The sequence below is a fragment of the Protopterus annectens genome, chromosome 2.part2, assembly GCF_019279795.1.
Source record: "Protopterus annectens isolate FY-2018-M chromosome 2.part2, PAN1.0, whole genome shotgun sequence".
Taxonomy (NCBI): domain Eukaryota; kingdom Metazoa; phylum Chordata; order Ceratodontiformes; family Protopteridae; genus Protopterus; species Protopterus annectens.
Window position 1 is genome coordinate 1,156,029,912 of NC_056730.1, and position 144,179 is coordinate 1,156,174,090.

Consider the following 144,179-nt stretch of genomic DNA (forward strand, 5'->3'; position numbering starts at 1 on the left):
AAAACATAAGTGGTAAGAAATATAAGGATAATGCTGACCAATGCCAGATGTGTAAACTGCAATATGCATGCACCTGAGGCACTTCCCAGTATGGAGAACATCGATGTCTGTGCAGTGACAGAAGCCTGCTGCAAGCCTACTGATAGCACACCAGCACTACCAGGTTATACTACATATCATGCGTTATGGCCCCAACACCTGGACCAAAACATCAAAGGAGGGGGAGTATCCATATGCAGCACAGACACCGATACGGCCAGGTAACTGACAATGCACGAAGCAGCGGAGACCACCCATGTGCACCTAAGTGTAGTCAAAACTGCTGTACAGTCTGTAGCATGCGACAGACCACACTCTCACACACAGGAACCCCACCCAGACATCCTGAAGACACTGGACAATATGAATGTCCCACCAAATACCAGAAAAGGTACTCACAAATTACCACATAGGTGGTAAACCATTATGTATGCAAGGAGTAATCAGGGACCTAGGGACACAAGTCGACAGTAACCTGTCATGTGACACTCACAATGCCAATGTGGCTAGGAAGACTGTCTATATTGGACACCGTATCATGAAAGGATTCACATCTACATCAACAGAGGTCACTGTGCCCCTGTACTGCTTCCTTATCAGACCCATAATCTAGTACAATGACTCATATGGGATGTACCATACCTGACACCTGCAGCGGTTAGGAAGACCTCAAAGGTACCCCACCAAGAGGATAAAGGGCGTCAAATATATGTCATATGCTGCCTGGCTGTAGACACCCCAGCTGAATGCAGTCACAGACTGCCTACACAGAGGCATTGTATGTCTGTTGTACAAAGCCATGTCCAACACAGGAGTAATGGACATGCTCCACCACAGGAAATCAAAGCCATTGGAGCTATGAGAGTGACAGATGTCAGCCTCGACACATAATGAAATAGGATGTGCTGGAGGGACAGATACATAACCCAGAGGCTTCCCACACCCAGAAACAGGATCCCAATCCATGTTAGTCAGAGCCCCTCACTGACACCCCTCAACAGGAATATTGCCAAGTAGATGGATGATCGTACATGTACACTGGGGGTCTTCACTGTGTCACGTCCAGACAGAGGCACAGTAAAGAAAATCATACATGGCCATAATAGTCACATAGCAAGGGGTGGCAAAAGACACACACGCTCTGGCTAGGCTTACCAATGCCCTAGGGTGGATAGCCTAGTATGAACCTATGAACCTTTGAAGATACAAATTGTACAGGACAGTAAGTATAATCACAAGGCTTACTTAAGCGATGGTAGGAACCATGTTGGGAATTCACAGATATGCTCTGAATCACACAGATATTACAAACAACATACCAAACACACACACATATTGCCAACATACAACCTGACAGGTTCAGTGCAATCCCCCCCCCACCCCGAATGCAAAATAGCTATCCCAGCAGACTGCTGGTCCCCTGACATTGCAGATGCTGAGGTAAGAGCCATCATTTACAAAGCAAAACACACAGCAGCAAAGGTATGTGATGGTGTCCTGGGCTGAGGCCAACATGGACTCCAAGAATAATGGAATGCCAAATCACACTACTGCCCAATGTCAGCCTTACCACAGGATATGTACCCAAAGAGCAGTGTACAACAGTGGTCCTTCACAACAAAGGTGTTGCCTGAATGGATACTGCAAACTACCACCCCAGGATCCTGACAAGCTTGGTCTGCACAGCTATGGAAAGGATCAGTATGTACCGCAGACATAAAGCTATCGTGGACCTACTGACACCGGACCCTACCTACTGTGGCTGTCGTAACTGCAGATCCTGCCCCTAAACATGTTTGACCCATTTGAAACAGTCATTAAGGTCATTGATAAGGGCAATGTGGTCCACACAGTGTAGCTGGACTACGCATATGCTTCCAGACAATACCCTATGAGTTCAGTATGGATATGTTCACCAGCTTAAATATAAACCCCTATGTCAGTAGAAGGATTGCAAACCAGACCAAGGACAGAACTGACATGGTCAGACATGCTGCATCCATGTCAGGCTACAAAGCAGATATGAGTGGCATCCCACAAGGCTTGGTCCTGGGACCTCCCCCGTTCCATATATATGTCCCATAGGTACAAGCCAACATGGAAGGACTGTGACTGAACATGTATGCAGAGGAGTACAAACTGCCCACCATATCCGACCCCCAGCTGACACAAGCAACCCACAAAAGGGCCACATAGAAACAGACAACTGGAGCCATAGCCATGTCAGCAAGCTAATTGCAGAACTGTGTATAGACAACCACCATGGATATACAGTAAGTGCCCACCAATTACCACACAGGTGTTAACCCATTACGTACCTAACATGTAATGAGAGACCTGGGGACACAAGGTGATAGATATCCTGCATTGGACAAACATGTGGCTGTAGTGTTCGCAGAAACATACCATATGCCCACCCAATCATGAAGGTTGTCGGATGTAGATAAGGGGAGGTCATTGTGGCTCTGCAGCCATCCTTCATCAGCATTACAATTGACTACAATAGCCCCTGTGGGATATACCTCAGCAGACACCTCCATCAACTGTAAAGCCCACAACAGTACCCCACCAGGAGTAGCAAAGAGCATGAACAGATGCCATGTGTTGCCTGAGTAAACAAACTGCAGCTCCACACACTGCCATACTGCCCACCCAGAGGCAAGCTGTGCCTGATGTATAAAGCCATGTCCAAGCTGGAATCAATGAACATGCTGCACCTTGTACAATCTGAATGGCAGTGAGCTATGCACATGAGAGACCTGAACCCCAGCACTGACATACATAGGACAAGCTGTACAGAATGATCCATAACACAGAAGCCACCCCTACTCTTGAGTAAACTCCCAGTACAGGTTAGCCAGAGAGTCACCTATCGACACCCCTTAAGAGGAATCCTGATGAGTGGATGGGAGATGGTAGGTTAACCCTGGGTATCACTATTATGTCAGAGGTAGATGGAGGCACAGTATACTAACCATGACATATGTCATGGCAAACTCCAGTTTCAATGTGTGTCGAAGGACAAACACACTCTGTGACTAGCATCAGAAATGGCCTAGGGAACATCGCTAGTGTTTGCCAATGTCCACCTATGTTGTGGAATACACTACCAATGTTGGACAAGACTGGTGTAGGTAGTCCATATCTGAACATAATGCAACATGATCATATGTGCACAACTGGCTCCTACACAGTCTGTTGTGCTCACTATGAAGATGTCAAGCAGTGATAGGACTAAAGCCCAGGATACTGTCCACCACAGTGAATGTACTCAACCAGTACACTATACGGTACTACAGTGTTAGGTCATTACGAAAGGACGTTGACAACTGTATGCAAAGTATCCCATGCAATCCCTGCAGGCACAGTATAATCCCTGTTGTGGCAGACATGAAGCAGTTGGCCAGTTAGTACACAACATGACACCCAACACACAACCATAAATGTGAGATATTGTTGAAGTTCACACACACCCAAATATGTGGTGGACTTCAGAGTTCAACATATGGAAAGCTCACACTGGGCATGCTCACACACTTTGATAAATGAGGCATATGTCAGACAACATGCCATGGAAAGGCTGAACTGGGCCTGCTCACACACTTAGGCCATATCTCCATTTAGCAGTTGGCCACACATATCTGGTATTTGTACGTGTCATTCCAGGAACCAACCACAACACAGCAATCTGCCAGTGCACACAGTAAATGACTACAGAGACATAAGTGATATAGTGGATCGCCCTCATATTCAAACATCTCCCACATATACACAAGTTGTTCATAGGAACAGGGTATGTTATGACAATAAAGACCTGTAAACAGTCTAACAGCACAACAAATATTGTGCATCTGACAATTGAACATATGGGTGTAGAGGTCAATACTAGGCTTGTTGCCCCAGGGAATGACAGCTTAGCCAGAGTGTGCTTGGCATCTGCATCCCCAGTACAGTAGGCTACTCTTCCACTGTAAAGTAGGTCATATAAGGCAACGTGTGAGGCTAGTGAGCCATGCCTCTGTCAAGCAGGGGCACAGTGGAGATCCCAGGGTTTGAATGTGCTAAGCCACATCTATGTTGTTGGTGTGTGCTAGAAAAGGGTTGCTGAGGACCTCTAACAGTAAGTGGGCATCAATAACAGACTGAGGGGAGCCCTATCTGCATTGTCTGGACAATTCCACTGTCAACACTGTGTTGTGATGATTATGTGGGAATGAAGTGTCGTGCCGGTACTGTTCACAGATGTCCTCCCTCTGTGGGCTACAGCTCTGCAATGTATTAGCTCACTCTGTCTGTTGGATGGCTCATATATGGCTGGTGTACACCTGGCAGGTGTCTTGTTGTGGAGCAGTCATGGGTATATGTGGGATAGCATGATCAATGCAAACCTTACACATGCTCATAGAATGCAATTGTCAAGGATTATGCAGAATGGCCAGTATAGCCCCCAGCATGGGTCCTTTGAAGTCGTCCACCCCAGTCTTCACAAGTGTAGAGTCTGCTTGTGCTAAATGCAGTTTGTTTGCAGTGACAACCTTGCCTGGGGGTGGGGATGGGATATGGATGTCCAGGGAAAGGTGGGTATGGTCAGATATCAACAATGGTGGTCTACCTCTGGTGTGGGACAGTGAGTACCCATGTTGCAGATGGACAGGTGCAATATGTATTCCCCCATGTGGCTGTGGTGAGTGGTTCTGCCACAGCACATGGACCCACAAATTGTAGTGGCTGTAGGGTAAAGTGGTAGAGGCCTGAGTAGTTCCCACACACAATATGCCTGTACCTGATGTTAACAACTGGAATGGTGTATGTGAACACCTGCATATCCCGGCACTGTTCCCAGGGAAGCAAAGTGTGTGTCCTGGATGTGGGAGTGGTGTTCTGGACTGGCAGTGTTGTATGTTACAGGTCCTGTGGTCATGAAGCATGGTATAGAACATAACCTGCCAGTGCGATGTGCATATCTGACCCTGACGTAGGTGGCTGCAAATGCATATATATGCCATCCCCCACCTGACAGGTAGTACTAGATGTACATACCTCTGTAGAAATAAAGATGTCAGCACCCTATAAATACTGCAGGTGCAGGACAGATGCCCAGTAATTTGGTTAGTGTGCTCTGCTAATGCATCTCCCTCAAGTGTCATAATATAGTTAGGTAGGAGTTTGAACCATGCAAATGCTCAGTGTGTGTGTGTGTGTGTGTGTGTGTGTGTGTGTGTGTGTGTGTGTGTGTGTGTGTGTGTGTGTGTGTGCGGGGTTGATGTGTGTGCAAGTCTGTGTGAGGGAAGTGTCCATTTTGGCAACTGTGAAAATACTCTACAGGATGCACATTCCCCTATCTAAGCACTGATGATGTCAGCACCCTATAAGTATAGCAGGAGAAGAGAACCCTCCCAGTAATGCAAATAGCGTGCTTTGCTAATGCGTCTGTCATGAGTGTCATAACATAGTTAGGTAGGGGTTTGAATCCTGCAACTGCCCAGTGTGTGTGGAGGGGGGTTAGTCTGTGTGCAAGTCTGTGTGAGGTAGATGTCCCTTTTGGCAACTGTGAAAGCACTCTACAGGATGCACATTCCCCTATCTAAGCATGGATGATGTCAGCACCCTATAAGTACAGCAGGAGAAGAAAAAACACCCAGTAATTCAAATAGTGCACTCTGCTAATGCATCTCTCTCAAGTGTCATAACATATTTAGGTAGGAGTTTGAAACCTGCAAATTGCAAGTGTGTGTGTTTGGATGTGGGGAATTTGTGTGTGTGCAATTCTGTATGAAAGACATGTGCTTTTTTGCAATCAGGAGATCACACTACATGATGCACATTACCCTTTCCATACACTGATGATGTCAGCACCCTATACATACAGCTGGAAAAGGGACACCTCCCAGTAATCCGAATAGCGCACTCTGCTAATGCGTCTCTCTCAAGTGTCATAACATAGTTAGGTAGGAGTTTGAAACCTGCAAGTTTGGGTGTGGGTAGTTTGTGTGTGTGCAATTCTGTATGAAAAACATGTGCTTTTTGGCAATCAGGAGATCACACTACATGATGCACATTACCCTTTCCAAACACTGATGATATCAGCACCCTATAAGTACAGCCAGAGAAGAGGAACCTCCTAGTAATCCGAATAGTGCGCTTCGCTAATGCGTCTCTCTCATGTGTCGTGACATAGTTAGATAGGGGTATGAATCCTGCAAGTGTGTGTGTGTGTGTGTGTGTGTGTGGGGGGGATAGTAGGGTGTGTGTATTGCAAGTGTGAGAGAACACATCCTTTTGGCAAATACTAAAATACACCAGATGCTGCACATTCCCCCAGTAAACACAGGGGATGTCACCACACTATCAGTACAGCCAAACAGGGCTACTTGGCCAGTAATGCCAATAGTGCGCTCTGCTACTGGGTCTATTACCATTGTCAGACCACAGATAGGTATGTTTTGGAAACCCACAACTGCCACGTGTGGTTGTGTCACACAATATGTCCTTGTGTGGGTCTTTGTGCATAACAATGCATGCCATTGCCTAAACCAGCAATGGCAATGCACACATAATGTATGTGTGTGACACATACACATAAATACCTGTGACCTGCCGTAGTTACCATGCCTGACACATGCCTCGAGTGGATAAATGGTATTTGCAATGCATAGCAATATGACTGTGCCTTACTGTGCAGGGGCCGCACGTGGTATATGTCTATACAGTGTGGGTTGTATATGGTATAATACCTACAGCAGGGGATACACATCTGGTCTGGCCCATATAGTCTACATGTAGTTGATGAACAGGTGCTGCATGTTCCCACCTGTTGTGGGAGTGGTAACATGTTATTCCACTGCAATTCAGTGACCACATGCTGGGAACCTTTCAGCTAGTGTGTTGTAGCTACAGTAATGCTCACGCACAATGTTTGGCTGGATGCAGTCCAGCCATGTAAAGACATTTCTTGTGACTGTCATATTGCCAGTGTTGTTATGGAGGACAGGTGGGTTTCATGTGTATAGGAGGGTTGTGTGTGCCAGGCTATGAACCAGAAGGCAGTCTAACACACTGTTAGCTGCTCATGAATAGGCCCTGATGCTTTGTGCTGTGCCAACAACCTGGAGGTGTGTGTATCTGTGGTGCCTTGGGATACCACCCCCCCTGTCCATGTGTGTTACATGTGTAGGGGATGACAGGAATGGTATGAGGTATAACCTGGCAGTGATGGGTTGCACCTGTGAGCCGTGAATCAGGACTCTGGTACTGCACAGACATTGCAGTTCACCGTGCTGAGGACAGTGTCCAGTGCATGCATCTTGCGATGTACACTGCTGGTGTTGTGTGGCATCACTGTTAGTGTCCTATCCTGTGTGATACCCATGGAGGAGGCTATGTAATTTGTGTCCTGCAGCAAAAGGCACTATGTGTGCATCAAGGGGCTACACCAGTATACAATGGCCCATGGGTGTCACGTGCAAGCTGCCCCTCACAAATCATTGTGGCTTCCCTAGCATGTAAGCACAAGTTGACAGCCAGTGGATACCCTATGAATAACATTGGAGATTGAGCAGAATGTAGGCATAGAACACCCTTCCTACATATAGTGGTAGCATACCTGATGAGGTTATGATGGCAACCAAGATCAGGCTCATACTGGCCCGTGCCACATGCTGAGAGATCCCTTCTATGTTCCCTATCATGTAGTTCAGGGAGGTATGTCTCAGGTCATCCATAGTGGCATGGTCAATGGCTGAGTCATATGTGTCCATGCCTCTAACTGACCTGTATGCATGTGTTTTGTGGTGGACCATAGTGCCCCACAGGCATATCACTGTGACCTTCACCATGTACAGCCTGTTGAGCAGGACCCCACTGCAGCGGCCAAGAGAGGTACCTGACACATCTGTAGCAGGTGTGTTGTGTAGCCCTACAGGTTGTGAGTGTGTGGCACACGGGATGTGTGTGCCATGTGTGGTATGTGCTCTGTTCCGATGTAATGTATGCCTGCGTGCCAGCTGCAGAGGTGTGTGATGCTCAGGCAGGATGCTATTCTGAGTCTCCAAGTATGCCCCAGTGTGTTCAGATTGCTGTCAGTGTGGGTCTATGTCAGACTGGTATTGTAGTCACTGTAGTATGTCATGCCACCTGACAGGGTATGGCAGTACTGGGTTCAGAGTGCTCAGTCCCCAGATTGGCTATGTGGTGGCATCCCACACAAGTGTTGTACATTCCTGGCTAGGGGTGAGGGTTGACTGCATACATGTGACAGCTGTGACATTGCCACATGACTCACATAAACCACAACTGGACCATAGAGGTGATTCACAGGTTACCTTTGCACATGCTACCATAGTAGTGTGATTGCCATGGTGATTACCAACACATAGGGCCAATGGGGAACAACACACTGAAGGTGTGTATGTGTGGGTGTACTGCTACTGATTTCATAGCACTGGCATATATGACTGCACATGTGGGTAAATGCCAGGTAAGTCATGTGCAATGTGTCACAGGCAATGTACATGCGAACAGGACAGACAGTGACGTTCTGTCATGTGTAAACTTGACATATGTATAGTACGCTATGCAGATGTCACTAGGAGTCCACAGAAGCGCTGTAACTCTGCATTGCAGGTGGAAGCAGTGTTCCAGGGAACCCCAAGCAAGCATGCATACAAACAAAGCTATAGTAAGCAGGGCTGGAAGTAGTCCATTGCACAACAAAGAAGGGGTAACACTAACAGTAGGTAACAGTGCAAATATGTAGGCACTATCAACATGTACCCAGGAATGCACAGCTCAGATGTCCATGGTAGAACTGATATTATGTCATAGTTAATTGTGATTTGGATTACATTGGTACTGCACACATATTAACATGCGCAAACATCCATATTGCATAGTCATTGTGGGCAACTTGCCACCATTACTGGACATGTCCATCATTGCGTATCACTACTTGCATTAGCTTCCCCCTGTGCTACCCATGTATGTGGCTATCTGTTGACATCCTTACCATCGGTATGCAATAATGTGCAGCTGTTACACTATGGTACTTACTATGGGTGTAGATAACAATTCAGGACAGTCATACGGTTACTGCATCAGGCATGCTGGGATATACACACAGTCATATCAGCACACTGTACTGTTACCAACATGATACTACTAATACACTTCTATGCAGTCACCCTGTGCATCAGCAATGTGTTTACCTGTTCCTGCACTGATGTTGGAGATTGCAGGAGGTGGCACAGTTTCATCATATGCACAGGGAGTGAATTAGGTATGCCTGAGTCTGCCACTGATACCACCAATTGACATGTGTGTGTATGTGTGTTGGTAAGGGACAGCAGTACAGGGTGGGGCACTGTTGGTGCAGTGTGTGCATGTATGTGGTAGCCCTAGGTGTTAACATTTCGCATGTGTGTATGCACGCACACAGTTCCACCTCATGGCTGCCATATACAGGAGTTTGTGGACAACCACAGACTGCACCTGGCAGGTCATACAGATCAGTGTCTGTGGGCATGGACATGGTACCTGTGCCTGGCAGGGGTGCTACGGACCGTATCCGGTACTAAGCCAGACTGGGTACTGTCATCAGAAGTGGGAGTGTGTTGACTGGACACAGGTCCCTGTTGGGACTGTCCAGAGCCATGTGCACGTGGCCTCCTGATGCATTCCGATGAAAGCACAGACCCAGCATTGCTGGGGCTGCTGCTAGCACTATGGGGGCGTCCGTGGGCCTGTTGTCATCCGCGCCAACTGCCAGCTGGTGCTGTTGCTGGCATACGGCCAAGTCGACGCCACAACCACCCACCATTGCCCTGGCTCATGGACATGTGGTTGTGGAACTGCTGTAATATGTCCCCACAACATCTGTCTATGACATTGGTGAAATTACGGATAGCATCAGCGATGTCACGCATACTGTCAGTCATGGCTGTGTGACATGCTCTCAGCTCCCTCAGACCCTGTCTGGTGTACCTTTCCATACGCGACTGTGCCTGCATGACAACCTGAAACATAGCTGAGGTTGACAGACCTCTTTGGGCACGTCTGCCAGAGGCAGTACGCCCATAGATGCTCCCAAGAGAACCCATGGGCAACTGTCTGTCGCCATTTCCTGCGGACCACCTGCCCTGTGTGGGTGTAAAGCATGCGCCACCACCACATTACCCTGGTCAATGCCCACTGTATCCTGTCCATCACCTAGGGACAATGGTGACATAGGATGTACTGGCTGGATGACTGTGCGCAATGATGGGGTTGACAGCAGTGTACTGTCAATTGACTGACCAATGATGGACCCTGACACACCTTCCTGTGCCATTACACAGATATCATCATTATCAGTACCTGTGGCACCAGATTCAGGTTCCCTGCTGCAGGACACCAGAGCAGCACCAGAACCTGTGGGAGGAAGACAGGAAACACAGTTTACAATGTCTACGCAATGTTACCAGTGATGGACTTATGCACACATGCACACATGGACACATGCACACATGCACACATGCACACATGGACACAGGCACACATGCACACATGCACACGTGGACACAGGCACACATGCACACGTGGACACAGGCACACATGCACACATGGACACATGCACACATGGACACATGCACACGTGGACACGTGGACACATGCACGCATTGACACAGGCACACATGTACATGTGGACACAGGCACACATGCACACATGCACACATGCACACATGCACACATGCACACGTGGACACAGGCACACATGCACACAGACACACATGCACACATGCACACGTGGTCACATACACACATGCACACCCCACAGTATACACACAGAGCACTACTGAGTTACACTAGTATTACTAGCACTATCAGGACTATTATAGGTATTGTTAAAACACACTCACCAGCATGGATGGGCTGCCTTGCAGTAACACCGGAGGGGCCTGCAGAAATGAGGAGATTAATGTCAGTGGGCACAACTGTGCCATTGATACTGCATATGATACAGTGCAGTAGTACACCAGTTGCCTTTCACATGTCAGCTGCTGATATTGGCAATATCACATCTGCACAATTACATACTATGTTGACAGCTACATACCACGGACACACCTTACACATGCATAAACTAACAGTGTACAGAACAGTCAAGTGTACATATGGCATATTACATGCATGCTCCATGTCGTGCTGCTGTGTGGATCCAGCCTCCATCATGATGCAGGTGTATTACTGTTGATGTTCCGGGGCTGGAGCCACAACACTTAGGAGTATCCCCTCCAGTCTGGTGAGGGGGGATGTGTGGCCACCCCACCTCTTGTGGGAACCTGTTGCCTGTGGATATCTGACGCACGCTGATGGACATTTTTGATTAAATCACTGCAGTGATGTTGTACCTGCTCATATGTCTTATTATGCGTGTCAATGTCATTTACCCTATGGACAAGGTCTTGCCACAGTGCAGCCCTCTCCTGCTGATTCTGGCTGGTGCGGGAAAACAGTATGTCATAATCCCGCACCAAGCTCTGGTGTATCTCCTCATCTTCTGCTGCAGAGTAGGCAGGATTACGCTGATGCGCCATGTCCCTGGAAGAGAACACAAACAGGATATTAGCAGACTATGTCAGCAATATATGGCACACATACTATACATGATACTCAACTGCAGTGATATACTACTACTCCCATATGTAGCATGTGTGTGTCTCTTCGTGGATACACAAGTACATGGCCAGATATCAGTGCTCAGCCAACACCTGTGCAACAATACCTGCCACATTCCATACAACATAGTAGCATGCCCCATCGGTCAGCAGACTGCGATGGATCCAATGCACAACCTCACTCTGGGTGTTCATACCAAGGTACTGTATGTGGAACTCCATCCACTAGTGTGATCTGGACACAAGTTACTCGGCCTGGATATACATATCCCACCACCACTACCACCAGCACAGTAGACTACTTTGATATGTATGTGATTAGACAGTTATTCACTTGTTAGGACTGAGATGGTATCCATGTAGCCCATTGGGCCAGTGGAAGCCACAACCCTCACTGCTGACCCCATTGCGAATGCTTCCCACGGACATCCCAAAGAATGCATGGAACATGCACACACATTTCTAACCCAGACCCTATGCACAAAGGTTAGGCATCCTGTCCAGTGGACCCCAGCCAAAGGCAGATTGTATAATGATAGAAGGAGGCTACTGCAGGACAGAGCAGATTCACATTAAGGGAAGGCATCTGTGGTCAGCACTGGTAATAACCTACAGTCTCTCATAACAACATCCATGGATTACTCTGGGAGGGAAATGGCCATGAACACTATAGATAACCACAAGGCCTTCTTCAGTTATGTTACACATATGGACCAAACGCCTCAGATATGCTCTGAGTTACTACACACCTACTTAACATTCACCGAACACACAGATATTGGCAACATTCTTGCAGACAGGTTCAGTGCACGTATCCCCCCTCCTTCTTCCCGACACTTAGAAATACTTATCACAGCTGAATGTAACCTCCCTATCATCTCACATGTCCAGGTGAGGGCCGCCCTCAGCAAAGCAGAACACACAGCATCAATGTGACCTGATGGTATCCCTGGATGTGTGCTACGTGAACTCCAAGAGGACATACAACCGCATATAAGACTGATATTTAACCTTTGCCGTACTATGGGATATGTACCTGAACCCTGGCATACAGCAACAGTGGTCCCACTCCACTAAGGAGGCACCTCTACTGACCCTGGGAACTACCGCACCATAAGCTTAACCAGCCTGGTCTGCAAAGCTATGGAATGATTCAGTATGGGATGCATATACAGCGATATTGGGTACCTGAAGACACTTGTTCTCGGCCAGTTTGCCTTTGTTATGGGCTGATCCTGCCTTTTGAACCTGGTTGACCTTTCAAAACAGTCACTACAGCCATTGATGAGGGCAATGCAATCCATACAGCCTACCTGGACTTGCCTAAGGCCTTCAACACAGTACTCCACTCAGGCATCATAGACAAGCTCATTAGCTTACATGTTACTACATATGTCACATGATGGGTTGCACACTGATTGACATACAGAATCCATAATATCGATATTGTAGGAGCCATGTCAGACTCAATGCCAGTCACATGTGGTATCCCACAGGCCTCCGTCCTAGTACCCCTCTTGTTTGGCATTTATTTCTCAGATGTAAAAGCAAACATGTGCGGGTTTTGGATGACAAAGTTCCCAGATGACTGCTAACTAAGCGCCATAGTCGTTACACCAACTGACACACACATCCTACAGACAGGCCTCACTGCAATGGAAAACTGGTGCCAGGATCATGGCCTAACACTGAATGACATGTAATGTATAGTCATCCCCTTTGGGTGGAACTACGTGCACACAACATATCACATGGACATACCTATAGATACAGACCTATGACACATATGGAGGGTTCACAGTATGCAGACTATTAACTTGTTACTTTACATTACCTGTGTTTGTCACAGCTGGTTGCATTACCGCTACTACAGCTTCCTGCTGCTGCTGGCACAGCTTGGTACTGTCAATGCTGACAGCTTCAACTTAGTTTGTGTACCGTGTGTTGTTGTTTGTGTTCTTATTTTTTTTTTCTTTCTCTCTCTCTCTCTCTCTCTCTGTCTCTCTCTCTCTCTCTCTCTCTCTCTCTCTCTGTCTGCCCCAGACAGTGCAATGAATGTATTGCATGTGTGGAGTGTGAGTACAGGATGCTTTTGTAGATATCTGCATAAGTCCATGTGATGGCCTCTGCACCAATTGTAAGCCAGCATTTGCTAATTGCATGCAGCCAGTTGTGTACTGATTGCAGTTCTCACTGTGATTTCAGGACAGTGCTATAAAAGGGTATGTGAGATAGGCATTGCCCTTTCAGATTGTAAGGGCGGGGACCATGCTGGTATGCTGTGGACACTGTTCTGTGAGTGTAAAGGTTAGTATCTCTCTCATGATTCAGGCTGTGTTGTAGATTCACATTTCTCCATTCCTCTCTCCTGTTTCCTGTAGTAAGTGTGTATGCACACTGACACCTACAGCTATATATATATATATATATATATATATATATATATATATATATATATATATGTAAATATACATACATTTATATATGTACATTAACTGACATTATTACCTACTAGCTACCAACTAGCATGGCTGTTTCTGTTCACACACTACTAATATGGAATTCCACTAGTTTTGACAGTAAGTATAAATGACATGCTTTGTGTAGTACACATCCTATATTCCCTTTACATTCATTCCCACTATTTGATATATTTATTTTAGCACAATGTTCTTGTATAACAGTCATGGCTTAGTGGTAGGTCATGCAGACTACTGTTTCCAAGGTCCTGGGTTCGGGACTGACAGTGGGATTTTATTTTGCTTTTGAACTGACTACAGAACCTGTCAATCAGAGTGACTAAGGCACTTTTAAGCAGTTGTAACCGGGTTAGCGCTGGTTTGCGTGGAGCTCCCGCATGCGCACTGGTGTTCAGCTCCATGCACACCCGCTTACAACTGCTTAACAGTGCTTACTCTGGTGCACACTTGCGTTATTTTCTTTGAAAGAAATGAAAATGGGGAGAAAGGAAAGTGGTGAAAAAGGTGTCACAAAGAGGGTAAGACAGTAGGGAAACAAACTTGGGTTTTGCAGGAAGGATGTAGGTAAGGCCCATAGCTGCCCATTTCTTCATCAGCAACAGCTGTGCATATGTATGCAATTTGGTGTGACATTTGAAACTTTCCACCCCTGAGAGAGGTGTCAGGACAACAATAATACTTGTTGTACAGCCAATTGTAATTGATAGTTTCCATGTCCAGCAGACATGTGTGCGGAATAGGAAGCTATGTATGGGGCGTAAATTTTTTGTGGGTACAGAATGCCCTTTTTTTTTTTTTTTTTTCAGGTGAGAGTGGTATGTCAGGTGAAGGAAGTCGGTATAGCTGGGGAGGTAGGTTGGGTAGGTCAACAGACAAGACAAACAAGACGCATACAGGGGCGGTGTATGACACGTGTGGGGGGGTTACACAATTGACGGGCACGGATGTTTGGATATTCAGAGCCCATGAGCCCACAGATGGCAACAGTGGAACTGATATCCCCACCCATGGGCAGTTGCCACTGTTTCTTCACTGCCCAGGACGGGCTGTGCTGGGGGCTGTGTAGGCCAGGCAACAGGCATGCCCGTAAGTTGTGCCACCTGTGCCTCAAGCTGGTGTAGGGGCCCAAGAACAGAGTCCCGGATCTCCCTACGCACCACAGTCCGGACGCTACGGAGGGTGAGTGGTGGTTCTCTTCCAGCCACACTTGCAGAGGGGGGAATGGGCCCCATCCCCTGCAGCGCTTCCACCCACAGGTGGCACAGGGCCAACAGAGGAGGGTCCAGACTGGGCACTAGTGCCAGGTGCACTCACCAGCTGAGGTGGGAGAGGTGGGTCTGCTGGAACCCACCTTCCCTGTCGTCCTATGTTTTGTATTATGTCATGACTGTTTGGGTTAGTAACATACAATACCATTTGCAATTAGTTGTAACAGCATGCATTAGTATTCCCATTAACCAAACACCCAGATATTCACACCATTGAACAGCGAGCATAACACATGCATAATTTGAACAGCAATACACAGTCCAACAACATGCAGGGTTGATTGATGGCAACAGGCCATCAGGTTTGGATGTATGAACAGGGCACATGCATCAACATACATGCAAATATTTATGACCCAACAGGACAAATGTCCAGGGGTGTTAATTGTGATTGCACATACCAATTTCACATGGAATGGATTATATGTGGTTATAGGGTGGGGTGAAGAAAATAATATTAACACCTTCGAATTCCAATACGTATGCTGTACATTTCTAATAGCTGCAGCTATATACACACTACTGTTCTAACTACAGTTTCCTATATGATAACTACTTCAATTTAGTGATAGGACTGTTACTGATACATCAATATACATTTTATTGTGCTTCATACACGTTCATATCTGGCTTTGTTCAGCTACATCATCCTGCTACATTTGCTATATATAGCTATAGACAACTGTGGATGTTTGGTATTTCAGACAATCATACTATCTGCATATTGCAGACTGGGAGCAACATATCCAGATTTTGGGATACACATTCCAGCTGCAGCAACACTTTGAACACATTTCGCAGTTTGGTTCTACTTGTCACATTCATTTCATTCTGTACTGACTGCAGTATACTTTATTCAGGGGTTATTACTACTTTATTGGTGGATTCATAACTCTTTCTCACACTCTCTCACTTGTTTTCATTTTACTATTCAGGATGGTACTTACTTCTAGGCTTTATTGACATGTTTTACCTGTAGTTATTACAATCCTTTCCAGCAGTCTCACTTCTGTCATGTTTCAGTATTTCAACAGGGATATATTTCACACAAGTAATTTGCTCATCTTCTGCAGCTGTACTTTTCAGCCTGCTGCAGGTTGTGTACTATTATATTACAGGTGGGGCATCTTTATTTCAGACTTTATTTCAGACATTTTCATTTTTCTGTTTGGATTACAGACTGCAACACACTTTTGTAATCAAGCAATACTTGCAAACACTCTTACACTGTTACTTGCACATTTTATTACTTAGTGACTACACTGCACTCTTTTGCTAACTGTCATACTTTTATATTTCTTTACAGTTACTGGGAGTGGATTACTGACCTGCCTGGTGGCGCAACCGCACCAGCCTATCACCATAGGCTCTGCGGTTTGCAGAACGGACACCTGCAGCTGTAATATAAATGAAGTAATATTGGAATACACATCTCCATAATATCAGCTAGTTTAATTTCTTACATACATAATTACATGTAACTTACTCAGTAGTGGGGCATTGGGCATTTGCCGCGCCTCCTGGATCCAAAGGTTCAATTCGTCCTGCTTACGTCTCTTCAGGTCCGCATGGTGGTGACAGACCTGCTCACCAGTCCTAGGAATCCCTGTGGCACTGGTGAGATCATGAGCCAACCGGTCCCACGTCTCAGCCCTATATGCTCCCCACAGGACCTGGCCCTGCATGAGTTGGGCCTCATGATTGTGGACTAGGAGTCAGACCATGTATCTGGACTCAATGCCCCACCTTTGTGCTCGAAAGCAACTACCCTCACCTACTTCTGACATTCTGGCTGCAAGTTAGTTCTACAATTGTTTATGCTGTGTATTCCCGCTTATGGGGCTTATATATGCCGTTTTTCCTGCACTTATCTGTGATTGGCCATTTTGGAATTATATCAACTTCACAAAACCTGCTTTGTCATGCTCCACTTTGTATTCATTCCTATATATTTGCTATTACTGCATTTCTAGGTACAGCTGTCATGGCTTAGTGGTTCAATACCTTGACTATGGTGCATGGTATCCTGGGTTCAAACCTGGCCACTGCTTTTTATATTTTATGACTGTCTAGACAGGCTAGGGGGTGTGTCTGTGTAAAGGCAGTTTTGATACAGCTTGCTCAACGTTGCCCGTCGGTCAGCTTGTTGGCACTGTGCGCAGCTCCGTGCAAATGGGGTACACTGGTTTACGCTTCATTTGCCTGTTAGCACGCATATTACGCTCAGCTCAGCTAGGGTCACACAGTTTCAGCATGTTAAACCACTGTTCACCTATGGGCACTCATTTTACACCTGTTAAACCACTGCTCACCTACAGGCAGATGCACTCATCTTGTTAAACTGTAGCTCAGCTATAGGCACATCTGGCATTTTTTATTGTTTTGTTATCTCACATTTCTTCAAAATAAATGGACTATTTCATTACATTTTACATAAAATATAATTTTTTATGTGTACATATTTGTCAGGGACTTGTTCCGTGCTTATTTTACTAAAAATAAAAATTGATGTTGTGGGGGTTAGAACCATGACTGCCTGCTCTTCAGCCGACGTCTCTACTGCTACGCTATTGCTTCTTGGCTTACTTTGCATATTTAGTTCTTATATGCTTTTCTACTGACTGCTAACTGTGGCTAAGCTACGGGCACGCCCGCGCAAATGAGCGCACTCACGGGCAAACATCTTTACGATTTAAAAAATATATATAACATGTTCATTTATATATTTTATGTTCATAGTCTGTGGGGGTATGTGTTGTGCTGTGTTTATTCAAATTTCCATGGCCTCTGTCGTGGGTGTTTACTTTGGGCACTTTTACTCTTCTGGGGGTGTGTCCGCTTGCAGGGCTCGGCCTACGGACACGCCCTCTACTGTCTTCCACGGACCGTGTTAGCCTTAGGTGTGATTCAGCATGCCTTCATGCATATGCATGACATGCTTATGTCACACCATTTAACTGCAGCCTCCATGTAAGTCTTGTATCTCTTAAACAGAGGCTTTGTGAATCCTGCCCATTATGTGGCTTACAGTTATGTGTTACATGGCAATCGATGTGAAGAAAAATGGTCAGTAAAGGTAACTTACAGTAGACTGCTATTATTGTCATGTATATATAAATTGGCCTATGTCACAAATGATGATTCACTGAGGGAGTTTCAAGAAACATACTTACACAGATTCATGGAATACTAAATTAACTACAATAACAGGTGGAATGATTGACTAATCATTAGGAGAAAATAATATTTACATAACTTTCAGTGGTGGCAATTCCATTGCCAATGTGCACTCTAGAGGATCGGTGAGGTGTTTGTCTGCATTGCTTCCACATAAAATGAAGCTAAGGTCTCTTCAGAATTCTGTGACTGCTGTAGAAATCTGGAGGAGTGCTTAGCTACCAGCTCGCTTGTCTGTGGCGGTGCATAGGGAGCAATTGTGGCCTGTATGTTTCTTGGATCATCATATGCAAGTGTGGCTCATCCTTGCAGTCTACTTGTGTCTGTCAATCTGCGGTGCAGAATCAGTTTTTTCAGTGTTACTGTATCTGTACTCCACTGTTTTACGTACGACTGTCCAACACTCACTTTTCTTGTTATACTTTCTTCGATACCCGCAATGACAAGCATACTGGTGTTAAGATACCAAGACATTGAAATAACACCATTTCTCAGGTTAATGACTTGCATAGCACATATTCTCGTACAATTGAGGAATGCATCACCCACGTGACTAACACTAGTATTATACACAGAATGTCAGTTTTTCAGTCAGAGCAGCTGAAAACTGAGCTCTTGCCTACTGATGTCCAGACACCAAACTGTAATATGTTGTAACTTCTGCAAACAGATGCATATAGTGTAGCAAATTTTTAACAAAAGCATTGCTATGACTGTGGTTGACAAATATGGATTGTTGTCTGTTCTTACACAATTCATCTGTGCTTGTTACGCTGGTAGGGAGATGAAGGTGCTTGTTGTGGTCTATGGCAGCTAAAAAGTTATGAGCATGATAAGCTGGAAATGTATAGGCCTGTCGTTTAGATGCATACTTTAGTATGAGTTGGTGGAACTGTTCCAAATCTGCAGTTATTCTACACAAAGGAAAAGAACATGTAAGAAGTCATAGTATTAATGTTAACATGCACGTTAATGTGTAATAGTTTCCATGCCTAAACACAATGGCTACTTGTAGCTCAAGTAATGCTTTATTTTTGCGACAAATTTGGGGTCCAGAATAATGTCCCTTAACTTTTCATGTGCGGGGCTTTCAGGCTCCAACCATGGAGCTGTACAGTCTGGCCCCAGAGAGTCATGCTCACAGTGGACCATAGGTTCATCGTCATTTGTTCCTGTATCCCACTCATGTCGATTTACAACATGATATAACACACCACTGTACCTGTGGTTACAACAGAAAGAATAAACTGTGGCAGTTGCTCAAAAATAGAGAAAGTATTTCATGTACTAATTAACTAGATGCATTTCCAAACCATGAATTGTTCCATATCATGAAAGTGCTGACAGGAAAACCAAAAGTGATTGACTATTTGCTTGGTCCACTGGCACAGAATTCTGCAGGCACACTGTTGACCCTCCTGTTGGTTGATAAAATAAAATAAAAAAGTATATTCAATCTCTACTAAACCTTGTCGTGATAAAAAACATGCAGAAGCAAGATGCAAATTATGATGTTATATCCATTAGCAGGTTTTTTATGCAATCTATACGTTCCCAAACATGTGGATACAAGGAAAGGTTTAGGTACTTAAACTTACAGTTTAAGTAGATTTGGTTAAGTACTGATCTACATGCTCACAAAGGTAAGGCATTTGCTTGAAACCGTACTATAGGAAGTCATCTTTCCTGGCATCCACCCACCAATAAAAAAACTAGATATCTAGCTTGGAGTCATATGATAAGACAATTTTCTATGCACAGACAAGTATTCGTAGCAATTAGCTGGACTTGTCATCATTATGCACTCCTTTGTGAGAAACGAACATCGGTGTTTAATGTGCGTATAGAAATATTGGAACTAAAACTGTTTTAGAACAACTAAACCTGTAAACATCAGCAGTCGGTAAGTAAATTTACCTTGTTAATTCTTTTACACAGATTTTTCGCTCCACGCCACATATCAAAGGAGTGCCGGATTGATGAATAGCTGGTCCCTGTGAAGAAAGAACACGTAGTGAACATTGTGTTGTCACAATGAATGTACATATTGAGAATCATACAGACAGAAGTGTCAGACAGAAGTCTTACTCATCAATTTGGCAATCTGTGGATGTGCATCGGTGACCACCTCATCTATGTTCACATGGTGTTCACGAAGAATGTGCATGCACCTTTCAAAGGCTATTTTCTCCATTTTTGGAGGACTAAAGCTAGTCTCTTTTTTGTCTACCACGTGCACTAGCAAGATCTCTTTGGTGTTCTCATCCATGCATGTATATGTGCAGTACTGCGCACAGTGACCTGGACTATCCATACGTCCATCACCTAGCAACATTCAAAGAAGTTTTTATTAGTCTGGAATGAAAACAGGTATGACAAATACATTGCACATACATAAGAAAAATGAAAGCTGTACTCACCCAAAATTGTCACATTCATTTGTTCATGAGCCGACAACATCTGTTCAACCATGTCATTCCAGTAGTCATGTACAACTGGGACTACATACCTTTGTTGTAAACAGTAATAAGTGGTTTCATGGAGCAAGGGCAAATCAAAACACTTTGCCAGCTGTGCATGCAATCTTGCCATAATTGTTTCCTGTCAGGAAGATTGCCGCTACTAACATAAGGTCCCCTACATTAAGACCCTGCCACACTGTTGGCTGACTTGACCGCTGATAAGCTAGATGATCATTGCAGCACACCTTAAAGATAAGACATTGTGGTAAGTTACTTAAAATGTCAACTACTACACCAGAACATGTCAGATATGGTAGCCTTGTGATACCAACCCAAGATAGCATGATACCTGATCCTTTCATCTTGTATGATGCTGAGACACTTTCTCAACATACAGCACAGCAGTGTATTGTGCACTTGTCTGCAAACTCAAGGAGATTTTTCTTATACACCAGAAGCACCATTTCCTTTGAAAGTGATGTTGCACTATATTCATAATCAGAAGTCAATGGTGATGCAATAGCTGACCCTTGTCCTTTCATAGGCTCTGGTGCTGTGTTGTGCATGACAGATTCCATATCACTTTCCCGATCTTGTAAATTGCCTTCAGGATCCCAGCAGTTACTTAATCAGCTGGTTGCAAGTGATGACAGAGGACATTGTGGAACAACATCATAAGAGAAAGGGAGAGAAAAAGTGACAGACAATTAGGTGGATGTAAAGTGAGACTGATGCATCCATGAATGAGCTGCCATGAGTAGATCTAATACCTTTGAAGAGAATCATCAACTGTCAATAAATCCGCACTTGTCGTGTATACCTCTTGGTGAGTAGTTCATCGATGAATTAGGAAATCCAGTGTGCTGCATGCAGAAGAAAAGAAGTATATTCAGTACCGTATTGCATAGTTACTAATGAGATGATGCCATTAGCAACGGTAATGCAATTGACTAACCTTGTTGATGTTGTCGCTGAGAGTGCCAGTGGTGTGGTGGAATGGAGCTCATACCCGTCTGGATTTAGCACTTCACTGCTACATACAATGTCTTCCAGTGGAACTACATCTGAGATGTTGTCATCCTCACATTCTATCCTGTGCCTGGAAAATGAAATGAAGATAAGCAGCAAGGCATTCCCTAAGCTGACCTGACACTGTGTCATGTACACATAGAAGATTGGCCAAGCTAGCACAGTAGTGGACATGTGAGGAGTGGTCATGTATGTTTACCTGCTGCTGTCATCAAATATACTTGGAGCTGTCAATGTACTAGAGGTATTTGTTTTGGTTGAGATTGGTGTTGACTGAAGGGCTGGCAATGATGACTGCACTGTATCCTTGGATGACTGGTAACAGTGATCATCATACCTGCAGTCATGTTAGTTAATGCTGCATTATAGAGTTGACTGAATGCACTTATATCACTTTGATAGTCTTTATTCCATGCAAGCATAAATCAGTCAAAGCATGCTCTATCATGGCCTACTTTGTACCGTCTTCGAGTTTCTGACAACACTATGTGCTACATATGTGGCACATCGGCAGACATAATCCGTTTTTTTCATCAAGACAATATTTTGTGACAACTGTATTTAAGATGTTGTAGTGTGCACATAGTTTAGTCCTCTGCAGATGTAAGTACTTGGCTGATAGTGTCCAGTACCAACAAGTGCACTTGGGGCCAGCAAAGTCAATTTGACTATACTCTACTTTTTTTTTTCATTTGAGTTGCAAATGGCAACATCTGATCTGCAGTACTGGCAAGTGTGCAGCACTGTACTAGCAGATGGCACAGGCACATGAATATCCATTCACATCAAACTGTCTGATCCTGGTGAAATTCGCATGATCAAGCGCATAACTGCAATCATTGACAACATGTGTCATAATAAACAGTGAATGAACTCGTAAAATGGAGTATTCATGGTCCATCATAACAAATGTGGATATTTTCTTACATTGCAGTACTTGCATGTACTTTCTGAAATTGTCTTTAATATGGCTTAAAAAAAACATATCATCAGTAGTCAACATATTTTCCTGCAGATAAGAAACAAATCAGAATGTCAATAATAAGGCCATTTATTTAATATGAGTCTGAGTATGGCCTGCTTAGTAACAAGTTATAGGGCCACATTCTATAAGTTGGCTTCATACCTACATCTCCAGACACAAGCAAACACCAATACCTAGAAAGCTAAACAGGTCAATATGTCATGTGTGATAAGCAAGATGCCGATAATGAATCAGTCAAGCAACCTTACATGTCAAGCAGGAACTGAGCCACTTCCTCGTGTGATTTTACTTGAAGATGTTGCTGCAGAGCCAGCCATCGATCGAATGCATGCCCAATGGCAAATGGTTTGTCCACGCTTAGCATCCAGGGCTTTCTTCAAGTGTTTCTGAGCAGTGTTACTGACTTGCATTTCCCATTTGTCTTGATGCTGTTGGTCCACATGGTTGATCCAATGTACCTAGCACTTTTGAGAACTGCAGAGGAAGCAACATTATGTGTAAATGTTAATCTATCTCACTAACCTGAACACTATACATTAGGTTCATAGGTTTATAGGTAGATACTAGGCTATCTGCCCTAGGGCATTTATAAGCCTAGCCATAGTGTATTTGGCTTTCACCTCCCTATTAGATTAGCCTACTGTGCATCTGTATAGTAGGTCACAGAATGTAGCCCTTTAAGATTAGTTTACTGTGCCTCTGTCAAGCAGGGACACAGAAGAGACCCCAGGGGTGAATTTGCGATTTCCCATCCACGCGTCCAGATTTCGCTTGAAGAGGATCAGCGAGGGACTTTGTCTAACATGAATTGGGATTCTATTCCAGAGTGAGGGGAGCCTCTGGGAAATGAATCTGTCCCTCCAGCATGTCCTATTTATTTTTGTGCTGAGGTTTAATTCCCTGGAGCGTGTAGCTCTAAGGGATTTGGATTTTTTGAGGTGGAGCATGTCCATTAATTCTGGGTTAGACATGGCTTTGCACGTCAGGCATTACAAAGTTCTTCACATGGACAGCAGTTTCTCATTTGCATTATGATATCAGGCATACAAAGTAGCATTGTTGTGGACTCTGTTGTCACAAAGACACTCCTAGTAGAGATGTGATCAGACACACTGATTAGACAGTTTTCTAATGGTGATAATGCTTCAATGGTTAACATGCAAGACCTGACTAACATCAAATGACCTTGCTGCTTAGCAGTGTCACATATTGTATGACAGCTGTGGAAAGGACATAATGGAAAATGAACTTTTCACATTAATTGAAACACTTACATGTACTGCAGGGTAACTCACTCAAAAGACCTTAAGTTGGCATGCGACTATAATAAAAATTGCTTGAGGACTGACTTGTCTCCCCGCGGTGACTATACCTTTGGAACAGACTGCCAATTCATAGGTTGGTATTAGGCTATTCGCTCTAGGGCCTATACAAGCCTAGCCATAACAATTCCCTGGCTATTACTTCCCTGGTCCCCTGTCTAACAAGGTGATTGACATGATCCCTGGAGTGAATTTCCTATCTCCCATCCAATCATCAAGGTTCTTTTTGAAGAGGACCATAGAGGCGCTCAGCTTGACATGTATAGGCAGTCTATTCCAGAGTATGGGGAGTCTCTGGGTCAGGAATCTCTCTCTCCAGCATGTTTTGTTCATTGTGATGACCAGGTTTAGATCCCTGGAGTGTGTGGCTCTGAGGGATTGTGATTTCTTTAAGTGTAGCACATCCAACAGCTCGGGGTTGACATGGCCTTGTATGTTAAGCAGAGAACGCTTCTGAGTAGACGATATGCGACAAGAGTATAGTGTAGTTTTTTTAGATGGTCAGCATAGGGCATCTGCTTTAGGCTTGTGATTCTTTTAGTGAGGTATTTCTGTGGCCTTTACAGTTGTTGCAGATGTCTTTTTGAGGTACATACCAAATGGGGCGTTGTACTGTATAATGGGTCTAATGAGGGATGAGTACAGTGGGACAATGACCTCCTTTTTTCTGGATGAAAAGCCCTTAATGATGAGGTGTGCCACATATGATTTCATGACTGCTGTGGCAATGTGGTTATCGAAGGTGAGGCTAATGTCCAGTTGTGTCCCTAGATCCCTTATATCACTTCCTGTGTTTAGTGTACTGCCACTTATGTGGTAATTCATGGGTACATGGTTTTTCCCAAAGGGGATAACTATACATTTCTTGGCATTGAGCTTGAGCCCATGGCTCTGGCACCAGGCATCTGTTTCTGTAAGGCCCTTTTGTAGAATATCAACATAATTTGGGGATTCAATAATGGCTCCCAGTTTGCAGTCATCTGCGAACTTTGTTAGCCAGAGTCCCTTAGTGCTAGCCTATGCTTCAGAGAAGTAGATGCTAAACAAGAATGGTCCCAGGACTGGACCCTGAGCTACTCCACTCGTCAATTGTCTGGAGCTGGATTTTGAGTCTGCTACTTTTACAGCATGGGTTCTGTCAGTAACCCAGTTGGCAACCCATCGAGTGATGTAGGAATTAATGCCCAGCTTAGTAAGTTTATCTATGATTTCAGAGTGGGGGATGGTGTTGGAAGGCCTTGGCGAGGTCCAGATAGGCTGTATGGACTGCCCTGCCCTCATCCGCGGCTCTGGATACTGATTCAAAGAAGTCAATCAGGTTGAGGAGACGGAATCAGCCCTTTACAAAACCAAACTGGGTGGGGTACAGCGCTTGAAGGTTGACAGTCTCAAACAGACTATCTTTTTAACACTCTGGAAAAGGAATACGGACGGTTTGATGGATGATTGAAAATTTTCCAAGGAGTTCCACTAGGTTCCATTTATGACAAGGGCAATAGATGCTGATTATGGAAGTAAGGGTACAAACTTGGCTTGTAAGGGCCCTACTTCCATGAATGAAGTGAGTTAAAATGATCCTATGATCCTATACACCTATTATTTCACCTTTCATATGAGAGTCTTTTCTGTAGATATTCTGTCTAGCTTTGTGCCAGTTAATCTGAGTATGTCAGGTTAGTCTAATTATCTTGCCCAGTTTATTGCAAAGTACATTAATTTGATATAGTCACATCTACCAGAAGTGATGTCTGTAGAATGTATGGCTCGTGAAAACTTTGTATATTGCTGATTATTTTTATAAACTACAAGCTGCATCGTATACACTGCTTACACAGTACATTGTATATAAATTATGTGTAATACATCAAACAAAAACCAAAGAAACCAAGAAAAAGCTCTGAACCAATAAATACCAAAATCCCAAAGCTGAGGAGAAAAGCGAACCAGTCCAACAGTAACTCACTGATAGTTTTATTCAAAATGAAAAGACGAAAAACATGTGAAATCAAGCGCTTTCGCCTGGATAAATACCAGGCTTTTTCAAGATGAACTTGCACTTAAAAAATCACAGATTTATATACTGCAAGTAGTAAAATCACATGATCAAATGTGTTGACAGCTTAATTGGTAGGCAAATAAATTGTTAAACCAATGCAAGCAGAACAACTGAACCATGCTTATGAGTGAATTGTAAGCAATGTCATAATAAAAACACTTCTATAAAGCAACAATTAAGAAGGGCTAAATTATAAATTATAAAACTACAGTTTTTATGGCTGAGTCTATTTTACACAACAGATAGTTTTATATATTTATCAACCAATAAATTTTACTACTTTTTGCAGGCATTTTTTGCACAAAGTGTACTGAATACACACATTGTGGTTTTATAGGTTCTATTTATTCACTTATTCATTCTAACAAAAGATTTTTAGGATTGATTGATGATGTATTCATGTTTTTTAATGTTTTTTAATGTTTTGTTGCTTTATAGAAGTGTTTTTATTATGACATTGCTTACAATTCACTCATAAGCATGGTTCAGTTGTTCTGCTTGCATTGGTTTAACAGTTTATTTGCCTACCAATTAAGCTGTCAACACATTTGATCATGTGATTTTACTACTTGCAGTATATAAATCTGTGATTTTTTAAGTGCAAGTTCATCTTGAAAAAGCCTGGTATTTATCCAGGCGAAAGCGCTTGATTTCATATGTTTTTCGTCTTTTCATTTTGAATAAAACTATCAGTGAGTTACTGTTGGACTGGTTCGCTTTTCTCCTCAGCTTTGGGATTTTGGTATTTATGTGTAATACATGTTTTGGACTATATGCTACTGGTTAATGTGTTTGTAAATGAACTAATTAATGTATAGTATCTAGACTCATTCTAAGGGAAACTAGTATTTCTCAGTCTGGAATCACATGACTGACAGACCGACGCTGTGACACAGAATGTCTTCATGGTAAGACAAGATATTTCAGCTGCTGGTAAGAACACTGACACCACCATACTTCCTTTTTTAGTATGTGTTCCAAAGACAAATTTGGCAGTGTAAAAACAACATGTAAAAAGTAGCTTAAGGTTATGCTGCTAAACGCTAGGAGTATGAACCAGGAAAGTGCACTCACTGGAAGAAGGCCTCAGCTTGGAAGACTTAGATATTTGTTCAGTCATGGGGTATGCACACCAGCCATAAATGGATACACCTCTGTCCACACTTTCAGACAAGAACTTGCAAGGGCAACAATTAAGGTAGGGGGTGTATCATTATTACTTAAGGGCAAATATGCCACCTAATTGGCCAATCAATGTGATTGCCATGGAGAAACTTCAGGTGCAAGTCACCATTTGTAGAACACCTATTCAAGTCATTGCCAGCTGCAAAATACCCTCCATGAATGGGAAGACACACTCTGCCTCTTTAGGTCTACTTTATCAGGATACATCCAAACAACCTTGTTTTGGTGGACTTTAAGTACTCATCCATGGACTGTGTAAATTAAATGTGGTCTAACTCACTGTTCCAAAGGTTACTGCAATTCTTTGAGTACAGTTGGTTGAAAGACCTTAACCTGGTGTGTGAAAGTAAATTAACCTGTGGGAAAGATGACTGATTTCTGTACCACAGATTACCAGTCCTTTTGGAATTGACTTGCATTTACTGCCAATCAAAGCATCTTACTGGACCACTTCCAATGCAATCTTGTTAACATGCATGGGTAATCAGTTCACCTGGTGTTGTTCCACCTGTGTCTCTGTTTGACAAGGGCAATTGGTGCTGAACTATGAAATAAAGGTAGAGCTAGGATAGGCTTGATTGGGGCCTTGGGTCAATAGGCTATTAATTTGTTATGCTCCTATGATCATATAAGTTGAGAGATATGTCCATAATTAAAAACATAAGTATCTATACAAACATATGCTGATAATGCATGAAAATTTGACAGACAGACAGATGCCACACATGCACACACTGATGCATACGCACACACAGAGACACTGACACATGTGCACACACAGAGACACTAATGCACACGCAAACACAGAGACAATGACGCACGCACAAAGCCAGAAGTAAGGGTGTTTTCCAGAATGGGTGACAACCAGCTATTACTACACAAAAACATTATCAGTACAACAGACACACACACACACACACACACACACACACACACACACACACACACACACACACACACACACACACACACACACACACAATGTTGGGTGAGTGCAGAAAAAGTGAAGGTGTGCAAGCATTGCTGTTACAACAATAGTGTTGATGTAACAAGTCTCACATCTGCAACAGAAAGAAAACAGAGATGAAATAACAGGTTTTAGGATTTCCATGAATGGCGTGATGTCTAGTCCAAAACAGAGATATCTGTCATTATTTTCTGACTACAGTATGTGTAATTTGCCTTGAGTTGTCAGAAAGCCACAACTTGGTGAACAATGGATATAAATAAATGGGGCAAAATACTGGTATGTTTGCAATTAAATGTACAGTCGACTAATATGACACACACGGACACACCTGGACAAAGCCAAAAATAAGTGTTGGGGCAAAGGTGCATAAACAGTGAAAAAATAGAAAATAATATTTTTAGAAAATACCACATTGATGGAAATAAAGTTATAACGTGTAAGAGTTGTTAGAAGGGCCGCAATTCTGAAACGAAACTTGAACACTTGTGGAATATCAAGGTTAAGTATTAGCACGAATTGTCTGAAGAGTCACAAGTGTAAAACAAAAATCTCTGTCATTAATTTGTGACCTCAGTCTTTATGAAGTGCCATCAGGAAAGCAGAATGTATGAGGAATGAAGCAGAAAATAACAAGCAAAAATCGCAACATGTATGAAGTATCCATGATTGGTCAGAAAACCACAATTTACGACAAACGTAAGAAAAGAGACAACTGTGGACATTCTGTGATAAAATGTTGAGATGACAGGTATCACACATGCAAAAACATACACATCAGCAGCCTCACCACCATATACAGCACAAATAGGTAGGTTAAACTGTTAAGAAAAAGTCTGATGTGTTGACCATTTCTTTGTATGAAAGGTTAGACATTCATGCCATATGAAACATTTTGAATCTAAACACAAAAAGGGCAAAAACCTTAGTGTAAATAATGTAGTTGTATTTGAGATCAGTGGAAATATTTTCCAGTATTTTTTTCCCACTTGTAACTCCCCAAACAGAACAAAAAAGGAGCATCATACTAAGAACAGTGACTTAGTGATCTCCACTGCCAGCTATGGATCCCTAGATAAAGAAAGGTTGTGTGTAATGTGAGATAAAGTTAGTCAAGCAAAAGCTGCTATGGTTGCACAGTGACACACCCCAACATGCCCGGGGACTACAACCTTACTTGGGTACCTCTTATAACAGGAAAGGGGGGCAAAGAAGCAAAACATTTGGAGAGTTGTTACAGTTCAAAGGATCATAGGAGGTAACTAGGCTAGTGGTTGTGGGGCCCTTACAAGTCTAGCCAAGAGTTTATCACCAGAAAATAAACCACATTCAGCACCTGTAGTCCCTGTGAATCAGGGTCACAGGTGGAACCTCTGAGATGAATTTGTGGTTGTTCATCTACTCATCAAGGTTGCACTTGAACAGGGTCATCAACGTACTTTAGTGGATGTGTATGGGGAGTCTATTCCAGAGACAGGGCAGCCTCAGGGAGACAAACCTGTCTCCTCAGCACATTTTGTTAATGTCACATATTATATTCAAGTATTTTGATTGGGTACTATGCGAGAAGTTAGACTTATGGATATAGAGCACGATCTGAGACTGCTTGTAGGCAAGACACAGGTCACCTCTGATCAATCTGTATGATACAGAGTAGAGTATTAGTGATTTGAGCCTGTGCACATAGGACAGGTTTGGAAGGCCATGGAGTATCATTGCAAGGTATTTTTGTGGCTTTTGCAGCTGGTGCATAGGTTCATAGGTAGGTACTAGGCTATCGGCCCAAGGGCCTATGTAAGCCTAGCCAACAAGGCTCCCTGGCTTACACCACCCCAGAAAGTTATTTTCCTGTGTCACAGTCAAGCAGAGACACAGAAGTGATCCCTGGGGTGTATTTCCTATTTCCCATCCACTCATCAACATTTTTCTTGAAGAGTGCTAATGAAGAACTTTGCTTGACATAGATAGGTAGCCTGTTCCAGAGTACGGGAAGTCTCTGGGATAGGAATCTATCCCTCCAGCATGCTCTGTTTATTGTGGTGACAAGGTTTAGGTCCCTAGAGCATGTAGCTCGGAGGGATTAGGATTTCTTTAGGTGTAGCATGTCCAACAGCTCTGGGTTTGACATAGCTTTATATGTTAGGCAGAGATCACCTCGGAGTAGATGATATGCTACGGAGTAAAGCTGCAGTTTTTTGAGGCGGTCAGTGTAGGGCATTTGTTTGAGTCCAGTAATCCTCTTTGTGAGGTACTTCTGTGGCCTTTCCAGCTGCTGCAGATGTCTTGAGAGGTACATTCCAAAGGGGGCGTTGTACTCTATAATGGGTCTAATGAGTGTCGAGTAGAGGGGAACGATGACCTCTTTTTTCCTGGATGAGAACCCTTTTATGCTGAGGTGTGCCACATAGAAGGACTTCCTGATTACTGTGGCGATGTGACTATCAAAGGAGAGACTACTGTCCACCTGGGTCCCAAGGTCTCTTATCACACATTCAGTGTTAAGTAGATTGCTGCCTATGTGGTAGTTCATGGGTACAGAGTTTTTACCAAAGGGGATGACACTGCACTTTTTGGCATTGAGCTTGAGGCCATGGCTCTGACACCAGGCATCTGTCTCAGAGAGGCCCTTCTGTAGGATGTCCACATCATTTTGGGACTTGACTACAGCTCCTAGTTTGTAGTCATCTGCGAACTTCGTTAGCCAGAGGCCTTCTGTGTTAGCCTGTACTTCAGAGAAGTAGATACCAAACAGGAGTGGTCCCAAGACCGAACCCTGTGGTACTCCACTTGTCACTGGTTTGAGGTCAGATTTGGAGTCTGCAACTTTTACAGTGTGGGTTCTGTCAGTGAGCCAGTTGGCAACCCATCTTGTAACATGGGGATTTATGCCTAGTTTATTGAGTTTAGCTATAATTCCAGAATGGGGGATGGTGTTGAAAGCCTTGGCGAGGTCAAGATAGGCTGTGTGAACCACCTTACCCTCATGTACGGCTTTGGTGACTGCCTCAAAGAAGTCAATCAGGTTCAGGAGGCATGTTCTGCCTTTCACAAACCCGAATTGGGTGGGATCCAGAGTTTGGAGGTTACCAATGTCTTTGTTTATGAGTTCCATGATGATACGTTCCATGGCCTTGGAGACCAGGCTCGTCAGGCTAATAAGTCTATAGTTCCTGGAATCAGTGGTGGCTCCCCCTTTGTGGAGTGTGATAACTGTTGCTGTGCACCATTCAGTGGACACAAAGCCTGATGTGAGACTATTATTGAACATGGTGCTTAAGTGGGGAGCCAGTTCATTCTGAAGTTCATGTAAAACGCAGCCTGGGATGTTGTCCGGTCCCATGGATGCTGTGTTTTTGGCTTTAGACAGTGCAGCTTTCACCTGCGTAGTTGTCATTACAGGGACTCTGCATTCTTCCTGTATAGATATGGTCCCTTTATGGGGTGAGGGGGGTAAAGTTAGCACCAAACCTATCTGCCAGGATGTTGGCAATATCAATTGGTTTTGTAATTTTCGTGCCTTTGTGCTGTAACTCAGAGCAGATCTGGGTGTTTCCATTGAGATTCTTGACATAGCTATAGAATGTTTTGTGGTTGTCCTTGGAATTAGTGGCAATTTTATTTTCGTAGCTAGCTTTGGAGGATCTTATAAGGGATCTCAGCTGACCAGGGAGCTCCTCCACTCATAGGAATTTACTCTCTTTTGCAACAGTTTCTTCCTTCTGTTGTACGGTTTGTTTATGGCAGGGGACCATCAGATTGGCTTCCTATTTTTGGAGGATAGCATCTTGGTTCTGTTTGGGATAGCACGATATATGCACTCATGTAAGTGCTTATAGAGTGCATTTGTGTAGGATTCAGCAGTTGTAACTGTATTGTCCATCTGCTTGGGTGTCATGAAGTTCACTACTTCTGTCTTAAGAAGCATGAAGCTGGCTTTGGACAAATTTTTTACTGTGGTTTCCTTAATGGGGGGGGGGGGTGGGATGTGGATATCAAGGGTGATTAGCTTATGGTCGGATCGGACCAACGAGTAGTTGACTTCAGGTCTGGAACACCGGTCACTCATGTTGGTAATGACTAGGTCTAGGATATTGTTGCCCCTGGTGGGGATGTGGATAAGTTGATCTAGGGCATTGAAGTTTATGAATTCCAGAAAGCGTTGCACTAAGGAGCTGGTACATGAGTAGTTTTCCCAGTTAATGGTGGGGTCGTTGAAGTCGCCCATTATTAGGGTGTTTGGTTGAACCCTAATATTTTCCAGTACATCAAGAAAAGAGGAGTGGGAATCCTGGGCCATGGTGGGGGATCTGTAGCAAGCTACAATTTGGATTGCAGTTTTTCCAAGAGTTAGTTGCACTTGGATAACTTCAGATGCATTATGCTGAGCAACTAGCCTGGAGGTGTGGATATCCTTAATGAATATGGACACACCCCCACCTTTGGTGTTTCGGTCCAGGTTACATGGCCGAAAAGTGTGGTATGAGTTATAGCCTGGTAGTGCAGGGTTGCTCTCTGGAGTCTTGAACCAGGTCTCAGTCACTGCACAGATATTGATGTTCTCCAGTTTAAGGAGTGCCTCTAGTGAGTGTATTTTGAAATTTAGACTTCTAGCATTGAGTAGCATTACCCTCAGTTTTTGCTTGCCTGTTCCTGTTATGGTGGTGAATTTGTTACTTGAACCCTGCCTAAAAAAGGCACTATAGGGGCAGCAAGAGCCTTAGCCAGTATCCAGAATCCCAGGGGTGACAGGTGCAGGCCATCTGTGGCAAAGCATCGTGGTCTGTCGACCATGTCATCCCAAGCAGACAGATACTGGATCCCCTTAGAATGATACCAGAAGCTTAGCCAATTGTTGAAGTCAATAATTTTGTCCTTGTATTATGGTATAATTCTGGGCAATGGCAGAATGCTACTCAGGGCTAGGGTCATACCTGCCTGGGCTACAAGATCGGAGAGCTCTTTCATGTCTCTTTTTATATAGTCCAGGGGGGTACGTCTCAAGTCCATACCTCTCAACCTGGAAACATCAAAAATCTGGACAAGGCCTATGAAAAATAGGTACAAATCTGTATGCTGATTAACATCTAATTTGCATACATAATTATGTAACCACACCCACTCCAATGGGAATTGTGGGATACCACCTTTCAAACGCAAACTGAAGAACAAACAACCAAAATATGGCACTAAAGTCCCCCTACAGCCATTCCAAATCCAATATCCCATTACTTTGCTATTTCGCCCCATTTACCATAAACACTAATGTGTGCATACTGCTTTACTTCTACAATGATTATTTGGATTTTATTTTTACATTTTTACATTTTACAGCACAATAATGCACAAACACTAAGACATCTGGTAAACAAAGCAATACTGTCTCACCTAGACATGGCATTAAAACTTCTCTGCCCTTGAAACTCACATTCATTGAAACAGCATTGAAACCCACAACACACCACATCGAAAGAAAATGCATCTGGCCAGTGGTGGATAAAGATTACCTTTGGACTGCTTTCAAATCGTTGGCCCCTTGCACACAAAACAAGAAACGTACATGTGTTGTTTTCTTGGCGACACCTTCCTGACTTTATTAAATTAGATTCCTTGTATAATACAACACACTTGTTAGACAGAGCATATTTTAAATTTGTTTGAACATTTTTCCAATAGGCTGTACTTAGGCAATAAAACAAAATGCATGAACCAATAATGACAAAACTACATAACCCAATTCAAAACATTTCCATCATAAAGTCTACTTCCACATCCACACTATAAATAGAATGACAGTAGTGTAAGCCATAAGCATCTTGCACAGCTTCTCACACTCCATTTTCAATTTCATTTTTTTTGAGGGGGGGCAAAAGTTCAAAAACCAGGGAGGGACACATTTTTGAACATTGCTTGTATAATTTTGTTAAGTTGATAGAATAAAATGTGTTATCACCATGCATTTCTCTGGCAAGTTTTGAACCCACGACCATATACACTACAGTCAGAGCAACATACCACTATGCGTAATTCAGCTTCCTGAAAAAACATTTAGTGAATTCATTTTTTTCACTTCTCATCATAGCTCTCAACCTCCTTTGATTTCACTGCACCTACCCATAAACCTCTACTCTTACAGTTCTTTGCCACATCTCCTGTTTTTCTTCAACCATCATCATCCTTTGTTTTTCTCTGCTTCTCTTACAATATTCTTTTTCTATTTCTTTGCAAAAAGCAACTACATGTCTATTATACTAGCCCTTGATAATGTTCCTCTGTTTGTCAGATGGCAATGTACTGTACATCCTTCTGCTATTATCCCAATCCTCACACAGTCTTAATTATTTTAGAGTTTCTTATATGGCCAGCAAGAAACACAAATCCACATTAGTGACTCGCTCCTCATTGTAATACCCTCTGATATTCAGCAAATACAGTTTTCTTAGCACCTCCATTTGGGACTAAGTTACTGCATAGTATTCTCGAAACGGAGACTCTCTCAGCTGCACATAAATGCTTAAGAAATCCCAAAAGGCCCACAAAGATAAAGGCCATGATTAAATCTGAAAGGATATGAGAAGAAGGAAACAGGATGATTATCAGATTATTCATTGAGCACAAATTCAAACTGGCTTCTCCGAACTTCGCTCTGTCATAGGAAAGAAATTCCTGCCAAGTGGTTTGACTAAAATAAAGTGAAAAATAACTCATAGTAATTTAAACTTGGAAGAAAAGGTTAAGGATGGCACGGGATAAGTAACAATTTTGCTGCACTCTGCGCTGTAGTGTACATTATCTTTTCAAAGGTTGTGGTTTACACTTACTTCTTAAAACAACTGGTGAAGTGTTTAATGATTTTAGCCATGCTGTATGAAGTAGAACTCCAAGAACATGACTTTTTATGGGGGCAGAACTTAAGAAGCACTTGCAATAATTACCTAAGCGTGTCCCACCCCTTGGTGTTACTTCCCTCTTTAACGCAGTCGTCAGCTTTGATTGAACCCCAGATGCTCTGTGTACCTGGAGCTTCCTCTGCACTAGTAGTATCACACAGCAGCCACTTTTTCTGTGTCTGGGCGGCTGTGGAGGCAGATCGCTTGCGCTTTCAAAATTTTGAATGAATGACTTTTATGTTTTGTTGGACGTACTTTGATAGCACTTATTTTTCAGTAAGTAACTATATTCAGAACAAGCCTCCATCAGCAGATCTGTGCTGATAAGTCTATGCTCCAGGAACTTTAAACTGTTACAGGAAGGCTTTTCTATGTACATAACATAAGGAGGGAAGACAGTCACACACACACACACACACACACACACACACACACACACACACACACTTACCTCCCTCCAAATAGACGTTGAGCCGTGAGCGAGATCAGATCTTCTAAATAAAACCACACTAACTCCTTTCCGGCAGCAAGCTTCTTCTCTTGTAAGAAATCCACCACAGTAACTCCTTTCCGGGCCGGCATTGGCGATTCCTCATTGCAAAAAGCATCCAACACACTAACTCCTTTCTGGCAGTGCAGCGAGATTCTTTACTTCAGTTCTAGAGAGAAAACAGATACACCACACTACTCGAGTCGCAACAAGAAATCCAGCACACTACACATTACTCCTTTCCAGCTCTGGTGATTCCCGCTTGCAAAAGCATTTGAACCAGAGCCGGAAAAATGTGCTACGTATGTGTGGGGAGCATTCTGACAGGCTGGTGGTGTCGACGTCATCGCGCACGTGATGACGTCGCACATGTAGCACGAAAGTTACAAAAAAATAAAACTAAAAGTGCAAATAAATCGGAAATGAAGGGGTGCCACTCGGGAATCTTGGCACCCCATTATTTGGACCCCACAACTCGGTAAAAACCGAGGAATTTGGGACAGTTGGGAGGTCTGCTCAAGTCATTCACACCAATATGGACAATGACAGAGTCATATTTGTACTTTTTGTAGAGTGACCTGAGTGCGTGGGTTATGTGGCGGATTCTGGCACCCAACAGGCAGCTGACAGTAACCTTCTCCTTGTTTAGCCTGGTGAGTGGGACATCAATGTGCCTGACTATAGAGTCACCTATGACTAGTGCGTTGGGTATGTTGTTTTGCCTTATTGGCTATGTTTGAGTGGCACACTGAGTCTGTAGGCTATGTGTCATTTGGGTTGTGCTGGGGTATGGAGGTCGCTTGTGTTTCTGCTTTGGATGTCTCTGTTGCTTAGGCAGATTATTATTGAGAGCCTCCGTGAATGTTCTTGAGTTACTATGTGTGGATTTTGGTGGTGTAGACGTAGTGAGACTATTTGAGTGTGGTGTGGTGCAAATGTTTACCTTCTTCTCATGACTATCAGGTTCAGTCTTGGTTGGAGAGAGCTTTACCTCCAGTTTGGCTAGATAAGTGCATCTCTCACAGGTAGTAGTGTTGGGTGGTTGGAGGAGAGGGTTGTCTAACATCAAGCAGCATTTTACCTTCTCCAAGGATGGTGCCACAATATGAGGAAAAGATGAGTGACTTTAATAACTGGCTTACTTTCTGTTGTCATTCTAAGGGGATGCAATATTTGTCAGCATGGAAGAAAATAGTTAACAGACCATGCTGCTTTGCCAGGGTTGGTCTGCATCTCTCTTTTCTAGGCTTTCAAATATTAGTAAAAAATGGTCTTCCCAGCATAGTGCTTTTTTTAAGTAATGCCAAAGTGTGTGTGTGTGTGCGTGTGCGTGTGTGTGTGTGTGTGTGTGTGTGTGTGTGTGTGTGTGTGTGTGTGTGTGTGTGTGTGTGTGTGTGTGTACATACATATAAGATATGGTAGGACTGAAAACATACCTATGAAATTTGACTGGCATTGATTGAAGGGTGAGCATTTAATACAGCACATGTTGATTTACAATGTGGATTCATTTAAGAACCTGGATATTATGGGTTGATCCAGCTTTGAAGATTTTTTTAAACATATCAGCAAATTGGTTAATGATCAATTTTTAAAACTATGGGCTGTAAAATAGGATTAATGAAGTCTAGGAAATCAGAAATAATGAAATGATGGATTATAAATTATACTATACCCAAATTAGAGTCTGAGATCTTATCATAAAATTAACATGAGTACACTGTAAAGAGCACGGCAAAAATATAGCAAGGGCATTCATGGATGTGAAAGTTTAATTCATTACAAACAATTGAAATATCTAAACTTTTCACTGTATCTCATATTGATATTTAAGTGGACACCTTAAGTAGAGTGTAATCACAGACGACTACCTCTAGGAATGTTTGGCGTTATCAATGAGTAGTAGAGATCTTTAGACAATCTGTCTAGGAAAATGATACAGGAATGAGAGATACATTAATTTGTTCTCTGTGACACCAGCTGACATGGAATACAAGTTCTAATTATATTAAAGCAATTACTACTGCTGAATTTTTTAAGAAAATCTTCACTTATATTGAAATGACTGTTCTGGTACATGTATAAGCTAGAAGGGCAGTACTGACCATTATTAAAACATTTTACTTTTTGTACATATTTGTAAAATGTGTAAATGTAAATTAGACGTGTACTCAAGTAGCTATATTACACATAAACTGATGCATCCTTGTTTATTTATTTAGTTTTAGGTGCAGTGGTATTCTTAAACTAACAAGTGTATATTGAGGAAGTCGTGCATTGCTGAGATTGTGCAGCAAACTGTCTGTTTGCAACAAAGTATCACATTTGTTCTCAGTTGCAGTTTACATTGTTTCACTGTACAACTGTTAACATTATATCAAAAAGAGCTATATATGCCTAGTTATATCATTAGTTGTGAAATATGCAAATAAATAAAACCCTGATATCCTAAGATAACTGTTTGCTTGTTAATTTATTTTTTTTAAATAAATGACATCACAGTTTCACATGGAATGTGTCTGTCTGTTTGCTTTTTTATGTATGCATGTATGTATGTATGTATGTATCATGTATGTATGTATGTATGTGGGAATACACTGGCTAATTCTACTTAAAAAAGAAAATATCTGCCTAGTCAAAATGAATATACTGCAAAAAAAAATTCCTTTCTTGTGAATTTGTGGCATTTCAGTTACAAATGAAGCCATACCTGTCAAACTGTAAATATGGAGAGGGAAGTCTTGAAAGAAACATGTAATTGTCTGAAGTAGTTCCCTAAGTCCAAGATAAAAGAACAGTAACTTTAGTCTAAAGTGTTAATAAGAACAATAAGGTATAAGCAGAAGACAGAATTCATATGGCTCTGAGATGATCTGGTATTCCCCAGCAAATATCCTTTACCATTTTTTTTCCAGCTATGACTAAGAACAGGCTGGTCCTTACAGTCTTCTCCACATCTAAAAAACATTGCATCAGTGAGACCTAATAATATCCATGGATGCATTTTTAAACTTCTCCAAGTTTTTTGGGTTTCTACTAATTTGACAGGAATGGACCCCATTCGCAAGTCAAAGTATGTAAGTTTAATGAAATTAGTATTGTTTCAGTCACTGATGTTAGTCAGAAGTGCCCTTCTCAGCACCCGCAATGTGCCCAGCAATGACTCCTCCTGCAATTCATGTGGAGTTACATGTATCGATAACATATCTAAGCACGGCTGTAAATTCGTTTTATAAGATCTGTTGCTTCTATTACTACTGGAACTGTCTGGGTGTCCTTCTTCCACATTGCCCTTGTTTCTGCCTGAAAATCCTGGTATTTTTCATCACTATGTGTAGCAATTTCAATGATCAATGCTACTTTGGTTTTCTTTTCATGGACTACTATATTTGGTTTTCTCGTATCTGTTTTTTGAGCTATTGGTGATGGGTGATCCCATGTGATATAAACTTAATAATTTTCTATGATTCTTTGTGGGTCATGTTTCCAATGGTTTTCAGCCACTTCAGTACCCTAATGTTTGCACACTCCTCAATGCAACAGTCGTGCCACATTATTATGCTTTACAGTATACAGTCCTTATGCCATTAGTATTACTGCCAGCTACAAGATGTGCAACTGTTTTCAATTTTGTTTTACAAAACCTACATTTCTCCATGTTCAGTGGACTTTGCAAACCATCGTGTAGGTGGTCCACTATCTTAGGCCACCGATATTAACCTTTTATCTTTTGGTTTAAATTCACCATTCCTGCGTTTGATCCTGATGAACATGAGGTTGTTCCAAGAGTGTCTGATACTTGCAACTATATTTATACATTTTCCACATTTCTAATTTTCTCATCTGATTCTTCACCTTAAATTCTTTATTTTTGGCACATTCAGTTGCTGCATGATTTTTATCTACTTCTGGTTTGATTTCTATTCTCACTTGATGCCAAACTGCTTCTGCTAAACTAAGCATAGAAGTTATCTTAATTTATTCTCCTCATTTTCAAAACTTTCACTACATTTGGGTCTTTTGAGATCAGCAGATATGTATGCAGTCCCACGATTGCAGATCTATACATGTAATCAATTTCAAGGAGGCCCATACCTCCTTCAGAAAAGAGGAAAATATAATGTTGGTATGCATTGATTTTTATAAATAATTTGATGAGCATGAAGCATCCTTCTTGTTTTCCTGCCTAATCCATCCAACACCTTTTGGGGCCAGTCAGTCACTTCAAAACTGTAAGTTAAGACTGGAAGAGCAAATTGGTTTATAGGTGGAACTTTGCTCCTAGCTGTCAATGCTGTTTTCAGGATTAATTTAAGTCTTCTAAAACATTCCTTACTGAGTTTTATTTGTATTTGTTCATGTTTTATGTTAATCCTTCATCAATTCCAAAATATTTATACACTTGCTCTTCCTCAAGTTCTTTTATATCACATTCTTTTCCCAAAATGATGTTTTATTGGTGCTGCAGATTTCCTGCTTTAAAGTTTGCTTTTGCACATTTATCAAGACCAAAGGCCATTCTTAGACCATCTGAAAAAGTTTTGACTACTTGCAGTTGCGCTTTCCGTTCCTCATCTGATGAACTATAAAGTTTTAAATCATCCACAAAAAGAAGATGAGAAGTCTTTACACTTTGTTCTTTCTGGGATCCAAATTATAGCCATGACCTAATCTGTTAAGCAGACAGCTTAATGGGTTAAGGGCAAGGCAAAAGAGCAGTGGGGACAGAGTCTCACCCTATAATATTCCCCTTGGAATTTTATGCCTGGAATAATAGAATCATGGAAAGTTACTAGGCTATTGGCCTTGAGGCCTTTACAAGCCTAGCCAGTAATTTACCCTATGTTCTAACCAGTCAGCACCCTATGCCACTGTCCAGCAGGGACACAGGTGGAATCCCATGGGTATTTTTTTGTTTCCCGTCCAGTTATCCAGGTTGCACTTAAAAGACTTAATGAGGTACTCTATTTTACTTTGAGGAGCAGTCTATTCCACAAAAGGGGCAGTCTCTGGGACACAAATCTGGCCCGCCAACAAGTTCTATTGATGTCACAGACCAGGTTGAGGTTGCATGTGTGGGCTACTCGATTGGAGCTTGAGTTGTGGATATGCAGCAGTCCTATTAGGGCAGGGTCTGAGATTGCTTTGTATGCCAGACAGAGGTCACCTCTGAAGAGTCTGTAGGAGAGTGAGTAGAGGGACAGGGCTTTTAGCCTGTGTGTGTAGAGTAGATGTCTGAGGCCCTGGATTCTCCGGGTGAGGAACCTCTGTGGTCTCTCCAGCTGCTGCATGTGTTTTGTGAGGTAAGGGGCACTGTACTCAATAATGGGTCTTATAAGGGAAGAATACAGCGTTGTTATGACCACCTTGTCCCTGGGTGAGATACCATTACTAATAAGGTGGGCCATGTAGAAAGCTTTCTGTACAACAAAGCCAATATGGTGGGCAAAAGACAGTTTGCTATCAACCTGAGTGCCCAAGTCCCTCACAACTGATTGCGTGCTTAGGACCTTATTATCAGTGTGAAAATTTGAGGGGACATCACTCTTCCCCAAAATGGATGATGCATTTTTTGGATTTCAGTTTTAGGCCATGTTTCTGGCACCAGTCATATGTTTGGGTGGGACCCTCTTGGAGGATGTCCACATCAGTAGGAGAATTGATGACAGCACCCAGCTTGCAGTCATCTGCACACTTTGTCAGCCATAGCCAACTAGATTTGGGCCTGCACCTCTGAGAAGTGTATCTGAAACAGCAGAGGCCCAAAGACTGATGCCTGGGCTACACCACTTGTTATGGGTTTACTACTTGAGGTGGCTTCCCTATTTTGACCAAACTGGAGTTAATCCATATACAGCCAAACACTGTGGTCATGGAGGGTTTCAATTATCCCACCATCAACTGGGAAACCTACTCCAGCTCTAACTCACTTGCACAAAAGTTCCCTGGCCTTAACTCAAATGCCCTAGAACAAATTGTTCAAACCCCAACAAGAGGAACAAAGATACTAGACCTGGTTCTCACTAACATGACCAAGAAATGCACCACCATAACTGTGGGACCTTCATTAGTTAAATATCACCACAGATCCATCTTCTTCGAACTGGCACTAACATCAGCACTCGCAAAGGGCAAAGACAGACTAAAAACTTCACAAAAGCAAACTATACCCTCCCAGAGGAAGGTATAAATGCATTCCAAGCCTCACACCCAGCTGGAAGTGACAACTATACCAAAGCTTACACTGAAGCCTTGTATAATCACATGTGTAAGTGTATAGACTCAGCTGTACCAGAGAGAATCAAAGCCAGAACCCCAAGAAAGACACAAGCCACCTTGGTGTACATTCATCATCAATAAATATTTCAACAAACACTGCTGTCTAGGAAAACTAAGGCTAGGCCCAAGAATGGAAAAGGACCCTCCTCAGCTTCAACAGGCAAATACAACAACATGTCAAATCCTCTAAGGGTAACTTTGATAAAAACTTAGGAGTCACAGCCGAGGATATCCATAAGGCCTTTTACTGCTATGTACATTGCCTAAAAGGTATGACCCAAGTGTATGCCAAGCTAGAGACTAATGGTATCACACACGCCAATAATGCAGTGACAGTAAATATGCTCGTGGACAGATCTGGTGAAAATTTCACTCCTTTATCCCCTGCAAAATTATCACAAACCTTGCCCCTAACCCCCCCCCCCCCCCACACACCGTATATATCCTAGAGCAGGTCATTAAAGCCTTGTTTAAAGCAAAAAAAAAAAAAAAAAAAAAAAACAGCCTAAATGGGATGAGATGGCATCCCAGGTTGTCTTCTAAGCAAACTAAAACATAAACTACCATTGACATTAAATACCCTATTTAGTCATAGGCTAACCACAGGCTTTGCTCCGGTGGAATGGAGAACAGTGACAGCTATTCCCCTACACAAAGGTGGATTATCAACAGACCTAGGGAATCATGGACCCATAAGTCTGACCAACCTCATCTGTAAGGCCATGGAATGGATCATTATGAACCTCATAAATAAAGACATAAGCAACCACCAAACCCTGGATCCGATCCAATATGGCTTCATCAGTAGCAGATCCTGCCTGTTAAACCTGGTGTATATATTTGAACGTGACCAGGGTCACTGACCGGGGCAAATCTGTGCACATAGCATACCTCAACTTGGAGATGGTCTTTGACACAATCCCACACTTAGGCATTAACGATAAACTTAGCAAACTGAATGCAAACCCCTTTGTTGAGAGATGGATTGCAAGCTGGCTCACAAACCAGTCACACACTATCAAAATGGGTGACTGTACATCAAACAACAGACTGCCAACAGTGGGGTGCTACAAGAGTCAGTGCTGGGCCCCTATTATTTGGTTTTATAGTTTGCAGAAGCTCAGGACCAAACTAAGGGGCTGTGGCTGATCAAGTTTGCAGACGACTGTAAAATGGGTGCAATTAATGAATACCCAAATTATGTCAGTGTACTTCAGTAGGGTCTTACTCAGACCAATGACTGTTGTCTCAGCCGTGGTCTCAAACTGAATGCAAAGAAATGCATCATCATTCTTTTCAGTAAAAACTATGTCCTATCACACTTTCAAATTAACAACAATACCCTATGTATCAATGAAATGGTAAGGGATCAGGAACCACAAGTAGATTGTGACATTAACTTTGACCACCATGTGTCTAGTGTACTAAGGAAGGCTTTCTACTTAGCACACTTTATTAGCAAAGACATCACCTCTAGAGCAAAAGAGGTTATAACCCCCTATACTCGTCATTATTCAGGCCCATAATTGAGCATAAAGCCCCTTTTGGCATGTATCATACAAAGCACATGCAGCAATTGGAGAGACCTCAGAGGTTTCTAACAAAGAAGATCAAGGAACTCCAGAACTTTCCTTACACAGACTGACTAAAGTACCCGTCACCATACTCTGTATCATACAGACTTCTTAGGGGAGACTTATGCCAGGCTTATAGAGCAACCTCTGACCCAAACCTAATGAAATCGCTGCACATCCGTAAATCAAATGGGACTAGAGCTACCTGTTCCAGGGACATAAATATGTACTGCAACATGAATATGATGTACTGGAGGGACAGATTCATCTCCCAGCAACTGCCACATCTTTGGAATAGGCTGCCAATTCATGTGAAGCAAAGCAACTCTATGATACTGTCAAAAAGGAGCTTGGACGTGTGGATGGGGTACCATAATTTCTTACTGGAGATAGTGCACACAACCCTCCTGGACATGGGCAGTCATTACTAAATACAATCCCTGGGTATTGACTAGACTATCTCTGGTATTATATTGGGTGAAATGGCTAGGCCTGAAATGACCTTTGAGTTGATAACTTAGTAACCTATGATCCTATGGACCTATATACCAAAGTCATTCTATTCCTAAGGCTATGATAATTATGAAATTTGGGACATGAATGGCTAGGTTTAAAAAAGGTTATTTTGCCATTAGTTAAATTCTTGTGATCCTATCATTTTACAGAGAGGTGAAAATGCATAAAATTGTTTTCCTCAGAAAGCAGTGAAACAAAAACATGTTGGAATCCATGAATACATTTAATAACCCAAATCTGTTATAGTGGAGTGTAAGAAAAGGTAAGGAACTGATTAGCAATGAGCTTCTCTTTAGAAAAGCTACACCTTAATCAAAGTTTAATTTTCTGACCTTGCTATATTTACCAGCAGGGAAACTGCTAATAGGAGTTTGAGTATGTTATCTACTGCTTGATTATCATAAAATAAACATAAATAAATAATAAAAATGTATTACTTAGGTCAGCTGTAGTTCATAACACATTTTTCAACCAGTTAAGGTCTAAATCATTTATTCACATATTCATATCCAAATTTGTCTAAGGATAGGCCTGAGCTTTAGCAAGCAATCTCATTAAATGTGAGAGAACAATCACAAGTGATGATCTTTAAATGTGTGCAAATTGGTCCCTGTGTAACACAAACACAAGCTATTAGCACATCATTTTAGCCTATATCTGCCATCAACACTAGTTACAACACAAAAGCACAGCCAGTGGGTGGGTGGAGGAGGATTCACAGCAGGGTTTTAGTAAAGATACTAAATACCACGTGTAACCCTCCTCCATCTCGTTATTGAAGTCTTGCTACTAAATATTTCATTTATTTATGCGTGTGTGTCTATGTACATAGGTTCATAGGTTCATAGGTTCATACTAGGCTATCTGCCCGAGGGCATTTACAAGCCTAGCCCATCGTTTTGTGGCTTACGCCACCCCTTTAGTATGGGGAACTATACCCATTATTTTGCTGTGCCTCTGTCGAGCAGTGACACTGAGGTAATCCCTGGGGTATATTTGCGATCTCCCATCCATTGGTCAAGATTTCTCTTGAACAAGGCCAGCGAGGTGCTCTGTCTCACATGTACCGGGATTTTGTTCCACAGCATAGGGAGTCTTTGGGTGATGAATCTATCCCTCCAGCACGTCCTATTAATAGCCGTGTCGAGATTTAAGTCTCCCGCCCTTGTGGCTCTGATGGATCTAGATCTTTTGAGGTGAAGCATATTCATCAAATCTGGGTTTGACATGGCCTTGTATGTTAGGCAAAGGTCACCTCTGAGCAAGGTAAGCGACTGAATAGAGCTGGAGTTCTTTCAGTCGGGCAGCATAGGATAGATTTTGAGACCCTTTATCCTTTTGGTGAGGAACTTTTGTGGCCTCTCCAGCTGCTGCAAGTGTCGGGTCAGATACATTCCGAATGGGGCATTGTACTCAATCATTGGTCTGATGAGTGATGAGTAAAGGGAGACTATAACCTCCCTTGATCTAGATGAGAATCCCTTCATGATAAGGCGGGCAATGTAGAAGGTCTTCCTAACTACTTTAGCTACATGGGTGTCGAATGACAGACTACTATCAACCTGGGTCCCCAGGTCCCTGATAACTTCTTCTGTGCTCAGTGGATTGCCACCTATTTGGTAGCTAGGGGTAACCTTGTTTTTCCCGAAGGGTATGACTATGCATTTTTTGGCATTTAACTTTAGGCCATGGCTCTGGCACCAGTTATCCGTTTCTGTGAGACCCTTCTGAAGGATATCTGTGTCAGATGTGTTTTCTACTATGGCCCAGTTTGCAGTCATCTGCAAACTTTGTCAGCCATAACCCTCCTGTGTTTGCTTGTACTTCGGAAAAGTAGATGCCAAACAAGAGTGGGCCCAGGACTGAGCCCTGTGGGACACCACTTGTGACAGGCTTTGAGTCTGACATGGCGCCAGCAACTCTGACCCTGTGGGTTCTGTCACTCAGCCAGTTTGCAACCCATCTTGTGATGTATGGGTTAACATTTAAGCTGATGAGTTTTTCAATGATACCCGAGTGGGGTATTGTATCGAAGGCCTTAGCCAGATCGAGGTAGGCTGTATGGACTGCCTTTCCCTCATCAATGGCTTTGGTGACTGTTTGAAAAAGTCAACCAAGTTTAAAAGGCATGATCTGCCTTTGACAAAGCCAAACTGGGTTGGATCCAAAGTCTGCAAATTCCCTATGTCTTTATTTATGAGGTCCATTATGATCCTCTCCATGGCTTTGCAGATAAGGCTTGTCAAGCTAATGGGCGGTAATTTCCAGGGTCGGTGGAGGCACAGCCTTTGTGAAGTGGGACCACAGTTGCAGTACGCCACTCCTGGAGTGCGTATCCAGAGGTAAGACTTTGATTAAACAGCTGTCCTAGCTGTGGGTTTAATTCCTCATTGAGTTCGTGGAGCACACAGCCGGGGACACCATCAGGTCCCATGGATGCTGTGTTTTTGCTTTGGAGAGAGCAGTTCTCACTTGGGCTGGAGATGTTTGGGGGCTGCAATCGTTTGGTATAGATATCTCTCCTTTTGGGAGGAGGGAGAAGTTTGCACTGAACCTGTCAGCCAGTATGTTGGCAATGTCTGTAGGATCAGTAATCTTCACATCATTTTGAGCTAGTTCTGAGCATATCTGGGAGTTTCCTCCTAGGTTTCTAACATAGCTAAAGAAGGCCTTATGATTGTCTTTTGAGTCTTTAGCTATTTTTCTCTCGAAATTTGCTTTGGATGATTTTATGAGAGCTCTTAGTTTTTTACTTATAGTGATCAAGGGTGTCTTACCTTTTAAGGATTTTGCTCTATCTTGTAGTAGCTTCCTCCTTTTGTTGTAGAGTTTGTTTATGGCAGGGGTCCACCAGACTGGACGCTTGCCTTTGGTACAAAGAGTCTTTGTTTTGCTTGGGATTGCCTTATCCATGCAGTCCTGCAGGTGCTGGTAGAAGGCCTTTGTAAGTGATTCAGCGGCTTGAGTACTGTTTTCCGCCCTTCGGGGGCCTTAAAGGAGACCACACTAGTCTTTAGAAGTGTGAAGTCGGCTTTGAGAAGTTCTTTACTGTGGTCTTTTTATTTCAGGGGGGGGGGGGATGAGGACCTCCAGCGAGATTAGTTTGTGATCTGATCTCACCAGTGAGGGTATACTTCGGTGTTGAACATTGTGCTCCCATGTTCGTGATGATGAGATCAAGTATGTTATCTCCTCTTGTGGGGATGGTGACTAGTTGTTCCATGGCATTTGAGTTTATGAATTCCAGGAACTTTTGGGCTAGGGTGTTTGGGCTTGAGTAGTGTTCCCAGTCTATATTTGGGTAATTGAAGTCACCTAGTATGATGGTGTTTGGTGATACATTTATCCCTCTAGTGTTTTCAGGAAGGCCATGTGAGGTTCCTGAGTTTGTGAGGGTGGCCTGTAACATGCTACAATTTGCAGAGCAGTCTTGCCTATGGTTAATTGCACCTGGATGGTCTCCGATGCATCATGCGTTGCCACCAGTCTTGAGGTGTGGGTGTCCTTGATGAATATGGATACCCCCCCTCCTTTCTTGGTATTTTCCTGATTTTGGGGCGGAACGCATGATATGAGGTAAAACCTGATAGCGCTGGGGTGCTCTCAGGAGCCTTGAACCAGGTTTCTGTCACAGCACAGACATCGATGTTCTCCATACTGAGAAGGGCCTCGAGTGTGTGCATTTTGAGATTTAGACTTCTGGCATTGAGCAGCATTACCCTTAGTTTTTTCCTTTTTGTGTTCTAGGGTGGTAGGTTTAGAATTTGAGCCTTGCCTAAAAAGGCACTAAGGGGTGGCAAGAGCCTTTGCCAATATCCGGAATCCCAGGGGTGACAGGTGCAAGCCGTCCCTTGCGAAGCAGCGTGGCTTGTCCAGCATGTCATCCCAGGCAGACAGATACTGGATCCCCTTTAAATGACACCAGTGTTTAAGCCAATTGTTAAAGCTGATCATCTTATCTCTGTATTGTGGCATCATTCTTGGTGAAGGTAGGATACTGCTCAAGGTCAGGGTCATACCTGCCTGGGCTACATAATCAGAGAGCTCCTCAATGTCTCTTTTCATGTAGTCCAAGGAGGTACGTCCCAGGTCGTTTACACCAGCGTGGACAATGACTGAGTCGTATTTGTACCTGCTGTTGAGAGACCTGAGTGCTTGCGTTATGTGGCGGATTCTAGCGCCCGACAGACAGCTTACTGTGACCTTCTCCTTACTCAGTCTGGTGAGCGGGACATCAGTGTGTCTGACTATGGAGTCACCAATGACTAGTGTGTCTGGCATTGTGTTTGGCCTTAAGGGCTGTGACTGTTTGACACTCTGACTGTGAGGTCTATGTGTTGCAGGTGTTGTGTTCTGAGGTGGTGGTTGTTTGGGTGTCTGCTTTGGTGGCCTCTGCTGTTTTGGTAGATTTTTGATCAGAGCCTCGAGTATGTCTTTGTGTGTTTATGTGTATGATTTGAGGTTGTAATGGTACTATGTGAGACTGGGTCTATAGTGTGTGTGGTAACCTTCTCCTCCTGACTGGTCTTGCCAGTCCTATGTTGAGAGAGCTCAGCCTCCAGTTTGGCCGTATAGTTGCATCTCTCGCATGTATTTGTGTTTTGTGGGAGGAGGAGAGGGTTGTCTGTGTACATGAGGCAATTGTAACATTGCCTCAATATTCCCAGGTTCACCAGCTGAGCAGGAGAGGACACTAGCAACTGATCCCTCGACATGCTAGAAGGATAGACAAAAAACTTTAAAAAGATTCCGGGGGATGTGGGTGACCGAGAAATGGGGGGTTGCCTTTTTGGGGTGCTATCTATAAGAGTGCCGTATCAAGGTAATAAGTATTTGTAGGAGCAAGTGCTGGGTTTAACAGATAGAGAATAGTCTACTTAGAGTCAAGTAGAGATGATCTTTTTAGTTATAGGATACGCTGATTAGATCAGTAGTATAGGTCGAGGAAGGTAGTTTCAAGGGAAAATTTGAAGAGTGGACTTTAGGTAGCCCGAATAGTTTAAACCTGCTTAACCGGAGCTGCCCTAGTGTGCAACAGTGGCAGCTCCGCGCTAAATTCTTAAATCGCTAATCTTGGCGTAAAGCGTGCTTTATAGCAGGGGCTGGAAAAGACAGGAAATGACCCAAAATGGCCAATAAACTACAAGTTACTGCCTTAAACCACTCCTCTGAGGACAAACAGGCAGCTCAGTACTCCCTACTCCCACTAGTGAGTAAAAAAACTACCCCTTGACCAAACAAGGAAAATGGAGAAAACAGGAACCAAGACAAAGCCCAGGGATCAGCAAAATCTGGTCTCTGGAACACTAGTTAGGAAAGTATGGAAAGCAAGGATATTTCTTTTTTTTCCAAGTTTTTTTTACAGAAAAGCAGAAAATACAATAAATGCTATGATTTTCGATTAAATGCTATCAAAAGCTAGTACACTTGAGTGTATTAGCCTGTAGTTTAACTTTTAGGCAAAACTTAAACTAGCAAGTGCAGTAAACAGTTTTAGCTTTTAAACACAGTAAAAACAGTGCAAACTTTGATAAAATAAGCAGAAACAGTAGTCGAAAGGCACAAAAATCGAAAAAGCCAAGAAAAATACTTAAAATCTGGAAAGGTAGTCTTTTCTGGTCTCTGCTGCTAGAGGAACACTGCTGGCCACCACGAGGAGCTGTGCCGAGTTCTCAATAGCTGGAAAAGCCCGCCAAAACGTGCTTTATAGCAGGGGGCTGGAAAAGACAGGAAATGACCCAAAATGGCCAATAAACTACAAGTTACTGCCTTAAACCACTCCTCTGAGGACAAACAGGCAGCTCAGTACTCCCTACTCCCACTAGTGAGTAAAGAAACTACCCCTTGACCAAACAAGGAAAATGGAGAAAACAGGAACCAAGACAAAGCCCAGGGATCAGCAAAATCTGGTCTCTGGAACACAAGTTAGGAAAGTATGGAAAGCAAGGATATTTTTTTTTGTTTTTTTCAAGTTTTTTTTTACAGAAAAGCAGAAAATACAATAAATGCTATGATTTTCGATTAAATGCTATCAAAAGCTAGTACATATTTAATTTAATGAAACCAAAAAGTAATAAATTTTCAGGCATAAACCATAAAGGTCTAATACACATGTAGACAAGCATCTCTCAGCTCTCCTGATTTTGGAAGCTCACATCTAATGTGTTCTCAAACATTTATTCCATTCATCGTAAATTTAGAAGTTATTTTGAGTTAATAGCACCAGTAAGAGTACCTAATACAGAAACATTTCCATAATTATTTTTTTCTTTGTCCATAATTCCAAGGTAACAGAAAGACATGAGACATGTATATACACGCAGATTGTGCTAACACATATGCAGCTATTTACCACATTAGAGGAGTGGGCCACCGTTTCAGGCTCCAGCTTCTTACCAAACAAAAAAAAAATCATGTGTATTGCAGTCTTGTGCAAAAACTTCTTACAATGACATATGAATACATTCAACAAAACAAATATAAATATCTGTAACTGTCTAATTAATAAAAAAAGGGACTTTAGTCATGGATATGGCCTTTCCCACTATCTCCATTACCAGCTTGGTGGATAAGGTAATCCTGAGGCAATGTAGAAATTGTTTGATGTTTACTGACAACCAGTAAATTCTCAAACTGATACGGTATGTGAAAGATGTATTTACACAATGCACTGGAGGCAAAGCCCTCATATAAAAGCAGTTCTAATGTCAATACAGTTGTCAGTAGTACACACTCTGCACCTATCACACACAATTCAAAGGAAACACAGAGTCATATATTCTGAGGCACTTAAATGTAACCTACCTAAACCCCAAAGGCCTCCTAGATGAAGTACACATAACAAACTTCCTCAACAACTCTGAACATACAGTTTTAAAATACCCACATCAACACATACAGCCACATCTCATGGAGCCTCTATTTCTAAGACCACAAGGCAAGCCACCACAGAATCTAACATTCTAGTGATTGGAGACTCCATTGTGAGACACACTGATGGCCCTCTCACCAGGCTGAGTCAGGAGGAAGTCATGGACAGTTGCTTATCGGGGGCCAGGATACACCACATTACACATGCATTCAGGTCACTGGACCACAAGTACCAGTATAACTCAGTCACAGTCCATGTGGGTGTAAATGATTTGAGACATACATCCCTAGACTATATGAAGACAGACATAGATGAGCTGTTGGAATGTGTGTCCAAAGCCGGTATGAGCCTAGCACTGACCAGCATTTTAACTTCTCCAAGGATGATGCCACAATATGAACAGAAGATCACAGACTTTAATTAATGGCTTAGTCTCTGGTGTCATTGTAAGGGGGTACAATATTTGTCAGTAATGAAGGAGCTACTATACAGACAGTGACTAAAGGTGGAGGTGTCTCGAGTTACATCAAAAATAAATAATAAATATACCATAAGGCTTGTCAAACAGGACAGTTCACTTGAGCTCCACATTAAAATCCAAGGCAATATTTTGCTTGAGAGCCTCACCAGTTAGCTCCGTGCAAAAGTGGGCATGTCACGAGTTGATTGACAACCCACTCTACATATGTAATTAGCCATCAGGTGAGGCACTCAAGTAAAATATCGCCGGCCTTTTTTGTACGAAGATGTGGCTCTTATGTGTCCAGAATCTAGCTGCCGACTGTCCATATTTGTGTGTCTGTTCCTCATTCAGTTTCTGGTTTTCTAACAAATCACCAACGTTCAGAAACTTTGCAAGCTTTAGAAAATATATGTTAATGCAAACATTGTTATTCTGCAAGAGCACTATTTAACATCTGCCCTTGACTTTTTGCATTTGTCCCCTTATTGTTGACTCTGTAGGGTACATCTAGTCATGCTTTTTCTTGTTAACTGAGCACTTTTTTCTAAACATTTCTTAGGGATATTGTGGCTCACTAATTCTAAAATATGTCTACAATTGTCTACCTAATACGTAACAGTTGCAATTCAAGCACAGCCTTAACAAGGGAGGGAGGGCGACATTGAAAAAGATTTAAATCTTTATAAATCTGACTACAAAACTGAATTCTGTAGCTTAAGTAATGCTTTGGGAAGATACAGTGGTTTGTATCCTGGTTGCACAATCTGAGCATTATTCTTGAAGACATGTTATTACTCAAGTAAACACCAGCTGCAACTGCGATAAATCTTAATGTTATATTCACAATATCATTCAGATTAAACACCTTATTCCATGTTAAGCCATCAAACAGTTGTTCATATGCTGATCTCATCACATGCAGATTACTGCGGTAGCCTATATCTGGAAGTCCAAGGGCACTAACCTCGGCTACCTCCACTGTGTTTAGTAGCAAGACTTCAGGCAGGATTGTTTCATTATCATCATAGTATGGCAGTGCTCTGGAGTTTGCAAAAACCTGGTTTCACGCATATCTGTGGCTCATTGTATGTTATTTTCTTATGTTATTTTTTATCATGAAAAAAATTATAATATTTTACCTGTCCGTACGTTTTTACACTGAAGTTTTGTAATTCAACAGATATTGCCATTATTCAGATGTTTGATAAGGTAAGTAGAAAATGTAATATTGTAATATTGGGAATTACTGATGTTGGTAACATTTTACTGTTTTATTTACTGTTATATTACATGTCAGTGCATTTGTTTTCTTTTTTTGACATCCGAGGGTACATTCGGAGGGAATGCATATTCATAACTGACATATCATGAGGGTGGGTTTTGGGCGGGGCTTGCTACTGCACATTTGGTGAGGCCCTCAAGTAAAATATTGCCAAATCCAATAACACTTCCTTGCAAGCTATAGGTTTTCCTCTATGACCACTCATCTTCTACACACACCCATGCACACACACACACACACACACACACACACACACACACACACACACATATATATATAATATATATATATATATATATATATATATATATATATATATACATACACATATACACACACACACACACAAGTGCACTTATATACACAAACACATATATGTGTGTGTGTGTGTGTGTGTGTGTGTGTGTGTGTGTATATAGATATATATATATATATATATATATATATATATATATATATATATATATATATATATATATATATATATATATATATATATATACATATACACAGATATATATATATATATATATATATATATATATATGTGTATATGTATAATATATATATATATATATATATATATATATATATATATATATATATATATATATTCATTAGTGGACCGGAGTTCCGCTGTGGCAACCCCTAACCGACCGGGAAATGCTGAAAGAAGAACATATATATATATATATATATATATATATATATATTTACACACACACACACACACACACACACACACACACACACATATATATATATATATATATATATATATATATATACACATATACGCATGCACGCACACACACACACATACACCCTATACACATACACATACACACAGAAACATATCTGTATATAGACACACACACATCTATAGAGTTATATATATGTAGACAGAGATATATATACACACACACACACACACACACACACACACACACACACACACACGCACATATATAATATATGCTTACATCTTTATCTGTCTATATTATTTTTATATAAATATATATATATATATATATATATATATATATATATATATGTATGTATATGTATACACATGCATACATATGTCTGTATCTGTATGGGTGTACTTCTCCTGTTCAGAATTACATTTTATCCAATGCCAGATAGATGAGGCCACTTTAGCAAAAGTGCATTTACAGGAAAACACAGTTTTGTGAAAAACACTCCACCTGGACTACCACAGGATCCCAGAACATATGCCCGTTCTTCCCTGTCACACATGTACAGTACACATATACATTTATTCACAGTCACTGGAATGGAGAAATATCAAAACTGGCAAGCAAAGTAGAGTAGTATTGCTGGAATTGAATTTACTCTCAAGTCTGGGTGAGTACCTTCACAAGGTAGCCCCTGTTTTTTTACAAAATCTTACCAGGCAATACTGATATATATATATACAATTTATTTTATATGGCATATATCATGGACAGAAGGTTAAAAAAAGACAGCTGGGTGCACAAGTCTAGGGATAGAAATGTACCCATTTCTGGTAGGCACATTGGTGCCCTGACAGGAAAAAAATGACAGTGCTGAATCCTCAAGACACAAACATTTCTACAATGGGGTTAGGCCAGGCTCAGGGAGAGGATGGTTCCCCTTTTGTAGAAGGAAGGAAGTAGCCCATAAAAATCGCAAAAACTGATAGGCCAAAAAGAGCCTAAAGATAACAGAGTGGATTATTGAGGAATACTGGGGATAATAAAAAAAATGTGCATTGTTACTATTATGCAAGAAGCCCAGAATTTAAAGACAGGAGATATATAAAAAGATTAAGAGCAAAATTAGAGTAAAGAAAAATACTTTCACAGTAAAAACTGTCAAAAGCTTCAAATGCACACTTGTGTTCATTAATGCAACAGATTCATAAAAAACATTATATTGACCAAGAAACCTCGGGCCACTGAGAAAAGAAAGAGACTGAGAAAGTGCAAAAATATAAGGAGTAAAATCTAAAGGTTATTGAAAGGTATAACTATTTTTCTTTGACATTCAATAATGATAATACTATACTATTATTTATTCTCCTAAATTCACTTATTTTTCCACAGACTGATCAGGTTTTCTACACTACCTGAGACATTATATTTTGATCATATTTCATATGATGCAGAATTAAGAACTGTAATAAAAGCTAAGTATAAGTTGAATTTATGCAATTCAAGCCTCTTTTCCTCCTCATTGTATAATAGTCATCTTTTAAGCAGATTCAACTTAGAGCCCATATTTTAGATAACAAATGAAACAATTCCTTCTCGCTATCTGTCAGAAACATAATAATTTCTTTGGTATACTCCTTCACATCCAGTGCCACTAAATTTATTAGATATACCTTCTTTCTGGATTGCAACAACTCTTACGTCCTCCAAAATATCCTCCCATTGTTTATTGTTTTCTAATTATTTCTCCTCTTCTAAATTTGATACCAATTTGATTGCAGTTCCTAAGCCTGTATATGGAAAATGTATTTGTTCAGAATCTGGTTGTAATTCAAAGTCTAGTTTATCCACAAGCGATGAGGTGGGCAATCTGAGTGTGAGCTCACAGAAGGTGCATGGAATAAACCTTCTGCTGCTGCTGCTAGACCGATGTTTGTGAATGAAGTCCAGCAATCCATCAACCAACATTGTAATGCAACTCCAGCACTAGCAAAAAATACCCAGTGATTGTCTCTTGCAGCACAGTCATGGAGGGGGACTCATTTCTAAAAATTCTGGAAGAGGAACTCTGGTAAGTGTGTCACTACAATATGACAAATGTGCAGCCCTCCAAGAGCCATCCTCAGAAAGAGGGTGTTCTCAATTGCACAGTGGTAGTCCATATAATATCCCATACCTTCACACTAGCCCCTCCACATTGGTTGAATCACATAAACATCCTGCTTATCCTGTGACAGTAGGTTGACAAATTATGCTTCACAAATAATTTTGTCAAGGAAAATTGCTTATTTCTGGACATGTTATGCCTTGACAGATGCATCCTTGCCCTGCTGGAAATCCTATATCTAGCAAATAATGTAATAATTTTTCTCTGGTGTGTCTACTGGTAGCCATAATGAATTCAGCTTTCCACTGAAAGACGATCCAAAACTTGCTGCTTACCTTGAGCAGCAGAGATCAGAAAATCATTTAACGATGTGTTCTGATTCTTGTATGGATTGGATTTCTCTTCTATTGCCTAGCACCACCTTTATGTGTGTTCCTGCTGTGGAAACTGTTAAATAAAATAAGATTTCAATACACAGGAGGTTCATGTTAAAAAGTTTACTAGTGTACACCAGGAGGCAAAAAACATACAAGTATAGAATTTTGTCTGACATGAAACAGGAAGCACACAATTTTATATAGGTTTAACATTTAAGCTATGCCCACCTTACTGACGTGATATGTCACAGGGCATCTACATCACTTTAGCTTACAGTCCTTTATTCATAAAGCTGTTGATGCTGTATATTTCAAAAAAAAAAACTTTTCCTCTAGATACAATACGGCCCTGCTATCCAGCTGGTCAGACATAATCCCCTGGATTCATGAAGCTTGGTGCAAGGCCGGTGTAAGGCCTGCACCGGCCGTGTGGCATATAAATGGTGTAGTAGCACCATATGCATATTAATGAAGGTGCGTCGCTACCACATCCACGTGCATAGGACACGTGCGCGAGTGCATGGGGCATTACTAAGCTGCGACCGGAGGCGTGTCAATGTTGGCTGGCGATGAGCAACCTAAACTGCTGAATATTATAGCCTGCCTGCAATAGTAATCACACCTATCAGTGTCCGTGGATAATGAAACGTATGCAAAGCATGCAAGACAGTTCCCAGCCACACAAAATGGAGAACCAAACAGAAATGCACGCAACATAAGATAATATTCCATCCATGGAACAAATGATATTTAAAATCGTGTGTCCGTAATGTACCGCACTGTCAGAAGTTATACCCAGTGGAAGTGAAGCGCATCATGTCAGCGTGCCGCCAATACACACATCTAGCCCTATGGGTATGGTCACCAGCAGTTCCACAGTGGTAGTGATATTACACAGCAGGGCAGTTGTGGCTATATAACAACCGTAAAGAAACCTGACAGTCCAAATTGTATACCAAACACACACAAACATATGTATATTAAAATGTGCTACACACATGAACAGGAACGTACCCGTCACATACACATAGGATGCTATACGCAGAACCGGGATATCCAAAAGTAGAACCCATGCATGCAAATGCAATACGCAACAACCCCAGTATAGCACATAACCCGCACCCATGTCCGAATGTCCACCAAATCCAGCTACCAGCCTTGCGCATCCGTACACCTGCACATAGCAAGTATTCCCCATATGTAGTAGGAAGTATCGTCCTAGGCAGTGTCCGGATTGCAAATATGTATCTCACGAATGTAAACATCCCATCACAGGCACGTAAATCCAAATGCCCGCACGTTAATGTTACGGCAAAATGTGTGTACATCCCGCGTGGGATAAGTAACCTTTTGAAACCTCAGAGTTGTGTACATGCCACGGTGTCCATTACTGTACACATCTGGGCAAAACATGTATGTGTAGTCACGGTACTGTTCAGTTTCTACACAGACATGCAATTCATACTACGCAGGATTGAACAGCTGTCCACCATGCAGGTCACCCCACTAGGGTTGCCACCTGTTCAGATGGCCAAGGTGGGACATCCCTTGTAGAAATGTGAGAATTTGCAGGATAAAACATACCCCCGGCCAGTGCAAAGGACAGAAATACATATGTATGCCAAGATAAAAGCTCATGCCATAGCATTTGAATAGCTTATGCTATCCCAAATAATAGTTATGTGTACCAGATACAAAATACCTGTATCATGCAACTAGTACAGAAAATAAGAAATGCATTATTGTCTTAAAATCACAGGACACAACTGTCCAAAGTGGGACCTCCCCTCGCAAAGAGGAACAAGTGGTAACCCTACACCCCACCGAATTATCGACAGTATATATTCAACTCAATCACATACCGACACCACCTCTCAACCTATTACAGCAACAAAACCTGGACAAAGCCCAAAAGGATGGGAGGACAAATAGGGACAGATGTAATTACTGCTCCCACAAGCTTTGAAAGTTCATTGAATAATAGTATGTACATAAGCAGGAATTGTTGTGAAGGATGTGGGGTAGTCCCCAGTATTACAGAGGTCCGTACAAATATACTGTAATAAACCGTCACATATGTTGACTGTACTACTGCATACCCGTAGTTAATTCATAGTTACGTCATGTGCAAAATAATAACCCCCGTAAGAATGAATACAGGAAATAGTCAAATGTGAATGGGAACACCACTCACCGTGGATTATGTATTGTAACCCCCCACCCATATTATGTATTGCCAACATCATAAGCTGCGGACAGGTGCCCAAACACCTGTGTCTGTAAACAGATTAAATGTACAAAATGTACAATCCCTGTCCATGTGCTTTGTCTGACATTTGAACAGAGTCAGGGCAGTTCCGTTCACCAGTCGGACAAGCCTAAACCCAGATCACCACATGAACACCCTAACAATTAAAGACCTGTATGTGTCAGGAATATAAGCCTTTGGGTTCTGAATATCCCTGCAGTGATTAAAAATATGCAGCTTGGGTCTAGAGCAGTAGGGAATAGGGAATGTGTAACATGTAGTACCGCATTCTTCCCAGCAGGAGAATGGATGCCTGTGATGTAAGTGAAGCGAAGAGGCATATGTTAATGTAGCTATGTACTATGGGTATGCATATGTATACTGGTTACAGCATCCGGCCAATGTGAATGCAGTCCCGGTTGAACAACGACTACAGCACATATAATGTGAAAGTGTAATGAATGCGTCTGTGCTGTACAGACAGTTAAATATGTAAAGGTGAACGTGTGTTTTGCAAACATCCGTTAACGGGATTACAGATAAGTACTGGTACTGTCACAAGTAATAAAGCCCACGTAAGCACAAAGATTTAGTAAACATATGTAACCCACAATAAGGATATGTATGCACGCCCGCGCGTAACCTACAATAAGGAAATGCAAGTGCGCCTGTGCGTGTGTGATCCGCTCACAGCATAGTAAATGAATGCTGTTTCCCCCACATTAGTTATACATGGCTCAAACCTGTTAACCTTGTAAAGTATGAAACCGGACGAAGCCATGCAAACTACCGGTACATATAGGGACAAACCCCAGATATGTGCCAGAACAAACATAGCAAGTGGATAGAATAACTGGTGTGTCAGTAGCATGGATTCTCCGAAGGGTATGCAGTCGTAACCTGAGCTGCTTGCCAGAAATCCCCACCATAAGTCTCAGATGAAATGCCGCTACATTGCCAGATAGACACAGGTTTATGTAAAACACAGTGAAGATAAAGGGGCAAGCAGCTGTACACTCAGCGACAATCTGTATAGTGGAAAGGTATGGTATGGATATAGATATATGTGTATACATACAATCCACAGACGTAAACCAAAGCAAGTTATGAAATGAGGATTGTACATGTATATATGTATACACAACAGACTTATGTCCCGTAGATATGACATATGTACATAAATAGGCGACGTTACATCTAATATGGGTAGACAAACAGACATGCAGGAAAGGTGAATAAACCGCAGCATTCAAAAACATTGGCCAGAAAGTGACAGTCCAGCAAGTTCTACACTTTAAACATGCAGATAGGTGTCCATTGCAGGACTCCATAAATTGGAATACGTAGTGTCAACCGACATTGACGCAAAAGAAGTGACCGCAGCAAATACGAAATAGCTGTACATGCAACAGTATCAGGTGCAAAGGTGATGACACATGTGTCGATAGAATGTATGACGTACAAACTGATATCTGGAGAGTGGGGAGTGCAAGTGTCTACACACTTCAGTAACGCACACATTAAAAATGTGTAATGGGTACTGTAGAGGGTTGTCAGGTATGGGAATCATGGGTATGCAGATATGGGCCTAGGTGTTGTTTGGCAGGGATTTCGTAGGCCCACCCCGTGGGAGTGATGTGGGTATAGCACACGCCTATATCCCCAATAATGGGGCAAACCATCCACTGGATATTGCAGAAACCATTTTGGCAATATGTAGGGTCCTATATCAGTGTCATGTAGGCGATAATCATGGATGGACATGCGTACAACCAAGATGGTACCCATACCTGGCAGACTGTCAGAATAACACAGCTGCACTAAGGCATAGTACATGAGATACAAATAGAGACTATATTAGATATACCCCAGACAAAGTCAGAACGTGGTGAGAATACTGGCGTACCCATGAATATGGATGTTATGAGTGTTAATAATCATGTAATGGAAATGTCAGTCATTATTATCTACCGCACAGTCCGTAATGCCTTGCCAGCAATGTACCAGAAAGGCACATCACTATGACAAATGTAACAAGGTCAAATGTCAGGGTGTTTACCCATAATGTGTACAGGTTAGGGGTATGAAGGTAACCTGTCCAGAATACACGTACAGAACTAGTGATACTAGGTGGACAGGTGAGAAGAAAGACATCAGGACAAATGAGAAAACATGTACAAGTCACACGCATGTACACCGACAAATGTGAATGACAACGTATGCCCTGTGAATGTCAATGTGGAAGGTTAATAGACACAAATGTAATGTGTCCCTCAGGGTGTCATGCAGTGTCACCATAACAATGTCCAGTCCCCCAGACACGTATGTGAGCTCTTCCACTGACGGAAAGCGCAAATACCGGCGCACACATATGGCACGATAGACCAATTAGTGTGGATAAGCAGCTGTTGGCCTGTGTGAGGAATACAACTGTCTGGGTGGGTGTGTCCTGCAATATAAATGTAATGGCATGTGGCCTGTGATGCTGCCATAAAGTGTGTGTATTGGTGTCAGAAAGTTGATATTTTGTTACAGACACATACTCCGCAACTGTACAGCTTTATGATGAATGTGCAGAGTTCTGCCTCATATGTTGGGTGTGTTCCACGTAACAGTAACATTCTGGCACTTCCATGATAACTGAAGACATGAAATGATGACAAACATGTGCATAAGACACCAAATCCGACAGAAAAGTCATACCAGTGCAAAACCTATTATTGTGCCAACTATTTAAGTTTGTAAGAGCAACATGTCAATACTGCCCCTATGTGTCCCACTATCAGATAAGGCCTTGTCCAGCAACTTTCTCTAGGAGGTTGATTGGTATGAACAGAAACAGATACATGTGTGAGGAAACAGCAATATTGACTGCAAGATAACGCAGAAGGTATGACATGCGCTGCAGTAGGACGTGCAGTACTGTCCGCAGGTATGTGCTGACATTGCAAATGACACAGCAGTCTACATGAAGAACCTTTAGGGCTGTCACCTTTACAAATGATTATACTGGGACATACCCACAGCCATGCACACAGCACAAATAGACATACACACATCAAAACTAGGCCATGATACATGAAGCCTCCGGCGTGTACGAGTACAGTGAGAGTACAGCAAGGATAGATGTCTGCCAAGATATACAGCAAATGCCTGTAAGGGCGTGTAATACCACCAGTAACACGGACGTTGCATGGACAATGTTGGGAGTTGCAACATACCCCATTGGTATGTGAAAGCTATGCAAATATGCGATACATAAAACAGTCAGCTGCCCATGCAAGAGCAGGGTTATGGGCAGAAAATATATATATATATATATATATATATATATATATATATATAGAGAGAGAGAGAGAGAGAGATACAGACATACACATGTGGCAGGGCTGGTAATCAAACCTACACATGACTACCCTATCACACTACAGCATGACGCATTTACAGAACACGCTACCGAGACTACTAAACACAGCAGACACACAGGCATTCTACTAGGTGCGTGTCAATATCCACAAAGACAAAGATGGCAGCGGGATACGTCTGTATTGCAAAGCATCTAAAAGCATAACCTGAGTCCCCAGGCAGACGGGAGCATGCACACATACACACACACACATCTGGCAGGCCTGGGAATCGAATCTACACCTTACTACCCTATCACACTACAGCATGACGCATTTACAGAACGCGCTACTGAGACTACTGAACACAGCACTCCCAGAGGCATACTTCTAGGTGGGTGACATCATCCGCAAAGGCAAAGATGCCAATAGGGAATGTATGTGTTGTGAGGCATCTAAAAGCATTACTGTGTCCCCAGGCAGCTGGAAACACATGCACACACACACACTTGGAAGGGCCGGGAGTTGAACACACACCTACCTACTCTAACACACTACAGCATTACGCATTTACAGAACGCGCTACCGAGATTACTGAACATAGCACTGTCAGAGGCATACCTCTAGGTGGGTGACATCATCCGCAAAGGCAAAGACGCCGATAGGGAATGTATGTGTTGTGAGGCATCTAAAAGCATTACTGTGTCCCCAGGAAGCTGGAAACACATGCACACACACACACACACACACACACACACACACACACACACACTTGGAAACTTGGAAGGGCCGGGAGTTGAACACACACCTACCTACTCTAACACACTACAGCATTATGCATTTACAGAATGCGCTACCGAGATTACAGAACACAACACTCTCAGAGGCATACTTCTAGGTGGGTGACATCATCCGCAAAGGCAAAGACGCTGATAGGGAATGTATGTGTTGTGAGGCATCTAAAAGCATTACTGTGTCCCCAGGCAGCTGTAAACACATGCACACACACACACACACACACACACACACACACACACACACACACACACACACACACACACACACACCTACCTACTCTAACACACTACAGCATTACGCATTTACAGAATGCGCTACTGAGATTACTGAACACAGCACTCTCAGAGGCATACTTCTAGGTGGGTGACATCATCCGCAAAGGCAAAGACGTCGATAAGGAATGTATGTGTTGTGAGGCATCTAAAAGCATTACTGTGTCCCCAGGTAGCTGGAAACACATGCACACACACACACTTGGAAGGGCCAGGAGTTGAACACACACCTACTTACTCTTACACACTACAGCATTACGCATTTACAGAACGCGCTACCGAGATTACTGAACACAGCACTCTCAGAGGCATACTTCTAAGTGGGCGACATCATCTGCAAAGGCAAAGACGCCGATAGGGAATGTATGTGTTGTGAGGCATCTAAAAGCATTACTGTGTCCCCAGGCAGCTGGAAACACACACACACACACACACACACACACACACACACACACACACACACTTGGAAGGGCCAGGAGTTGAACCCACACCTACCTACTCTAACACACTACAGCATTACGCATTTACAGAACGCGCTACCAAGATTACTGAACACAGCACTCTCAGAGGCATACTTCTAGGTGGGTGACATCATCCGCAAAGGCAAAGATGCTGATAGGGAATGTTTAGAGAGTGAGCGGTCTGAAACCATATTACCGTCCCAAGGTAGACGTACACAAACACGCCAGTGCTGTCAACGGGCCAACTAAATATCTACAGAGCACAACAAACACTGAATAGATATGGGATGTACCACAGACAGTACACCCTTCGAGAGATCAACAAGTGTGTTCAATGTAGGCATCCATCGTGACATTGAAATTGGACATCTGGTGCCTGGATGACCACCATGGCTATACAGGATGTCAATGGCCATGCCCACACGCTTAATATCACACGTCTGTTTGGAATGTACTGTGTGTCCATCTACACAACGGCGTACTGGGCATGCTCACACAGCTGTTGCAAAGGGCCATCTTGCATGCACACGGAGTCTAGTCACAGAGGGGCGCAGTGTGGAATGTATTGTGTGTCCATCTACACAACGGTGTACTGGGCATGCTCACACACATAGCTGTTGCAAAGGGCCATCTTGCATGCATACGGAGTCTAATCACGGAGGGGCACAGTGTGGAATGTATTGTGTGTCCATCTACACAACGGCGTACCGGGCATGCTCACACACTTAGCTGATGCAAAGGGCCATCTTGCATGCACACGGAGTCTAATCACGGAGGGGCACAGTGTGGAATGTATTGTGTGTTCATCTACACAATGGCGTACTGGGCATGCTCACACACTTAGCTGTTGCAAAGGGCCATCTTGTGTGCACACGGAGTCTAATCACAGAGGGGCACAGTGTGGAATGTATTGTGTGTCCATCTACACAATGGCGTACCGGGCATGCTCACACACTTAGCTGTTGCAAAGGGCCATCTTGCATGCACATGGAGTCTAATCACGGAGGGGTGCAGTGTGGAATGTACTGTGTGTCCATCTACACAACGGCGTACTGGGCATGCTCACACACTTAGCAGTTGCAAAGGGCAATCTTGCATGGAGATGGAGTGTACACACAGAAGGGCACAGTAAGGTATAACTGCCCTCATGCACAGGGCGGTCACACATGCAGTGACCTGTACACACACAGCTGCCATCACAGCTGTCACAGGTGCAGGTCACACACGTACACACTGCAGTGTACACTGTAGCTGTCAAGTCAGCACCATGTCGTTGGTGAAGCACTACACGGCCTTACGGTCCCACAACACCATGTTGCACATGACCACTGGGCTGTACAGCGGTGTACACCAGCTGTGCAGAGTACACACATACCAACAGGGATCCAACAGGTGTTATGCATTGCAACGATGCCAGTATACATGAACAGGTCGGCTCATGACATACCATGGCCCTTACACAGCTGTGACACCTGACTGTTGCTGTACACCAATGAACACACGTCTGGGTCCATCGTACACGTGATTGTGTGGATGTGTGCATGGACTGCACACACAACACATACATACATGGCCTTTGACGTACCTCGTGCATAACACTGGCCCAATCAATGCTACACATGCGAATTGAAGGTGGGCCCATGTCTGTTGAATGCTCACACTACAGGGGGTAGCAGTGTTGACCAGGACAATACCCCTGTACTGGTCACCTGTGACACCCGTGATATCATACCACAGTCCATGTGTCATGTATGTCAACACACATGTCCAACAATAGCAATGCATACAAACATGGCAACAGGAGACACATGTGACATCTGTACTGTGCATGCAGCAAACATGCATGTGCAGTGGCTGATGTCCGTAACATAGTTGCACCTACCTACGACATGCAGACGCAATGCAAACCCATCATTGACATCTGTATACGGTGACATACAAACAGCACGTATGGAGGGATGTGTGTACGTAATGTGGTGAGCCACCTGTCTACATGTATGTGTGCAGGGGGTGGCTCACAGTTGCGTCACACACCATCCTATCATGCCATGTGCTAACTGTACGCTATGTCACTGTTACGTGACGGTGCTGACATAATGCATACACAGCAGTCAGGTGCTAACAACTATATGTCATATGGCACCTGTAACACCTACAACCTCCCGTGTGTATATAGCAGCACATTTGCCAGATATAGCATTGGTACACATAATGCAGTCAATACCGCTGCATGTCCAGCAAACGTGTCATCATATGCTGGTGTATCATTCCCAGCACTGCCATGTGTGTCCAAATGTGTGACCAGGGTTGCCACATATTGCGGGGAATATGTCCCAGTTGCTACACATCCCTGTACACCATTGTAGAGAAATGTACATACATCAGTGTGGGAAGCATGACGTTCGCAGGTGATGTGCATCACACACATCGGCTGTCCATATACACATGTGTGGTCACCACAGTGTGTGTGTGTCAGTATGTATGTCTGGTGCTTGGTGTGAGTGTGTATGCTAATATACGGTGGGAAATTATCACTGGCCCCACGTGTTGACTAACCCGTAATGGTGATGCATTGCACAACCCTGTTGATGCCATAGGTCCCAGCCATACTGGCTACCTGTGCATGTCCCTTCTCTGTGACACTTCACATGGGTGCATAGTACTGTGAGGGTGATGACCACACAGGCAAGGGTCCCCAGCTGCACACTATGGGGTGTGCGTTATAGTGGTGTACACCCCGTGACTGCGGCCATGTTCACGTACTGTTACAGGTCCTACTGCTGCACAGTGTGGCCTCCAGCTACCAAGTGACACTTCACATCATCATTGGCCAGGCCGCTGTGTACAACTCCTGCACCATGTCACCTTACCTGTAATGTGTCCTGCTATGTATGTCACGTCTCTGTCCAGTGTAGCCTGTGGCACCGACCACATGCGTCAGGTGCAGTATATGTGCAGACATCTGTGTCATGTCTGTGTGTCCAACACTCAGGATGAGGGTACATGTAGCATGCTGATATTGCCAGACGTGCCTGTGTGTACTCCACAGTTACACGTGGGGGACTGCAAACACTACTTCCTGTAGGCACATGCAAGTACACCATAGGAGGGAACCAGGGTATCACAACAAACATGCTGCTACAGATGTAACCGAGACACATACCATGAACACATCACAATGCATGCTGCACCTACACTACATGGTGTGACTGGTGCATGTTGACAGTACACAAACCTATGTCACATACACAACTCAGTATTCACACACAGCCACTGCAACATACACATCCCTCACTATGCATACACACCTCTCACTATGCTGTTCACCCTGTGCATCAGAATATTTGTGCATAACCCTGCACCGATGGTGTGGATGACAGGGATGCAGCACAGGCTTCATCATATGCACAGGGTGATATATTTGCCAGGGGCATAGGCTGCACACAACCACTGCGACATACACATCCCTCACTATGCATACACAGGTATTACATATACCTCTCACTATGCTGTTCACCCTGTGCATCAGAATATTTGTGCATAACCCTGCACCGATGTTGTGGATGACAGGGATGTGGCACAGGCTTCATCATATGCACAGGGTGATATGTTTGCCAGGGGCATAGGCTGCACCAATGGATAACATCATGTGTGTGTGTAAGGGCCGGTGAGTTGACTGGACATATCTGTGCAGAATGCATGTGGGTGTTGTGGAGCCCTACAGTTGTGTTTGCTGTGTGCGTGTATGTGTGTACACAGTTCTGCCATTTGTGATGCCTACACGGGGTATAATTGACAGCCCCAGATTGTACAGTGCAGGTTGTACAGCTCACTGTGTCCGTCCACGGCCACGTGCCTGTGCCTGCCTGGGGTTGCACGGGCACTACCAGGTGGAGGTACAGAGTGGCTACTGTCCAACGACACATGTCTGCTGGAGACGTGTCCCCACTGAGACCATCCAGGGCCATGTCCACGTGGCCTGCTGTGTCCTGGTGTTGACAGCGCAGCAGCAGCTGCACTGCTACTGCTACCGGCACTATGGGAGCGGGCATGTGAGGTGGCATGGTCACGTCGACCTACACTAGGTGGTGTTGCTGGCCTACGTCCACATGGCCTACTCCTCACTCCTACCAGGTGTTCCAGCACAGACAGCTCCCGCTCATGGATTGCCATGCCTCGGTCAAGGATACCAACCATTTCACCTAGTCACCTATCCAGAACATTAGCAATCTGCTGTTGAGCATTCGCCAATGCCTGGATGTTGTCATTTAGGGTGTGGATAGCAGCCCTCTGCAGCCTCTGCCCTTCTCTGTTCTGCAGTTCAGCACGTGCCTGTGCCGCCATTACAGTCTGGAACATGCATCTGGTGATACCAGCTGCTGCACTCTGTCCTGCAGGTGCATGTCTACCAGAGGTCCTCCTACGAGCAGCACCGGCCACATGCCTGTGTGGCACATCTGCAGTCATTACACTGACACCATGGTGTGCAGACACACCTTCTGTAACCACCACATGTTCCTGTCCCACGCCAACAGACGCTGCTTTCCTTCCTCTATGGCCACCGGTGATGTGGTATGTGTTGGCAGCAGAACTGTATGCGGGGAAGAGGGGGACATAGCTGGGATGGTAACCATTGGCACATATTCAGCCCCTGACAACCCTGCCTGTACCTCATGCATATGTTCATCACCGCTAGTATCTGTGGGGACACTAACATCAGATGGACTGCAGGAGGGTAACGCACCTACATCACCTGTGAATGTAAAGAAATACTGAAAAGTACAATAGACACAGACACATACGCAGACACACACAGACAGAGACACACACACAGACACACACACAGACACACACACACACAAAGACACACACACACACACACACACACACACACACACACACACACACACACACACACACACAGACACACACACACACAGACACACACACACACAGACACACACACACAGGCACACACACAGACACACCATGCATGTGATTTGTCAGATGGCATGCAGCATGCCTGCGATAGAGCAGAGGGCATGCAGCTCAGACATTAATAGTGTTAGTAAGCATACCTCCCTGGGGTGCACACTAAAGCAAGCAGGTGTCATATCAGTAGCCATGCAGGTCACACAATCATGGTAGTATGCATGCATCTCCGTGATACACCATGTGGGCCAGAACAGGATAACAGTACATGTCTGACGTGTCCTTGACATGTAATCTGCTGACATGTGCATTAACATGCATACATGTTTGACGCAATGGTGTCCTGACACATGTACAGCATCATAATGGGCTTCACATTGCAGTGTTGTGTGTATGCCCTACAGATAGAATGCATGTTTATTAAATGTGCATGAGCACGGGAGGGTAGTGTGAGCCGTCTACATTGCTATACAGTGTGAAGTACAGACACTGTGCCATTGTATGGCAACATGAGGCATGTATGTTGCTGTAGAATGCATAATGTGTACACATTGCATAGCCATAACTGCAACACAGTCGTGATGTTCGACACCTCCAGTAGCTGTGCACAGGCTTTTAGGTTGTCCACTGTACCACATCAACTGTATAATCGGTCAACTAGGGCTATAATTGGACCATGTGTGGACAATGTGCAACAGGGTGTATACACATCCCATGTACTGTGTGGCTACATGTCTCAGGCCATCCCCCATGGCCATGTGTGCACATGTGGTGGCCATTGTGTGTGATGGGCATCTTCTCCACATGTCTGTGTGGTCCCATATGATATACACCCATACATGTCAGATATGTCACATTCCACAGGGCTACGCAGACAATGGGTTGTATGTTTGGTATGTGGGGTATAGGTCATGTGATAGTGTGACAATATTGCAGACAGGACACTACATGTCTGGGACATGTCTGGTGGCACATCACAGTGTGTGCACCTGATGCGGGGGCATATGACACAATGGTGACACTTGTGGGCTGCCCATATCACAGCTCACTGTATAGTACTGTGTGCGTACCACACATGTTGTTCCAATGCATACTACATATGCCTCCATTGTAGAACACCTCCACCGCTGTATGCACAGCTGACCACACATGTCGCAATGACATGTACTGTGGTTTCAAGTCTGTATCATTACGTTTGCATATATTGCACATGGGTGGCGTGTGTGAATGCATATTGGTGTGACCTGCATATTGTGACTGGAACAAACATCAGGTGTGCAAGTGTTAACTGGCCACATGGCAAATAGATCTACACTGTAACATGCCTGATACTGATGACAGTCTCACCTGCAAAGGACCCATGTCTGTGCGGCACGCCAGAGGTACCTGTATAGGGGTGACACACCAGTATGTACATTATCCATGACTGTATGACAGCCACAGGTTGCATTGTGCATGTGCAGACATTCACCTGTGTAATAGCATATAGTATGCACATGTGTGCATACACAACATAGCATACTGTACTATCCAGCATGTGTGTCCACATACCTGGCATATGTTGTTACTTTACATTATGTACAGTGACACATGCAACTACATGGGATATAATAGCCATATGTGCATTACTGACTTACCAGGCAACTCCAGGCTCATTGGTTGGGAGACACCCACCTCCATGATGGCAGCTAGTGTTTCTGGATGCTGTTCCCTGGGTGTCCCCAGCCTGGCCAGTAGCTCCTCGGTGTGTGTGAGTGGGGGCTGGGTTGGTGGCCCACCACCTGTTCCACCTTGTTCCCTGGAGATTGCAGTGGCAAGCTGTTTTGCATGTCGTATCAGGTCCATGCAGTGTCTGCGCACCTGCTGGTAGGTGCAGTTATGGCCACCCACATCGTTCACCCTCCTGCGTAGATCCTGCCACAGGTCATCCCGCTGCTGGGCATGCTGTGGCACATGGCTGAACAACAAGTCATAGTTGTCATGGAGCAGTGGGATGAGGACATCATCCTCCTGGCAGGGGTATGCTGGGAGGCATGTACGGGGCATTATCTGTAAAACATAATGATGGTGACAGGTCACAGTTTCAGAGATGTACAGAGATACTGCTGCACATACATTTCTATGACATCTACTGCATCTGCACAGTTATCTTTGCAAAGCACCATGACACTGACACGACTGACGTGTTTGTGTCACACATGTCACACCCATTATGCATTGGATATCATCACCATATATGTGTGTCGCCTCATTACAGTGTTCATACTCCATATAAATGCTGTCTTGCTGTGGGCATGTCTATCTGCCTGCACTTGTGTTCTTACCTATCTGCACATGCCTCGATGTGTCCACGGTACTACTGTTGACCTGGATGCTGTGTATATGTCGCATATCAACACAGACACAGCCGGAATGGACTTGAGCACTGACAATGCACACATACGCATGGACACCTGTACACGCATGTGTTTTGCCATATACATCTACACAGCACTGTACAACTGTTCAACATCCTGACACGGATCACCTGTATTACACATGTGATAGACATGGGACAATGGATAGTCAGACGACATTCGCAGGGTTCGTCATCAACCATAGCATGTGCGGGCATGGTTTCCACGCTGTTACAGATGGCCATTGTGCCACCGCAAGCTGCATCAGTTCCACATTACTGATCCAGTCAGTTGATAGTACATCTACCATGCGGCCATCACACCATGTATGACTGGGATGACATCTGCAGCTTTGATGGACAGGCTTGCATGGTATGGTGGGAGTATGTCACATGTGTGGCACAGGGATCTGTCCAGCCTGTGGCGATCCTAGTATTGGAACGGTGGCTGTCCATGACATATGTCATATAGATCAGGATATGGACATGTAGCATGTCCATCATCATGGTGTAGCAAATGTCCTTCTGCAAGGTAGATGGCATGCTGATTAGTGGAGGTGTGGATTGTGAAGGCTGCTCTCGCACATCCATGCATAGCCATTACCCCTTATAGGTGGTATGTGATCCAATATTGGTCACCACAGTGCTGTATATGCTTGGCCAGTGATCTCTGTGCTCATGGATGGCACCCTGACATGACATGGGTACCCCGGATGACTACCTAAGGGGCCTGGAGACGTCACCATGTCAGTGGTGCACTGCACAGCACCATCCCTTACACAGTGTCCATAATGTTGGCCACAGCCTAGGTAGCAGTTTATGGGTACAGGGATGTTCACCTAGCGGTGACACTGCTGGTATCATCCATCAGACTGTGCACATATGTGACACACTTCACACACACAGCCCATTCTGTATGTTGTTCACAACACTGACACAGCTAAACTGATAGGTCATGGCCATTCACAGCCTCACATACATAGACGGCTAACATTTGTCTGTGTGGTATGGGCTACAATGTGGGTGGGGTACAACACATTAACCCTGTTCTACTGTATCTGGCACAGATGTGCTGTGCACATGTCACTGTTTCACCTTTTGTAGTTGTGGGTCTGTCAACAGGCCACTGGTGGAACACACCTGTGACATGCAAAGGTATTTGTAATCAGATATCCATGCTATCTTGTACATCTATACTGCTAACATCTACAGTGCTAATGGTTCATGGACATGCACACCATACTCAGCAGGGTTATAGTGCGGTGCCACCCTAAATTACTGTCATCACCTCTTGTGGGTTGATATTATCCAACACCCTATCTGTATTGTATGGTCATGCTAGGCACTTGTTCGGAACATGTGAGCATGTCATGAGCTACTGATTACTATAGCACCCATTCCACACCACTTCCCACAGGTACACTGGCTGTCCTACACTTCCCAGCTTGCTTAAGGTACGACAGCTGTTGTACACACGTAATGCACATATCCTGTGGGACATGGTTGTATATGCAGGCATGTCCAACTGTCACATACCAGTGCTACTGCCTGTCTATATGAGGGATATGTCATACATGTGGCAATAGAGCAATTGTGTCATGTACACATTCAATGCTCACTTCCCAACATACGGCACTACAGCCTGTAGGGGATGCATGTCTGCAGCCGTGCTGGACCATAGCTCTCAGGTGTACCTCATTGCAGGGAACGTACCTCATTTGGGGTTCTAAAAGGTGCATGTTCCTCAAGGTTCCACAATGGAAGGGTACGCCACACATTCATTGTTGTACATAGTTTACCTGCTAGCCATGGCTAGATAGATGAGAATCATATTAATTCATTGGAATATCTGTTTTATACATAAGACCAGCCTATTTTAGCCATCATATGCCCTTCCTAGTTGACGCTGTTAGTAAGCCAGTTGTAAGTGTTCCACGTTTCGCCCATTTGTCACACTGTATGAGGGCTAATGTTCCTCATTTTGGGGACAGGAGGGTGACAGCTATGGCTGGGGGTAATGCTGTCGCTAACCCTGACTGCACCTGACAGTCATTTGGGGATATGTAACATTCGCAACACACCCCACCCATCACATTGTCTCGCATAATCTACACCACTGGCCACACCTACAAGGACAACCTGTGCAGTACGTCTCCATACTCACTGTAGGCACCAGAGGTAGCCCCTATCATGGAAGACAACATCACCAGCTTATAGCCCACAGACTCATGTGTGCCCACCACATACAGCCAATAGTGTGTTATAACATTCACAACACACCAGTCATAGCTGACTCTGTAGGGTGTCACACTGCAGTTCCACACAGCAGGCTACACAAGGCATTATCCGCTTACATCTTGCTGTCGGGTAACTGCTTCTGCAACATAACCTATGCACCCATGCCACACCTCACCAGGTACGATATGTCTGTCATTCGCCATGTTAATGTGACTGCCCTGTGATGCCACTTCACAGACTACGTGTGCAGGGACGTGCAATAGCTCACCAGTCTTATAGCCCTGAGGGTGTGGGCCTAGCCCTGCGGAGCATTTTGCATTCGTCCGGACACGATACCACTGTACAGTGACCAACTGTGTCACTGCAACAGTTGCCTATGCTCCTATTGTCATTCCACAAGCATGTGGTATCTGTCCGCTATGACTGTCCTGGTCAAACACAATGCTTTGGCACAGATGACTTGCACCTGTCGGCCCTGGGAGTACAGCTCACATGCTAGGCTCTTGCTGCTTCTATACTGCCTGTCCTGCACAGCTTCCAATAACTGTCACCGGCAGGGCGGTAACTGGCATGCGCGACATAGGGTCATGTGACACATTGCTTGCATCTTCCCCTGTGATGCACACAGGCAAGGCACACCTTATAATGCACCACTCCAACATCTCTGCAGTGACTGGGACCTGCCTGTAGGCTCTGCAGAGCACACCTGTAGTGACAGGTTATAGATGGACCATACCTTCCAGGCACATGCCTGGACTGGCACACCCACAGCTGAGGGGTTCCCATATCCCACTATGTTGTCACACATCCTGGCAAGTTGCTTAGCACAATGCATCAGAGGTGCTCCATGTGCAACTAACTGTGTCTGGGACCGCTATACACATTGTAACAAGCGACAGAGTCAACATCATACCCCACGGGTAACATACCTTCTATGGTGGTATAGTGGACAGTGGGCCTCAGCTACTACTGATGTGTGACTGACACTACCCCACACTTCACTGGGATAGCCACTCATGTACTGACACATCCATGAGTCATACCCTCCACTCAGCTGGATCAACACATACACACCACCTCCAGGACCTACATTACCCTTGGCATGGACACTACCACCATGTGACTGATGTTACACACCTAGGGTTATCCCCTCATTGGTGGATTCCAAACATATGCTAATCGACCGTGTTAGCCACATCCCGGAAACACACCCACCACAGCATACACAGTACATGTGTACTACTACACCTACTACAGATGTCTGCTGACAGCGGTTGTTGACATCATGACACCCGTGCAGATGGACAATGCACATACAAATGCTGACACATACCCCAGTGCACTTAATTAGCATGTACACAACTGCATGGATTATGCTATTCCACACAGAGCCATGATGGTACACACCAGATAACAGACGCCACTCTGATGGTCATGTTCCATGGACATATGATGTACAACAACAGGTGTAGGCTGTTACACAGTGGTGTACATTCCCATGTGTGGGGTGGCTCACTGGTCAGCCGTGGTGGGGCCACAGGGTCCCTCATCACATACTCCCAGAGTAGCTATGTAAACATGACTGCCACACATTCCGGGGTGTACCACCAGGCATTATGGTGGTATGTCAGTATTTGATGGCAACACCCACATCTGCTGTCACATACAACAGTCACTCAGGAACATTGCAGACCCAGGTATTGTTGGCAACATGCTGGAGGATGGATTCAATGCTGACAGTACACCCTCTCACTCACTACAGGGCCGCAATCCATACATGAACATTGTGGTGTCCCTGTGGTCACACCTACACAGTACTGATCTACACTCTATGTGTCCTGGGACACTGGCCCCATGTCACCTTCCAATGTCCCAGGCTGTGATGTCCACCAACCTCCGAATTACATGTCTCACCACTAGGCCACCATATTCAGTAATAGCCTTGTTTCAGACATTGTAGACCATGAATGGCACATGGCAGCATTTATCACACTACACACAGGTGGCACCGCATTGCACGAGTGGGACTATAGTCCTACACACCTGACTGGACTGTTCTGCGTGGCTATGGGCACATCATCAGGGACATCATTCTCAGAGACATTGTTGGTCTCCCGTCCTCTGCTGCCACCCAGGTCGGGCTTGTTAAGACCAGAGCATGGCCCCTACACATGGTGGACTCCTTTCATACAGTTACCAGGGCAGTTGCTGATGGTACGGGAGTCCACACATCCTACATTGTCCTCTCATTGCCTTTCAGCACCATTCCCCATTCTGGTATTGACAACATACACATCCACCTGCACATCGTACCCTGTGTCTCACGATGTTATGCTATGTGGCTCATGGACAGGACACACAGTGAGGCCAGCATACCATAGTACCTACTACATGTCGGGTACTTTGGCATACCATGGTTCTCAGTCATAGGGCCCTTCATGTTATGTATATGCTTTCCTGTGGAACAGGCTGGCACAGGGCACTTTCCCTGCCTGGCTTTAGAACCCCTACATACCAAGCACCATGATTGCTCCACCAGCTGATACTGACTCCAACCATATGGATGTCGCTGTGACAGATACATAATATGACTATCATGGCAGCAAGCTGCATGACACAAGGTGCATGCACATCACCTTTGCATTACACCATTCACCCACAGACTATCACATGGATGGTGGTCCCCTACATACATATCACATTGTACATGTTTGCACTACACACATATGTCGCACCCACTCCTATGGTTACCGTATTGCCACTGTAGCGTGGATATCCTCCTGCGTGGCCACACCTATCTGTACTGGGTGTGTAACTGGTACATAGGCACCCATTGTACCTCTGAACACATGACATCTACACACATTCAAGGGTACACCACCCCATTTAGGGTGTACCTTACACAACAGCTACAACTTTACATGCCACAACATTAACACACCATGACATTTACTGAGCTCCGACAGTGTCGATTTGCGGCTGCACTATGGACACCACATCTGTATACATTTGCATACTACATACTCAGGGGTGACCTCTGCTGATCAGACAGGACCCATGTCCACAACATTATTGATGGATATACTCCTCATACGCAACATAAGCAGAGGCCACTGTGAGCAACATGCTCATGGATATGTGCACACACACCACAATGAGTGGGATGTGCTTCTGGGTTACATTCCCAGACCAGACACTCACCATGCTGTGGAACATAAGTCCTCAGTACATCACGCAGGGACACTCAGTAGCACTGTTCATGTGATACCTCCCTTGGTGGTTGGGAGACACATGTAGGCCTGGGATCACTGCAGTGGCTGTACTGTGCAGTGGTGCAGGTGACGCCTGGCTCTGCTCTTCACAGGGCACTACCCTGGAGAGGTGCCACGAGTGTGAACACTGTAGTTGTGCTTACACATGGACTTGACATACTGCATAGTACCCCACTATGCACCTGTGCAGCTATTACTTGTCCTTTGTGCATGGTTACTTGGTAGCCCTTCCATTTAGATTAGCTATCATGCTATTACTATGTCCCATACCTACAGGCCATATGTATCCTGTTCTTGTACATACCGATAGACAGTACCTGTGGTATGCATGTTATGCCTGTTATGCTGTGTTGAATATCTGTCATATCTACCTATAATACTATACATTACACATATTTCACATAGTACCCATGATGCAAAGCATACTTTCTCAGCGGGACCACCTTACATATGTCACTAACGTTATTTGCCCATACACATGCGTGCTGTGACAGTAGATCAACATATACTATCCCCTGCTGTGGCACGTCCTTGTTGGACATACCCTACCACTGATGGCGGGTTGTATGGCATTGTTCTGTGTAATGGCCTTATGTAGCATCCCTTGTGGTGTCTGTGCTATGTACCTTGTGTCCCACTGCTGGACACACAGATTCTACAAGCGTTAGTATGCTCAGCAAGACATCACTACATAAATACCTTTCCCCACTTTATGCATTGCAGACATGTTTAATTAATGCAAACCAGGCTATACATACAGTAAAACTAGATAATGCAGATCATGCTATACATAACCTTACATATCTGGCGTTCTACATACCTTGTCGTCATTACGGCATTTCAATTCTATCTCTCTCACAGTGTTTCCAATGTTTTTCGGTATGAGCATACGGTTTGAATGTCTGGCGAGTCATCCTTATATACGTCGATACCTGAAACATGTGGATTCTTCCCGCCAATTGGTGTTCCTGAGTGACTAATTACTTGCATATCAGCTGTGCAGCTACTCCATTCACCAATTATGCAGCGACAGTGGGGTATAATTGGATTCTCCACTTGGGCGTTGCCTATTTGCCCTACCTTCGGGGAGATGGTCTGTATTGTGTTTTGTTATGTGTAACTGCAACTGCTATGCATGGAGACAAGTATAGTTTGGATTCATGTCCCCCGTGGATTGTGTGTGACAGGTAGAGTATTTGGTTCAACATGTGGGTGTACCTGTCATCCCGACGTCTGATAATGGAGTATTGCAATCAATACCTGTAACATGGCTGTTTGTTCCATTATACTACGCCTGCAATTTTGTATGTCGCCTTTAATTGTGTCTCCCATAGGGTATGTTGAGGGTTCTGCAGATGTAATTGACTGACTGGATGTATGTGCTGCTATTACAGTTTGTATTGCTTTGGTTTCTAGTGTGGGGGATGTCGGTGGTTGTACGTAACATATACAGTTTGTGGGCCTTGCATTCCTACATAATCCGTATATATGTGTGTGGGCTCCGTCCCTGATTAGAGAGCTAACAGTAAGTAGACTTATGTTACGGGATTGTACGTTGGGCCATTGTTAATTGGTTTCTATATCGTCTGCAGGTGAGCTTGCTACTTGTATACCTCCGTAATTGCAGCGATATATCAGGGGATATGTGTAGGTGACAGCTATCCCTTGTATTTCTGTCCCAGATATTTGTAGTCATTGTGGTTGTGTTGTTAAAAGAGCCTGTTTGCCATGGGTTGCCACCTTATTATATGGTCATTGTTGGACACTTGCGGGACACAAAGCGGTGTTTACAGGTCAACACGTGGCCACGGTCAGTACACAGCTAGCACATACTTTTATCCTCACTACATACCTATTGTTTTGTGACTTTGGATACCTATCATATTGCATGTGACATTTAAGTTTCTTACATACAGGCATGACTATTAAATACGACTGTTACATTATATATGGGACATATTTATGTCCTACCATCTCGGACATTTGCCCTTTGTACTGTTTTATGTCAGGACACACCTGCCCAGGGTGGGGATGCCCCTCCTACTGTGGTACAGGTAGTTACCATATGCCTACGTCTAGCTATACCCACACCTACCATACTGGTCTGCCTCTGACTTGGCACCAACATACACATGTTGCGGACACACACACACACATTACAGTCACACAGAAACGCACACGGCACCCTCGACGCACACTTACACAGACCACGGCACTCACAGACTCAGTTGAACACAGTACCTATGTGGACCGCGACACCATCAGCGGTGACTAACCGTCCCTTCATATCATCATACTATTACTCGCGGATGTACTGTTCCGGTACTGTGTTCTATCGGTCTTTCAGCCTCGTGGTTACGCATGTCGGTATGTTACACATTCCTTGGTTGGCGGTATCCTATTTATTTGTACCTCCATGATGTTATAAATGTTGTTGGTCTATCTATCATATTTGCAGATATCGCTGAATCCATCTATATCACCATATATCCCTCTATTGCCCTTTCTATCTGTATCATATATATGCATATGTGTACATATATATATATCTATATATATATATATATATATATATATATATATATATATATATATATATATATATATCTGGCGGGGAACGTGACAGGCACACAGCACCACCATATGCTGTAGGACTCATGTACTGTTCAGGTGTTGGCATTCCGTGTTGCACTGGCTGTTGTGTTTACAATGTTTGAGGGCTGCCTATGTAGGAGTCACACATTGGGCCACCTATACATTACAATTTACAGGTGGTCATGTTTGTGTGCCATTCATTATACTGTGTGTGCAGGTGGAGAGGTGTCAGTCCGTAGGGGCCTACACGGTCAGAGTATGTGCTATACGTTCCTTCTTTGCCAAGGCATATTGTGCACGCCTCCGTCTGTCTACTGGGGCTGGCACAGTGTGTTCATGGTCTGTATCCCTCTGTGCCTATACTGGCCTTGGCAATTGCGGTGGGCTATGAGTGCCATCACCATTTCATCCCTGCTGCAGCTGCTTCTGCAGGATCATATTATGTAGCATGGCACATACTATGACGATGTGGGCACACGTGCCTGGAGAGTACTGCAAGGCTCCACCAGATGTATCCAAGCACCAGAACCGTGATTTCAGCATCCCGAACACACGCTCTATGATGATTCTGGTTTGTGCGTGTGCCTCATTATGGCGTTCTTGCATGGGTGTGTGTGCATTTCTGATGGGAGTCATCATCCATGGCTCCAGTGCATAGCCAGCATCCCTCACGAGATAGCCATGTGGGATGTCCTCCCTGACAAATACCTGATACAGCTGTGAGGCATGCCAGATATGGGAGTCATGGTAGCTTCCAGGGCTGCCAGCACACACATCCATGATAATTCCCTGGGCATTGCACACGACCTGGCAGTTGATGGAGTGGAATCCCTTGCGGTTTATGTAGCGCATACCCTGCTCACCGGGTGGTGACTTGATTTGTATGTGCGTGCAGTCTATCACACCCAGTACCTCCGGGTATTGTGCCACACGGTGGAAGTGACGCATATTGCTGGCCAACTCCTCCTGAGTTCTGGGGAAGTATATCTGCTCATTAGCATGTGGTAACATGGCATCCAGGAACTGGTGTAGTACCCTGGATGCTGATGCCTGTGAGATACCCATTATATCTCCAGTTGGCCTTTGAAAGGTATCTGTGGCCAGTATTCACAGGCTTACACATACCTTCGTGTCCACTGGTATGGGTTCCCCTCTGTTGTTTCTGGTTCTCAGGCGTGGCTGGCACAGCTCCACTATTTGCTGTAAGATGTCCCTGTCCACCCTGTAACGCTCTACTATCTCCAGGTCATGTAGCCCCTGGTAAGTTACCCTTGGTCTGAACACTCTCCTTCTCCTCCGAGGCCTGCGGTGGTTGTCGGCATCATCCTCAACAACACCGTCAGTCTCTGACACATGCTGATGAATCACAGCTATGGCAGCTCCCAACATGTACATTTTAAAAGTTCCCCATGTGTTTACACCTATGGTGCGGTGTTTGGGAATACACAGGTGTGTGTTGGGTGCTTACACACTTTATACTATTGTGCTGTGAACACCGATGATGTCATAGGGTGTGTATGTACGTTCGTAGCTTCAGTTTACGTTATGTGTTTTACTGCTGGGACTATTATTGTGGTGCCTTTGGTGTTGAATTACATTTGCCTGCCGTGGATTACCTCTTGACCTTCCCTTTACATTTCTGCACATTGCACTTACCATTTTCTGGCGTGCATCCTGCAGCCTACTTTCATTTGTGCTTTCCTGGACCTGGCGTATCTTGCGTTATGTGTGCTACTGCTGGTCTGCTGTCGGTTTGCTTCGCTCTGCTGTGTCAGGTCTCTTATCTTTGCAATCCAATACCTTCCCTCCTTTCTTTGCATTCACATGCCTCCCCTATCCTGTTTTGCAGGTTTCTGCAAGCGGACTTGTCAGCTGCCATCGACTGGCCTTCGTGGGTTGATTGGTGTTGATTGCTCATTAGTACTCCAATTACCCTACTTCCGCATTTCCTTCTTTTCTTCCCCTGTCCTTCCTGTTTATGCTATTGTGTGCGGCGTGTGCGTCTGATTACTGGGTTTCAGGCACGTTTCCATCCTTGTACACATGCGCTTTTGGCCACCATGTGTCCTCTCAGCTAAACGATTCCTCCCCACCCCTGTCCTGCAGCTTTGCTTAGCAATGCACAGGCCAGATTTGCAATGCTCCAATGTGCTTAGTGCTACAGTGGCACACCCCTCTGCTGATGCCATGTATCTCCTCTGAGCCACTCCTCGGTGTTATACCGCTGCGCCGTATGGTACAACCTTCATTCGGCGGGACATTTGCAATTCAGTATTATCTGCCTCATTTGCATGGCATTGACTGCTAATTCATAGTTACCGCACCGAACACTATCGCAAGCCCTAAGCAACCCTTGCACCTTGGCTGTGGTGTTCCATGCCTACCATTGTGTATTATGCTGTAAACCTGATTTCTATTACGTTGCGATTTTATGACATTTTTATATTATTTCTTTATGTTACAGCTTCTGCACACATGCCCTGCGGTTCTGCTGTGCGTTACTGTGGACATGACATTAAATGTTGTTATATACGTGTTGTGCATCTTTTCTTATGCCATTGGCTGTGTATTTCGCCATTGGCATATGTTCACATTGTGATACCTGGGTCTGGCCCTCTTCCATAGCTCCTATGTTATGTTTGGGAAAATGTAAACCGTGTTTTTTGGTTTACATTTCCGCGGGCTTACGCTACGCCTGCACCACTTCATGAATTGCTATATGCCTTAATTTGCATGGTGCAACACTGCACATGGAGTGATTTGCATACCTACACTGGGGGCTGCACAGATGTGGCGTACGCCGGTAGTGCACATGGAATTGGATCGTACCTGAATCGCTTGGCGGCCATATTTGGCATTATAACACCTACGCTATGCATGCGCCTGGTGCAAGCTTCATGAATCCTGGGGAATGCCTTTCTGTAAAGTTACTTCTTCAAGGTTTCATATCAGTTCGAATACAATAGCAGCTTCAGTCTTTTAATACACGTCTTTGTTCTCTGTTACACTTTCTCACACAGCTGTGTGCTATCTCAGTAACACATATACAAGACCAAATCATTCCAACAGGAAAGAGTAGAAGATTTCATTATTTCACACATTTAATTTCCTGACCCAGCAGATAATCACTTGTGAAAAGCATAAATATTAAAGCTTGCTAAGCTAGCATTCTACCAGGGTCAAAGATCAGCTTTGCTTCAAGCCACACTGCAGTTTCCAAACTACTTACATTTACACATGAATTAATCTGTACTGTTATATGATTAATAGAATAAAATGCATTATATACTACTTTGCTTTTAAACTGGCATTTCTCATATATTCAAATACACATTTTTCTAACATTTTCCCCCCTATTAATACTTTTTATTCTATTTTGAAGTATGCATAGTGTCATTTCATCTCCTAGCCTTTTCCACTTAGGATTTTCAGCTAGGTGAGTCATTCAATCTATACTTCAGAAAAAATGTCATCTGAGATCAATCTTTCAATCTCAATATCTTGGTACAAAGTTTCAGTAACAAATACATCAATAAAATCTTTGATTAATCTTTTCATGCAGGGAATTCCACAGCAAACACATGCTCCTATTAGGAGTATACCCACACAAATGGCAATCAGAATATTCATTAAGATGGAACCCCACCCCCCAAATAGATTCTGGAAAAAGTCCGTCAGTGGTTTTGGGTCTGGTTCAGTCATGGCTGATACTTGCTGAATTACATCTAGGTGGTTATTGATCTCACGACGATTGTCAGGAATATAAGCACAGCATTCTTATAGTTTCATAGTTTCATAGTATAGTACTAGGCTATCTGCCCTGGGGCATTTGTAAGCCTAGCCATAGTGATGTGGCTTTTGCCCCCCCCCATGAAATGGTACAAAAATGTACAGAATAAATCTAGAATACTGTGCTTAAGGTCCCCTTATATACCAGAATTAGTTTGCTGTGCCCCTGTCTAGCAGTGACACAGATGTGACCCCTGGGGTAAACTTACAATCTCCCATCCACTCATCAAGATTTCTCTTGAAGAGAGTCAGTGAGGGGCTCTGCCTAATACGAACTGGGATCCTGTTCCAAAGCATGGGAAGCCTCTGGGTTATGAATCTATCCCTCCAGCATGTCCTTCTCATACTTGTGCTGAGGTTTAAGTCTTTAGCTCTCGTGGTCCTGATGGATTTGGATTTTTTGAGGTGGAGCATGTCCATCAGATCCTGATTGGACATGGCCTTGTACGTCAGGCAGAGATCACCTCTGAGCAGGCGGTATGCTACTGAATAGAGCTGAAGTTTCTTTAGTCTGGCAGAATAAGACATATGTTGGAGACGCTTGATCCTTTTGGTGAGGTACTTTTGTGGTCTCTCCAGCTGTTGCAAATGCCGGGTGAGGTACATACCAAATGGGACATTGTACTCAATCATGGGTCTGATGAGGGTGGAATATAGGGGTACAATGACATCCTTAGATCTGGATGTGAATCCCTTCATGATGAGGTATGCAAGGTAGAATGTTTTTCTAACCACTTTGGCAACGTGGGTGTCAAATGAGAGGTCGCTGTCTACTTGGGTCCCCAGGTCTCTGATTACTTTTTCCGTACTCAGTGGGCTGCTGTCTATGTGATAATTTGTGGGTACTTTGTTTTTTCCAAAAGGGATGACTATACATTTTTTGGCATTTAGTTTAAGGCCGTGACTACGGCACCAGTTGTCCATTTCAGTGAGGCCTTTTTGTAGGATGTGTGTGTCTGCTGGTGTATCGACTATGGCACCTAGTTTGCAGTCATCTGTGAACTTTGTCAGCCACAGCCCTCCCATGTTTGCTTTAACATCTGAGAAATAAATGCCGAACAAGAGGGGTCCCAGGACAGATCCCTGTGGGACACCACTTGTGACTGGCTTTGAGTCTGACATTGCTCCAGCGATTTTAACTTTATGGGTTCTGTCCTTTAGCCAGTTTGCAACCCATCTAGTGACATAAGGGTTTACTTTTAAGCTGTTTAGCTTATCTATGATGCCTGAGTGGGGTATTGTGTCGAAGGCCTTAGCCAAGTCCAGGTATGCTGTATGGACTGCTTTGCCCTCATCAATGGCTCTAGTGACTGTTTCAAAAAAGTCAACCAGGTTTAAAAGGCAGGATCTTCCCTTTACAAAGCCAAACTGGGTGGGGTCAAGTGTCTGTAGGTCCCCTATGTCTCTGTTTATAAGTTTCATAATGATTCTTTCCATAGCTTTGCAGACCAGGCTAGTTAAGCTTATGGGGTAGTTTCAGGGTCTGTAGAGGCACCCCCCTTGTGGAGTGGGACCACTGTTGCTGTACGCCAGTGTTCAGGTACATATCCCGAAGTAAGGCTAAGGTTAAATAGCATTTTTATGTGTGGGTTTAGCTCCTCTTGGAGTTTACGTAACACGCACCCCGGGATACCGTCAGGTCCCATTGATGCTGTGTTTTTTGCTTTGTTTAGGGCGGTTCTCACTTGGACATCTGAGATGACAGGGAGATTACATTCAGCTGGGATAAGTATTTCTTCTTTTGGGGGTGAAGGATTGGAGAAATTTGCACTGAACCTGTCAGCCAGAATGTTAGCAATATCTGTGGGTTCAGTGTATTTTTTGTTGTTGTGAACCAACTCTGAGCATATTTGAGGGTTTCCGCCCAGGTTTCTAACATAGCTGAAGAAGGGTTTGTGGTTATCTTTAGTGTCCTTAGCGATTTTTCTCTCAAAGTTTGCCTTGGATGTTTTTATGAGAGAACGTAGTTTTCTGCTAATGTTGATCAGAGATGCCTTCCCTTCATGGGATTTCGCTCTGACGTGCAGTAGCTTCCTTCTTTTGTTATACAATTTGTTTATGGCTGAGGTCCACCAGACAGGATGCTTACATTTGGTGGAGAGGGACTTGGATTTGTTTGGGATTGCATGATCCATGCATTCTTGGAGATGTCCATAGAAAGCATTTGTGAAGGATTCGGCATTGTGGGATGTGGTATCCACTGGCACAGTGGGCTTAAAGGATACCATCTCAGTCTTAAGAAGAGTGAAGTCTGCTTTTGAGAAGTTTTTCACTGTGGTCTTTTGTGCTGGAGGTGGAGGTGGGATATGTATATCCAGGGTGATTAGTTTGTGGTCAGATCTCACTAGTGAGGAGTATACTTCCGGTGTGGAGCATTTTGTCCCCATGTTTGTGATCATCAGGTCTAGTATATTATCTCCCCTAATGGGAGAGGTGACTCATTGTTCCAGTGCATTTGAATTTATGAATTCCAGGAACCTTTGGGCTAGGATATTAGGGCTAGAATAATGTACCCAATCTATGTTTGGGTAGTTGAAGTCTCCCAGTATGATGGTATTTTGTGATACATTCATATCCTCCAATGTCTTCAGGAAGGCTGAGTGGGGTTCTTGAGATTGGGAGGGTGGTCTGTAACATGCTACCAGTTGTATAGCAGTTTTGCCTATGGTTAGTTGCATCTGTATGGTCTCTGATGCTTCATGTGTTGCTACTAACCTGGAGGTGTGGGTGTCCTTTATGAATATGGACACTCCCCCTCCCTTTGTGGTTCGGCCCAGGTTTTGGCACAGAAAAGCATGATACGAGGTATAGCCTGGTAGCGCTGGGGTGCTCTCAGGAGCCTTGAACCAGGTTTTAGCTACTGCACAGACGTCGATGTTCTCCATGCTGAGGAGTGCATCAAGTGCCTGCATCTTGAGATTTAGACTTCTGGCGTTGAGCAGCATTACCCTTAGTTTTTTTCCATGTTTGTTTTCTAAGGAGGTGGGTTTGTCTTTTGAGCGTGCACGTACCACCTCTTGTCGCTAGGGTGAAGTCAAGAGCCATTCAATTTTGTAGCACAACAGTTCTCATTGCATTCAGTTCATCAGTCACCAGTTCTAGGGCGGAAAAAGTTGCATTACTCATTACTTTGAGAAGTTTAGACAACTTCCTCAGCTCCCAGATCAGTTTGACTGCTCCATAGGCTGGGAATATTCCTGCCCAAGATATAACACTGTCACTCAAGTCCATATGGGTCAATTTGCTTTTGTCTTTTACTGAATTGTGGTCTTTCCAGCCAGCTTCAATCTTTCCAACTGGATTCACAGGTTTTTCAACTGGACCTTCAGGTTTTCAGGCTACTTCTCTCATGTTTCGTATCTTACCCAAAGGTAATTCTGCAGTATGTCTTATTGCCGGAACCAAATAACCCAAAAAACAACTGCCGGACCAATTCTCAGGTAACCATTTATATGCCTTTTTCCCACAAATAAAATAACAGTTTTCTACTTTAGTACTAATACGCATCAGCCCTGCATGAAACATTTTCTGATCTATAACTGACAATTGTTTAAACAAAACTGGATTTTTGCGAATGTCATTCATAGTTGTTTTCAATGAGTTCAAATACGAGTCATAATTAGTATTGCAAAAAGTATTGCCATTACCATTCTTAATATAACATTGGTAAGATATGGTTATATTACAATTGCTCCAGCCCAGCTGGAGGGTGTCATTTTTATAAAAACATACAACTCCTTTTTGTGTGACAGGTAAAAATAAATCTATTTTGTCCTGTGATCTCACAGTTCCTGTATCGAAAAGTAAATTCTCCCAAGTCTCATTTATCCCCAAAGGGGCAGCGGACATTATCAGTCCTCCATATGCTGTTGGTATAGCTGTACAAACCCAGCAATTTGAAATGTTCATAGTCTCTGCATATACACATTTCATGGCTAGGTATGTGTTAAAATTTGGATGCCAGTCTATAGACGTTTCATCATGTCTCCCCACTTTCACTTGTGTGGTTGTGTGTAGGATAAACCACAACAAGAGGAAAATTGTCACAATTACAGTCAATAAATGTACACTCAACAAAATGATTATGCAACATCTCTGGGGTTGTTCTAAATTTCTATTCGCTTTGTTTTTGGCCATCTCGGTCTGGTTGTGTATCAGTCACAAAGTTTTTATCAAGTTGAAAGTTCTTTACCGGTTTACAATGTGTCAAATGAACCCAGGACGTCCTCTCGGCCACTCTGACTGCAGTAGGCGTTGCCAACAGAACCTGGTACAGTCCCTCCCACTTTGGACTCGCCCAGTTCTTCCTTTTCATCACTTTCAGCCAAACCCATGACCCTGGGGCCAAGACTGCTTCCACCAGTCTGGTCTGTTTCTTATCTGAAAAAGAGTTAAACTGCAAAACAGATTTATTTGTTAACAGTTTCCTCATATAACTAGAAAATGAACTGTCAGCCTCTTGCTCTGCAGGCATGAGAGCTTTCCACTGAGGCACTTAATATGCTCTCCCAAAAACCATTTCAAAGGGAGTCAAACCCTTTACATTTGGAACCGTTCTCATACTCAGCAGTGCTAAAGGCAGACAGTATATCCAATTCTTTTGGGTTTCCTCTACTAGCTTCCTAAGTTTACTTTTTAGGGTACCATTGTACCTTTCCACCAGTCCTGCTGACTGTGGGTGGTAGGCACAATGGTTCTTTAAGGAGATACCAAAAAAATCTCCCAAGTTGGTGGATTGTCTGGTTTACAAAATGTGTGCCGTTGTCACTATAAATCCTTTCCGGAATGCCAAATCTAGGGATTACTTCTTTTATTAGGGCTTTCGCCACTGTTGCTGCATCCGGGTTTTTGGTTGGAAAAGCTTCTACCCATTTGGAAAACATATCTACAATAACTAAACAAAACTTTTTCCCTTCACATTTATTCAATTCTAAGAAATCCATACAAATAGTATGGAACGGGTACGGTGGTATAGGAAAACTTCCTTGCTTGGTTTTAAATGCTCCTTGTGCATGGTGCTTGTTACAAGTATGACAAACTGCACAAAATTTTTTTGTGTAGTTTGTGTATCCATATGTTTGGAATATTCGGTTTACTAACTGTACCATCCCCCCTGTTGAGACATGGCACTGCCCATGGATCAACAAAGCTGCATATCTAAATAAATTAGACGGCAATATCGGTTTTCTTTCTTTGGAAATGTACAGTCCATTCTCAAGAGTTGCATCTCGTTTTACCCATTTTTGTTTCTCTGCTTTTGTAGTAAGCATCTGCATTGTTTTTAACATGTCTAAATCTAAAACCTCAGAGGGTTGTAATTCCTCATTTAAAAGTAAAGTTTCTGAGTCTGAGGCTGCTTGCTTTGCAGCTGCATCAGCTTGTGCATTGCCTTTTGAAATCATATCCTGCTGTTTTGTATGAGCTACACATTTACAAATAGCTACTTTGGTAGGTAACTGAATAGATTCTAATAACTCCAAAATAAATTGCGCATGATTAATAGGTTTTCCACTGGATGTTATCATTCCTCTATTTTTCCATTGTTGTGCAAATACATGTACTGTAGAAAAAGCATACTGACTATCAGTATATATGTTCACACAGTTGTTTTTTGCTAAAGTACATGCCCTCGTCAAAGCTATAAATTCTGCTGCTTGTGCAGATAAGTTGTGTGGTAAGGACTGAGCTTCTAAAATTTCAGTGTCTGTAACTACTGCATACCCTACCAGATTCTTCCCTGTAGGACCCCTTCTGCATGAGCCGTCCACGTAATATGTCACCTCGGCATTATCCAAGGGTATATCTGTGATATCTTCTCTAGGTAAAGCTAACTGTTCAATTTCCTGCAGGCAGCTGTGTGGTGTGCCCTCCACAGGAGTTGGAAGTAATGTTGATGGATTCAATGTCATACATCGTTCAATTGTCGTATGAGGTTGGCTCAGCAGTATAGTCATACATGAAAGATGTCTAGCAGGAGAAAGGTATGCCACTTTCTCTTGCAGTAAAATTATTGCAACTGCATGAGGCACTCTCAATGTGAGTGGGTGGAATAACACCACTGAGGCCGAAGCCTGTACTGCCATTGCAGCTGCAACTACTGCTTGTACACAGTGAGGCAAAGATCGCGCCACTGGGTCTAACTGTGATGAATAATAGGCTATGGCACGTTGCTTATCCCCATGTTGTTGCATCAATACTGACGTCATATATCCTTGCTTACAATCTACGGTCTGAAAGAATCGTTTATGATAATTCGGAAGTCCTAAAACTAATGAAGAAGCTATCAACTGCTTCAACCTGCAGAAAGCCGTTTCTGCTTCGGGTGTCCATTGTAAGATATCTTGTGCTGCCATTGGTGTCTTATATATCAATTCAGTCAGTGGAGCAGATTCCAAAGCATAATTTGGTATCCAACTCTGACAAAAATTAGTTATACCCAAGAAAGACATAATTTCTTTCTTGGTTGTTGGTTTGGGTGCTTGCAAAATTGCTGTATTTCATTCCTCATCTAGTATTCTACCTTCATTGGATATTACATATCCCAAGTATCTAACTTATTTTCTCCAAAGTTGTAACTTACTTTTTTGTGTCCTTGTGTTGCTAAAAATTTCAATAATGCTACAGTATCCTCCCTGCACTGTTGCTGGGTGGGGGCTGCTAGCAAGATGTCATCTACGTAAAGTAGAATTTGACTACCTCTCAGTGGGGTAAACCCTGCCAGGTTGCTAGCCAATTCTTGTGCAAATATTGTTGGACTCTCACAATATCCCTGTAGTAGTCGAGTATATGTATACCTTTTACCCTGAAATGTAAATGCAGACCAATATCGACTATCAGGATGTATAGGTATGGAAAAGAAAGCATTGCTAATATCTACCACAGAGAAATATTTATGTTGCGGTTCTAAATCATTTAACAAAGTATGTGGGTCTGGCACCGTGGGTGCTCTAGGTATTACTGCATTATTTACAGCTTGCAAATCTTGTACCATCCGCCATTCCCCGTTTGCTTTTTTAACAGGAAATAGGGGTATATTACATGGTGAATCAGGAGATTCTACCAGTACTCCTTCTTTGAGTAATGCTGCTATTATAGGCTTAATTCCTAATTCTGCATCCTTTCTCAAAGGGTATTGTCTTTTCTGTGGTCTAAAAGCTGACTTTGGGGTTATTGTAACTGGTCCTGCTGTTCGAATAAGTCCTACATCTGACTTGCCTGTTGAGCAAAGAGTTGTTGAAATTTCACATAAAGCCTTTTCTTCTTCTTTTAATAAGAACGCTAATCAGCTGTCCTCACTAGATTGCAAGTGTACAGCTGGATGCGTCTGTGTCAACCAATTCAGTTTTTGTTTTTGTATCCCTTGTTCTGATAGTTCTAAATCAGTCTGTTTCTCCCATCTTGTTACTTTTTCTCCTAAGTCTGCCCATTTTACATGTTTATTCTTTGTCAAGCTGACATGTGGTAATCGATTTGATCTGTATAATGCAAGGAATTCTTGAGGTAATGAACAGCTGACTACACTGTTCCCCTCAGTATCCCAGTACAAAGTACGCAATACTAGTCTAGTTGCACGATTTCTGAATAGTTCTTGCTCATATACTCTATCAGGTCCTGGTGTAGTACAGTAGTATAGAGTACAGTGTAACAAATGCTGTTGATCAGTGTCGAGGGAGGGGGCTTTACTGATGGCTACGTTCATCAGTTCCTCGATTACTGCCCCTGGACCAGTTGTGACTAGGTCCTGGCTATACCAGTAAAAAGTTTCACCCTCCGATCACACTACAAAGGTATCCATTTGTCTCTGTGCCTCCATACCTTGTACAGTTGGAACTACTGCTATGCCAAATATCTGCATAAGGTCCCTGCCCAATAGGTTTACTGGACACTTTGCAGAAACAACAATTTTACTTCTCTGGGTCATACCTGAAACAGGGTCAGTTATGGGAAAGTGGTTCCCTGTATAGTTGTCCGTTTACTGCTTTCACTAATATATAATCAGGTGATTCGGAATGTTCTGGTAACTTGGAGGGGTGTATCAAAGTCCATGACGCTCCTGAGTCACACAGGAATTTGACTTCCCTTCCCTCCACCAGAAGTGTAACTTCCGGTTTCGTATCTGTTAAGTAGAGCTCTAAGCTCAATAATGCTAAGTCCAAAATTTCACTTTCTTCATCCTCCATATCTACTTGCACTTCCTCTACTACTTCTATCACATTTGCATTCGTTTTCTTGTTTAGTAACTTTTCTTGATGATGTCTGACTTTCACATGATGTATCTTCACTATCATATAGTCAGTCCTCATCTCCCTTATCTTCTGAAATTACCTTTTTGTTTTGCCTACAATCCCTTGCTAGATGTCCCCTTTTCCCGCACTTGAAGCATTCACCTCTCTTTTTCCTCTCTTCAAAATCTTCTGATCGTTTGTCAGACTGTTTGTTTCCCTGGGCATTCTTCTTGCCCTTTTTACCTGACTGTAATACAAATACTTCAGCTCCATCTTCAGCAGTGAAGACTTGCGCCTTCTTTTTCTTTTTACTATTAAAATGTCTTTCAGCATGTCTAGCGTATTCGAGTAAGGCTTGTAGCCTCCCTGTTCGATGGTCTATCATATGCTTCATAATGAAGCTACTAATAGGTGCAATGCAACCTTTCAAAAATGCATTTTTTAATTGTTGTTCATACGGGGAATCATTCGTTTTGTTCTCAGGAACCGACATACCGCTATGATTATTAAAACATTCTAATAATCTAGCATAATACCCATCTATTGTCTCCTTTTCCTGTTATATGCATTGATTAATGCAACTCCAGTCTGCTCTAGGTTTCCATTTCTCAGAGATTCGGTCTGTCAGACCTTTCACTCTATTGTCTAACTCTGCGTCACTATGTGGGAGTGGTTTAAATTCTGCATTACAAGGATTCCAGTTGCCACAAATCATGTGCCAATCTGGACCTATAATTTGTCTTACTACTTTTTCTACTTCTTCCCCATTCAAGTGGTAACTCAACCTCATGCCTTGTAAATCTTCTAAAAATTTCATAAAATTAATTTTCGGATGGGGGATTCCCTCAGTAGCCTTCCGGATATCTTCCGGTGTCCATGGTCTATATACTAAGAGTGTTGGGTCCTGCCCTTCCTGTCCTGCCTGAGGATTTGGAACTTCTATAAGTGGGCATATTTCTTCCTCACTCTCATCCTGTAGATTTCTCTCTATTTGGTATGATTTTGTGTCCCTATGTGTTTTACGTGTTCAGGACCTAGTTTCAATAGGATCTCTAACAAATGGTTGTGGTCTTGCTGAAACTTCAGGATAATGTGGAGGCGGACCAGCCTGTCCACTCGCTTCATATCCTGAAAAGGGTAAGGGAGGGGGCAAGGGAGGAGGAGGAGGAGCTGTTGCTATTACCAAGTTATTATCCTCTTTGTCTAGAAATAATGTCTTTGAATTTTTCAGCTTCTGCTCTCTACGATTTGCTTCCTCAATCCACCTTTGTGCCTGAGGAATGCCTAATTGGCATTGCTTTTTTGCCTGACCTTCTGCATCAGATTTAAGCTGTTTAAGGAGTTTAACTAGTGAAGTTTTGTCTAGTTTACCATCAAATTCATATTTATTAACCCATTTCATATAATACCTAACGTTATCAGAACGTTGTAATTGCATGTATTTTGCATCTTCGGTTAGGGGCGGATCTCGCAATGTTTCAGTGCACTGATTACCCATGTCAAAGAAAATGTTACGTAACCCTTTTTTATCACGTGATATCAAGTTCTCAGTTCCTGTTAACAGTTTATCTAGAATAACTGCCTACCTTATTCTGTTACCCTGATCTATGATCAAATATACAGTACTTCCTTTTGTCCCTGATCTGCAAAACAAATCTTGACAACAATATACTGTATCCTAGTCCCTGATCTAAAACAGAAAAAAAGGCAAATTCTTCCTACCTGAGCCTCCGGTATTGAGAAAGTCCAAGTTCCGCTTTTCAGCCACAGATCAGAAAGTGGCCAGCCTCTTTACACGACAATTCAGTCGGAGGTCTTTTCACTCAAGAAGAACCATTTCGGTAACTTCTCCTGCGCAGTATTCGACCACCGATACGCTCTGATCTGTGGCTTACCAAGGGAAATCCGGCTTGAAGGACCAAACTGTTAAATAAAATAAGATTTCAATACACAGGAGGTTCAGTTTAAAAAGTTTACTAGTGTACACCAGGAGGCAAAAAACGTACAAGTACAGAATTTTGTCTGACATGAAACAGGAAGCACACAATTTTATATAGGTTTAACATTTAAGCTATGCCCACCTTACTGACGTGATATGTCACAGGGCATCTACATCACTTTAGCTTACAGTCCTTTATTCATAAAGCTGTTGATGCTGTATATTTCAAAAAAAACTTTTCCTCTAGATACAATACGGCCTTGCTATCCAGCTGGTCAGACATAATGTCTTTCTGTAAAGTTACTTCTTCAAGGTTTCATATCAGTTCGAATACAATAGCAGCTTCAGCCTTTTAATACACGTCTTTGTTCTCTGTTACACTTTCTCACACAGCTGCGTGCTATCTCAGTAACACATATACACGGCCAAATCATTACAACAGGAAAGAGCAGAAGATTTCATTATTTCACACATTTAATTTCCTGAACCAGCAGATAATCACTTGTGAAAAGCATAAACATTAAAACTTGCTAAGCTAGCATTCTGCCAGGGTCAAAGATCAGCTTTGCTTCAAGCCACACTGCAGTTTCAAAACTACTTACATTTACACATTAATTAATCTGTACTGTTATATGATTAATAGAATAAAATGCATTATATACTACTTTGCTTTTGAAGTAGCATTTCTCATATATTCACATACACATTTTTCTAACAGAAACAGAGTTACAGAAAAAAAGACAGTACACCCCCAAATGAATCTAGATATAAATTTGACTTGTTATAGCAAAATCCTGGTTACACATTTAGTTCACCTGAATTCCCTGTTTATAGGCCTCTGATCCTGTATGATACACATTTGAAGTTGTCAGGTGACTGTAGTGTGCCAAAAGTTCAAGGAGTTTCTCCAACATAAATTAGTGGTAGTGCTGTCCAGTTAAATAGCAGTCACAGTGCTTTTCAGCCTGTATATTCAGAAAAGAACATGACTGCAGGTTCCGAGAAGCAGATACCTTGAGGGAAGAGCTAGATGAAAGGTCAAGAGACTTAGACAGGTATGTACAAGGTGTGAATTACCTACTGTATTTAAGATTGAGTGTAGGAAGGTAAAAAGCCAATAAGTGTACATACTTGAAGTTGGAAAACAGTCACTGACCTTGGAAGACTCTTACAGTAAAAGCAAGGCATAAGCCCTTCCCCAACTATCATTAAGAAGCAGGTCCTAAATGCACTGAACAAGCCAAGAACATCACATCAATGGACCCTGATAATATCCCAGAATGACTCCTAAAGAGCATGAAGCATGGCCTATCAGGACCACTGAAGTTACTAGCTAACCATAGCCTCCAGTAAGGCTTAAGGCGGCAGGAAATGATAACTGCAACTGTCATCATCATCATCATCATCATCAACCTCCTTCTTCCCATTTTCTACATGGGATCAGGGTGCATGTTAGCTGTCACCATTTCTCTTTCAGTTCAGTGCCAAATTCCTGCCTTCTTTGATGCTCATGTCTGATTGTTGCAGATCTTCTCTCACACAATCCATCCACCTCTTTGTTAGATGCCCTTGTTTCCTCTTACCTTCCTCCTGCCTGTCCCAAATCTTCTTCACCAGATCATTTCCCTGTTTTCAGCACATATGTCTGAACCACAGTAGTCTGTTCTCTTTGATCTTTTCTACAATTGTAGCTACTATGGCTTCTACTTTTATGACCTGGTTTCATCGCCTGTCCTACAGTGTGCATCCCACCACCCTTCTCATGCACTTCATTTCTATCTCCTCTAGTTTTCTCATCTGACCTGCCTTTAATGCCCAGGTTTCTGTAGCATACATTAGTACTGGTAGCACCACTGTTTTGTACACCTTACTTTTCAATTTCTTTGGGATTCTTCTGTCATACACTACACATGACATTCTAGGCCAGTTGGCTGCAGCCCCTCTGATTCTATGTTTGACCTCTTCATTCAGACTTCCATTCTCCTCAACCACCCCTCCTAGATACTTGAAGCTGTTAACCTGTTCCACAATATTCCCTTGTAATTCTTAGCTTCTTCTGATTTTCACAATTTGCTGCCATTACCACTATCTTATCTGTGCTTAGTTTCATCCCATTTGCCTTCAGTTTTGCATTCCATTTCCCTTTTCTGAAGTTCTTATTCAGAGTCTGCCTGTAATGCCACATTATCTGCATACTTAATTTTGTTGATATGTCCATGCCAACCTGTTTGCTAATGTAGTCCTTTACCAGTATGAACAGCTGTGGTCTCAGAGCGACACCCTGATGAATACCCAGTCTCACTGGGAACCCTTCTGTGAGACCGAACACTGTTCGTACTTGAATCATTAGGTCCATGCACACAGCATGCACTAATTCTACCAATATTTTTTGGACTTTGAACGACCAGAGTACTGCCCAAATCAGCTTTCTTGGGACATTGTCATATGCTTTCTCCAAGTATAGAAATGCCCATTTGGACACTTTCCTTACCTCTAGCACCTTCTCGTCTATCTGTCTCACTGCAAACAGCAGGTAAATTGTGCTGGATCCTGATCTGTATCCAAACTGCTAATCTCCCATCTTACTTTCTTCTACTCCATTTACCTTCATGTGTGTATATTGCACACAGGTGAACAACAATTGTTCGAAAGGCTGTTTGCAAAGTTTGCAAACGCAGAACGAAAAAAGGTTTGAATGTGCAATAAGCGAATGCACAGTGATATTCGCTCATTGCACATTCAACATTGCACTATAGCGGGGATCGGAAAATATTCCCTTTCCTCACTGTAGTGCGATCTTGGAGTTAGAATATTAAAGTAGGGGGATATGGGGGGTGCAGCCCCCCCACATGGAGGGTGTAGGGTGGCTTGCCCCCTGCTTTACACTTCTTTTTTTGTTCTGTTCGACATTAATGCTCGAAAAACAGCAAATCTGCTTTTCGATTTGCTGTTTTTCGAACATTAAGGACAATCGCCATTTTCACTTTCATGGTTACAAGTCACTCACTTCAAACCACTGTGATTTGGCTTTATAAAGGTAAACCCTCCTACTCTGTGTATCTGTTTATCAATTACCCTCTACAGAATTTTGCTGCAGTGGGACACAAATTTGATACCTCTGTGCTACCCACACTTGTGGCTGTCCCCTTTGTTCTTGTACACTGGCACAAGCATGCTTATTCATCAGTGATCTAGGATATGCCTTTCACTCCACACTGTTATGACTACCCTCAGGAGCCATTTTTATCCTATCTCAATCAGCATCTTTATCATATCATTCACCTGCACTCAACCAGGCTAACCCCTCTAACCTGATTGACCTACATACTAACATCGTGCAAGTCCCATTCTTACACTTCACTGCTGTTGCTCTCTTTCTCTCTCTCTCTCATGTGATATCTTACTATAAATTATATTCCTGCCTGCACTTCAGAAAAAAAATATTATTATCTTCTAATTATATTTTCTATGCTCATTGAAAATTTATTTGAATGTATTTTCCCCTATTATGTATGTAAGTTGCTTATTATTTTATATTTTCTAGGCTCATAGAAAATTTATTTTACATTATCATGTACAGTATGTAACTTGCTTATCTTTTTCCATTGCTACGTTATTGTCTAATACTTGTCTTTGGAGCTTTTCTCCCCAGGTATACACTGAAAACAGGTCCCTGGCCCAGTCAGACACTACCCAGTAAATAAATAAATATCTGGTGTGACTTCATCTGAACCTGCCACTTTCCCTGACTTAATTTTCCTTAGTGCTATTCTTACTTCTTCTAGGGTAAACTCCTCTTCTTCTTTGATTGTAGGCTGTGTATGGGGTAGTACAGCTTCTGTGGGATTTTCCTAATTCAGAACCTACTGGAAGCACTCCTTCCATCTGCCTTTCATGTCCTGTGGAATTGTGAGCAGGTTCTTGCTGGAAACCCTTATGTAGGGCATCTGACTATCTTCTTTATCTTTCTGTCCTTGTCTTACAACTTGATATAGTTTCTTTGTGCCACCTACTGAGTCACTTTTCAGAAGCTGGTAGAGTGCCTCCAATACCCTGTTCTTTGCTATTGCAACTCCTTTCTTAGCTTCTTTGTAGCCAACCAGTATTCCATCCTAGTCTGGTATGTCTTTTCTATCTCCCACTTTTTCCTGCATTTCTTTCTTTTGATGACTTCATGAACTTCTGCATTACATCACCAGCTTTGTTTATGTCCATTATTTCCTTGCCTGGCTGGCCACATATCTGTTCTGTAGTCCTCACACATGCTGTTTTAATTTGCTGCCATTCTTCTTCAACTCCACCTATTTCTTTCTCTTTTTGGGATGCTAGAGCCCTGAGTAATTCCTTGAACCGGTGTGCTTTCTCTCCAGTCAACATCCAGGCCTTCAGCCTGGTCTCTGTTGACCTTAGAACCTTCTCTGACCATTACTTGCAGCTGAATGTGGCAACCAACTTTCCTTACTAGGAGGAAGTCTACCCAAGTAGCATGCTGGCCACATTTGTATGTGATATTGTGACTGTCTTTCTTTCTGAACCTTGTGTGGGCTGTTGGCTACTATCATAGACATTTGCCAGACAGAAGTCTAGAATGGCCTCTCATCTTTATTCCTGTTGTCACACCCATCTAGACCCAAGAAGTCATCATATCCTGCTCTGTCTGCCCTATTATGTGCATTCTTCAACTCCCCCATTATCAACATCAATTCATGTTGTCCTGCTTTATTTAGCAAGTCCTGCAACTGTTGTATGAATGTGCTCACTATCACAAACCTGCTGTGGGGCATAGGATGAGATTATGAATAGTGGTCTATTATTAGGCTGGAGTCTGATTGCCATGAGTCTGCCACTAATTCTGATGATATCCCTTACTATCTTCTGAAGCCTCTCTCTCACCACAATTCCCACACCATTTCTAGTCTATCCTCCTCCTAAGTAGTAGACTCTGGATCCCAAGCCAAGTGTTTTTGCTGCACTGCTCTGCCATCGTGTATCTTGGATACATAGGATGTCCAGCCTCCTCAGTACCATCATGTCTTCTCCTTCCAAGCTATGTCCAGTCAGTGACTGCAGTGATCATCTCTCTGCATAATGGTGGGCATTCTATGGACCCTGAAAACTACAGAACCATAAGTCTGAACAGTCTCATATGAAAAACCATGGAAATAATTATAATTTAAAATGATAAAGGATGACATAGGGAACCTTCAGACACTGGAAACCTCCTAGCCTGGTGCTGTCAAAGGCAGATCATGCTTACCCATTCTGATAGTCTTCCTCAAGAAGATCACCAAGGCAATGAATGAGGGCAAAATGGTACATAATGCTTACCTTGACTTGGCCAAGGCATTTGATACTATACCCCACATGGGCATTGCAAACCAACTCACAGAATTAGGCATTAACCCCTAAGTTGTGCACTGGATAGTGGGCTCTTACACAGGACCCAAGACATTAGGTTAGGGGAGACTACTTCCACAAAGAGGCCAGTTGCTAATGAAGTCCCTCAGGGCTCTGTGCCGGGTCTGTTCATTTTTGGCATCTACTTCTCTAAAGTCAAGGCTAATACCGAGGGCCTCTGGCTGGCCAAGTTTGCTGATGAATGCAAACTAGCAGCAGTTATAGAATTCCTCCAATACACTAATATTCTCCAGGAACGGCTAAAATAAACAAACAATTAACTGGTGTCAGAAGAATGGTTCAAAGCTCAATGCCAAGAAATGCAAAGTATGCATGGAGTTGGAAAGTTAGCTACCCCAGGAAACTACCTCATTAATAACACACCTCTAAGACTAGACCCAGTAGTCAGAGTCTTAGGGACATATGTGGACAGCAACCTGGCTTTTGACCAACATGTGTGTCTAAGATAGTAAGGAAATCCTTCTATGCTGCTCAACTTATAATCAAGGGTATGTCATCATTTGGTTTTATTCAGCCATCATCATTCTTGTCATTGAGTACAATGCCCCTTTAAGTATGTACCTGACCAGACACATGCAACAACTGGAATGTCCACAGAGATTCCTCACAAAAAGAATGCAGGGCATAAAAACATGTCCTATATGTACCACGTCAAAGCCATATCCCTATACTCTCTATACTACAGACTGTTGAAGGGTGATCTGTGGTTGGTATACAAGGCTTTCTTAGATCCCAGCCTAATGAACCTTTCATATATGCCAAAAAAAGCATCAGAACTATTCAATCCAGAGAATTAAACCTTGCTTGAAACATTACTTGTACTTGTTGGAGGGACAAGGATGTCTCAGAGAATAGCCCTTCTCTGGAACAGGCTTTCCATCCAGGTGAAACAGAGTTCTTCCCTAATCCCAATCAAGTGTAATTTGGAACAGTAGATGGAAAATTGGAATTTTATCCCTGGTCTGTCTCCCATGTCTGTAATGAAGAGTGGCAGCCTGTTAACACTTGACCACCCATGCCCTAACTAACATATACCCCTTAAAATAATCTTTAAGGATATATTTGGCAAGTATAGCTGGGCATGAAAAGGTCCTTGTGGTCGTTAGCCTTGTGTACATCTATGAACCTATAGACTGCACTTATCAACCCACGGCCTAAAGTGAGAATTTGTACCTTACAATACACGTCATACTATAATATTTTGCTGTTCTTTCTTAGCAGTTTATTATGTAACTCTCACCACACTGTTGACTAAGATATGGCTATCATCTTGCTATACCCATGCAAGTACATTGTATTAACATATGAGTGACAGAAGTACTCAAGGAAATAAACAGAGAAATGAGGCAGAGGAACTGTTAAGAGTTGTTATTCTTCACAATACAATTTTTATTTCCTGACAACAGCTGCTGTATACTAATATTCATATTTCACTAGAAGGTTTCAACATGGCAGCAGTGTAACATCTTTACAGCTTGACAAGTCACTAAAATTCAATGAAAAATACAAATGAACAGGAAACATTAATTAAAGGATATGATATGAAGGGAAATTGGCTAGGCTTAAAATGACCTGCAAGGGCAGCTGGCCTAGTACTTAACTATAATCCTATATGTTCTTAGCCACAGTTGAACCCACTGTCAACAATGTTGTGCATCTTATGCATCCATGCCAAAGTAGGAGTTATAGACAATGTCTTACTTACCACCAGCTTACAAACAGATTCTGGACAAATTTCAGGTGAACAGGGAATCTGTAAAGGACCTAGCCTAATTGTGTCATGCCTTAATATAACTGAGGGGAAGGAAAGGTATGCTCATTTCTGTGAATATTAAGGTATGAGTAGACTTAACCATCTCAGCTCTAGTAACTTTCATTGACCTATGTCGGACACATTACATATATTGCAGCATCAGCCTCACAAGTCCTAAACTTGTTACTTGACTAGTTCCTTCACATTAGGGTATTTGCTTCTACAGGGCTTAAAACTGAATCAGCACAATGCTGGAATTTTACAACATAGCCCTTATCCAAGTGATGCTGGGAGTCACAAACTGTGAGCATGTTACCATCAAGGCCCCACCTGGTCCAGAGGGCCTTTAATATATTAACAACAAGGGCTTTAGCTCCGTAAATTACCACATGGTATATAATATATGTATAACGTGTCAATGCATCACCAAGGTTAAGGTTTTTTGGTTGATCACACATTTGGCTCACATCTGAGCTAAACCAAAGGCTCTTTCGAAAGGACTTCCAACAGAGTCAACTGTCTGGTACACACACATTCATACTCATGCTAAATAGGCATGTCTATGCACACAGGTACTTCTATGTAGACAGAAGGGCGATATTTTACTTGACTGGCTCACCAGATGCGCAGCAGCAAGCACCACCCAAACCCAGCCCGCATTGCTTGATGTCACGGTTACTGAATGAAAATTCAACTGGACTGTCAGGACACAAGCAATAACGGCCTTAAATTGCTGTAATATTAATATTAACATCTGTTACTGAATGAATATAGGCTTGGATATAATCAACTTACTTACTTGTTTTACTTGTGGATACAGTCCTTATACTTCTATTGAGGAAAAGACACTTCCCTCCCCCGCATTTGCCAAACTAATTGTTTTTTTTATGATGTAGTCACTATATCTCAAGGAAAAGGGCAAGTTCAAGTATGATGTTCTACGACTGATGAATTGTGTTTTGTTCTGAGCATTTCAACCCATTACAAATGGATAAAGAAACTTTCATTAAGAATTTGTGCAATATCAGTATCTTTTTCTGTGTTCCCTACCCTCCTGTTTCAATCTATGAAGCAAAATTTTTGAGTTTCTTCATTCACTTATATAGTTAAACAGAACCTTTTTTTTATTTCTATTGGTAACTGTTCCTGCTATGTTCCCTTGGCTTTCTGTTAGTTCTCTGAAGGTATTAATGTCAATTTCATTGCCATGACTAATTGTTTACTTCCCTAGCGAACTATAATGTTTCCCTTAGTCTGAATCGTCGTGTCTGCCTTTGATTGTCTTTCCACCATTGATCAGGTGTGCTTTATCATTGCACATTACCTATATAGCACTGTCTGGCTTTGATCAGATGTGCCTTATCATTAAGGTCTCAACTTCACTCACAACTGCTAAGTATAGTAAGCAAACTATATTATATATAATGAATATAGCTTGTATTGCGGAGTTACTCGTGTTTGTGTTTACATGGACATTTGGGCTTTGTATGAATTTATTATAAATTATCGTCCTTGTGTTACATTTTGGCCATAAGTGGCTTGTATTGGCATGTCAGTCATGCCTCATTCATATGCAGGTTCGGCCATCAATCAGACGCGTCATATATATATATATATATATATATATATATATATATATATATATATATATATATATATATATAATGTTTGTTGTGTGCTGCAGACAGTTCCAGATATGACCTAGAGTCCTGGTTGATGATATCCGCTGCAGACAGTTCCAGATATGACCTAGAGTCCTGGTTGATGATATCCATTCTCAATCCCAGGTCATGCGGTAAATGTCCTACAACACAGTCCACGCAGAAATGTGAAATACACTGCAGCATGAATTCAGATAAGTGAAGGTACACTTCTGATGACTAGACACCTCAGGAGGGGCAATGTTATGCAGGCCAGACACAGACATTTTTATCAAGACATTTGTTGTAAGTGCTGAACTGCATAACACAGCATTGCATAAACAAATGGAAAAGCAGTTAAGCACCTTGGCAGGGTGGCCATTGCTCTCAACCATTCAGGGACAAATTTCAACAGAATTGGGGACAAATCCAGAAAAAAAAATCAGGGACAATCAGGGACACTTTTAAAATATGAATTTCATTAACTTGAGACATTAACAGAATAAGATAATGTGAATTAATATACATTTCCTGAAGGAACAGAAGTCTATAACTTTTTAAACATTGTCATCATTTATTAATATAATTCAGCACATTTCCTCCAACAGACACTAGCATTATGAGGAATTAAGAGGGACAGAGCTAAAATTTGAGTTAAAATCAGGGACAGTTGAGTGGTATGGCAGGACTGTCCATACCAGTCACAGGAGCACCAGAATGCTAGAGTGGAGCAGCAAGTGAAGAACAATGCAGCAGCAATAAGCCTTCATGGAGTGCTTCAGTGCTCATGTTTTAGTAAAAAAAAAAATGCACCGCTTCGTTTACACTGTTGCAATTTGTTTGCTACATTGTAGAAACAGTTGCTACAGTTTGTACCTGCCTTCACAGAGCGCTTCAGCGCTCATGTGTTAGTTAAAAAAACTACCTTCACAGGTTGTTACATGTTAAATTTTATTGTAAAAAAAGGAAAGAAAGCTTTTTTGCTAGGTTGACAGTTGCTACAGATAAGAACACACAGAAAGCGCTACGGCGCTGAGGTTTGACTGCAAATGCAATACCGGCTTTTAAAAGATGGTATTACATTAACAAGCAATCGGGATCAGCTCTTCACATCTGGGGCTGTCACATACCTCAGTCTGAACTGTCCAGGTTTTCACACAATGTCCAGATTTCTGCCTCATATTTTTGGTCAGTTCCTCATATATTTTGTGATTTTTTATGGCAAATCACCGAGGAGATATATTTGCGTTTCAGACTTCATATCTTTAAAAAAAAAAAAATGCATGCTAAGACAAATGTTATTCTAGCAAAGTTAAACTTATAAGAGCAATATTAAAAATCTGTCCCTATCTAGGAACTACAACGATGGCCATTCAGTTCATAGAGGGAAAAACAAAACTGGAATGGGAGGATGTTAACAAGGTGGGTGGGTGGGATTGCTAGAACCTCATTAATAATGTCACAAAAAGGGAGGTGATTAGCTAAGTGGGTGGCAGTGTTTTCATCTTTGGTCCGAGACAGAAATGGGATTTTAGTTACGAGATAGTGTCCCTTTAAAACCCGGTGCGCAGCACGCCCACCCGCTTAGGCAATGTAAAGAGTGCAAGGCAGCTTCAGACACATCCTCTTGCCTAGCTTTGCTAAGCTAGGAGCAAACCTGAGCCACAGGGCCCCAATCCGCTTACAGTATGCCTGACACACACATACACCTATGATGTCTGCTAACTCCAAAGCTTGCACCAAGCTATTCCTGCTCTTATAATGTTGGGAGCTGACTAGCATGCAGGGGAAGTCTGGGATTCACTATCATTCTCCTCATTTGCATAGGATTGCCTGCTAATGTATAGTTACATGTCTCACACTGAGCCTCCCCCCTTGGCAACCACTATTTACTGGTCATGTTGTCTTCTGCTTGCCATTGACTATAATGGCAGAAGAGTGATTTTAGTTAGAGTGCTTATTTTAGATTTATTTTCTCATTTCCCCCTGATCCCGTTTGTGCGCTACTGCCCTACGCTTAAACAGCCACGATTGGCTAAAAAAATAAATAAATAAAAGTTAATTTATTTTTTGTAACTGTTTTCCATGCCAATGTCCTTATACTTGGCCATTGGTATGCTTTCAAAATGATATGCACCCTTTATTTGGAGCTGTCATGGCTCTGTTTTGGAATTTGCAGAAATGTACTCCGTTATTGGCGGAGTACATTTCTGCAGATTACACTAGTCCTGCACGTCCGGTTTCCAGCTTCCTGGATGGCAAATGCACCTAATTTGCATGGATTTCTCCTGCAAATGGGGTAATTTGCATACAGGGGCTGAGTCCATGCAGGACTAGTGCAGGAGCGCTTGTGCACGCCCCCTATAGTTTATTCCTGGATCGCACGGCAGACATATTGCCTGCTGGTGATCCTGCACACTGTGCAAGGCTTGCAGAATTTGGGGGATTATTTGTTTAAATCTGGGGGATTATTTGTTTATTTTTATTTCTCATTTGTTTTCCAAGATGGGCCGTCTGGGTCAAAAAAGAACCCATTTTCAGCATTTACTGTTTTACAGTTACTTCTACATTTTTGACAGTACCTGCCAGAGTCACGGTGTGGTGATAACATCATTATGAGTTTGTATTGTTTTCCTTTCTGAAATGCAGAACTCTTTATTTACTTCTATTGTAATAATCCTTGTTAAAGTCTGGCTATTCTGCCAAAGTGTCTAAATACTGCAGCTTTTTCTGCACTACAGTGTCTATTATAATACTGCCTATCTTTGCATCACAACCAGATTAAAAAATATATATATATATATATACATATTTCCTCACCATCTTGATGTATAGACATAAATATATTAAAAAGGAAAACCCCCAAGACAGACCTTTGCAAACCCTAACCTCCTATGTTTATAAACTTAGCATCCGAGAATGTGTTCTTAATTCCAGCTTTACATTTCCTGTTATGGAGCTTGTTCTTCACACATGCTGTAATACAAAAAAGGAATGCAGATGTTTACCATTATCAACAAAAGTTCTATATGTGGCACATATCAAAGGATTTAACAAGATTTACATTTAGAATATCTGCTGATAAACGTAGGTCCAATGACTTGCATAAAAATTAAGTTCTTCAAGCAGGAAGCAACCCCTTCAAAAGACATGTTGCTTTATACTGGCTTGTTGTCTAAATGGCAAACAAAACAAGAAAGTAAAATAAATTGTTTTAAACTGTAACAACATGCTTGCTACAGTTTAAACAACACATATAGAGATCAGCTGATCCTGATCTTTGATTAATCCAATACTGTATTTTAAAATCCAGTATCGCATTTGTGGTCAGACTGAGAGCTTTAGAGCTTGATGTTTGGTCTAAACTGTAACAACTGGTTGCTACATTGTAGCAAGCATTTTGTTACAGTTCCAAAGTGCTTTAAATTTCTTCTTCTTTTTATAAACTGTAACAAGATGCTTGCTACGATATTGTAAGCAGTTGCTGCTGTTTAGACCACACACCGAGTGCTACACCACTCGGTCTGTGCACCATTCCTCTCAACCTCTTAGGGCAAGAACTCTGGACAAAGTCATCAATAATGGGGGTAGAAATGACCATAAATATGGGAACAATCTACATAAGACAGAGCTCCTCACTATCACTCTTCAAGAGGAACCTCGACGAGTGGATGGGTAACAGAAAGTTCAGACCAGGGATCATACCAACAGCTGTACTAGATAGGGGCCAAGAGTACTAGCTACTAGATCAAGGGCCTAGGGAACTAACCAAAGCAGTGGTTAATACCGCACAATGTGGCTGGACTAATATATGCCTTCGGGCAGATAACCCAGTACCTACCTATGAACCTATTTTTAAATATTACTCTTAAAAACAGAGAAATTGATAGAATAAGGTTTTGCATTAGCATGGATTTTCTGAAAGGACATGAAGTATGAAACTCAACTGTCTGTCATTATTTTCTGACTTTTTTTAGGTTCAAATGCATAGTTTTACAGGGGAAAAAAATCATGGTATAATATGCACCAAATGCTACAGTGCAATAGGTACGTGAAACACCATAAGAAATATTTTTTAAAGTGGAAGTCCATGAACAAGAGTCAAACAGAAGAGCCACACAAAGCATTACAGATTACAACATTTTCCTGTTTTTAATGGGTGGTTTGCATAGTGGAAATCAAGAAGATTGCAAAATAGGTAGTGGTGTGAGTGACTGGTGCTTTTAAAACATAATAAACCCGAATTACTATCTCATTTTGTTCTTCTCTCTCCCACATACATCAGGCCCACATTACTCTTAATTTATTATGGTTCACTTGCTCCCCTTAATGACTAATAGCTGGGCAGCTGCAACTAGTGCCTTTGCTTATTGCCGGATTTACTTTAATTTTGTTACCTATTTTTTACTCTTTATCATTGTATTAATTTTAGTATGGCTCACTATACAATATAACTCCAAAACCGCAAAGCAAGGAACCCAGCCCTGAGTGTTTTAATCCAGAGGGAAGTAAAACAAGACTGGAATACAGGTTTGTGCACTTTTTTAAAGAAATTTTACCACAGTGGGTGGAATAGTCACAACTTCATTAGTGATGTCACAAACAGGGAGGTGATTAGCTAAGTGGGTGGCAGTGTTTTCAGCTTCGGTCCGAGGCAGAAGTGTGATTTTACAAATAAGGTAGTGTCCCTTTAAGATGACCAGAAACAAAAGCAAAAAGTACATTAAGGTATTTTGAGTTATATACTTTTTTTTGTAGTTGTCAGGTAGACATGTTATGGTCTTGAAATGCACTCACCAGTGCACATACTGTCTGTAAAAACACCATGCATATACCTTTTGTCCAAGTCTTTCTTGACACACTGCATTTTGTCCAAGTCTTTCTTGACACACTGCAAAAGATCTTGGCCTTCAGTGCAGACAAGACAGCACATACTCCTTCTCCACTCCCACATACGGCATGCATGTCCATGCATGTCATGCAAGAGTTACCAGGAAAGAAGGCCTAAGAATGTTGTATCCACCCACTCTGCTTCCATACAAGGATGTGACTTAGTCATATGTCATAGGCTCATAGGAGTTGCAAATCAATTGAGATGCAAGGACATTTCAGCTTTGCCAGTACCCAGCCTTAAGCCTTGCCTCCCTTTTCAAGAAGGGCCAGGCCATTCATACCAGAGATGAATTTATGAATACCCAACCAGTTATCATTTTAAGCACCATTGAACACCCTTTTCAACCACAGCCTAAGCACTGGCTTCATTCACGCAGACTGATGACTGCTATTGTCATCCCCTTGCACAAAGGTGGTGCCACTACTGACCCTGGAAACTATTGCCCCATTAGCTTGACAAGTCTGATCTGTAAAGCCATGGAGTGTATTATTATGGATCTCATAAATAAGGACATAGGCAATCTGCAAGCATATGAACCCACCCAGTTTGGATTTGTCAAGGGCAGATCTTGCCTGTTGAACCTGGTTGACTTCTTTGAGACTGTCACCAAGGCCTGGAGGAGGGAAAGTCAGTACATACAGCTTAGCTTGACTTGGCCAAGGCCTTGGACACAATCACCCACATTGGCATCATCAAAGAGCTAACACAACTTGGTGTAAATCCCTATCTCACCAGATGGGTGGGCAACTGGCTCACCGACAGGATCCTCAAAGTTAAAATAGGCACCTCCACCTCTGATAGTAGACCTGTCTAGTGGAGTTCCCCAGAGATCTGTCCTGGGACCCCTACTGTTCGGCATCTATTTCTCGGAGGTACAGGCAAAGACAAAAGGCCTGTGGCTGATCAAGTTTGGTGACAACTGTAAGCTGGATGCTGTCACTGACTCCCCAAATGATGTTAACATACTGCAAGAGGGTCTCACAGCAACTAATGACATATGCCAAAATCATGGCTTCAAGCTAAATGCAAAAGAATGTATTATCATACCATCTGGAAAAAACATGACCCCTACTGATTACCACATCAATGTGATGTGGTGAAAGTCCTGGACACTCAGGTTGATAACCTCACATTCAACCATCATGTAGCGGCAATGGTCAGAAAAGCCTTCTACTTGGTTCATCTCATAAGTAAAGGGATTGCATCCAGAAAAAAGAAGGTTATTACCTCTCTAGACTCCTCCCTCATTAGACTGATAATTGAATATAACACCCCTTTCAGGATGTACCTCTCCAAACATCTGCACCAACTGGAAAGGCCACTGAAATACCTCACAAAGAGAATCCATGGCCTCCAACACCTGTCCTATGCAGACAGGCTCAAATCACTATCAGTCTACTCGGTATCATTCAGATTGCTTAGGGGTGATCTGTGTCTCGCCTACAAGGGTATCCCAGACCCTGCCCTACTAGAGATGCTCCATATCCATAAGTCTAACTCCTCATGCACTACTTGCTCAAAAGGCCTGAACATAATATGTGACATTAACAAAACCTGCTGGAGAGACAGGTTTGTCTCCCAGAGGCTGCCCCATCTCTGGAATAGGCTTCCCATACAAGTCAAACAGAGCACCTTGCTGACCCCCTTTAAGCGCAACCTTGATGAGTGGATGGGAAACCACAAATTCATCCCAGGGGTTCCACCTGTGTCCCTCATTGGCAGGGGTGACAGGTGCTGACTGAGGTTTATTTTTGGGGATAAATTCTTGGCTAGGCTTGTAAGGACCCCAGGACCATTAGCCTAGTAACCTCCTATGATCCTATGAAAGGCAGACAGTGTCTCACACTGTTTAACTTGAAAAGTTAATTTGTTATAGAAAGGTGGGTAAGCACTGTGTTATAAGTCTATCCCTCCACCATGTGCATTTATTTGTTGGAGTGGATTTACATCTATGGTCCTAGTATTAGCCAAGCTATTTGGTTTATGGATATATGAGTTTTTGGAATACTGGATACACTGTAACCAGCAAAGCCTCCATGCTCCACTTTAGTAACACATGATAACCCTGCCCCTAACTATAACCTTCATCTTAAACTTAAAAGAAAGCTGTTCCCATAACACTACCACAACAGAAGAAAATTGTGACTCTCATCACACATGTGTATGTGGGCACACATACACACATTAAATCTATCCCCTAACCTAACCCTAAACACTCACAATCATACACACTTACTCTGTCCTCTTACCTAGTCTATCCCCTAACCCTAAACACGCACAAACATACTTAATCCATCCCATTACCTAACATTTACTCTGACCCTAAGCCACACATATTAGCAAAAAGACATGGTCATTAAAGCCTTGCTAACATTAACAGGCCTGCTGAATCTAGCTTTGTTTATATGCTTGTTGTTTGTTTGCCTGTTATTTCCCTGGAATGCTAATTCCATATAATACGCGGCTTCTCAGCGCTTCTGTGGATCACTAGTGATATCTGCATTGCTTACCGTACTTATTTCCTTGTTTCACTTGAAAGAAAGTTACTGTTTGTCGTTTTTACATTTAAGTTACCTGTAACACATTGCACTTAAGTTACCTGGCACTTGCTCACTAAAGCAATAATATAAGTCAGCACTAAAAATTAAAAGCACTACACCCTCACTCCCCATTGGCCCTCGTTTTCAATTATTAAGGAATTCCCAATATTATTCTAGCATGTCCAAAGGTCAGTTGTCAATCTTCTCTCCGGTCCAGCTGGTGAATCTGGGAATCTTGAGGCAATGTTACAACTGCCTCATGTACACAGACAACCCTCTCCTCCTCCCAACAAATTCCAACACATGTGAGAGATGCAACCATATAGCCAAACTGGAGGCCAAGCTCTCTCATAGGTTCATAGGTTCATAGGTTCATACTAGGCTATCTGCCCGAGGGCATTTACAAGCCTAGCCCATAGTTTTGTGGCTTATGCCACCCCTTTAGTATGGGGAACTATACCCATTATTTTGCTGTGCCTCTGTTGAGCAGTGACACTGAGGTAATCCCTGGGGTATATCTGCGATCTCCCATCCATTGGTCAAGATTTCTCTTGAACAAGGCCAGCGAGGTGCTCTGCCTCACATATACCGGGATTTTATTCCACAGCATAGGGAGTCTTTGGGTGATGAATCTATCCCTCCAGCACGTCCTATTAATAGCCGTGTCGAGGTTTAAGTCTCCGCCCTTGTGGCTCTGATGGATCTAGATTTTTGAGGTGAAGCATATTCATCAAATCTGGGTTTGACATGGCCTTGTATGTTAGGCAAAGGTCACCTCTGAGCAAGCGGTAGCGACTGAATAGAGCTGGAGTTCTTTCAGTCGGGCAGCATAGGACAGATGTTTGAGACCCTTTATCCTTTTGGTGAGGAACTTTTGTGGCCTCTCCAGCTGCTGCAAGTGTCGGGTCAGATACATTCGAATGGGGCATTGTACTCAATCATTGGTCTGATGAGTGATGAGTATAGGGAGACTATGACCTCCCTTGATCTAGATGAGAATCCCTTCATGATAAGGTGGGCAATGTAGAAGGTCTTCCTAACTACTTTAGCTACATGGGTGTCGAATGACAGACTACTATCAACCTGGGTCCCCAGGTCCCTGATAACTTCTTCTGTACTCAGTGGATTGCCACCTATTTGGTAGCTAGGGGTAACCTTGTTTTTCCCGAAGGGTATGACTATGCATTTTTGGCATTTAACTTTAGGCCATGGCTCTGGCACCAGTTATCCATTTCTGTGAGACCCTTCTGAAGGATATCTGTGTCAGATGTGTTTTCTACTATGGCGCCCAGTTTGCAGTCATCTGCAAACTTTGTCAGCCATAACCCTCCTGTGTTTGCTTGTACTTGGAAAAGTAGATGCCAAACAAGAGTGGGCCCAGGACTGAGCCCTGTGGTACACCACTTGTGACAGGCTTTGAGTCTGACATGGCGCCAGCAACTCTGACCCTGTGGGTTCTGTCACTCAGCCAGTTTGCAACCCATCTTGTGATGTATGGGTTAACATTTAAGCTGATGAGTTTTTCAATGATACCCGAGTGGGGTATTGTATCAAAGGCCTTCGCCAGATCGTGGTAGGCTGTATGGACTGCCTTTCCCTCATCAATGGCTTTGGTGACTGTTTCGAAAAGTCAACCAAGTTTAGAAGGCATGATCTGCCTTTGACAAAGCCAAACTGGGATGGATCCAAAGTCTGCAAATTCCCTATGTCTTTATTTATGAGGTCCATTATGATCCTCTCCATGGCTTTGCAGATAAGGCTTGTCAAGCTAATGGGCCGGTAATTTCCAGGGTCGGTGGAGGCACCGCCTTTGTGAAGTGGGACCACAGTTGCAGTGCGCCACTCCCTGGGTACGTATCCAGAGGTAAGACTATGATTAAACAGCTGTCCTAGCTGTGGGTTTAATTCCTCGTTGAGTTCGTGGAGCACACAGCCGGCGACACCATCAGGTCCCATGGATGCTGTGTTTTTTGCTTTGGAGAGAGCAGTTCTCACTTGGGCGTTGGAGATGTTTGGGGGGCTGCAATCGCTTGGTATAGATATCTCTCCTTTTGGGGAGGGGAGAAGTTTGCACTGAACCTGTCAGCCAGTATGTTGGCAATGTCTGTAGGATCAGTAATCTTCACATCATTTTGAACTAGTTCTGAGCATATCTGGGAGTTTCCTCCCAGGTTTCTAACATAGCTAAAGAAGGCCTTATGATTGTCTTTTGAGTCTTTAGCTATTTTTCTCTCAAAATTTGCTTTGGATGATTTTATGAGAGCTCTTAGTTTTTACTTATAGTGATCAAGGGTGTCTTACCTTTTAAGGATTTTGCTCTATCTTGTAGTAGCTTCCTCCTTTTGTTGTAGAGTTTGTTTATGGCTGGGGTCCACCAGAGTGGACGCTTGCCTTTGTACAAAGAGTCTTTGTTTTGCTTGGGATTGCCTTATCCATGCAGTCCTGCAGGTGCTGGTAGAAGGCATTTGTAAGTGATTCAGCGGCTTGAGTACTGTTTTCCGTCGGCTCGGGGCCTTAAAGGAGACCACACTAGTCTTTAGAAGTGTGAAGTCGGCTTTCGAGAAGTTCTTTACTGTGGTCTTTTTATTTCAGGTGGGGTGGGATGAGGACCTCCAGCGAGATTAGTTTGTGATCTGATCTCACCAGTGAGGGGTATACTTCTGGTGTTGAACATTGTGCTCCCATGTTCGTGATGATGAGATCAAGTATGTTTTCTCCTCTTGTGGGGATGGTGACTAGTTGTTCCATGGCATTTGAGTTTATGAATTCCAGGAACTTTTGGGCTAGGGTGTTTGGGCTTGAGTAGTGTTCCCAGTCTATATTAGGGTAATTGAAGTCACCTAGTATGATGGTGTTTGGTGATACATTTATCCCCTCTAGTGTTTTCAGGAAGGCCATGTGAGGTTCCTGAGTTTGTGAGGGTGGCCTGTAACATGCTACAATTTGCAGAGCAGTCTTGCCTATGGTTAATTGCACCTGGATGGTCTCCGATGCATCGTGCGTTGCCACCAGTCTTGAGGTGTGGGTGTCTTTGATGAATATGGATACCCTCCTTTCTTGGTATTGTCCGGATTTTGGGGCGGAGCATGATAAGAGGTAAAACCTGATAGTGCTGGGGTGCTCTCAGGAGCCTTGAACCAGGTTTATGTCACTGCACAGACATCGATGTTCTCCATACTGAGAAGGGCCTCGAGTGCGTGCATTTTGAGATTTAGACTTCTGGCATTGAGCAGCATTACCCTTAGTTTTTTCCTTTTTTGTGTTCTAGGGTGGTAGGTTTAGAATTTGAGCCTTGCCTAAAAAAGGCACTATGGGGGTGGCAAGAGCCTTTGCCAATAACCGGAATCCCAGGGGTGACAGGTGCAAGCCGTCCCTTGTGAAGCAGTGTGGCTTGTCCAGCATGTCATCCCAGGCAGACAGACATTGGATCCCCTTTGAATGACACCAGAGTTTAAGCCAATTGTTAAAGCTGATCATCTTATCTCTGTATTGTGGCATCATTCTTGGTGAAGGTAGGATACTGCTCAAGGTCAGGGTCATACCTGCCTGGGCTACATAATCAGAGAGCTCCTCAATGTCTCTTTTCATGTAGTCCAAGGAGGTGCGTCTCAGGTCGTTTACACCAGCGTGGACAATGACTGAGTCATATTTGTACCTGCTGTTGAGAGACCTGAGTGCTTGCGTTATGTGGCGGATTCTAGCGCCCGACAGGCAGCTTACTGTGACCTTCTCCTTACTCAGTCTGGTGGCGGGGCGTCAGTGTGTCTGACTATGGAGTCACCAATGACTAGTGTGTCTGGCATTGTGTTTGGCCTTAAGGGCTGTGACTGTTTGACACTCTGACTGTGAGGTCTATGTGTTGCAGGTGTTGTGTTCTGAGGTGGTGGTTGTTTGGGTGTCTGCTTTGGTGGCCTCTGCTGTTTTGGTTGATCTTTGATCAGAGCCTATGAGTATGTCTTTGTGTGTTTATGTGTATGATTTGAGGTTGTGATGGTACTATGTGAGACTTGGTCTATAGTGTGTGTGGTAACCTTCTCCTCCTGACTGGTCTTGCCAGTCCTATGTTGAGAGAGCTCAGCCTCCAGTTTGGCCGTATAGTTGCATCTCTCGCATGTATTTGTGTTTTGTGGGAGGAGGAGAGGGTTGTCTGTGTACATGAGGCAATTGTAACATTGCCTCAATATTCCCAGGTTCACCAGCTGAGCAGGAGAGGACACTAGCAACTGAGTACTCAACTCAACTCAGTACTGGCATAACCAGTCAGGAGGAGAAGGAAACCACACTCACTACAATTCCAGTCTCACATAGACCTACCACGACAGCAAACCAAACACATAATCACACAAAAACATACTTGGAGGCTCTAAATAAAGATCTGCCAAAGCAGCAGAGACCTCCAAAGCAGACACCCAAGCAGCTGCTACCCCAAAACAAAATACGTGCAACACATATCTCACAAAGCCAGTGTGCTGAACAGTCACAGCCCTTAAGACTAAACAACACACCTAATACACTTGTAATAGGTGACTCTATCGTCAGGCACACTGACGTCCCGCTCACCAGGCTGAACGAGGAGAGGGTCACGGTGAGCAGCCTGTCGGGCGTTAGGATCCGCCACATAACACAAGCACTCAGGTCACTCCAAGGCAAGTACAAATATGACTCAGTCATTGTCCATGCTGGTGTGAATGACCTGAGATGTACCTCCCTGGACTACAAGAAAACAGACATAAAGGAGCTCTCTGAGCATGTAGCCCAGGCCAGTATGACCCTGACCTTGAGTAGCATCTTACCCTCACCAAGAATGATGCCACAATACGAAGAGAAGATGATCAATTTCAACAATTGGCTTAAGTACTGGTGACATTCAAAGGGGATCCAATGCCTGTAAGCTTGGGATGATATGCTCGACAAGCCACGATGCTTTGCTAGGGACAGCTTGCACCTGTCACCCCTGGGCTTTCAAATATTGGCAAAGGCTCTTGCTTCCCCCATAGTGCCTTTTTTAGGCAAGGCTCAAAAGACAAACTCACCTCCATAGGTATCACAAGGGATAAGAAACTAAGAGTAATGCTACTCAACGCTAGAAGTCTAAACCTCAAGATGCACACACTCAAAACTCTCCTTAGCATGGAGAACATCGGTATCTGTGCAGTAACAGAAACCTGGTTCAGGGCTGCCGAGAGCACCCCAGCACTACCAGGTTATACCTCATACCATGCTTTTTGGCCGCAAAACTTGGACCGAACCACAAAAGGAGGGGGAGTATCGATATTCATCAAAGATACCCACACCTCCAGGTTGGTGGCAAAGCACGAAGCATCAGAGACTATCCATGTGCAACTAACAGTGGGTAAAACTGCCTTCCAGTTTATAGCCTGCTACAGACCACCCTCCCAAACCCAGGAACCCCACTCAGCCTTCCTGAGAACACTGTAAAATATGAAGGTCTCTCCAAACACCATTATATTGGGCAACTTCAACCACCCAAACATAGACTGGGAGCATTACTCTAGCTCCAACACCCTAGCCCAAAGGTTCCTATAATTTATAAACTCAAATGCTATGGAACAACTTGTTACCACTCCCACAAGAGGGGAAAACTTACTGGACCTGATCATCACCAACATGGGGACTCTACGCTCCAGGCCAGAAGTGTATCCCTCACTGGTAAGATCAGACCATAAACTAATCTCACTGGATATTCACATCCCGACCCCACCCCCTGCCCAGAAAACCACAGTGAAAAACTTCTCTAAAGCAAATTTCACACTCCTCAAAACTGAGGTGGAATCCTTCAAAGCCCCCGGGCCTGTGGAAAATATGGCCCAGAACGCAGACTCCTTTATAAACACATTCTATGAACACCTTCAGGAATGCATGGATCATGCGATCCCAAATAAAACCAAGACCCAATCCTCCAAAGGCAGACGTCCTGTCTGGTGGACCCCAGCCATAAACAAACTATACAATAGAAGGAGGAAGCTACTAAATGATAGAGCAAAATCCCAAAAAGGGAAGGCATCACTGATCAGTATTAGCAAAAAACTACGGGCACACATAAAATTGTCTAAGGCCAGCTTGAGAGAAAAATTGTACAGGACACTAAGGATAATCACAAGGCTTTCTTTAGTTATGTTAGGAACCTGGGTGATAATTCCCAGATATGCACAGAATTAGTCTAAAATGACAAAAATACACCGAACCCACAGACATTGCCAACATCCTAGCTGACAGGTTCAGCGCAAACTTCTCCCCACCAAAAGGGAAAATATCTATCCCAGCAGAGTGTTGCCCCTGACATCTCAGATGCTCAGGTAAGAGCTGCCCTCTCCAAAGCAAAAAACACAGCATCAATGGGACCAGACGGTGTCCCGGGCTGCATCCTACATGAACTCCAAGAAGAGCTAAACCCAAACATAAAACTACTATTCAATCTCAGCCTTACTACAGGATATGTGCCCAAAGAGTGGCGTACAGCAACAGTGGTCCCTCTCCATAAAGCTGGTGCCTCAACGGATCCTGGAAACTATCGCCCCATAAGCCTGACTAGCTTTTTCTGCAAAGCTATGGAAAGGATCATCATGGACCTCATAAATAAAGATATTGGGGACCTACAAACACTGGATCCTACCCAGTTCGGCTTTGTTAAGGGCAGATCCTGCCTCTTAAACCTGGTTGATTTCTTTGAAACAGTCACCAAGGCCATTGACAAGGGGAAGGTGGTCCACACAGCCTACCTGGACCTCGCAAAAGCCTTCGATACAATACCCCATTCGGGCATTATAGATAAGCTCACCAGCTTAAATATAAACCCCTATGTCACTAGATGGATTGAAAATTGGCTCAAGGACAGAACCCACATTGTTAGAATTGCTGGAGCCATGTCAGACTCCAAACCAGTTACAAGTGGTGTCCCACAAGGCTCAGTCCTGGGACCTCTCTTGTTCGGTATATATTTCTCGGAGGTACAGGCCAACACGGTAGGACTTTGGCTGACCAAGTTCGCAGATGACTGCAAACTGGGCACCATAATTGACTCTCCAGCTGACACAAGCATCCTCCAAAAGGGCCTCATAGAAACAGACAACTGGTGCCACCGTGCCAGAGCCATGGCCTCAAGCTAAATGCCAAAAAGTGTATAGTCATCCCCTTTGGCAAAAACAAAGTGCCCACAAATTACCACATAGGTGGTAATCCATTAAGTACGGAAGAAGTAATTAGGGACCTGGGGACCCAAGTTGATAGCAATCTCTCATTTGACAACCACGTGGCCAAAGTGGTTAGAAAAACATTTTATATAGCCCACCTAATCATGAAGGGATTCACATCTAGATTAGGGGACGTCATCATGCCTCTTTACTCATCCCTCATAAGGCCCATAATTGAGTACAATGCCGCTTTTGGGATGTACCTTACCAGACACCTGCAGCAACTGGAAAGACTCCAAAAGTACCTCACCAAGCGGATCAAAGGGCTCAAACAGATGCCATATGCTGCCCGGTTAAGGAAACTCCAGCTCTACTCAGTGGCATACCTCCTGTTCAAAGGCGATCTGTGCCTGACATATAAAGCCATGTCCAACCCGGAATTAATGGACATGCTGCACCTCAGAAAATCCAAATCCCATCGAGCTACGCGCTCGGGAGACTTGAACCTCAGCACTGAAATAAATAGGACATGCTGGAGGGACAGATTCATAACCCAGAGGCTCCCTTCACTCTGGAATAAAATCCCAGTCCAGGTTAGGCAGAGTCCCTCATTGACTCTCTTCAAGAGGAATCTTGATGAGTGGATGGGAGATCGTAGGTGTACCCCGGGTATCACTTCTTTGTCACTGTTAGACAGAGGCATAGTATACTAACCTCGAAAAAGGGCATAGCAAAATAAATTTAAAATGGGTGGCGAAAGCCAAACACATTCTGGCTAGGCTTATAAATGCCCTAGGGAAGATAGCCTAGTATGAACCTATAAACCTATGAACCTATGAACCTATGGTGAAGTTAGCTCAATGTGACCCAACCAAAATTAGGCATGTGTCAAGAGTGCTGACAAAGTGATGGCATGGTGAGGATAGTGCGTAATACATATTTGTGGTTTCGAAAATTGTAATAACTTTAAAATCAAGCCAACTACACTATGAGTGATCACATGACCCAGGGCTATCAGCTCTTGTTTGCTTGTCCAGGCTAAGGAGAGAGTGCTTCCAGTTAGACACCTGCTCCTTTTGGTCCTGGAGAGCAATTGTTTCCTTTTATTATAGAGTTTATTGTCGATTTCCACAAGACAGGTTTAATCTTCCTTGAGGAGGATGATTTCATCCTGTCTAGTATTCTTGATTCCATGTAGCTATAATCAGTCTTATAAGAGAAGACTACAAGAATGTAATGCAGTCTACTGCCATATATGGTTAACTGTCATCATCTTATTAAAAAAAAAAAAAAAAAAAGCAGTTAGTGATAGAAACTCATGCTTCTCTCACACTCCAGGTATACCATCCATTGTACACTTTCAAATGTATGGGCTTTCTGCACCACTCTACTCACAATCTAGGCAGCAAATCATATTGATTGTGGATGGAACAGAGAAGAAAGCTCAAAAATTCAGTAGTCAGGTGTACAACAGTTGCCAACTAGGGCACCATAGTTGACATGTCTGAAACAAGGAGCCATGAGCCAATTTATTTATTTTAAATAATGAAATGTCATATTTCTTTACATAAAATAAGTAAATAAATACACAAAAAACAATGGAAATGCGTCTGTAGCAGAATAGCACCCTAAGTGGCCACCTAGTTTATCTGTGTGAAAGCCCACTATAGTGTGCATGTGTGGGGTTATGAAAAAGATGATATACTGTGGTATGGTGTACCTAAGCGTGGAGCTCTGTAAAAGTATAAGACTATAAAAGGAGACAGCTCATGCGCATGATGGTTTCAAGCACCACTCAGTCTCCCTGAATGTTTCTTCAGTATAGCAAATATGAAAGAAAAAAAAAATGGCAAAAACATGAGTTTAAAGAAAAGTACCAAATATTAAATAATGTCTTAGCTGGGAAGAAATTAAACATTTGGCTAGCCACGGACAGCACTTTGGCTTATTAGTTAATTTGCATAGCTCACAACTCCAGGGTCTGGTGTTCAACCTTTAACTATGGTCACTTTCTTTATGTGTACTTTCCATGTTCAGGGATTGTGTGTTTTCCTCTGGCTACTCTATTTTCCTCTCACTACCCCAAAGTATGCAGACTGACTATCTCCTGTGAAGCATGCACATATCTTGGTTTTACCCTCACCCTATAAAGGCAGTTGTGAATGAAAGCAATTCATCTGGTTAACAAATGAAAAAATAAAATTTATGCAAGTGAAGCAGAACCTCAACTTAGCTGAACACTAAGAAATAGAGAGTCTTCACAGAGACTGTGTTCAGACAGGCTAAACTGATTGAGGAAAGCAGTAAAAAATGTTAGTGTTTATTATAGTGGATGGTATCACCACGGTAATAAAAAAAATATGTAGCTTCACATATTGATAGATAAGTTGCTCATGTGTTCATCACTTTGAGATTCTTCAGTCAAGATAAAGCACTCACTATTCATCTCCCATTGTCCAGGTTTCTCACTTGTAGTTGAAAACAGTGTGGAAAATCACCTTCTTGAAACACGTTTTTTTTAAAACTGCTATAAAAGTCATTTGAATTGTAGCTGTGCTACACTTAAAAAAAAACAGACGGAACCATGAAACAAACTAAAACACTTTTACCGCAATTACGGCTCTAAAAACGGAACCGCAATCACGGCATTATTTCAAACGGCAGGAGACTGTTGAATCTTAAAAATGTAATGTTTTATTATAACTATTCCACCTTATACTTATTACCTACTTTGTCCTATACATTGAGATTGTTTTCATTCTTTTTAAACAGGGAAGCAGGAATCTGGCAAAGCTTCTTGTTTTCAACTTCATCTGTCAGTGTTTCTCTTGAGATCAGCTGCTGTACGTTATGAACTCTTTCACACTCACACACACACACATACACACACACACACACACACCCCTTTTCTCCACAAATCAGCAAAAAAAAAAAAACACGCGGAACTGGCATTCTACAATATATGCTCTGCACGTATTTGTGTACAATTCTAACTCACTTTAAAAGTTAATAGAACAACGAGTTTTGCATCATGCTTGCATGGTCTAGACTACTTAACTTGTCATACTAGTGCAAGTACCTACTACAACTAATTATTATTATTATAAAAAATGCCTGAGACATAAAAGCAAGATGTTGCTTTAACAATCTGTGGGAACTAGATCTACATCGCTTCAATTTGCAGACGGGAACCAAAACCTGACTGGGACTGAAAAAGCAAAGTCAATTGAGACCTTGAGTAGCATCTTACCCTCACCAAGAATTATGCCACAATATGAAGACAAGATGATCAATTTCAACAATTGGCTTAAAGGGACAATCCCAGGGATTTTTTGTTTTGATTCAGCCTTTTGTTTACATTTCAGGTTTGCCTTGCTGAGCATGCTCACTTTTGGCTGAGGGGGTTGGGGGAAGATTGCCTGCAGGAAGCTTCAAAGGTGTTAGCCAAATTCCATCTCAAATTGCAGTTCTACTGACAACAGTCTCAGTGTCACCCATTCATTAGTTTAATCTGTGCATTTAGCCATTGAGAAAAGTAGCCTTTCCGACATTTAATGACCTAACTACTGCTGCTGCTACTATAGAAAACACGGCAGTAATGCAATACTTTTAAAGGGGCATTATTTTGTTTCTAAAATCAATTACTTGCTAGAGTACTTTGTTTATCTTTTAGTGCAGTGTAAGTCATATATTTACACAGAGACAGGATTTTCAGAGAAGGTTGTTAGCATACTGCAGGATAGAGGTCACAAACTTCAGTGTGGTTTGGTTGTCATTAGGAAATGCTAAGACTTTACTGTTTGTTCTTTTGTATTTCCCCTCCCCCACCCACAGGCCATTAGATTAGTTAATCTAGTCACACTCAAATCTGCATTCTTTGCAGCACTGAAGTTACATCTTTAGTATGCACTTGTTTTGGTAAAATTTAGTGGAATATCCCAGCCTGGACAGTTGTATTTTTTTCATGCTTGTTGCAACATGCTTTCTTTTTTCCTTTACAGATAATTATTTTTCATATGTTCAGCAATAGTGTTGCTTATTAGTGCATGTACTTTATACAACAGTTTCCCCTCAGTTCCAGACAGCATTGTTTTGAGCATTTGAATTCTTGGAAACAAACCCACAGAGTTGCAAATGTCCTAAAAGAAGAATAAAATCTCATAGCATTTCAATAAGAATAATGTCACACAACATTGAAACTGAATCTTGCTACTTTTACCAAAAGTATTTTCCCCTTAGCTGACACCTTTCAGGAATCACACAGTAACTGTCTGTATAATAGTGATTCCATCCAACTCAATTTATTTATTTTTTCCCTGCGCTGCAATAAAATGTTTGGATATTTCATTCTTTCCCTGAATATTTCACTGCAAGAGAGTTACAGCAGTCATTATTTGAAAGTTGAGGAAAATGTAGACTCTATATTTCCCTATATTTTCATGTGTGTGTGCAAAAGTATGCGTGCCATATGTAACCTAAGTTTATATTCATGTGGTTGTAAAACCACAGCCTTGCTATGTCTTACTGACCGGCTTGCAATTCAAGGCATTCCTGAATGTCTGTCAAATTTGTATATGCTGGATATATAGCAATGCATGTATTTTATTAAAATTTTTTGTATGCAGTGCACCTAATTGTTTTAGCGGTATGCTTCACTGTTAATACTGGAATTCTCATAACTTTTCTCAAACTTGCTTCTTTTGTGACTCAGATGGCTGTGTTGATGAGACCACTTACCCCTTAGCAAGATGGAAATAGATAATTTAAATAACTAAATGCATTTGTCATGTGTCATTGTGTGTTTATCATATGCATTGCTTCGGTTGTTTAAAATGTATTTGCTGTATATCTTTATGTCATTATAGATCCACTATACACACACACACAAATCTGTCTATGAACTTGTGTCTTTTCTTATGTAATATAGATGTACCCACACCTATATGTGTGGTGTGTTAGTGGATCTATACATGTACACATTCCTACACTGGCATGCAGGAGGTATTTGTATGTTCCTAACAGCATTTGTGTCACTGATCCTTTATTGCTAGTTTTACAAGTAAGATTTTTTTTCCCATTTGTCATATGCCATTTGACAAGAATATTAAAAGTGTGACTCATATTACAGAAACTACAGACCAATAAGCTTAACTAGCCTTATTTGTAAGGCCATGGAACAAATCATCATGGATCCTATAAATAAGGACATAGGTGATCTCCAAACCCTTGATCCAACAATTTTGGTTTTGTCAAAGACAGGTCATGGCTGTTAAACCTGGTAGGCTTCTTCATAAACATCACCAGAGCCATAAAATAGCAAATGTGTGCATACAGCCTACCTTAAATAAACAAAGACCTTTGACACAGTCTCACATTTGGACATCATTGATAAACTCTCCCAGTTGAATATCAACCCTTATGTTGTCAGGTGGGTTGCTAACTGGCTTTCCTTCCGATCATACTCAAAGTTGGGGACTTTACCTTGACCAGCAGATCTGCCAACGGTGTAGTTCCACAGGGTTCAGCGCTGGGCCCCCTATTGTTTGGAATATACTTCTCAGAAGATCATGCCAAAATAGACCGGCTGTGGCTGACTAAGTTTGCCGATGACTGCAAATTAGGTGCAATTATTTAATCCCTAAACAATGTCAATATACTTCAAAGGATTTACACAAATGAATGATTGGTGCCAAAGCTGTGGACTCAAACTCAGTGCTAAAAAATGCATTATCATCCCATTTTGTAAAAATCATATCCCTGCAGACTATCATATAAATAATACCCTACCCTACATTAACAACTCAGTAGTGAGAGAATTGGGAAAACAAGCTGACTGTAGCCTAAACTTTGACCACAGTGTGTCTACTGTGGTAAGGAAGGCATTCTATGTTGCTCACCTCATTAGCAAAGGCATTGCCTCAAGAGTGAAACAGGTCATAACTCCCCTGTACTCACTCCTCATCAGGCCAATACTAGAGTACAATGCTCTCTTTGTATGTACCTTACCTGGCACCTGCAGCCACTTGAGAGACCTTAGAGATGTCTAACTAAGGAAATTACATGGTCTCCACCACCTCATGCATTGACAGACTGAAGTCACTGTCACTGTACTCAGTAGTATACAGACTACTTAGAGGATATCTGTGTCTGGCCTACACAGCAGTCTCATACCCACACCTAATAGAAATGCTGCACATCCACAAGACAAATGGGATATGGGTCACTTGTCCCAGGAACCTGGCCTGTGACATAAATAGGACCTGCTTGAGAGACAGATATGTCTCTCAGAGGTTGCCACTCCTCAGGAATAAGATACCAATTCACATCAAACAGAGCCCCTCTATGACAATGTTTAACTGTAGCCTGGATGACTGGATGGGATACCATAAATTCCTTGCCGGGGATTTCACCTAAGACCCTCCTAGATATGGGCAGCCATTGCTAACTAAGATTTTGAGTTTACATAGATTGGTACTAGGCTAACTGCCCTTGTGGGCCTTTTTAAGCCTAGCCAATTACCCCATGTGAGAATCAAACCTTGTACCTTGTGTCTGTAAGGTAAACACCTTGATCATTATGAAATATGTAAGGAGAAAATACCACTCTGGACACAAAACATTAGGGGAGTTCCGACTTCCTTGCAACTTGAGGAGAATGAACTTTTATGGCAACTTAAGTTGAACACTTCAGTTTCACCTGGATTGAATGACACTATTTCTATCATGAGTGTTTTGAAACTGAAGTCTTTATGTAGATAACATTTATTATTGTATTTTTGTAGTTAATTATTTAAATATTCTAACTTCTATATATATTTTATGCATATATTTGTAGTGTTTAGGATTTTATTTAAAGTTTTCAATGGGTCTATTGTGTAGTTGGATATCTTATTTTGAGGCATGTCTTTTATTTTGATGTTTAATGGGACTTTTATTGTGACTTTTTTCTTTGAATGGGAAATGATGTCACTTCTTGAATGCTTATTTAAATGGTTTATTTCCTGTATACTTTTGTCTGAAGAAGTTTATATATTTTATAAACGAAAGCGCTAACTTTATATTTATTTCTGTGTCCAGAGTGGTATTTTCTCCTTACATATTTCATTCAGTTTTTGTTTTGCACTCGTTTGACCTTGACCATTATGCCAGGCCCCCCAATAGGCTAGATCCTTTATATTGTGTTTCTCTAGTATTATATTGGGTACACATGGCTAGGGTTATATAAACATTTGAGTCAGTAGCCTAGTAACCACCTATGAACCTGTCAAGCAACAAGAGTATTCTTGCTTTCAGTCATCTAAATTTTTAGAGGTGATAATCTTACTTGAGTTAGCACACACTCAACTCCACTGCATTTTTTTTCAGGATAACTGTTGCCATGTCCCTGAGAATTTGGTGGGGGGAGGTACTTAAGAGGAAGCATGCTCAGCTGCAAGTGGCCAAGAGTAATTATATGTAAACATTAATTTGCCGTTACATAGTTGTAGTTCTTCCTGGATATACAAACAGAAGGCAAACAAAGTACTCCCAACTCAAAACCGGACAAAGTAAGTATAGTTCAGGCAGGGAGCAATCAGCAAAAAGTGTGCAGTGAAGAATAACTAGACATTTTACACTATGTTGCTTTTCCAGTGGGCTCAAATCAACAGAGTGGCATTGGAAACAGCACCAGTACCCATGTGGGTACAAATTCATTCACAGTATCAATACACGTATGACAATAACAGATAAGAAATTATTAGGTGGCTTACAAACTGGCACTGCAGCAGTTTAGAGACACTAGAAAGGTGCAAGATTGTCTAGTTGTATGGCTCATAGCAGTAAAACAATATTGGGCACACACCCTGCTACTGTTAGATGCTGATTAAAACAAGTTGAAGGCAGCACTACACCTGGCAAGCTATCAGCTGGCTGCACAAGGCCATGGGGAGGCAGTGCAAGACTTATGAGACAAACTCAAAAATATACACCATCAGTAATACAATAGATTGTTTTTCATAGCCTGTAGCAGCCCTATGTGGATTGTGGAGCACTTAGATGGTCAAATTAAGAATATTCTAAGGATAAATAGGAATAAACTATGACTGATGAAGAGGTGAAGAACCAGTGGCTGACTCCAGACTCAGGGGCCACCGAATGCAATGTAGTACAATGGCTACAACATTACCAAACACTGTGCCTACAACATAGAAGTCCACTCACACAGTTTCATCATAGACTGGCAATTAAGAAGGAGCAGTTCTCTGCCATGAGAAGGGCACCCTGTTTTCCCAGCTTCAGGTGAGGCTGTACTGAAGAAAGCAGTGGAGTGATGAAGCTTGGACCCCAAACATATACCCACGTTCAGTTAGATTCCACACTCATTTAGCATAGCGGCAGCTTTTCATGTAAAGTGGGCAAGGACTTTGTGGGAGAACATCAAGAAATCAGGAAGATGGAATTACAATGCTTATGAAAGATAACTGAAAAATAACCTTTTCTATGGGTAATAGGAAATTCACCCCGGGGATCACTTCTGTGGTTCTGCTTGACAGGGGCACAGGAAAATAATTTTCTTGAGTGGCAAAAGCCAGGATACCTTTATGGCTAGGCTTGTATAGGCCCTAGGGCCAATAGCCTAGTACCTACCTATGAACCACACCTAACATTGTTGTCTTTTATTTGCAGAACCTGGGTGTTACCTGTAAGGCACATATTGCACCTTCCAATAATACCTTTTGTTGACTGGAGCTTCCTGCATGTATGTTTGATCGCCTGGTCCCTTGCTAGTGCTCTTCCATGTGAATGGAAACACCTGTCATATATATATATATATATATATGTGTGTGTGTGTGTGTGTGTGTGTATGTATTACCTCCTGGAACATGCTGACATTACCTGTGACCTATTGTAGTACAAAAGGTGTAACATGGAAAATGATCCTATTTATACTGATGCCACACAGTTTTCTGAGTTGTACACCCTTCCGCAATCCTTACTATTGCCTGCTATTCATGGTGATTCTTAAATCAAGGGTTCAAATGTCATTTTTGATATGTGCAGTTCTTGCTCTATATGCCATTCTTCAGCAGTCAGACTGCTGTCCATCCATACGGTACATGGCCCATTCTACCCTGCTTGACCTCTTACAGCTATGCAACATGCACACAACCATGAACACCAACAGCAAAGACTGTAATCTGTTATAGACACAGAAATGGAACATGGCTGGCACAACAGATTTCTATCCAAGGAATCCTTTACTTATTGACTCAACTTCCAATCTTAGACATGGTCTGTATTCATTAATATTCTGAATGAATAGCTTGGAAATCATAAATTCTCTTTGGGGTATATAGCATGGTGCTTTTTGACCATGAAGCTTAACTCACTCAACAGTGCTTGGGCTTAGCTGGCTATGCTTATTAATGGTCTTTTGAACTGCATGCCTAGTACATACCTATGAACTTATTAACATAATATATATATATATATATATATATATATATATATATATATATACTTACCAATGTGCATGCTGCATATAGAATATACATGCAGACAAAAGCATTAGTTTATTGATGAATGTATTTCTATAAGCCATCTCATTTGAATGTCATTATATGGTCATTAATATATACTACTGACCACACCAATTATCATACTACCATGATTGTGATACAGATATCTCTGAATTGCAAATACCCTGCATTCAACACTGACTGCATAGTTTAGCTTTACACACTGTGCTATTTTTCCTTTTAGAATACACCCTACTGTGTTTTATGTCCTGTAAGAGTACCAACTCTATACTCACATAACAAGGTACCTGTAAACAAACATTTAATTGTTTACTTCAGCATGTACCGTGGTGGTGCAGTGGTTAGCATTGCCACCTCACAGCAAGAGGTTCTCTGGTTAGATTCTCAGCTGGGGTGCCTTCTGTGCAGAGTCTGCATGTCCTCCCTGTGGTCACGTGGGTTTCTTATGGTTTTCTCCCACATCCCAAAGACATGCTGTAGTTAGATTGGACACTCTAAATTGGCCCTAGGTGTGAGTGTGTGGATGTGTGTGCCTTCTGAGGAAGGTTGGGCGCCGGGATGGCAACTCGACACCGTAAAACTCCACTGCCAATCATGAGTGGACAGGTGATCCACTGTGGCAACCCCTAACCAGGAAAAAGCTGAAAGAAGAAGTGCATAATGAAAACAACAAACAGATGTGTGCTGTGCTATCCAAAGTACTATGAATTAAACTTAACCTCAGTCTGAAATCATTTATTTTTCCCCTTATTTCTTTATTCAGCTGTTTGTTTAATTGTTTGTGTACTTATTAATTGCAGCTTGATAACCATGCAAATGGGAGGCTGATGGACCCTTTTGAGTTACAACCTGTGCTCCATGGTGCAAGAGATAAACCAAAAATTGTAAACAGAATAAAGAATCATACCACTTTCAGAAGGAATGTCAAACAGTTGGGCGAAATGCAGAAGCAGAATTCAAGCAAGATGATAGTTGAACGAATATAAAAAATGGAAATTAGGTCAAACTAGAACTACAACTTTGCAGGCAAGAATGGCATTTTTGCTCATGCCTGAAATATGTGCATGTATGTACATATGTAAAATGTATAAAAATAAATAAGCTGATAATAGAGTGGCTATGTTAAATATAAAAGTATCTCTCTATTGTTTGTTAGTTTTATGTGCAATGGTGTTCCTTGAACTAGTGAGCATGTATTATAGATGTTTTTCAGTGTAGTGATTCATCAGCAGTTTTTCTTTTTGCAACAAAATATCAAACTTGATTTCACTTGTGATTTAGATTGTTTTATTTTCAACCTGCTACATCGAAAATATCTGTCTATGCCTACATATGATAGTTATGAAACAGTCAAATAAATAAAACTATGACTTCACATGGAAGCTGTGTGTCTGCTTGCTTGTTTACTTTATTGTGTAAAATAAATGAAACTGAAATTTCACTTGGAATATATATGTCTCTTTACTTATTTATGTATGTATAAAGTTGTACTGGCTAGTGATAATTAGTCACAAAAAGTCTGTCTAGTCTATAAGACTATGCATGCAATGAAAGCTGTTACTTTCTTGTGATTCCACGACATTTCAGTTATAACTCACCTCAGGCTTCGTGACCACAGAGTGGCACACAGCTACAGTCATCCCACTCCACAAGGGGGAATCCATTTTGTATCCCAGGAACTACCATCCCATCAGTCTGGCAAGCCTAATCTGCAAGGCCATGGAACGTATTATCATGGAACTTATAAACAGAGATATTGACAACCTTCAAACACTGGACCCCACCAAGTTTGGGTTTGTGAAGGGCTAATCTTGTCTCCTGAACCTGATCTCCTTCTTTGAATCATTCTCCAGAGCCGTGGGCGAAGGAAAGGTGGTTCACACAGCCTACTTAGACCTCAACAAGGCTTTCGACACTATCCCCCACTCTGGAATCATAGATAAACTTACAAAGCTGGGCATTAATCCCTACATCACTCAATAGGTTGCAAACTGGCTTACTGGCAGAACACAATGGAAAAGTAGCCAACTCCAAATCCAGCTCCAGACAAGTGACAAGTGTTGTACCACAGGGTTCTGTCCCGGGACCACTCTTGTTTTGCATCTACTTCTCTGAAGTACAGGCCAACACTAAGGCACTCTGGCTTACAAAGTCCGCAGATGACTACAAGCTGGAAGACATTACTGAATCCCCAAATGATACGGATATACAACAAAAGGGCCTTACAGAAACAGATGCCTGGTGCCAGAGCCATGGGCTCAAGCTAAATGCCAAAAAATGTATAGTTGTCCCCTTTGGGAAAAACCATGAACCTGTGAATTAACACATAGGTGGCAGAAAACTAAAAACCGAAAGTGTGATAAGAGACCTAAGGACACAGGTGGACAGTGGTCTGACCTTTGATAACCACATAGCCACAACAGTTAGAAAATCCTTCTACGTGGCACACCTCATCACTAAGGGCTTTTCATCTAGAAAAAAGGAGGTCATTGTCCTTCTGTACTCATTCCACATTAGACCCATTATAGAATACAATGCCCTGTTTGGTATGTACCTCACAAGACATCTGCAACAACTAGAAAGGCTGCAGAAATACCTCACAAAAAGAATCACGGGCCTAAAGCAGATGCCTTATGCTGGACATCTAAAGAAACTCTAGCTATACTTTGTTGCATATTGCCTACTCATAGGCGATCTCTGCCTAACATACAAGGCCATGTCAAATCCAGAGTTGCTGGACATGCTAATCCCAATCCCTCTGAGCCACATGCTTCAGGGATCTTAACCTTGTCATCACGATGAATAGAACATGCCGGAGGAATAGTTTCCTGACCCAGAGACTCCCGATACTCTGGAATAGGATGCCCATATATGTCTTCAAGAGGAACCTTGACAATTGGATGGGAGATAGGAAAATCACCCTGGGGATCACATCAGTAGCCCTGCTAGACAGGCATCCAGGAATGTAAATATTTGTGGCAAGCAAAAGCCATGGAATCATTATGGCTAGGCTTGTACAGGCCCTAGGCCTGATAGCCTAGTACCTACCTATGAACTGAAGGCATACCTCTCAACCTTATAGTGCAGACAGAAAAGCCTTGATAGAAACATTTAAATGGCTAAAGTAGTTGCCAAACTCCAAGAGAAAAGAGTAGAAGACAGTAACTTTACTAAAAAGTGTTACACAACAGCATTATGGTACAAGTAGAAGACAGAGTCCATATGACTCGAAGATGACTAGTTACTCCACAGGAAATACCCTCTGCCACTTATCCCCCTACTGTTAGCAGTCAGGTTCTCACTGCCCTCTTCGGAGCTAAACACACTACAGCAATGGGCCCTGATAACATCTAGAGATGCCTTCTAAATAGTTTGATACATGACATGTCAGGCCAACTAGAACCTCTATTCAGCCACAGTCTCCAGACAGGCTTCATCCTTAGGGAATGCAGGACTGCAATGGTCATCCATCTACATAAAGGTGGACCATCAACAGACCCATAAGCTGGACTAGTCTTATATGCAAGGCCATGGAAAAAGTTATCATGTATCTAATAAATACATTAGAAATCTTCAAACACTGGACCCATCCCAGTTTCATTTCAAGGGTAGGTCACACCTACTAAACCCAGTGGACTACTATGAGAATGCCACTTGAATCATGGATGACTGACAGAAAAGTTCATGTGGCCTACCTCAACCTGGTAAAGGCATTCAACACATTGCCTCACTTAGGTATTATAGACAATCTCAAAAATGTAGACATAAATCACTATGTAACCTGATGGATAGTCAAATGGCTCATGGATAGGACACATGAAGTTAGGCTAGGGGAATACAGCTTCTCAACTAGGCCTGTTACTAGTGGTGTTCCACAGGACTCAGCACTTGGCCCTCTCCTGTTTGGAATACACTTCTCTGATGTCATAGCAAATATAGAGGGTCATTGGGTGACCAAATCTGCAGATGACTGGAAGTTGGGTGCAATGACTGATTCTTCTAAAGATGTAAATATCCTTGAGGAGGGTCTGAGAGACAAGTAACTGGTGCCAGAAATATAGCCTAATACTCAATTCCAAAAAATGCATATGTATACCCTTTGGGAAGTTGACCACCCCTGCAAATTACAACACTAATAACACTCTCCTAAAAGTAAACCCAGTGGTAAGGGGCTTGAGAACTCAGATTGACAGTAACCTGAACTTTGATCATCATGTGCCCACGGTGGTGAAAAAATCCTTCTATGTGTGCCAAGTTATAACTTATGGCTTGGCATCCAGATCTAAGGAGATCATAATCCCACTATACTTAGCCCTCGTTAGACCAGTAATCAAGTGCACTGTACTCTTCAGCATGCACCTGACCAGGCATTTCTAACAACTATAGTGGCCACAGAGAATACTCATTGAAAGAATACAGGGTGTAAAAACAGGTCTTATCTGGAAAACCACAACCTCTTGTCCCTGTACTCAGTCTCCTACAGACTACCACAGGGCAATAAAACCTAGCCTAAAAGACCTCAAATCTAGCCTTAATAGATTTGCTGCACATTCACAAAACAAACAGCACAAGAATTACTCAGTCTGAGGATCTAAACATTGTCTGTGACATAAGCAAAACATGTTGGAGGACCAGGTTTGTGTTTTTACCCTTTTTCTGGAAAAAGATTCTCCATTTATGTGAAACAGAGCTCTACTTTAAGCTTATTCCAATAGCATTTGGACGAATCAATGGGAAAGCATAAATTCACCCCTGCTTGTCACCTGTGGCTTTTATGGATGGCAGCAGCTTATAGTCTAAGGCACAGGCATACACTGAAGTCTTTTTACTCCTTGGGCACAGACAACTATGAAAACTGGGGCATGAATGGCTAGGCTTAAAAGGCTCTAGGGCCATTAGACTGATAGGATTTATTCTGTTGAGTTGCAAATGCATGAAATTGCTTTCCTTACAAATTTGTGTAACAAGAACAAGTTGGAGTCCAGAAATACATACAATAAGCAAAATCAGCTATAGTGAAATATATGAAACATCGATACTGGTTAGCGATGAGCTTCTCTTTAAATAAACTATATTTTACTGGGTATGACACTGCTGTATACAATGTATTTTAGATAGCATATATCATGGACAGAAGTAGGTTAAAAAATGAAAAAAGACAACTGGGTGCACAAGTCTCAGTATAAACAAGTGCCTGATCCATGTATGCACACAGTGAAAAACTGGCAGTGTAGAGTCTTCAAGACACAGAAACATTCCAACAATGAGGCTAGGCCACGTTCAGGGGAGGATGCACCTACCACATTTTAGACAGAAGTAGCAGTCCACAATAAATGAGAGGCTGGAAAAGAGCCATAAAGATGACAGAGTGGAGTATTGAGGATAAGGAAGACATTATGTATTTTTCCTATTATGCAAGAAGCCCAGAATTTCCAGATATAACACATTCAAAATGATTATGACAGAAACTGATGGAAAGAAAAAATACTTGCATAAAAAAAACTATCAAAACCATCACATGTATTTTTGTGTTCATTTGTACAACAGATCAGTGAAAACTAGTATATAGACAAAAATGCTGGGCTATTTGGAAGAATATGTAACCAAGGAAGTGCAAAAAATGTAAAGAACAAAGCCTAGAGATTTTCAAACGGCATGAAAAATAAACATGGACATGGGAAAGAAAAATAGATCTGATTTCTTGCAATGTTTGTGCAGAAGAGAAAGCCAAAATAGTCAGTACCAGAAAGCATCTCCAAATATATTTGAAGAGAAATACAGGCAAAGTATCCAAGTATGGAATCTTTCACAACCCAAACAATAAGATCACAAAGGGGGACTGTAAAACAGAAGATTAGTAAAGTAAAGATTAAATTTACAGACTCTGAAGTTCTGAAATAATTCCAAAGTGAAGGATTTACCATAGGAAGTCCAACACCCAAAGTAAAGAAAACAGAAGGGAAGACATATGGGCATGAGAAAGTATCCCTGGGATTCAAGAAGCTTGGCACAAGGACGGTTTTAGCCTTGCACTGAGCATCCTCACTACAGATGGTGCAGCAGCACCATATGAATATGTATGAGGGCACATTGTTGCAACCTCAACGTGCACAGGAAACATGTACGAGTGCAAGGGGCGTGTACAACTGCTCTACAGAGGCGTAAACATGCCCCAACACTTGCAAAATCTGCTAATAGTAAGTCAATAACTCAGTGTCCGTGGATACCGAAATGTATGCTAAGCATAGAAGAGTGTCCACTAACAGTGAAATAAAATCGAAGTAGTAAACACACAAGCACATAGTGGAATGTTGAGCCCGGTCCCTAGAACTTTCACAATTAGATTTTCTGTCCCTATGTCCCTATTATACACTCAAATTGCTGGAATATCAAAGGTTTAAGCAAAGCACAGAGTGTCTGCACATCGCTGCCCTCCGCCGAGCATAGCTTACACATCATATTCATTGAAATAGAGAAACATGCAGAATCAACAGGTGAATAGTGCAGTGTTTAGAGCATCCACCTAACAAACCGGCATTCACGGTTCGAGCGCAACAATAGCACATACCGTTTTCCATGTGGAATGAATGTCATTTTGCCATAAAACCGACAAAAGAGTATTGCATGAAATATTTAACTTAAATATCATTCAAGCAAAGTGGCACTGTCATAATGAATAAGGTACTAGTAAGCAGGTGTAAGCACAAATAAGCAGCAGTAAACACATATAAGTACCAGTAAGCAAGTCTGAGTGCACTTGCATGGGTCTAAGCAGTGCCCAGCATAGGAAATGTATATAAGTATATACAGATATAGAATATACATATATATATATATATATATATATATATATATATATATATATATATATATATATATATATATATATATATATGAAGAAAGAATGACATAACAATAAAGCATACAAAAGGAATGAGAGGGGAATCAACAGCAACCCCAGTATTAAATAGTGCTGTCAGCATATGTCATATCCAGCTGGGCAGGAGTGAGCAAAGCACTGCTACTCACACCACAGGCAGGATATTACCAGTGGAAGTAACATTGTTGATTTGCTAAGTCTGCTTTACACACAGAGGGTAATCCCTGGTGGGACCACCCAAAAATTGATAGACCATTTGGCCATCCGACCATTACACAAGCAAGGGCAGGTATGTTCAAGGACTAAATGGTGGGAGAGCCTGAGAATACATGGGTTGGGACAACATACGTGTAGGGCCCCTAACGCTCGGGAGAGGGCAATGTGCGGAGGTGTGTCATGGCTGCAATGGACAATGGATGGTATGCGTGTATTTTAAACACAGGTGGGGTGGAGGAACTATGGGTATAAAATTATGGAGCCAGGCGTGCCAGGGTTGGATGTGCTGGTTCTAATTGGACTGCCCCGTGGAGGTCAGCGAGGTCGTTATAAGTAAATATGCATACACACATGCAGAAGTACATTCTCTGTAACACATTAATTCCATTTGCAGACATAAATAACATGAATGTGCCCTTACAAACCTCGACAGTAGATAGAATAATAGGTTGTGCAAAAGAGGGACTGGACGGAACTGCAAAAAATAGAAGTGTGTAGAATGTCTGAAGTCAGTGCTGTACTGAAAATAATCAAATGTGAGGACTTTCCCACACATGGAATCATTCCTGTGATCTGCCTGCTACAGCAACGCCAATTATTAAACCAGTCTATTTGTAAAAGATATACGCTGAACACGTACATAATTAGGTTCTCATGTGTAATGTGTGCGTTACCACATAGTCATACTTATTAATTTATTGTAGTGTCATGTTAACTGGAGTAAGGATGTTATGAAGTATAGAGTCTAATCTTGACATGAACACATGCGTGTCCCATGTGGGACAACCCAAAAATTGTGAATAGTATTCTTGTGGTCACTCATGTCACCAATGTTTGTGGACTAAACGTTTGTGAGTTCTGAAGATACGTGGAGTGAGTCAACCGATGGGATGGGTCTATAGGAGTAAGGAGTGGCCAATGTGTAGTGGTGTGGATACACCGCGAATATGACTGGAGAATGGATGACTGCAGTGTTAGGGAGGGGTTGGGGTGTGTGTTTGGGGAACCAGGAGCCATGGGTATATGGGTATATATGCAAATGAAGCAGCACAGCAATAGTGTATTGGTTAGAGCAACCGCCTCACGAACAGACATTCCCATACCGAATCCCATTGTATCACATACGATTTACCATTTGTACATGAACATATTGCGACATCTGTCCACTGTATAACCTGCAAAATATCAATTAAAAGTTAACTGAAGTGAAGTGTCAGTGTCATAATGAATAAGGCACTAGTAAGCAGGTCAAGCATATATAAACACCAGTAAGCATATGTAAGTGTGTTTACGTGGGGTATGTATTGCTTTACAGACACACACACACACACACACACACACATATATATATATATATATATATATATATATATATATATATATATATATATATATATATATATATAAATATATAGACATATATATGTGTGTGTGTGTATATATATATATATATATATATATATATATATATATATATATATCTAGTTGCAGACATATACATATATGTATATATATATATATATATATATATATATATATATATATATATATATGTGTGTGTGTGTGTGTGTGTGTGTGTGTGTGCGCATAGATATACACAGATATACAGCTAAGATAGGAAACAGCACACAAGAATGACATATGTTCACAGGCTATGCCAATGGAAGTGAGATGCCCAAGCAAGAAACATGAAACAAGTAACATGACCTTCCACCCCCATCCCCCACCCCAGCCGGACACAGGAAACATACGCATAGACAATGTAAAGAGTCCACTGCTCCCCAGACCACAGGCAGGATACAACTGGGGTACACAGTGCACCCGTGAATTCTACTCTTGGAACACAGACAGGAGCGTCCCTTGCAGGACACCGCAAAAATTGGCAAAACCAAAAGAAGGTGATAGACCGAACAATCTAGCTGGGGTGTATACATACTCGGAATACAAGGGTGGGAAACCCTGATGACCCATGGGCTGACACAATTGTATGGAATGGATCCCATGAAGTGGAGAGTGAGCAGCGTGTAGTGGTGTATCCAGAACAGACCAGGACCCAGAGTAAGGATGGGTGCTGTTGAGGAGGTGCAGATGGGGGAACTATGGGTAGCTACTTATGGGTCTAGGTGTGCAGGTGTTGGCAGATGTGGGCCTATATGGACAGCCCTACGGATGTAAGCGAATGTGTTCATTGTGCAGAGGCGTCGCCCAACGAGTAACCACACCCAGTACGAGTCCCACTGTAGCAAAGTGTAATCTATATGGCAAGGAATGGAATAACCAGATGTAGACGTATATATGTAGAGGTATGTGTGTGTATATCTACCCATAGCGACATAGAGATAAGCCTCTCCCTCTCCGTAGTACAAATGTATACATAGAGAGGCAAAATACATATGCAGACACCCATAGACCCATATGTTGTGAGATATATATATATATATATATATATATATATATATATATATATATATATACACAGCAAAATATAAATATACATGTATGCATACATATACAGATATATCTGTATATAGTAATGTAAATAGATATGTATATGTGACTGTAAATATACACATGTATATAGCTAGGATATGATATAGCAGTTACGAGTAACATATGTTCACAGGCCGTGCATATGGGAGTGAGGGGTCCAATAAACAAACGTGTAACATTTAGCATCAACCCCCGAGCTAGGCCAGTGAGACATACAGACACACAATAAAGGTAAACACACCACTGCTTCCCAGATCACCGGCAGGATACTACCAGTGGGAGAGACCTGCCAGGTCTAATCTTGAAACATAGACATCGATGTCCCTTGTAGGTCACCAAAAATTAATGATAGGAGGCAGTTCCGGTAATGGCTTATCGCACCAGGTTGTAGATGTACATGGACCAGTAGGTGCTGCAAGCCTGATAACCCATGGGTCGACACAACGTATGACATGAGTCTCAACATGGGGAGATTGGGCAGTATGTAGTGGTGTGTTTATATCCGACCTGCACCCACAGTAAGGATGAGTGCTGTAGAGGAGTGGCAGGTGGATGAACTATAGGTGTTGGCTGGCGCAGTCATATTAGGACTGCCCAGGGATGTCAGTAATATTCCGAAATGGGCATAGCCGATGCCCATACCTCTCAATCCTTAAGAGCACATCCACTGGACAGGCCATAAACCATTGGGGAACAAACAGGCATCATACCTCTGAACTGTCCCCAATTTCCAGGGACGTCCCTGATTTTGACTCAGTTTCTAACTCTGTCCCACTTAAACCCTCCTGAAACTAGTGACATTTGGAGGAAAGGTGGTGAATTACACGTAATGAATAATGACAATTAAGAGTTATAAACATCATTTACCTCAAAAATGTGTATGACTTCATATGCTCTGAGTCTGTCAATGTGTCAGGCTAATAGCACCAATAATTTAAATGTGTCCCTGATGTTGTTATGCTGTGTCCCTGATTCAGTTTGTATTTTTCCCCAATCATATAAGAGGTCTGATAGGGACAGAAAGCACATATTCCACTGACAACCTTAGAAAGATGATAGAATATTAGGTATGCAGTAGCATGACTCAGCTGAAGGATGTGGGTTCCAAAACCAAATTACTTGTTTGTATTGAAGATTGTCAGTTCCCATGTATTAGCCAGATGGGTGCAGATTGTAAGAGGAACACACCAATAATATGAATCAAACTCTGGACAAGCAGCGGATTCCATACAGTCGAACGGCATACTTTTGCCTAATGGGCAGCCATTTCCGATACTGTAGGCATGTAATCTGATGTAATAGGCATCACAAGGTAATATTGTAGTCCTCACTCCCACCCAGGGTGTGTGAGTGTCAGGTGCAAACACCAAATGCAGTGCATTTGCAAGTGCGGGAGCAAGCGGGTGTAAGCCTGCCTTGGCCGGCAGTATGCGAGTATTACACTGGTAAAGCAATGTAGAGGCTAACTGAGTGTAAGAAACTGTAACCAGAGGTTAGCATTGCTTAGCACCACGCAAAACCATGCACACCCACTCACAACTGCTTTAATGTGCCTTAATCACTCCGTATCCAATGGCCTTGTTCTGCCCTGCAACAAAATAAACAGCCTCTGCAAGGCCTGAAACCAGGACCCTGCACAAACAGCTATTGTGATTTACCACTAAGCCATGGCAGATATACAGACATCGGACCTTATCACAAACATATCATCCAGTGCAGTCATTCAACAGTATAGCAAATGTATTCCATCATGTAGATGTATGTGTGAGTGTTTATGTCCAGCTATTGACACACACATATATATATATATATAGATATATCAGGAACATCCCATGTGACAACAAAGCATTACAAAGGAATGAAAAGGGAAACACCAGCAACGCCTGTATTATGTAGTGGTGTTGTCCTATGTAATATCAAGAATCCCTCAGACAGACATGTGTCATTCATACATGCAAACATTTGTACATTGGCCATATACATCACTCTGTGCATGTTATTTACATTAACACAACAGTTCCTGTCCAATCATTGTGTGGGAACAGTACTCTTGCAAGGCACTGTGTGCGACATCATCATCATGATAAAGATAAATGGGGTAATCACAGAGGGACCGGTAGTGTTGTGTGTACAATGGGGTCATCCGAATCACTTGTACCTGGAACATTTAGGACTCGTGCATACTAGGATCGTGTGCCTGAGAGACAGGGGTGAGGACAACTGGAGTATGTTGTGATGCATATTAAAAGAGTTACATGTATCCATTGGACACGTCTGTGAAATGGACAGCTATGTATGGGGCAAATGTTGTTCTAGGAACCAATTGGCCTTTTGTTTCCAAAGGGTGAGAGTGGGATGTGGTGGAAGGAGAGTAGATATGCTAGTGGAGGATAGGTAGGGTAGGATGACAGACAAGACAGCATACAGGGCCAGTATATGACACACGTGGGGGGATACACCTCAGACGGGGAGGGGTGTTTGGCATTCACAAGCCCATGAGCCCCAGATGAAAACAGTGGGACAGAGGTCCCCAGCCATGGGCAGCCACCACTGCACCAAAACAGCTGCAAAGGTGGCAGTGCTGGGGGCTGTCTAGAAGGGGCAGCATCACCCTGTAAATGTGACACTCTGCCCTTGAGCTGGTGTATCTGGCCTTGGAACCCCTTATTGAGCCCCCTACGCACCACGTCTGGGACTGTACAACAGTGGATATGTTCCTGTCTGGACCTGTTCCCAGGGGGGACAAGCCCCGTCCTCAGTGGCGGTACCACCAGAAGGTGGTGCAGAGCCAACAGAGGTGGTGGTCCAATGCTGGGCCCCAGATGTGCTGGTGCCCAGTGCCATGGTCAGCTGAAGTGGGACAGGAGGTTCTGTCAGGACCTCCAAACCCATACAGCTTATGGTGTTGCAGTTTAAACACAGATATGGTTTAGTAAAGTCAACAGCATTCAGGATTACTTACAACAGCATGCAAAGATATGACCATCAACACAACACAACAGATGGTATGCATTTGCAGAGGGAGCACAACACATGCATATATACTGCATGACATCTGTATAAAGTGTAGAAGACTTGTGACTGCAGCTATGAACAGTGGCCCATTATTGGCATGTCACTGAGAACCCCAGACAGTGTCTGTCATGCCACTGTTTCATGTGACATATGTCCAGTCAGGGATGCGATGGAAGTAACTCATCACTATCACCATGTACTGGCTGCAATCCTCACACTATGCTCCTGCTGTTCACAGATGTGTGTTCAGTGAGTAACACAGGAAACAAATGGTTCCAAACACTGACCAGTCCACAGATGAGCCCTACAGATGGGGGACCCTAACAAATAGAGCATTATCTTGTCAGTTTTAAAACGTGCAAAATAGCCATTACCACACACAACTTGTTAAACAGGCAGTAGTCTCAATGAAGCATAGCTACACTTACATGCTGTAGTCATGTCTGGCACATCACCCTCCTGTCTTTAGGCTATTTCCCACTGTGTATGTTGTTTGAGGAACATCCAGATATCATCTGTGATGCCATTTACCAAACACCAGATCCAGGTACCACTCACAGCGACTGTCATGGGCAAACACCAACATGATGTTCCTAGATATTGTGTTGTGTTTTTCATGCGAATGGCTATGGGAACATCATCACAGCTGTTCCACATGCAATCAGCTAGAGGAGGACTGCAATAGGTGCAGAGGCCATCACCTGATCATGACCATCACTTATAATACACAAGCTGCTGCTGAGCAGGTGTGCACCTCCACATCCACCAGAGAGTGTATGGGAGGGACAGACAGAGGCAAAGTACATCAGTGAAGGGCTTGGAGACTAAAATCTAAGCATCATCTGTCACACACCTACCACCATGTTGCTTCCTTTGTACAGAAAGCTTTATATATGGTGCACCACATAAGTAAGGGTATCTCATCCAGGTACAAGAGGATCATAACATCCCTGTATTCTTCCCTTATAAGGCCAATTATTGAGTACAATGCCCTCTTCAGCATGTACCTCGCAAAACGCGTGCAGCAGCTGCAGAGATCACAGAGGTTCTTCAGAAGAAGAATCCAGGGCCTCAAACAGCTACCCTACACAGATGGGCTAAAAGCCCTGTCCCTCTACTCAGTTTCATACAGATTCCTCAGAGGTGACCTCTGTATGGCATACAAAGTAATCTCAGATCACGACTTGACGGGACTGCTGCATATCAGCAAGTCAAGCTCCACTTTAGTAACCCAGACATGCAATCTCAACCTGATCTGTGACATCAATAGGACTTGTTGGTGGGAGAGATTTGTGTACCAGAGACTCCCCCATCTGTGGAATAGACTCCCTCTCCACATCAAGAAGAGTACCTCAATATCCCTTTTCAAGCGCAATCTGAATAACTGGATGGGAACCAGAAAATATACCCCTGGGATTCCACCTGTGTCCCTGCTGGACAGGGGCTTTGGGTGCTGACTTGTCAAAACATTGGCTAAATGCAAGGCTAGGCTTATAAGGGCCTTAGGGCCAATAGCCTAGTAACTTCCTATGATCCTATGACCCAGGGGATGAAAGGTTAATAATAGCAGCCCAAGATGGTGGACTTACATACATATTAGTTTACAAAGTCCATTGAACATGTGTGAGAAGCAGACAAATGTAGGTTCTGTATAAAAAAGAACTAGAAGGAGTTGCATACCTTGCTGCTGGGTGTGATACACACAGAGGGTCTATACACTGAAAGACACAATAGTGTAGCAAGACTGTTCCATTGAGGATTGTGCGAACACCACAATACAGAAGTAGGTGAGAAGCTTTGGGAACATGAACCACAAAGTATTACAGAGAATGATGAAGTGCATCAGACTGGATCAGCCATTACCAACAGTCCAAAAAGTAGGTACAGGAACACCAGTTATAGTAGTTCATTAAAAACACAAAAGTAGCATTGATCATTGAAATTGCTGCACATTGCCTTTACAGTGTTTTACATACAGCAAGACACAAAGTCATAAAATCTCAAGATTTGGAGGCAGAAATGAGGGCAAAGTTGAGAAAAAATGCTGATACAGTTTCAATAGCAGTAGTAGGAGCAATTGATTGAATTAAAAAGAAAAAACTAAAGTCATTTTTAGATATGTTACCCATTAATGTAACTCCGTATGAATTTCAGGAATCAATTCTGGCCCTATTGTGGGTGCTACGAATAACACTTTTGGATAACAAAGATTAAAGCAATACTAATTTTATGAACTTTATCTATGCCCTGACTTAGGAATGGGATCCATTCTCATAATGGTATTAGAAACCCAACAGCTTTGGAGAAATTAAACCATACATTTGATGCATCCACTTAAATGGCATGTTTATAAAGCAATATGCAACATGCCCAAGTTTAATCCAGAGTTATGCAATACTGCCCTATTGTCTTTTAACTGGAATACTACCCTTACAGGATGCTTTAAATGAATTCAATGTAACTTCTAAATAGCCTTACAACCCCTGGAAGGAAGACACTAAAAGCAAATAATGCAATTTGGCTATCCCAAAAGAGTAGAATGCTAATGCAGGATAAAGAAAAAGTGTGGAAAGAGTGGTAGAAATACAAAACATCACAGTATCTCAAACTTCAGAATGCTCCACATCTGTACTAAAAAGAAAATAAATGAAGGCAAAAAACCTATACCGACCAACACTCTGAACTATAGTTAACCCAACCCTATAAAGATTCCAGTAATCTATTAAAGACATCTGGCATCCTCGTCAAAAATTTAACCCTAATCCTTCTCCCAAAAACTTGTCACTCAAACCTGCAATATAATTTATCTTTTATTTCATAGATAGTATAGTGTTCCTAACCAATAATTCCCACATCTAATCCCAACCCTGCCCAACTACCACATTTCACTACATCCACTTTCACCTTCAAACCAGGTCCCTCATTCCATGTAAAACAACTCAAACCATATTCAGCTTCAGCTGATGACCTTCCAAGTTGGTACCTTAAAATAGCAGCCAATAGCATTGCCTATCTCATCTCAGTCTTTATAAATATGTCAGTCTAGGAATCTCATGCCCCCTTTCTTTGGAAACAATCACATTATATACACAAATTAGAAAATTCAACAGACATCACTAACCTTAGACCTAAAGTGATCTTAGGTTCAGGGGAGAATAGTGGGCCAATTGCCCCAAATTCAGAATCAAACTGTGTATTCCACACCTCCCATAGAACGAACACTCACCTCTAACCCTTATAGATACTGTTAATAAAGAAAGAGCTAATGACAAACTAGTCTCCCCCTTAATTCTATACTTGTCTAAAGCCTTCAACACATTTTATCACACCAAAATTCTACTTCAAATATCTATATTAGGTCTATCGCAGAGCACCCTTCTATGGTTCAAAAGCTACTTTTCCAACAGGTATCAGTCAGTACAATGGCACTCTGCCCTGTCTCCATCCCTCTCAGTCATCACCAGTGTACCATGAGGCTCTATCCTTGGTCTCCTCCTCAACACACCAGCACCCTCCACTAATCTACACAGCAGGCTTCCCTAATGCAATACACTGATGACTTCACACTCATACGTGTATCAGATAACCTGGCACATCTCCAAAAAATTACTCAGGAAGCTGTAACAGACACTGAAACATGGCTTTGTACCTCACAACTCATGCTCACCCCCCACCCCCAAAATACTACCATTTCGCTCTGGGCTGTCTCATGAAAAACAACATTCAAAATCCTCTCACTTATAAAACACCATCAAAAGTCACTTCTAATAGCAAATAATAAGGCAGGATATGGGATGATTGTAAGTAATACTGAATAACAATAATAAATAATAATAAGTATTATTATTATTATTATTATTATTATTATTATTATTATTATTATTATGAAAGTGGATGATGACCTCTAAGTTTGCAGATGAGTGCAATCTTGGAGAAGTCACTGACTCCTCAAATGATATGGCCATCCTGCAGGGAGGCTTGTCTCGAATACTGGTGTCAAAATCATGGTCTAAAAGTAAATACCAAAACTGCATTATTGTATATTTTGGGAAGTCATCTATACCTGGGAACTACTACACTGACAATTCGCCCCTAAGACTTGACCTAGTTGTTCAGGGTTTGGGAACTTATGTGGACAGTGACTTAACATTTGACCAACATGTGTCTGTTGTTGTAAGAAAGTCCTTCTATATTGCACAGATTGTAAACAATGGGATTGTGTCTAGATCTATAGATGTCATTGATCCCCTTTACTCAGCCTTCATTGGGCCAGTTATTGCACATAATGTCCTCTTTGGCATGTATCTGTTCAGACACATGCAACAACTGGAGCTCCCACAAAGATACCTTACTGAAAGGATGCAAGGCCTAAACAACACATCCTTCATGGACTGACTGCAACCCCTGTCACTATACTCAGCTGGCATACAAGGCATCCTCTTACTCATGGTTTTACGACACATCAGTAAGTCCAATGGCATCAGAAATACTTTGCCTAGGTATCTAAACCTCTCCTGCAACATTAACAGTTTGGAGGGACAGGTATATCTCGCAGGTGATACTGCTGCTGTGGAACATACTCCTCATCCACATGAAACACAGCTCGACGAAATTGAAGTGTATTAACCCACCACCGAATTTGCGCAGGAATGGGCGTGCCCGCAGTGATTGACATGCCGGAGGGCGGGGATTAACAACAGCAATGTGCCGTGAATGACACGCAATGCAAATGTAATGGTAAATTCATGTTAAAAACAGAGCATTTAGTAAGCACAATAATGACACGAATGGACTTTCCATTCAAATGTTCCACAGGCATCTTGACAACAGCGAAACAGAATAAGCAACAAAAATGCTACAAGAATAAGCTTTTATTTAGGCAAAAAAGTGAAGTTCTGTCCTTTGTACTGGCCGTGGGTATGTTTTGGCCTTTGAACACTGCTAGACTTTGAAAACTGCTAGACTAAAAGGTCGTGTATTACCGTGCATTTTCTGAAACACAAGTAGTCTGAAACTCAAATGCCTGTTATTATTTAGTGAATTCAGTTTACACTTACTTAACACGAGAATCCAGAAAACCAAAAGGGGAATGGTGTGGTATGTTTTTCGGTTAGTGTGCTGTTCCTCTTTCAAACGACAGGTTTTCACGCTTTCAGTATGTTTATACTTTTGAAGATGGTAGTGGTTGTAGAGTAATTAACATCATTTGACTTGGGCTTCTCTTACCACAAACTGAAAATTATGCAACTATTTTTTATATATTTAGTCAGTTTTTTAGTTAATGTAACAAACTTCAAGAAACTGAATTTTCAGTGGAGATTGATATCTGCAGAAAATCATAATAAAGCTATGTATACAGTCATAAGAGCCCTATTTACAGGCTTAAAGCACACTTGGAACAGATGTGGAACTTCACAAAATCCTAAAACAGGACTACCTCAGCATTTTCCTACTATATCGCCGTCTATGATGTCATTTTGATTGCACCAGGTAATGAGTATATCTACTTTTCTCTTTTTCCTCCCAAATAACCAACATCCAAGGTCCGCTCTTGGCAAATGTAAGCCCACCTGGAAAGAACTTTGTATGAATTATCTTCTTGATTGTTAATAACTCTGTATGAAACTAATTTTCTTTTCCATCACAAAAAACAATATCCAGGGTTCTCTGTTTGTAATGTAAACCTGTCTGGAAAGATCCATTGTATGTAAATTTTTATTATTTGAATTTTTTCTGACTGTTTATGTAATACTGTATAAAACTGTTGTTGTGGTGCTTTCTGGCCTCCGCTGTAAATGGACCTAGTTCCAGTCGGACTTTCCCGGTAAAGAAATGTAAAATAAATAAATAAATAAAAATAAATGTGAAAAAATAATTTCAGTGAAAGTCAGGGGAACCACAAATATCAGCTGCCCAAGAGAAGAGTTGAGAAACGGAGGTTGACATGGCTGGGTGTAGTGTGCCCTTATACATGTAGAATAGTCTCATT